Source organism: Thalia democratica, chromosome 5 (assembly GCF_965202585.1).
Source record: "Thalia democratica chromosome 5, ktThaDemo2.hap1.1, whole genome shotgun sequence".
Taxonomy (NCBI): Eukaryota; Metazoa; Chordata; class Thaliacea; order Salpida; family Salpidae; genus Thalia; species Thalia democratica.
This window is the reverse complement of record NC_139169.1, coordinates 66577680-66721858: the sequence shown is the minus strand read 5'-3', so window position 1 is coordinate 66721858 and position 144179 is coordinate 66577680.

Below are 144179 nucleotides of genomic sequence, written 5' to 3'. Positions count from 1 at the left end.
GTTTCAACTTATTTATTATAGTACTTTGTAGCCGACAATAAACTTTAATTTTTTTAAGCACAAAGTATACCTTTTATAATTTATTTTTTAAAGAATGGATTCGTGTATTTATATATTTCTTTATAATATTTGATACTCAATTACCTTCTTTATAAACAGGAAAACCAGTTTTATCTGTTTGTAAGAGCTGGTGACCAGAGTTGGTAAAATGCTAATAGTTACTATGGTAATTCAGCAATGAAGCGTATAAACTTTGGTTTGTTTTAAGTTAGTAATTTCACGCTCGAGTAAACAAAGCAAAGCGTTTTAACATGTCTGCTGGTGACTCACAACCTTTTATATTAAAAATAAAAGTTCCTGATAACAGAAATGACACTTGCTTATACAAAGGAGTTGATACATACGACTCTTCAATAACTGCTGATATACAACTTTGCTCTAATGTGGTAAGACTTTCGTTTTTATAATTTACCCCTTAATCTTTTATTTCTATTTTTTGTTTGAAGTTAAGATGTAATATAATTAAAACATTCAATTGATTAAAAAGGATTTGAATAATTTTTTTAAAGCAGTCACTCTTATGTAATTTCTGAGCAGAAAAGAAAAGCTTAAGTGTAAAGAAATTCTTGAAATATTAAAAAGGGGTAGCTTAGAGTATAATTTTTTATTAAAGTTTAATAATTATTTGTAACAATATGTTTTAACGTACAATTATAATCATCTTTCCTTAAAATCATTATTTTAAGTTAAATAAAGTGTTAAGAATAAAAGTAGACCATTTTTTAAACAACTTTAATTTATTTAAGAAAATAGAACTTAAGTGGAAAAGTTTACAAAAAGTCAACAACAAATCTTAGACGGACCAAAAGATTCACTGATTTCTTTGCAAGAACAGGTTTGTTTAGGAATTTTGATGTATTTTAATAAATAGTTTATTTATAAGTGAATTAAAGTGCTATATTTTTGGTAACTACAGTTTTATTTCTGTCAAAAAACGACTATAATAATTCAAAACAAATATATCGTAAGTTTTTTTTTAGTTTAAATCAAATGTACTACTTTTAAGAACTTTATTATAAAGCCTTAAAAATAAAAATAAAAACTAAATGTACTACTAATGAGGTAATGATTAATTGATTTTAATTAAATTAGAATAATTTCAATTTTACCACTTGTTCAGCTAATGTTGTTATTTGAAATGTTTTATATTTGTCTAAGGTGTTAGTAAACTTGTTGTTTCAGTAATTAGAATATATATTATTAATTCGTTGCTACAACGGACAAATAATTCTTAAGTAAACATACTTATAAAAAATTTTATAGCTTAATTTATAAAAAACTCACTTAACGTCAATTTTTTTAAATTTATTTACTAGAATAAAACAAACAAAGAACAAAAAATATACATCTAGAAGCTAACTATAAAAGTTTAGTAAAAACAACAAAGTAAATAAACATTTAATTTAAAGTTAACTGTTATATAGTTTTTTTATTATTAATAGTTTTTATTGAATGATAACTAGCGAAGTTTTTACTTTTAAATAAAAACTAACAGCTGAAAAGTTTGGTTTGCCTCGTTGAGCTCTCAGGGAAGCTAAAGAATTTTTTACTTAACAAGTGAGGCCACCAGTCACTTTGAGCATAAAGTATTTCGTAGATTACAAGTTTTGTAGTCATTTTAAAAACGATGAAACAGCAATTAATCATATACACGTTATACAAGACAGGTAAATTAAACTTGAATTATTTATGTGAGAATCCAGTAAAAAAAAATAATTTTTATACTCTTAGTTTACTTTAATTACTGTTCTTTTAAGTTTAGAGCATTATTAGAATTTTCAAATAGATATACTTTAAGTTTTCTTATACGACAGTCTATAAAAAATTAAGGTTTAAATTATAAGTATAACCCTAAATTTATATACATAAGTATATATTTCATTGTATAATAAATTACAGTTTTTTATTGTTTTTTTATATGTTGGGTATAAATTTCTAACATAATCCTCAGAAAATCCGCAGTTTTAGTTTTAGTAAAATATGAATAATATTTTAATTTTAGTTTTAGTCATACTAGAGAAAGTTTTACTTTTATTCACTTTATTACTTTAAACAACTTCTGGCTACACATAAAATGCCTAATTGAATTACAAAATTTTTTTGGAATAAAACTTGTAATGAATAATATAAACAAGTCTTAATAAAACATGTGCATTCTTAAAAACTTAATAAATTTTAATTGATGTTTTTATTATTTCACTTACTACCTAACTCTCTAAAGAAACCGAGCTCGGAAAACATTTATGGGTCACTTTTATACATTTTTTATATTTTGGAGCATCTATTCATATTTTTAAAATATTAATTTTTGAAAATAATTTCTACGTCTTAAATAGTTTGCACTCTTTAGAAAATTCAAAAACTACTTAACTGAACAAAATAAATTCTTTTTGTATGGTAAACAAGCTAAATCAAATTTTTGAACTTAATTAATGCTCGAATACTTTAGTAATACCTTATCACTAATTAATTAGTCTTTTACACGGCTGCCACTTTAAAAGGAAAAATATTTGAGTTATATCAAACCAGCCTATGTTTATTAAAAGTTTAAAAATCCAAAATATTTTGGTAAATAAACTTTAAATACTTAACTAAAATATCATCGTTATAAAAAAATACAATATGTAAGTAAAAAAATAATTAGTACACTAAAGTTATAAAAAATATTCTGAGTATTCGAAGATTTATTCAAAGTGTTTAAAATAAAAGTTTAAAACAAACTGAGTTTTTTTGAAATGTCTTAAACAGGTTTGACCTAGTCTGAGATTTTAAATTTTTTAAACTAGTCTGTTTGTTTGGCATCCATGTTTAAAATAAAGTTCACAAAATCAAGAAATATCACAGTTTATGAACAGTGAATTAATTATATATCTATAAAAATTATTATTCGTCAGCTTGAATGGTTAATTAACTTTTTTAGATATTTTTAAAAAATTTATTAAGCCCTTAATGAATTAGAATAGCTTCTTTTTATTGAGTATTACAGCAACTCTATATCTTCAGTAACAATTTGGCTTTTAAAAAGAGTAAATGTGAAGTATAAGACGAGCAATAAGAATTATAAAACATTAATTTGGAGTTACTGCGAGCAACGACAAAAAATCAAATCGCTTACGTCAGTTTCAACAAAGCACATGATTATTTTTAGTAACTACAGACTGATCAGAAAAAATTGTCAAGGCATGTTATGAAGTAGCAGAATTAATTACTAAAAAAGACACCGTTTAGAATTAAAAACTTGTTTAAATAATTTGTGTTTGCGGTAGTAAAATATTTTTGTTTGTTTCTTTAATGACAACAAGAAGTCGTGTTTAGGAAATGTCTGAATATTATAATGCCGCATTAATCAAATTAGGACTTTAATCATTCTGTTACAAGGTATTACGAGCTCTGATACAACAGATATTGCTAATCTGAGAATATTTTATTTGAGGTGTTTTTATTAATTTAGAAATTTAGAAGAACTTTTAGGTTTAGTTCCAATACAAAGCACAACAATAGGTAAAGATATTTCAAAACGAAAAGTGCACTGCACAAAAAAAATAACATAAAACATAATATAAAACTAAGTTTAATGTAAACAAAACTGTCTTGAAAAGTATAGCAAAATCAAAAAATACTGTTCAGCTACTTTAAATGTGTTTAATCAAAAATTATTTATATAGTAGATGTTTTGTATGAAGTCGAAATTTCAATACTTTGCATGTAAAATTTGTTTAAAATTCCAGGTTTTTTCAATAATTCTTTGATTTAATGTTTTTTTAGTTTTTAGCATAAATTGTCAAATTCTAAGTTTTTTCGGGATTAAAATTTTTTGGCAAAACTGATTGTTCACACTTATACGTAGAAAATTAATATAAATGATATTTCAAATTATATATGCTGCAAGATTTGAAATTTAAAATATAATATAATACAAACAAACACTGTAAATTGAAAAAAATATACATCATAAATTTAATTTGCTACTCTTTAAACAAAAAAGCTGGTCTGTGTCACCAAAAACTAGCTTGATATTTTAGTATACAAAAACTGAAAAACTGACTAAATTAGCCTGAGATTTAAAGTCTTCAAATAGTCATAGTCTGAGTTTGTGGCAATTTTTAATAGTTTATTTGATGGAGTTTAAATTATTTTAATTAACAATGTGCAAACTTAATAAATTTACCATCCCTCAACCTAGTTTGTATTAGATAAGTAATTCCAAAGAACAGAAATTGTGTATGTTAGCATGCAACGCATAAAAATTAACTTAATTTGCCAAAAAACATTGTTTGAAATATGAATAAGTATACCTAACAAAAACTGTTTCAATTTATGTCATATATATGTTCTTTTAAATGTGTCTGTACACACTAGATATTGTATGTAGAAACAATAATGTTTAAAACTTATGCATAAACTAATTTTACTTAAGTATTAAATAAAAGTGCTTAAAATGTGATCATTTTGTATATTGGTGTGCAAAGGAATTAATTAAAAGATCAACGAAACCTTCTTAAAATGTGTCAAAAACAAAATAAAGTAAACCTATTTCTTATTATTATTTTATTTCAAAATTGTTTGTAAACACTAAATATAACATTTAGTAACTTAATTACAAAAAAAAATTATAAAAAAATAAACTGTAAAGAAATGACATTTTAGTTAACTACAGTGCATTACTTTTGCACATAATGAAAAGCATTCGCATCTAGTTCATTTACTAAATAAGTATTATATAACTAACTTATTAAATCCAAGCATTTTCAAACTCATTTTTCAGATGATAATTTGCTGTTGTAAAAAGAAGTTTATTATAAAATTAAGAAAAAAAACCCTGGTTTAATGCTAATCTGTCTTTCAAAATTCTAAGTTAAAACAGTAAAGTATTTTAATTGTTTTAAAATTTTATTTAGGGACTTAAAATGAAATTAATCAAACTAATTTTTTATAAAGTTTAATTTTGCTCAGCGGGCCACAATTAAATACTCGCGGGCCGCAAAACTTTTTTTCGCGGGCCGCATTCCATTCAAAAAAAAAACGTGCTCGCGGGCCGCAGATTTACCTTTCGAGGGCCGCATTTGGCCCGCGGGCCGCAGTTTGCCGACCCCTGACCTATATAAAGCCTATTTTATATAGAACAAAAACGAACAACAAGCTAACTACTAATTAATTAAATTGTGAAGTAATATTTTAGCATAAACTTGTCTCATTTATTAAACAAATTTTGTTTGATTGTATTCACGTTAAAATAAATTTATGATGGCTTATTAGGCAAAGCGCTGTACGATACACTTAAGTATTCGGATTCGAAAGCCTTGTGAATAGGTTATTTTTTGTTTATTTTGTACTAGAACTGATTTTTCTGTTTATTTACAGTTTTTAAAAAAGTACTGTTTCAAAGCAGATCAAAGTTGTTATAAACGTACTATATTTACCATTTAAAGTTTTGATTAAAATTTGTTAAAAACTTATCGAAGTTAGTATTGACCAAATTAAAAGAAACATTTTCAATAGACATAAATTCCATAGACAATATTTTTGCACCAAAAATTGATAAACATTATTACAAACGTTTTAAATTAGTATGCGCAATTGAAGTACTTAAGTAATAAAGTAGGAAAAGCTGTTTCTTTTAAATTAGTTAAACATTTCTCTTATTAAGTACGAAGTTATTGCATAATTTTTAGAAATTCATGTGGAACAAGCAAACAACATAGTAAAAACAAGTATAATATATTGAAATTTCGCGATTTAATATGTTTAACAAAGTTGATAACTAACATTTTACCCCACTTTAATTTATATCAAGTTTATTCTATTAAATTACTTAAATGATTATGAAATAAAGTTTGTAAAGTAATCATAGCATATATTGAAAAATTATTCAATTTTGTTCTTAAAGTTCAAATATTAAATTTTATTTTTCTAAGCAGATTTAGAAAAAAATATTTTACGAGCTTAACAATAAAAAAACCGTCACTACTGAAGGTTCCTGGGGAGTGGGTTCGGAGTCCTGGTCAGGGACTGCGACCTCCAAACAAACCGCAGTCCGTCCGGGTCCGGTCCTTAAATATATCGTTAAGACCTTCTATTTAAACCCTACTGAGATACGTGTGTTTTAAAACACTTCGTGAGCGTTGAACCCACGACCTAGTGATTACTGGTCTATCAGCTCTAACCGTTAAGCCATGGTGATTGTTTATTTCATAGTGCTAATCAAAACTATATTACAACATTTTTGAACTCTTCCGTTCTGCTTTTGCAAAAATGATCTTGCGGTTGTAATCGAACCCACGACATCTCGTTTTCGGGTCCGACAACTTTACCAGATAAGCCACTGTTACTGTTGAAATACATAAAACCTTGCAGTACATTATCATCATTTTAATGTATAATTAAAATTCATTAATACTAGCCTCATCATTTAAAGTAAGACCACACTGGTGGTGTGCGGATAGTGTTTAAAAAGTTATTTGAATTGAATATATAATTTTAAACACTGCTTAAATTTATATTTTGAGCTTATCGATGAATAGTATGTAACTTATGTTAAATATGAAGGAAGCTTTATAACTAAATTTACACATTGAAAATTATAAAGTACTAAATTCACGAATCTGTACATTTAGAAGAAACACAACATTAAAGCTCTAATGTGGAATAAATTCAAAGGTAGAATTTTCTTAAAACTGATCAAACACTAGGTAACAATTACTGTTTAAAAAACATAAACTGTATTAAGTTTAAATAAAACTTAAACTTAAGTGTTTTAAATTAATTTAGAAATAAACATAAAGTTTAAGGTAAAAAAATGTCTTTATTTGCATAAAAAAAATTGTAAAGCTTATTTAAAAGTGTTTTGTAACAAATAGTAAATTATACTTCTAATAAGTTTTATCTATATGACAGATTTGTCTGTCTAAAATCAAAATTTAATTATTTTACATGTAAAAATTGTTTAAAACTCCTGTTTTTTGCTGTCCTTTTAGTAGTTTTTAAACAATACCTTTAGTGGTTTAGTAAAATTATATTGAAATAAAATTCTATTTTAAAACTAAAAATTAATTCGGAACAAAAAAGATAATTTCTAAAATTTGTTAACAAATTATCACAACGAAGTACTACATATATTTTCAGATTTTTAATTTTCAATTCTTTTAAAATACTCACTATAAATCGTTTTTTTATAAAGAATTGTTTATATACAGATTAAAAACTTTTTTTTAATTTCATACTGTTTTTAATATGCTAATAAAATTTGAAAATCAAACAACACAAAGCACAGTTTATATAACGTCGGTTTTACTTTATTTACTATTGCCAACATTTTGCTATTTCTCGAATTCTTTTGTTTGCTGGATATTTAAATACATAAACATTAGTTTATTAATATATCCCCCATAAAATTCAAATTCCCTATTTGTGTTTATTGCAATTATGCTAAATAGTTATTGCCTTTAATTTTTTTAAGTATATATAAAGCCCTACTGTACTTATAAAAATATGTATAATTTTTATGATATTAATTACTTTTTCATTTGACCACATATTCAACACAACTTCTATAAAATCTAGTCTGCTATTATTTAAATTAAAATGTTGTTTCTTTATAGTTGTGTGTATAAAAAAGGTAATCTCTTATTAAAAGCTTTTATTTGATAAATAATAATAATACTTTTCTATGGAAAGGTATATAAACAGAATTGTAGTAAATTTGTACCATTTAAAACTTATTTTTATAAGTATATAGAAACACTTTAAAGTCTTTATAAGCTTTTTTATTTTATTGTTTCCTTCCAGAATATGCTTATTTTTTTTAAATATTCATTAGTAACAAATAATCAAGACAAAAGAGCAAATAAATTATATTTACACTCGACGTAATTACTCTTCAAACGTATTCACAGTGCAGCTAAGCAGTAAGCAACAGCCACGTGTTTTGTAATGTTGTACGTTTGAACGACTTGATGACGTAACATTGCGAAAAACATCTAAAATTTAGAAAGTTTTTGATCAAAATGTCGTTAAGTGAAGCGAACATTGCGGTCCTTCAAATATTATCACATTAAATAAAATTTTAAGGACATTGCTTTTTCCTTAGTTTATTTATAAATCAGTTTAGGTTTCCTATTTAGTTAAAGCAAAAATAAAACATAAGAGTTAAAAAAAAACCATAGCTGTTTTGTATGAACCGTCGCGTCTATACTGAAAGTTTTTTTTTTTTCAAACTAACTCAAAATCAGTTATAGTAATTTTTTATTTTAAAAATATTACTAGTTTAACTATTATCGATGTTTATAAGTGAGTTACTTAAGTAATAAAAATATTTATCAATCAATTTAAATTTTCAAACCATTAAAGTTTAGTGAAAGCTTTTAAAAATACTAAGGCTTGTTAACAATTTAAAAAAATTATTTTCTTAAAAAAAATAGCTTTCAAGTTTTTTTTTATATATACTACTTTATTTAAAATGTATATTTTTTCTAAACGAATTGACATCTAAACTTTTTTTTGCTAAATGTGTACTCAATACAAATTAACTGATGATTTTACTAAAGCTTCTTGAGTACTTTTACAAAACTTTCGTTAATTATTTTAGAGATCAAAAAAATTAAGTACAAAAAACTTTTCAAAGTTATTGTTTTTAGTTGCTAATGTAGTGCAAAAACAGCTTTTTACTAACTTTTTAATTAATAAAACATAATCTTACTTGTTTTCAGAATTTGAATCGAAAGAACCTGATGTTTTGTTTAGATCGCATAGCTTTAAATTAGAAATACAACTACTAGTTTTAACCCATAATACCGCTTTTTTTTGATAAAGTTGTCTAGTTATAAATGTTATCATCGAATTATTTTTTATTTAAAAAAATAAATGAATCCTTAGAGAATGTATTGTTTGCTTATTCATACACAAAATTTATTAAATCAATATTACAAACTAGTAACAACATTTATATAACTATATGTAGTTTATTTGATTTAAACAGTTTGAAAATATTTTAAAGTAACTTATAAAACATCAAAATATTTTTTACAACATAGCATAGGTTAGGTTAAATTAAGTTTTCATTAAAAAGCTTTTTTTATTTTTTAAGTACTACTTAGTATAAAGAATAAAATAAATACAAAATTTAATTAAAAGGTAATGATTTTGTTCTAATTCTAGACTGTTTCTCTACTATTATATATGTATTTTTAAGTACTATTTTTTTTGTAATTGCCTCATATTACTAATTATAATGTAAATCATATACTCTTTACTATATCTAATATTGCATTAAAATCACAAACATAAAAATTGAATAAGTTTCATTTGAATAAAATTTCGAAAGTTACAATTTATAAATTACAAGTTTAGACAGTTTACAAAAGCTGTTAAGTTATATAACTTTTTACTAAAAAAAATATTACTAAAAAGTTATAACTATGTATAAATTAATGTTAAATATGTACTAAATAAATTAAAGGATTGTTACAGCTACAAAATTATTATTTCATATAAAAGGTACTATTCATCCTTTTATTAAGCTTAAAGTTTTTGACTTGGAGTATGTAGTAGGAAACAGTAAATACACTTAAAGCGTTACTATAAAATTAACATAAATTTAGATTTCGAAGCAATAGAACGAAATTTCAATGCAGAACAGAACAGGAAAAAAAAGAAGATATTTTGCAAGCTCAGCAAAAAAAAGGACCCGTCACTACTTGGGGTTTCTGGGGAGTGGGTTCAGAGTCCTGGTCAGGGGTCGCGCCCTTCGGTCGGCCCCGGACCTCGTCGTCCCGAGGGGAAATCAAGTCGCGGGGCCTCACCAAGGGGCAGCGACCTCCGAACAAACCGCAGACCGTCCGGGTCCGGTCCCCGTCCCCTAAAAATATCGTTAAGACCTTCTATTTAAACCCTACTGAGATACGTTTGTTTTAAAACACTTCGTGAGCGTTGAACCCACGACCTAGTGATTACTATTCTAACAGCTCTAACCCTTAAGCCATCGTGATTGTTGATTTCATAGTGCAAATCAGGCTTATATTACAACATATTTGAACTCTTCGATTCCGCCTTTGCAAAAATACTCCTGCGGATGTTTTCGAAACCAGGACCTTTCGTTTTCGGGTCCGACGACTTTACCAGATAAGCCACTGTTACGATTGAAATACATAAAACCTTACAGTATATTATCATTATTTAACGTATAATTAAATATCATTAAGGCTATTTTCTTTTTTGTTCACAAATTTTTTACCTGTATGTTTAAAAAGTGTCTTAAATCAATAAATTTTTATTTAATATACTACTGTTTAAAATATTGTTTAACACATTGCATATTTTTATAGTAAAGTGTTTTTTATATTAAAATGTTTTTGTATATATATATATTTTTATTTTTGTTTTACAACCATACTTTTTAATGCAATCAATGTTTTCCGATTTAGTTTGTATGATCGAAGTAAAAACAAGAACTAAAAGTTAGTGTTAAAAGAAAATTGTTTAATATTGTGCGCAATTAAATCGTTTGTGGTATGAGTGACGTTAACATCTCTAAATTTTTCAATCTCTCATATAATTGATATAAATGACTGGAGTGGGGGAAGGGGAGCGCTCGGAAATCGCGTTATTGAAATCCCTAAGCCTCCAAAGTCATTTTTCAGCCTCCACAGGCTGCACGGAGTGTAGAAGTCTAACAGACATGCTCTGTTTGAACTAAGAGAATTAGCGAAAAAGGAGTTATTAAACCACTATATATAGTACGCATGAGCGATTACGTGGCTTTTTATCGCTCAGACGATTGAGAATACGGTCGTTTTTTAGTCTTCTATTACACTTGTGTTCATTTACTTACGATTATTAAGTCTTAATTGTGTTTTATTCTTTATATCGTGAGTTCAATTAATAAATAGTTTTGTGTTTATATATTTTTGTTGTTTTAGTTTTATACTTACTTGACCATTCATTCGCGGTATATTAATAGATAAGTAGCGCGAAATGAATACGAAGAAAGTTGTAAAACAAATGGTCAAAATGACCACCCGCTCTGGGTCAGGCAACGCGCCTGACCCCGTTGTTAGCGAAGAAGATAAGTCTCGACCGCCGGCTCTGTCTAAGGATAGTACCGCAGAGCCGAGCGATCGTCACGTTAAAAAATAGGTTCTTGTCAATTTCGAAAAAACTAAACGTACTAGTGAGTATTTTAGTACCTGTAAACTCCTTTTAGTTGTTGAAGTGGTTAGAATAGCTTTTAGTCTGATCTAGAATATACATGTTAATAAAAAAGATGAAAAGAAAAACTTTGAAAAAAAAATATTTAGCTTATCATATTGATCGTATAGTCTTGTTTACAAAAACAAACTAAGCTCACTTGTTGTAGTAAACTTATAAAAGAAACAAAAAAGAAACAAGTTTTATTTTATCCACTTATATATTAAATCTATTTTAATTATATATAAAGTTAGCAAAAAGCATTCTTAAATGTTCTTTAATTAGTTTTTTGCGTATAACATATGAAATAATACTTGCATTAAGCATTTCTAAGTTGAAACTTATTTTATGTTCATTAGTTCAAAAAGTAACAAATATATATTAGAAATGTCGACAAGTTTCATAAAAACTCAAAGTAACATAGTAAAAACTTTGAATTATTTCAATTTACCTAATATTTATTAGTAAAACTAATTGATAAAAGTTACTTTAAAACTTTGACTGTACTATTGTTTAAACTTATAAAAAATAATGAAAAAGCTTTTTTAGCGATTAATAATTAAAAAAGTTTTCGAAGTTAATTATATATTTAAGTGCTAAATAACTTACATTTTTAACCATAACTAACTTATACCTAAAAAAACTATTACTAATGGTACCAAAAACTACTTTAAATGCTTCTCTATGTTAACTAGGTATGACACTTAGTTGTTACATTTTTTATCTAAGTATAAATACACAATCTAGCATTATAGAATGATTATGATACTTTAGAAATTACTTTTTCTAATCAAAACTTTTACTAATTAACTATATTTTAGAAACAAACGTTATAAAAAGAGTTTTTATCTTAAAATGAGATAAATAATAAAACTTTTAATCACATTAAACTTTTAATAAATTAGCATTGTTTAAAACAAGGACTTTTCAAAAAAAAAGAATAATAATTAAGCTTAATTCTGGAATTGCACCTGAAAAATCTTGACTTAAATCTCCAACACACTCATTGTTACTAGTTTTTATGGCTATTTTCTAAAAATGTAAACATTGCATCAAATCAACCTGCGTATTGGTTGACTTATTTTGTATTATTTGATGTTCCACATATTGGAACAGAAGTGAAACTTATATTCCAATACAACGTTAAAACTATAACAAAATAAACCTATATTTTTATAAATACTTGCAGTTATTTAGCATAGTTTGAATTTTAGCTTATATTTATTGTTTTTTTTTTTTACTTAAGCTAAATAAATTTAGCAATCGAAGTTGTACACGTATTTATGAATATTTTTATTTGTATCTTTTTATATAAAACTTATATGTTTTTATAAACTAAAAAAACAGCTATTATCAAAATATTATACTGGTTTTGAATTTAAGTATGTTTAACACTTTTTTGTTTTAACGAAACAATAAAATTACATGCCTTAAATTCTAAAAGGCAGTCATTGCTATTTATAAATATCTGTCAGGAACTTAAAATCAGTTTGAATTTATAAAATAATTTGTAAAATATGGTATAAATTTCTGTACTACAATTTAAAACTTTCTTTAAAAATAACAGTTTTTAATAGGAATTTCTCAAAAAATACAATGCTGCTGACGACTAGAACCATACATGTTTTTTTAGATAGAAGAAAGTAAAGGAACTTTAAACTAAATATATACAATACTGGATACTACTAAAATATTTGTTTTAATAGTTTTAGATGTTCTTTTTTACACATTAAATATATTTTTAAAAGTTCTAAAATAAAATATCGCAAAAAACTTATTTTTATATGTTTTACACTGCTTTTTCAAATTAAAGTTTAAAGAAAAAGTAAAACAGTCAAATTTACGTAGGTGTTTTAAATTTGTTCACTAATGTTAAGAAAAAAATTACTCATAACATCTTACTGGCTTTTTTATGTATTATTTTGTTCAAATCAAACAAAAGGGAAAAATTTCCTATATACTAAATTTAATTTAACTTAGCACAACACTTTACAATTTTGAACCATATACCGAAACAATATGCTTTTGTATTTAAAAAGATGAGCAACTCATTGTAAGTTGTGTTGAAGTTGTTAATAAAACACTTAAAAGTTATTGTTTGTAAACTAGAACTGCATTTTCTAGAATGCAATAAGGACGGTTTTTTATTATGAATTTTATTCAAGTCTTTCAAAGTATGTTTTCTTAAAATATAAACTCACAAAGATTTTAATTAATACCTTCATTAACCCTAAAAACTTACAATTATCAATAAAATCACTTTTTTTATTTTTTTATTGCTTATTGTACATCTAGTTTTATAATAATAAACACTAAATTTTGATACAAGTGTTAAACAATACTCATAATGATAGTAATAACAATTAAAACGATAGTAAAAATTATAATAATAATTACAGTAATAAAAATAACAATAACATACTTAAAAACGTTTTAAGTATCTATAGAGTTTCTAATTTATTAACGTAAAGAACTATTGAAACTTTTGTTCATAAAATACACGAAAAACTAAGAATACGCATAATTAACAACATATGTTATTTAACACAGCATAATATCATAAAGCTATTAAGCAACTAAAAATAAAAAATGTTTTGATTTAATTAAACGTTAGTATCATATCAATACACAATTTTTTTAAACCTGCGTTAAAAAATCCTAAAGCTTTGTTCTTTTTGCTTAGTAGGTAAAAAAGCATGGTTTGTTTTTTTGTTTAATAAAATGTTTAAAAAAACTAAAATGTTTTAAAATTAAAATTACTATTTTTTAGTTAGTGAAATTTAAAAAAAAAATGTTTCAAATACAAATAATAATGTAAAATTATCTATAGCAGTTGAATTATATGGTAAATCGATTAATTTTTACTATTTTTAATACAACCAAGTTTCACATATTTATCATTTCAAAACAGCAAAGATTAAAAAAAAAAAGTTAACCAAACAAGGCTAATATGTTATTGATGGATAATTATCTTTTAAATTTTCAAACATCATTTAAGTGTTTATGGTGCAAACTCTAAAGAAGAGTTTCTACGAAGACGCTTAAACAGACCCGGCGAGCGCGAAGAAAGTGTTGAAGAAGGTGCAAGCCATCAACAGCGCGAAAATCGACAAGTTTACGCGGGAACGTTCACATTTAGAGTTCGCATCCTCACAGTCCTCATCAACTTTACAAAGAGCGAATTGTTTCATATTATCGCTTAATGAAACGCTCAAAAGCATTTCATCATCATCTACAAAAGCACACTTGAAGGTATCAAAAAAGGGCTCATTACGTTTCCATTTAAACACGAATTCGGTGTCGTTGAAGCTAGTTCCGTCTGAGAAGACGTAGTTGTTGTCGAACTTGTCGGCACGTTTTTCCAAGTCCTTGACGCTGATTCCAAGCCAGATTCCATTTTCACGTGTGGTGTTGAATAAATTTTTGACCACACGCTGTGCTTTTATTGCGTTTTCACTGTGAAATAAAAAATATGTTTAGTGTTTTTTAATGTTAAAATCAAAAGCCTACTATAGTATTTTCATTGTTTTAATAACAATCCAATGTTTTTTCATAAATATTTTAGTATATTTTTACTGCAACTCTACAGAAACTTTCTGCAGAGATTTTATTTAAAATAATATTTTTTTTTACTAAAAATAAAAAACTTTAGAAAATTACTGAAGTGATTAATTGCTTAAGTGGTTGCTGTAGCTGAAGTGATTGCATTATTTTTTTCTTAACTAATGTAAATTAGTAATTAATACAAAAATTAACATTTTAATTTACAAAATAAAATAAAGTGGTTGAAACAATTAAAGACATGTTTAAGTAAGTAAAACAACCAAAAACACTTTAAATAAATAAATCTAATTGCTTCTAATCTAACCAAATCAATCGAATTTGTACAATTATAATAAACTTAAATCTCGATACATCATAGCTGTTTGCACAATCGACGTAATTAATCAGATGTTGTGCTATCGAAGATCTTTTAGTCGCATTTATAACAGTTTTCGTCTTATTATTAATCTTTTCCTTTAAAAAGTTTAATATACCTTTAGGTATATGTGCATTTGCTCTCGTTTAAAGATGCTTAGATTTTTGTCCAATATAACTTCTTTCGCAGAAAACGTTAAATTTACAAATAATACAATTTTTATTAAGGTAGGATTTTAGGTCTTTGAGTTTCAGTCTAAGAACTGGTTTTGAAACAAATACTACTCTAGGCTTTACTTGGTTATAATTCGAAGCTATTAGTTCTTGCATTTTCTTTTCGAACAAACGTGATACGTTACCCAAATATGATAGTTTAAGAACTGCAGGAAGTTTGTTCGGTCCAAACAATTTAGGCTTCCTACGGTTGTCATCGTGTGATTTTATGACTTGCTTTTATCAGCTCTAATAAATGACCATTTACCACTAAAATTTCCTTAATTTTTCTGTTTCAGAATGAAACAAATCAGGAGAACAGATTATACATACCTGGTAGTAAAAGGTTCTAATCAGTTTTTTTTTTTGGTACAAAAAGATTGAAAGTGTAAATGTTGTCCTGTAAAAGAGAGCTTTCTGTACACACTGGTAAAGAATTTAGCTTTACTTTTTGTAACTAATATATTTTAAAAATTAATTTGGTTATTGATTTCAATTTTCTTGGTGAATGAAATTTTTTCATGTAACACGTTTAGCTTAAAAAAAAGTCTCCTCAACTTTCTCTGATTGTGCAATAACTAGACAATCATCCATATACCTTATGTAAAGAGCTTGTGATAGTAATTCATCAAACAATTTAGGTTCTAAATATCCCATGAAAAAATAGCAAGAGTAGGCCCAAGAGGAGACCCCATAGCTAATCCGATTATTAGACGATAAATCTCGTTATCAAAACTGAACTGTCGTGGCTTGTAGCTATTTTTAATAATTTTATAAAACTAGTTTTTTGATACTTAGTTTTCTTAAGCTTTACAATACTACACAACAAATTTGTATAACCTCATCCAATGGGACATTTGTAAAAAAAAAATTACATCAAAGGAGGATAAGAATGTGTTTTCTGTATTAATATTCCTAATCCACTTAATCACTTTAAAAGATTCTTTAAAAACAAAACGTGAATAATGATTTAGTTCTAGCTCAAGTAATAAGTTATAAAACCTTACTAGCTTGTCTTAATTTAATGGTTACTAATATGATGAAGTTAGATAGAATTAAATTTCATTTAGTGGATTCACCTTTAACCAATACTAACGACCATTACCTTATATAATTTTGAATTAATGTTAATATGAGCATAAATTTAGCTACTGTGACACTTTACCCAGCTTTTTCCAGAGCGGATTTTAAGTGTATTAACGAATATTTGTCAAGTATAGATTGGAAATTTATATGTAATAAATCAGAAAATTTACAGGAGTTTTATGATAAATTTGTTAGCATTATTAATCTTGCACTTAAAAAATTTGTGCCTTGGATGAAGAAAAATAAAAAAAGAAAAACATATCCTTCTAATTTAAAAAATCTACTAAAAGAAAAGCAAAGGCTATACAAAAAAAAGCAAGTTAGATCAGCAGATTACTAAAAAATACAAGCTAGTTTCAAAAGCATACGAACGGCTGTAAAACAATTCGACATTCAACATGAAAAAAGCTTTTGTCAAAATACAAATTAAAAAAAAAAAATTGGTTGGAAAATCAAAGCTAAATCTATCACCTTCCTTTCCTCTTTTACTTCATGAAAATAGTTTACCATTAACTTCTAACTTTTACTTAATGAAAATAGTTTACCATTAACTTCTGACTTTAATAAAACCTCTGGTTTTAACAAATCATTCCAAAAAGTGTTTAGTAAAAATTATGAAGACGAACATTTTAAACGTATTGATAAAAGTTGTCTTGAAATGCAGGATTATTTTATTAGTAATAATGTAATAAATGAATTTGTATATCATTTCAAAGATAAAATACTCAGAACAGCAGAAAATATAACTTCATATTTTTTTAAAACGAACTATTTGCTCTCTCATTTTCCAAACTCGTGAATTTTTATTTTTACTTTAGCTATTTCTTTCATACCAAGACAATGGAAAATATCTTATATTATACCAATATACAAAAACGAAAACATAAATAATCCATTAAACTACAGACCAATTTCACTAACTAGTAGCTTTTGCAGATCTTTTGAACATATAGTTTCATTAAAAAACAATTAATCATATTTTTTAGAATAATCTTATTTCTCCGAAACAATTTGGTTTTCTTCCTAAAAAACCTTCCTGCATTCAACTATTGGATTGCTTTCGTTTATGGTTTTTATCTTTTTTTAACAATAAATCTATCAATGTAATTTATACAGACATTCAGAAAGCATTTGACTCTGTCTCTTTAAGTTAATTAAAACCTTATCTCAATAAAAAATTAATAGAAATCTAGTTGGAATGGTTTAAATAATTTCTTCAGGATAAAACACAAAGAGTAGTTATCGGTAACACGTTCTCAGAATCCTTATCAATTTTTACTGGAGTTCCTCAAGGAGGGGTTATTGGCCCACATTTATTTAAAATTTATATAAATGATATAACCTCAGAAGTTGATTCTAATAGCAACATTAAGCTTTTTGCAGACGACACAAAAGCATTTAGCTAATCTAACTTAGTTTTACAAAAAATTTTAGATAAAATCTACCATTGATTAAAAGAAAGGAAATTAAACCTAAATTCCAGCAAATGTCATGTTTTAAATACTTACATAAGTACACCTATTTCTACGTTTGACTTTAAAATAAACAATGTAATCTTACCTAAAACTGAAGTGTTTAAAGACCTTGGAATTTTTATTTCATATAATTTAAAATGTAACTATCACATTAACTATATTTACCGTACTGCATCAATTTTATCTTTTCAAATTCTAGAAAGCTTTATATCTACAGATTTGGAAATTCTTAATAAATTGTACCTAGTTTACATCACTCCTGAGATGGAATACAACACACCTTTATGGTCTCAAAGACATCAACCAACTAGAACTTATTCAAAGAAAATTTACGAGATCAATCTTTAATCGGTGCAACATTTCATATACGTCTTACATAGACATACTAACTAAGCTTAATATAAAAACTTTAGAGTACAGAAGACTTGAATTTGATCTTATTACTTTTTTTTAAACTAATTAACAATAAAACTACTATTAATTCCCAAACTTTCTTCAAACCTTATAAAAAACTTACTAACTCGGAGATAATAATAGAAAATATACATGCAAAAATAACTTCAACAATGTTAGTTGGCAAAATTCTTTTTTCTATCGTTTGGTAAAAATGTGGAACGAACTTCTAAATGAACTAGATCTTGCAAAAATCTTGAACATTTTCGATTAAAGTTAAAAAAGAATTATTAAAACAAAATATTTACCAGTAAAATTTATAAGTAATTAGTTTTATTCATTCCTTTAACCATTGATTCGGTATGTGGTATGTAGTTTATTGGTAGTTTGATTTGTAAGCAATACCTTCCCCTTATAGATTTTAATTACTTTTTAGTTTTGAATTTTTGGCCGGTCTATTGTTAATGTGTTTGGGGCTTTAGATTCTAAAAATATTGGATGCTAAGTTGATTTGTAAGCTAGATTTGTGAATTGTTGCTGCCACATGTTTGAAGTGATTTTTGACTGAATTTGCAGTGGTGAAACTTTGGAAAAATGATGAATGGCGAATAGTTGTTGAGATCAATGTTCTGCAAAATGAAAATTTCTTTCTAAAGTTGAAAATGAATGCCGTTTTGAAATTTCATGTTTGATGAAGAGTGGTCTTCAAGATAGTTCCTACAATTTCGAGCCAGGTACTGAAGAATTTTGACAAGAGATGCTTGTTTCAAAGATTTCATGTTTTAGAGTGTATAATTGAAGATTGATGTCTTTGGAAAACTGAATATTTTGGTTGTGAAAGTTTGAGTTTTTTCAGTTTATGCCTTGTATGGGTTTTATGTTTGTTTTAACACTGTAAATTAATTTTTTTTTTATGTTAGTGTCTTTCAGTTTGAGTGGCTTAGGTTTTAATGCCTAGGTCCTTCGTTTGACAATAAACTTCAATAATAGCAATATATAAAGCCAAGTTACTTTTTGTAGAAATAAATACCAGAGCTATGGAGTTACAAATATTTAATATCTTTAATATAAATTAATGACAGCATTGAAAAATATAAATTTATAAACAATATGTAAAAATTTAGTCTAAAAACAGCTTATGACTAACTACAATTCAATAAAAATCAATACATTAAGCGCAACACAGAAAAATAATCGAAAACTTAGGTACTATTCACTAACAAAGGGCGAATTTGTTACAATATTTTATATATATTTTTTACTAGTGTCTAGTTTCGATTGTTTGTTTATTTATAATTACAGAAAAAAAAAAACTTTTACGTTAAAAAACTGTATTTAAACTAAATAAATCAATGTTTATCCTAATATTATGCTAAATTATTATGCTACATATTTAAGTAGAACTCCTATTATTATGCTACATAAGATTTTATACATTTTTATACTTATACTTATAAATTGCTTTTTATTGAATAAAAAAGGGCTGAAGAACGCGTACTAAACAATTAATCAGTTATTTGAGATAAAATATTGTTTTAGTCAACTTAATTTAATTTAGGTACCTACGAAATGAAAATAGTATATTTTATTATCAAAGGACTTATCAAAGCAAGTGTCAGAAATATTTTCAAAAACAACACTCTGCTAATAATGTAATGTTCTTTAAAAACTAAAGTTAAAAACAAAATATATTTGTTACAGACTAAATAACCAAAACTGTTTTAGTACACGAGGTCTTTGGACACAGTATTTTGAGGGTTAAAAAACATTTATATTTACATGCCATAAAAGTTTAACGAATAAACTTTTTATTTAAATATTAATAATCTATTAAAAGCTACTATCAATTTTCGATAAGTGTTATCTTTTATTTTCCAAATAAACTAAACTTGTATCTTTGTACTTTATAGATTTATTTGTCAACTACAGTTGTTTTGTTTTTGAAAGCTGATTTTTAATCATAATATGTATATTATAATTTTTATTAACAATACAACGTTTCACTCGCTTAGACTAGTCAAACGAAATTATCAGGTGAATAAAATTTTATTCAAATAGAATTCAATTGTTAACAAAATTTAAAACTTATAGTTGATCACTATCCTTATATTTAAGTTGAGAACAGTAATTTTCATCATTTAAGTAGAAAATACAGAACAATATATATAGCATAGAAAATTTATTCTTTAGTTTAAAAGCTTTTAATAAATTTAAAATCAACCTTTCTTTGAGGTCTTCCGATGCTATTTCTCCTTCCAAGGCATTACATTCGTCTTTTGCTTTTAGAAACGGAATAATTTTATTGGTTACCACGTAGTTGTAGCTGCACTCTGTAGATTTTTTTAATTTTTTAAATAAAAACAACAAAAAGTACAGCGTTATGGTGAGCACAAAAATTTAAAGTTTACTAAAAAAAAGGTTATGAAAAATGTACAAATTAAAAGCAGAGGTTAATGACTTAACTGATTGAAAGTACTAATTTCACTTAAAGACATTGTATAACTGGTTTACAATTATTATTGATACAACGAAAATATGCAAAAGCACATTAATTTTGATTAAAAACCTATTTTGCGAAATTTAAACAGTTAAATAAAAACTAAGCTGTTGACCGATTTATTTCATACAATAAATACAGTTGTTTTCAATCGTTGTAGTTCTTTGAAAATGTTACTGAACACTTTAAACTGTGAAAACAAAGTAATTTTCTTAGCTGATTACAAAACTATTTATTTTCATTCACTTGTACAAGTGAGCTGATTTGTAAAAAGTTTTATAACAGTTAGTATTATCTCAACAACTATAAAACAAAAATAGTAATATAAATAATCATAGGCTATTGCTAGATAAAAGAAACTTCTAAAACATACTTCTCGTTTCTGTTGCCTGTGTGTAAAATAGCAGGGCAGTTGCTATGAAGAATATCTTCATTTTACAAGCAGGTTTTTGTTAATTTGTTTAACTAAAGAATCAACTGTTTAAAGTTTTAAAGTTAATTTTTTTTGTTAAAGTTTTTACCAATTTGTAAATTAGCGATTAGGAAATGCTTGTATTGAGAACAATAAAAAAAAGACTCAAAAAGCAGTTTAAATATACTTTTAACAATGTAACTTTAAATAACAAACACATAAATACTATAAAGAACCTCATACATAACTCATAAAGGTTCTACATTGTTTCGCCTTGACAGAACTTTAAAAATGGTAAATGCCTACAACACACCAACGTATTTATGCTGAACATAGCTAGGCGTTTTTATCAACTATGATTGGATGAAAACATTAACACGTGTAACTATATCAGCTCTATGTACGTGAGAAATTAGTAAGAAGCTTGTTATTATTACAAGTTGCTTAATAAACTGTTGAGCAGCGTGATTAATTGCTACTTCATCAAAACTTTCTGTTTATTGTTTGTTGTGTAATAAGTACGTAGGCACACACTAATTAAGCTTCTCAACAAAAAAAAGGCGGCTTGCTTACTTTTTTTGGTTTTAACTTAAGCTGTTTTGTATAATTTTTAAAGCACATATGATACACTACTAATGAAGCGGCTCGCTAAATTCACAAAAGTTTAGCATATTAGAAAACAATTTACGGTATATTAATTACGATGAACAGCTTATATACTGAAACTTTGTATTTTATTATTTTCTATCGATGTGTCTTATATGAAAATAGTATAAAGTACTTAAAACAATTTTTATTCAATTCGTAGTACTCGCTCTCTGTTTGATATAGCTATTTTTAAACGATGCTTCACATATTCAACTTGCTTAAATAAAACTAAGCCTATAAGTTTTAACTTATTGAAAATTGTATGGTCGGTTACGAGTAGTTAATTTCATTTAACTTGCAGTTTTGAAACATGTAGTTAGGTAAACATTAATTTTTTTATCATCAAAAGTTTTGGGAAGCCAGACAAATATTTTTTCGTTAACGTTTAAGACTTTTAACTAGCTTATTTTAAGTAAAAATATTTCATTTTTTAAATTTAAAAAGTAAAAAACTTTATTTAGATTAATTTACCTTCATCATACTTAAATAACAAGTATAAAGTTATTCACACTATGAATAAACTTCGGATATTTCTTCTTAATAGTTGTAGCATTGTAGAATTACTTTATAATTGTTACTTCACGTATGATACTATACCAAATTAGCGGCTCACTAAATTTTTAAATGCTACGCTCGATAGATTATTAATAGATAATATCTGTGCACACTAGATTGTTTACGATGAACAGTCTAATTATGTTTGAAATTTTTTGTGTGTAGTAAATGAAGTAGTATAAAGTACTTAAAATAATACATAAAGCTTCCGTACTTTTCACATTTTAAACAGCACTCTACTGATTAGACTTGATAAAACAAGACTAATCCAATAAGTCTTAACATATATAAAATTGTTTTTTAATTAAGAGTTTAAAAACTTGTTTGATTTTTACTTTAAAGCATGTGGCTTAGGTAAATTTTGATTTATATTTTGTTGATTGTTAATAATTTTGACCAGCTCATTTTAAAATAGCACCTTTTTGTCTTAAAAAATAAAAATTTTAGATTGTTTCAGAGTAAATTTGGTTTGTTATGCTTAAATAACAAGCATCTTGATAATTATTCTACGAGTTTAAATCGATGCAACTTATCTGACTGCTTAATAAATTATTGTTGACTTTATAAAAATTTCATGTTTTTTGCTTGTAATAAGCATGTAGGCGCAAGCTTATCAAGCTTTCTAACAATAAGCTCGTCTTTCTTACTTTGTTTATTTTTTTTAAAGCACATTTGATACTCTACAAAACAGCACCTAGCCAAATTTAAAACGTAGACTATTAATGAATAGTTTATGTGCACATTAGATTGTATACAATGAACAGTTTAATTACTGATGCATATCTTATTATGTTTAAAATTTATTATTGTGTAGCATATGATAGTAGTATTAAGTACTTAAATCAATACTTTACGATTCTGTAGTACTAAGTCTCTGCCTAAAATATGTTTGCTTTTAACAGTGTAATACTTATTTAAATTTCTAAAATAAAAGTATACTTAAAAATTCTAATTTATGGAAAAATATATGAGCAATTAAAAATTATTGAAATTGTTTAATTTTGATTTTGAAACATGTGGCTTAGTCAAATATTTTTTTTTTTAATATTTAAAACTTTCAACTAGCTCATTTTAAGTAAGAACTTTTTAATTTTAAAATTTGATAAATTTTAAAACTATTTTAGAGCGATTTAATTGTTATACCAAAAAACCAGCATATAGTAATTTACACTTTAAGTTAACTTTGCTTATTTCTACTTCAGTATTGTAGAATTGTCTAATTAATTAGTAATTGTTACTTAATCAAAGCTTACTGATTATTGTGTAATAACTACGTAGGCGGAAAGTAATAAAGCTTCTTAACAAAAAATGCGGCTTGCTACTTTGTTTGGTTTTAATTTAATTTATTTAGTTTTTTTTTAAGCACACATGAAACGCTTCTAAAGAAGCGACTCGCTAAATTTTTTAACAATACTCATAGTAGACTATTTAAATTGAATATCTGTCCATACTAGATTTACGATGAACAGCATAGGTACTGCCAACTCTTATTATGTACTTTTAATGATGTGTAATATATGAAAGTAGTATCAAGTACTTAAAATAATTCTTTATGGTTCTGTAGAACTCACTTTCTACCTAAAATATGTTTACTTTTAACAGTGCATGACTTATTTGACTTGCTTAAATAAAAATAAGTAAATAAGTTTTAAATTATTGAAAATTACACAATCGGTTATGAGTAGTTAAACTTATTTTACTTTCAGTTTTAACACACGTGACTTAAGGTAACATAGATTTAATAATTGTTATAACTTTTGGGAAGCCATTTTTATGTGGCATTTTTTTCGAAACTATCGAAAACTTGAAATTTGTTACAGATTAATTTATTTTTGTTATACTGAAATAACGATAATATAGTTAATCACTCTGTAAGTTATCATTATTGCTTGAACTGATTCAAGTGCTTAACTAACTCTTGAATTCATAAAAATTTCTTTTTTTTTTTTGGTATTAAGCATGTAGGCGCAAAGCTTATTGAGCATCTTAAAAACAAGTGCTGCATGCTTACCTATTTGTTGAATAATTTAAGTAGTTTGAGTTGATACTCAATACACAAATGTTACTCTATCAAAGCAGTGGCTCACTAAATTTTCAAATGCTACGCTCAGTAGACTAATTTAAAAATAACTTTTGTGCATACTAGGTTGTTTACATTAAACAGTTTAATAACTGGTGCATGTTTTGTTATGTTTAAAATTAATTTGCATGTAATTAAGAGTAAATATTAGTATTAAGTACTTAAAATAATACTTAATGATTCTGTAGTGCTCACATTCAGCATAATGTATACTTACTTTTAGCGTCACAGTACTTACTTTACTTCCTACAATAACACTAAGCCAATAACTTTTAATTTGATTTTGAAATAATCAATAAAAAACTGTAGAAGTTGTTTAATTTTAATTTAAAACATGTGGTTTAGACAAATGTTTTTTTCGTTAACGTTTGAGACTTTTAACTAGCTTATTTTAAGTAAAAATATTTCATTCTTAAAATTTAAAAAGTTGAAAACTTTATTTAGATTTATTTAGCTTCATCATACTTAAATAACAAGTATAAAGTTATTTACACTATAAATAAACTTCGGATATTTCTTCTTAATTGTTGTAGCATTGTAGAACTACTTTATAATTGTTACTTCACGTATGATACTATACAAAATTAACGGCTCACTAAATTATTAAATGCTACTCTCGGTAGATTATTAATAGATAATATCTGTGCACACTAGATTGTTTACGATGAACAGTTCAATTATGTTTGAAATTTTTTGTGTGTAGTAAATGAAGTAGTATAAAGTAGTTAAAATAATACACAAAGCTTCCGTACTTTTCACATTTTAAACAGCTCTCTACTGATTAGACTTAATAAAACAAGACTAACCCAATAAGTTTTAACATATATAAAATTGTTTTTTTTAATTAAGAGTTTAAAAATTGGTTTGATTTTAACTTTAAAGCATGTGGCTTAGGTAAATTTTGATTTTTATTTTGTTGATTGTTAATAATTTTGACCAGCTCGTTTTAAAATAGCACTTTTTTGTCTTAAAAAATAAAATTTTTAGATTGTTCCAGAGTAAATTTGGTTTGTTATGCTTAAATAACAAGCATCTTGTTAATTATTCTACAAGTTTAAATCGATGCAACTTATCTGACTGCTTAATAAATTGTTGACTTTATAAAAATTTCATGTTTTTTGCTTGTAATAAGCATGTAGGCGCAAGCTTTTCAAGCTTTCCAACAATAAGCTCGTCTTTCTTACTTTGTTTATTTATTTAAAGCACATTTGATACTCTACAAAACAGCACCTAGCCAAATTTAAAACGTAGACTATTAATGAATAGTTTATGTGCACATTAGATTGTTTACAATGAACAGTTTAATTACTGATGCATATCTTATTATGTTAAAAATACATTATTGTGTAGTATATGATAGTATTATTAAGTACTTAAAATAATACTCTACGATTCTGTAATACTTAGTCTCTGCCTAAAATATGTTTGCCTTTAACAGCGCAATACTTATTTAAATTTATAAAATAAGAGTATACTTAAAAATTCTAATTTATGGAAAAATATATAAGCAATTAAAAATTATTGAAATTATTTAATTTTGAATTTGAAACAAGTGGCTTAGTTTTTTTTTAATATTTAAAACTTTCAACTAGCTCATTTTAAGTAAGAACTTTTTAATTTTTAAATTTGATAAATTTTAAAACTCTTTTAGAGCGATTTAGTTGTTATATACTAAAGAACCAGCATGTAGTAATTCACAGTTTAAGTTAACTTTGCTTATTTCTACTTCACTTTTGTAGAAATGTCTAATTGGTTAGTAATTGTTACTTGATCAAAGCTTACTGATTATTGTGTAATAACTACGTAGGCGGAAAGTAATAAAGCTTCTTAACAAAAAATGCGGCTTGCTACTTTGTTTGGTTTTTATTTAATTTATTTAATTTCTTTTAAGCATACATGAAACGCTTCTAAAGAAGCGACTCGCTAAATTTTTTAACAATACCCATAGTAGACTATTTAAATTGAATATCTGTCCATACTAGATTTACGATGAACAGCATAGGTACTGCCAACTCTTATTATGTACTTTTAATGATGTGTAATAAATGAAAGTAGTATTAAATACTTAAAATAATACTTTATGGTTCTGTAGAACTCACTTTCTACCTAAATATGTTTACTTTTAACAGTGCATGACTTATTTGACTTGCTTAAATAAAAATAATTAAATAAGTTTTAAATTATTGAAAATTACACGATCGGTTATGAGTAGTTAATTTTTTTTACTTTCAGTTTTAAAGCACGTGACTTAGGTTAACATTGATTTAATAATTGTTATAATTTTTGGGAAGCCATTTTTACGTAGAAAATTTACGAAACCAATCTTAAGTGGCATTTTTTTTCGAAACTATCGAAAACTTGAAACTTGTTACAGACCAATTTAGTTTTGTTATACTGAAATAACAATAATATAGTTAATCAATCTGTAAATTATCATTATTGCTTGAACTGATTCAACTGCTTAATTAACTGTTGACTTCATGAAAATTTCTTATTTTTTCTTGGGTAATAAGCAAATCTTATTGAGCATCTTAAAAACAAGTGCTGCTCGCTCACTTATTTGTTGAACAATTTAAGTAGTTTGAGTTGATACTCAATACACAAATGTTACTCTATCACAGCAGTGGCTCACTAAATTTTCAAATGCTACGCTCAGTAGACTAATTTAAAAATAACTTTTGTGCACGCGAGATTGTTTACTATAAACAGTTTAATTACTGATGTATGTTTTATAATGTTTGAAAATTGTTGATATGTAGTTGATAAAAGTAGTGAACAAGTACTTGAAATAATACTTTATACTTCTGTTATACTCAGTCTCTGCCGAAACTATATATCGCTTTAACGCCACTATACTTGCTATAACAAGAAAAATCAAATAAGTTTTAACTTCTAAAAAATTATCTAATTTCAAAAGAATTGTAAAAATTGTTAAGTTTTGACTTAAACAAGTGGCTTAGGCAAACTTTGAGCTATGTTTTGTTGGTTGTTAATACTTTTGACCGGCTCGTTAAATTAATTAATTTTTCTTCATAAACATTCAAAAACTTAAAAGTTGTTTTAATTTAAATTAGCTTTGTTAAATTAAATAACGAGTATATAGTTGTTCACTCTATAAGTTTGTTTTGCTAAAACTTAGCTGACTGCTTAACTAATTATTGACTTTATAAAAACTTCCTGTTTATTGCTTGTGTAATAAGCATGTAGGCGCGAGCTTATCTAGATTCTTAACCATAAGCACAGCTTGCTTATTTTGTTTGTTTTAAAATTTTATAATTTGTTTGATTTTCAAAGCCCATATGATACTCTATCAAAGCAGTTGCTCACTAAATTTTTAAATGCTACGCTCAGTAGACTACTTAAAAAGAATTTCCGTGCACAGTGCACACTACATTGTTTACGATGAACAGTTTTATTATGTTTGAAATTTATTGATGTGTAGAAAACGAAGTAGTATAATTTAAATAAAAAAATACTTTATGATTCTTTACTATTCAAATTTTTATTTGCACTCTACTGATTTGACTTGCTAAAACAAGAATAACCCGATAGGTTTTAACATAATGAAAATTGTTTTTTCAATTAAGAGTTGCAACATTGTTTGATTTTTACTTTAAAGCATGTGGATTAGGCAAACTTTGATTTATATTTTGTTGATTTTAATAATTTTGACCAGCTCGTTTTAAAATAGTGATTTTTTGTCTTAAAAAATTAAAAACTTTCAAATTGTTTCAGAGTAAATCAGCTTCGTTATATTAAAATATCGAGATATAGTTAATCACTCTTTAATTTAAAGTCGATAAAAGTGATCTGACTGCTTAATTAATTGTTGACTTTATAAAAACTTCATGTTTTTCGCTTAACGTGTAATAAGCATGTAGGCGCAAACTTATCAAGCTTCTTAACAATAAACTCGTCTTGCTTACTTTGTTTATTTTTATGTTAAGTTTTATTTAGGTTCATTTTCAAAGCACATATGATGCTCTACTAAAGCAGCGGCTCGCGAAATTTTAAAAGTAGACTATTAATAAATATTTTATGTGCACGGTAGATTGTATACGATGAACTGTTTGAATACTGTTGCTTGTTTTATTATGTTTAAAATTTATTGATGGGTACTAAGTAGTACATAAAAGTGGGTAGCTGTCTAATTGCGCGAGCGTACAAAATACACGATTTCACAGAAATTCACGAAGATACTTTTGCACGAATATATTTTTGCACGAAAACACTTTTTCACGAGCAGACAACTTTGCACGGACTTTGTTTTTATGTATATTTTTTTTATTATTAGACTTTATTTGTTTTTATTAATTAAAAATAAAAAAAATATTTTTATTTTTTAGACTTATTTATCTTTTTTTTACTATCACTGTTACCCATAACTCTTAACCTTGGTTGGTAGCTTTTTTGTTGTTTTTATTTTTTTACTATCACTATTATCCCTAACCCTTACGCTCGATCAGTAACTCTTTTTTTTTGTTATTAAATGTTTATTTTATTTTTTATTTTATTTATTATTTTTTTCTTTAATTTTTTTACTCACGTGCAAAAATGTAACTCGTGCATAATTGCCCCTTGGTGTAAAATCGTCTTCGTGGAATTTTGTTCCCTCTTGCAATTTTCGCCTTGTGCAAATCTGGCTTCTTGCAATTTTGTACACTCGTGCTATTTTTTTCTCGAGCATTTTAGTGCCCTCGTGCAACTTATTAACCTCGTGCATTTTTGTCTTAGTGCAATTTAGACTCGTCCCTTATAAAAGTAGTATAAAGTACTTGAGATAATTTCTTATGATTCTGTAGTAATCACTTTCAGTCTAGAATGTATATACTATTAAGCACAATACTTATTTGACTTGCTTTAATAAAACAAAGCCAATAATTTTGTGTATAAGTTTGAAATGATCAATTAAAAACTATAGAAATTATTGGATTTTGATTTTGAAACATGTGGCTTAGGCAAACATTGTTATTTTGTAAGCATTTAAAACTTTTAACTAGCTCTTTTTAAGTAAGAAATTATTAATCTTAATAATTCAAAAATTTGAAAACCTGTTAGAGTGATTTGATTTTATCATACCCAGAAAAAGTTATGAAAATTTAAAAGAAAACGAAACCAAACATGTTATAGTTGATCAAAGTGTCAAGGAAGATAAATTTATTAACACTAATAAAGTAAACGTTTCAACACAGACCACAGCTAATAGTAATTACGAAAATAAAGTTATAAATTTAACAAAGAAAGTTGAGGAATAAGAAGAAAAAATAGAAGAGCTAAACAGAAACATTATTGCTCAAGTTAAAAATTAAATCATAATTTTTTAAAATTTTTAAAGATTTTAAGTTTTTAAAACTTATTTTTTATAAGTTACTCATTTGATAGAAATTTTTGATAAAATTTTTAGAAAAAAGCCATTTCTCTGGATAAAAGTTATTATGAATCTGAAATAAAATCTTTGAAAATCAATAAAAAAAAGCTAGAAAAGAAAATAAAAGAGTTAACAGAAACAATTGACATGCTCGTTAGTAACAGAGTACTATGTTGAAATATTTCTAATCTAATTAAAAATATAAATAATTAAATGTTAAACTTGAACACCAAGTAAATTATGTCTAACTTTAAGGAAGTCAAAGTGATTTCAGTGCCAGCTTATGACAAACTGTGTTCTAAACTTTGTAAGCCTGTGAGGCAGCCTGTAAGTAATTTGAGCCATAAGTCAATTTAGAGGCTGTTAGACCAAAATATTCAAAAAAAAATCCATTACAATGAAGTCAAAGCACCTGGATACCGATCACCAGGTAAAACAAAATAAAAGTATTTTTTACTGTAGTTTTTTTTAGGAAAAGCAATATTATATTATAAATATATTAGAAGGAGCAATTAACTAGATTAATAAGTGCGTTGCTGGAGTTCTGTGACACAATAGAAAGCGTTCTTATAATAACAAACAAAAAAAGTTATGCTTCCATTCAACTAAAAAATTCAATAAGTGGCAGTAAACGTGTATACCAAGAACAGCAAAAACGAGGTAATAATTAAAATTCATAAAACGTAATATATTAATGACAAAAATCAAACAATAGAGATTAAAATTAAACAAATTTTAGCTTTAATTTGTTACATGGACTGTTTTATTTAGTAAAGTTTTCAGATGTTATTAAAAAATGCAATGAAAATGGAGTAGAAATAAATTTTATTCAAAAAGAAGATGAAGATGTTCATGACAGATTTGTTAGGTAAAAGAAAAACAAATTTATGCGATATTTTACTTTTTTTGTTAAGGGCATAGATCAAAAAACAACGTTTATTAGGTTCGACCAGATCGACTATTATATACTTTATGGACATGGATTTGATTGTATTCATAGCTATTTTAGTACACAACGTTCTGGAAACATCATTGGACTGCCATTTCCGAAGTTCATAACAAAAAGATTTCGAAATAGTCGTCCAAGTATGGAGTAAATTTTGTAATTGAAATATTTTCCTATCTTCACTTGTTTAAATTAAATAAATTGTTTTACTTTTTAGCATTTATTCACATAGTTTTAGAAATTATATATGCTCTTAGTGTTTTTTTAAAGACTCTGTTTACAAAAAAAAATAGAAAAGAACTTAACTCAAAATAAGCAAAAAAAACCTATTTATCTTTTATAATTAAGTTAAGAATTAAACATTAAATTAATTTAAGTTTAACAGTTAAGGTAAACAAAGTATGAGTAGCAGAAAAGTTAATGTATTATATTAGTATATACAGTAGACTACCGCTTAAATACGCAAATTGAACCCGACCAAAAAGATTTAGATTTAGGGATGATAAATTTGTTGAGTCTGTGTGTTATTAATCAAAAATGTTTGAATTTAAGCGAATACACAACTTAACATTGTCACACACTCAGACTAAGTCAGGCTAGTTTTTAAACCTTTCGAATATCAGGCAAGTTTAGCCATTTTTCAGTTTTTGACTTAAACTGTTTTTTTTATTCTTAAATGTAACGATAGTTTTTTGATCAGTCAGGCAGGACTTTTTGCTTTGAAGAGTGGCAAAGTAAACTTATGATGTATGTTTCGTTCATTTCACAGCTTTGGTTTTAATTGTTATATATGTTAAGTTTAAAGTCTTGCAGCTGCTATGTTTGGAGATATAATTTTTATTGTTGTTTACATATAAATGTGAACAATCATTGTTGCCAAAATACCTTAAATTTGAAAAAAAATTTAAATTTAACAATACAGGCTAAAAAATCTGAAACTTGAGAGTTTTCGAAAAAAACTTTAAGTTTCAAACAGTTATTACATGTAAAGTAATGAAACTTCGACTTTACACAAAAGAATTATCATATAATACGTTTTTTTGTTCTCAAAAATTTTATTTAAAAAAAAATACATTCAAAATCGCCTAACATTAATTTGCTATACTATTTTAGACAGTTTTTTTTTTACTTTAAACTTAATTTTCTACTAAAAATAGACTAAAAAACTTGCACTTTTAAAAACATCGAATAAATTTAGAAAACTTGGAAAAAGTTTCTTAAAAACCTTGTCAACCCTAAAACTGTATACATTCTTTCAAAGTCTTAAAAATAGCAGAAATATTTTTTGTTTGACATAACTTTTTTATAAGTTTTCTGTGTGTTTTATATATATTTCTACGCACATCAATGTACAGAGATGCTCATTTTTAAACCACATTTTAAAATAATACTTAAGTTAGTAAAAATACCTCAAATAAATACTTTCAGATGAGCAGCATTTTTTGTTGCTTTCATCTTAATAGATAGATTAAAGTTCTAATCTGATTTATTTGACTTTGAAATAACAGAAACTAGTTAAAAGCGACTTTTTGTTGTCACTGAAGAAATTAACAGAAAACTTTTACTACCACCAACAAAAGTTCTTTAAAAACGTTTTCAAATCTAAACGGTGTCTTCTTTGAAGTAATTACTTTTGCTTTTTTATAACTAAGCTTGAAAAATTTTTCTGGTAAGTTTACAGCTACTAAATATAATAGTGTGCTTTTTAAAAAGACTTAAGCGTTTTTTTTTTCGTTTCTCGAAACAACTCCTAATTAACGTTTTGTGACTTTTATAAATCGTTTTATATTTTTAATATACTCATTTTTATAAGCAATATTTTTATTGCAGATAAAGCAATAAATAATTGCTACAATTATGTTCTATATTTCGTGAGTTTTATTTAAAACAGGGCTGCCAAAAAAACAAACTAGTTGAAAAACTCACACTTGGTTAGGCCTATTTAAGACATTTTAGAAAACTTAGGTGTACGTGTGAAATTTTTATTTCAAATACTTTGAATAAATCTTTGAATTCTAAGAATAGTTTTTATGGCTGTAGTGAAGTTTACTATTTATAATTATTACTTTTCGATTTAATTATTTTGTACTTTTATATGATGATACTTTAGTTTAGTATTAAAGCTTTTGTTTTTACAATGAAGTTTTTGGCTTTTTAAACTTTTGATAAACTCAGGCTGGTTTTATGTAATTCAGACAATTTTGCTTTAAAAGTGGGAACCATGTAAAAGACTAATTAATAAGGTATTTTATTAAAGTATTCAAGCATTAATTATCTTTAAAAATTAAATATTTTTCTACATAACATAAGGGTATCAATTTTATTTAGTTAACTAGTTACTGAACTTTTTTAAAAGTGCAAATTATTTAAAACACAAAAAATATTTTCATATTTTTATAAAGATGAAAAATATATAAAAGTGACTTATAGATGGTTTTAAAGCTTGGTTTATAAAGAGAATTAGGTTGTAAGTAAAATAAAAAATATAGTAAGTTAACCTTATTAGCTTTTAAAGATAGTACATAATTATCAAGTCTAGAGTATATTATTTTATGAAATTTTTATTCCATTAAATATGCACAATTTAAATCGGCATTCTTTATGTAGCTAAAAGTCTTAAAAAACAATAAACTTAATAAAAATATTTTTTTTTGTTAGTACCACTAAAACTAAAACTGCGGCCCGCGAAGATTTTGGAAACTTGAAATTTGGCTCGCGAGCACCAACTGCCTGCCAACCCCTGAGTTATAGGAAAAGTCAGTTTGTTTTAGCTGTTGAAAACTGTGAAAAAAACTTCAATAAATTTAAAGTAGATTTTGTGCACACCGTCGAAATTATTATTTTTGAAATACTTTTATTTAACTGTTTTAGGTATTAGTTAAAAAAATTTAATATAAATTTACTTATGTGCGATATTATATTACTTTTTTAGCGAGATAAAACCGCTAAAAAGTATAGTCAAAGGACATTGTGTACAAAATACCCTTTAGTTATCGAGTCATATTATTAACATAGTAGTAATATAATTCATCTAGAATTTTAAAAGATTTTTAAATTTTACAATAAAATTGAAAAAAAAACATAAGTTTACATTATTGCCCAAACCCTTGTTTCGTGTTTTTTTTTTTTTGTATTAACGTTTTTGAACTAAGTCAAACTCATCTTACATTTGATTTCATTAAAAAAAATCGAAAAATAAACAGGCAAATGTTTGATAAAAACATTGCAATCAAATACTTTTTATGTTTATTAAATATTTTTTTAGTTGAAATTTATTAAACTTTTAAAAACTTATTTTAAAAGGCTATTTTCATTATGGATAAAAAATTAACCAAAACGTTGTCTTCACTAGGTTTTTAGACTATTCTTTTTTTCGACCACTTTTATCGTTTAATAAAATATCATACTCTGTTAAAATGTTATTTAGACTTTCTAGTATATCTGAAACTCTTAACCATGCGTTCCAAATGTATCAAACTTTAAGTTAATAGTCCATTTAGTTAAATACTAATACCGGTTAGCTGTCAAATTTCCACGAGCATACAAAATTGCACAAGGGAGGAAAATTGCACGAAGATACTTTTGCACGAGCAATAAAATTGCGAGAAGATAAAGTTACACAAATACACTTTTGCACGGATACTTTTTGCACATGTTGAATATTTCATACTTTTATACTTTTTTGATTTTTAATAATTTTATTTTTTTTTTTTACTATCATTATTACCACTAACCTTACCCTCTTTCGGTAATTTATTTATTTATTATTATACATTTTTTCTTCTATCACTGTTACTCTTAACCCTTACCCTCGGTCGGTAGTTTTTTTCTTTTTATCTAATTATTTTTATATAACAATTTTTATTAGTTGTTTTTAAAGTTTAATTTTACTATCACTTTTTTTTTTATGTTGTTTTTACTCTTGTACAAAAATGTAACTCGTGCAAAATTTAGCCTCGGTGCAAAATTGTCTTCGTGCAATTTTGACTAGTTCCCACTAATACCAGTTAACGAAACATCTTAACTTAAAGCTAGACGTAAAACTAGTGCTTATAAAATTTCAAACATTTTATAACATGCCTTTAAAAGGTTTTAAGACTTCTCTAGACAAGTTTAATCAAAATAACAAGTTCTTTAACAAATCTGATCAGCGAGAGATTAAAAAGTATGACATTGACTTGAGGTACTTGATAAATACTATCAAATATGCTTTAATAATAAAGCAATGTACTTAGAAATTATTTTTATCTTGGCTTCCAGGCGTCTCAACGTTAAATTCTAAGATGTTTGTTTAACGCAAATATCTACTTATATTTTGACTTTATGTAATAAGCAGGAGTTACTATGAATAAAACACATTAAGTCTTAAACCAAAGATATCACTAGTTGTAAATTCCAACGCTTCTTATAAATAAATAGAAAGCGTTTTAAGTATAAATATTGTACATTTTTCAAATATGAAAATACGCATGCTTAAGATTTCATTAATGCGCGATCACTAAAGATGTTTAATAGCTGATTTTGATTTGACTGAAACCACGAGATCTTTGAAGTCTTTATATCAACATTCGACTAACTTTTGTAATTAATGGGCGATTTTTCATAAGAAAATTAGAACCGCGCTGAAAATAAAAATCTTTCATTAATCTAGGTTACTAAGAATAAATGTAGTTACAAATAAAAACAATTTCAAAATAAAATTGTAGTGAATTATGCAACTTATAAGAGCTGTAAATTACTTTTTACTAAAATAAGAGCTTTGATGAAAGTATTAACTCTCTTTTTTATAACATAAATAACTATATTTTAAGCTAATAACTACACAACAAGTCAGTTTTTTCTTTTGCTTTTAGTAACCTTAGTTTACAAATATCTGTCTTACATAGTTTTTTTTACATAGCACTAATAACATTCCAATTAGTGTTAGGTAAGTCCGGTAAACTGCTAAATACACTGTTTGTGTACCAGAAATCAGCTCAAATCTTGTTTCAATCAATCTTAACTTTTTTTGACCTCACGCCTTTGATCTAGTAAGTAGTGAAGATTGTTTGCTTTATTGCAGAATTTTTTACGGCCTCTATATCTAATTGATGTTGTTAAGCTTTTTCAAACAATCACAAGCGTAGCCATTAATTATGATTGTAGTGCTTCTTATACAATTACAAAATAAAAAATTTGCTACAACTCTTTTCGGAACTTTGTTAGCAATGCTGTTCAAACGCACTTTTGCTTCATCACCCACAAGAATTAAGAATTTTACAAGATAGTAGTAGTCTAATAACAAATAGATATTTGATTAATACCACACTGCCACTAGTGTGACACTACGTAATTTTCTCGTTGCTGATGGTGCTGCACTCGTATCTCAATTGCCAAATACCTGCAGACACTTTAGTTAGAGTTAATTTTCATCAGCATGCTCAGATAGCGGCTTTGTAACTAGTGTAAAAAAAAAGAAGAAAAAAATAGAAATATTATTCTTCCATTAACCAATATCTAAATGAATATAAGATATAACATTAGCTTATACTTTTTAAGATTTTAAATCTTTCATTTTTGCCTTTAATATAGGTATGTTGTAAAGTTTTAGTTTTCAGTTTCTTTTTATAGTACAGATTAGGTACTAGCTAAAAACTTTTAATTGGCCTGCATGCAAAAGTATTGATCCGTGCAAAAAAGTCATTGTGCCAAAATGTCGCAGTGCAAAAATTTCATCTTAAAAATGTAATGCTATGCAAAAGTATCATTTTGAAACAATGCTGCCGTAAAAAATTGTCATTGTGAAAAAATGTCGCCGTGCAAAAAGACTCCTTGTGCAAAAGTGATGCCTTGAAAAATGACACTGCGTGTATAAATGAGACTGCGTGCAAAAGTAACACGCATTATTTGTTTCACATTTGCGTTATACTCTGAAGTAATCATCTAACAAGTTTTAGTTTACAAATAAATTTCCTATAATATTTATTGGGTCTAAAATTGAATCTAAATAAATTTGATTCTTTCGAAAAAAAAAAGAAAATCAAATAATTGATTTCAATTTTAATTTTTGATCAGTTGGTTTAATTAAATAAATAGAGATTTATTTTGTTTAAGTAAAACTGTTTTAAACTGAAAAATTAAAATTTGGTTCAGCATGAAAATAAGTTCAATACGTTAACTTTCTAGACAAAAATTTAAAAGGTTAGATAATATTTTGTTGGTGTTTATTTTAATTTCATCATTTGTATAACTAACTAAATTATTTTGTTTTTAGAAATGTCTATATAATAAAACATTAAATTATTTAACATAATTTTTTGCTTTCGATTTAATATTTTAACTCTATAGTTTGTCAAAAGTTATTTGATAGTTTTTGGTTCCAAAGCTTATTTCAACTTCAATAAAATAGGTTTTACTGTTAATTGAATAAATATAATGTCAAAAACCGAAAAAAAAGTTAGCGATATAATAACACATTTCAAAACGTTACATTTAAACTTTTATAGTTTGAATCATAACTTAAAAAGTTGTACGCAATAATGATGTAAAATAAAGATCGATAAAAATAGATACAAATGGATTAAACAACCAGAAATAAATTATACATCTCTACTTTATTCTATCTCTGGCTCTAAGTAAAGCCAAAGTAGTACTTTTAATATTTTGATTTAAGTCAAAGTCGTCTCTATGAACATGCTATACAAGTTGGCTAGTCAAAAAAACTTATGCTATGTGCCAGTCAATGAAATAACATTGCTATCAGAAAATAAAAACTAAAATAATTAAAGTCATGGTTATCAAAGTAAGCATGTACACAAACAATTTGATGGGTTGTATGAATAATTCTTAGTAATTCACTTGTTGTTTTGTTATTCTTTTGTTATCTACTAACAGAAAGATAAAGTAAAATATAAATTGTTTGGTTACATGATAAATGAAATTTTGACAATTTAACTTATTTGAAAAAGTCCAAAAATAAAATGTCAAAAAAAAATTGAATTAGAAACAATAAAAGTTTTCATTAAGGTCAAACTAATTAACTATAATTTTTTTCTTATAAACTGACAAACTACATGATTATTAGATACAGTTTTATTTTAGTTAGATAAAATACATTAATTCACATTTTAAAATCTTAATAAAAAACCTTTTATTTTCAAAAAAAACTATTTATTACAAATAATAAATCTGAATAAATAAAGATTTATTAAAACTAGCATTTAAAAAAAAGTGTTCATTGTTTATTAGAACTGCAAAAAACTATGAATTCAGTATAAAGGTAAAAGTTTTTGTGATTGAGTAGAGTAAAAACATAACTTATCTAGGTGTGGTATTGGATGAAAAAAATAATGGGAAAACAGGTTTAAAGTGCCCTAAATCTAAATTTTTAAGGAGTTATTAAATGAATTTAAACAGTTTGAATAAGATTATTTTAAAAATTGTGTGTTACAGTTTGTTTTACAAGCATTTAGAATTTTGTTTGTTTACATACCTGGGATGGTGCTGCTAGTTGTCATAGGAAGCTAACTTTTGTTAAATCAGGGTTGCCATTTTACCTGGAATCCTGGAAAAACCTGGCATTTAACAATTTAGGTAAAAAAAATAACCTGGAAAAACCTGGCATTTAGGAAATTATGAAAAAAAAAACCTGGAAAAACCTGGAACTTTGAACAAAATTCATTAAAAAAACCTTGAATTTTAACAAATTCACATGTTCAGTAGTAAAATTTTGATTTGACTCAAAAAATCTATTATATAAACAAAATATTTTTGTCATCATCAAAATTTTTTTTTATTAAAAACATACTTAAAGTAGCTTTACAGTATTTTTCAATGTTTTTATACTATTTAACATAGTTTCTTACCTTAAACTTAACTTAAACTAAAAATAGACATAAAATTATGTACTTTTAAAAACCTGGAAGAAATTTGGAAAACCTCAAAAAATTTTTTAAAAACGAGTGGCAACCCTGTGTTATGCGAAAAAGAACTGTAAGATAACTTCATTGTGTGCTACTCTAGTTGTACAAATTCCTTTTTGTAAAAACTGGAATTTTGGTATTTAATAAAGTGTTTAATTTCCAAGTTTTTAAGGTGATGCTTTTAGAGGATTTGAGGTTGACCATAGTTGCTTGATTTCAGTTAGAGAAGGGTATATACCTGTTATAATTTATTAAAAATGTAACAGTTATGAAATGTTTCTAATATCTAAAACAAGAATTAAGCTAAACTCTTTCAGGTGTTGTGGTGTAAGTTATGGGCTAGTGTTCAAGCAGGGTTGCTAAAAAGTCAGGAAAATCAGAAAAAGTCAAGAAAAACAAAAAAATAAGAAATAAGTTAGAAAAAAATGGGGACTTTAAAAAAAGTATGGGGACTTGATATAAACTAAATTTAATAAGAAAGTTTATCATTACTAAAAACCATATTTGCTAAACTTATTATCAAAAAAAAATTTCCTTTTGCAATTAATCTTTTTTTAAGAGTCTATTTCTATTTTTGGAATAAATTACAATTCTTATAGTCTTTAATTATGTATAACTTAATTGGTTTACATGAAGATTTTAAGTCAAGAAAAGTAATTTTTTTTTAAGCTCGATCTGTAGCAACCTAGTTTAAGAAATTTGTAAAAAACTTATAAAGGGTTAGTATATATACAGCTACAAAATGTTCTTGTTGAACCATTGTACTAAATAAATTGAAGATTTTTTTTTGTGTTTTGTATTGCTTATGAATGTCCCTAATTTAGTCTAGTTGGTATTTGTCATGTGTTTTTTTATAGATTTATAGTTAGTTTCTTGTACATTTATACTGATATTTATTTAGCTAGTTTTGTACTTTTGATACTTTTATGGATTTATTAACATGCATAGTTGTACATTTGCTGTTTTCTAAATTGTTTATGTTTAAATTGTTTATTTTTGAAGAGTTTAATTAAACAAAATTTTCTATATATATGTAATTATTTTACTTTAATTTGACTTTAAAAAGATTCAAAAGCTTCAATTTGTGTTTTTATTCTTTATATTTTGGGTTTGTGATTGTTATTCAAGTTCTTAACACCAAGGGTATTTTTTTGAAGTTAGTTTTTGTTTTTATTTTATTTTTGAATAACCAAAAGTTTAATATTAGTCATACAGGTAAAATTATACATGATGTATACATGAATACATGATACACTTGTTTTTACACAAAAAAGGTCTATTGTTCCAAAGGGTAAAGTTTAACTGATTTTTTTACCACTAAAAAAAGTTTTTAGAATTGAATAATGGTGCATTTACAACAAATGTAAATTATTTAATATTGTTTTCTAGTAAACAATTATATTATTTATACAGTTTACTTTTCCGTAATTAATTGATCAAAGGATTTATATATGGATGGACCACTGCCTTATACATCAACAGGGTAGCTCTTTATCATATAAGAGGTTTGTTTACTTTTTTATTTATTTTTATAAAGTTTTTGTCAGTTAATTTTTATTTAAACTACATCCCTTAGAAGTTTGTACAGAACCAGTTGATATTTTAACTGATACATAAAAGTAGCAAAATATGCTTTGCTTTGGTATATTTTTGTCGGCTTTTTTAAACTTTTAAAAATACTACATAGTTTGTAATTTAAAAATAATATCTAGAGTTTAAAAAGTACAAAAATTTTATTAATAGTCAAGGTTGAATAATGAGTATATTTAGCATTTTACCACCTAATTATTTTTTATAGGTTTCGTAACCTTGAAATTACCCTATTATATAAAAGAAACTGTGTAGAAGTTTTCTAAGAAACAAGATTAAATTTATTTTGTTCAAATTGTATACTTGTTCAAAAAAAACTGTTGTAATATTTAGAACAATAATAACACTTGCTTAAATGTACAGTTTGAACCTGAAAGTATGTTATTTTATACAAAGACTTAAGACCTATCGTAGTTAAAAAGCCATTAAATTCAACTTAGTATCTTATTTTAACAAATAAATAAAGATCTATAAATATTTTATACTTAATTTATAAAATTAGTTTAAGATAACAAATGAAAAAAATCAAACAAAAGTTTTTTTTTTATCTATTTTCTATAATTAATTTTACTTCGCTCTACAGCTGGTTAATTGCAGTTTGTTATTGACAGCAGTTTGTTATTTTAACTGAACAAAAGCCATATAAATGACCTGCTGACTTTGCACCACACATCAATTCACATTTTGTCATTGTGTCTATGTACGGTTTGTTTTGTTTTATGTAACTTAGCTGGTAAATTTTATGGTAGAGTTAAATAACAAACTTATGATATTAGATAACAAAGTTTAAATGAAAACTGTTTCTAACCCTTATATTTTACAACTAAAAACATATTTTAAAGAAGTTAAAATTGTCAGCTTCTACAGTATTAAAAATAGGTTGATTATGTACACTAAAATTTTACAAAGAATTGATACTCCTTTATGTTTTACACTTGGTTTGTTTATTATATGAAAGATGATATATATTAGTCATATATTTATATTTGATTAAAGTTTATTATGGTAGACAAAGTTATGTATGATATTTTTATTTAATCTATTGTCTATTTTATTTAAAAAATAATAATGAAAAATAAATTAATGACCAAGTTCAGAAAAATTCCTTTTACTTTTATTTTTGAAGTAGCTTTTTAACTAATAAATAATATTTTGTTTTTATAAATTTTTGAAACTTCATAAAATAGACAAATTAATTTTGAAAGCATGAGCATCTGCTCATAAATTTATAAGAAGGTCCACTTTCAGTCAATAAAAGTGTTTTTGTTTAGGCCTACCACAAAACAATCTATTAAATCTAAAAATTTTTGTTGCTTTTATGTCAAAAGTGACTTTAAATTTTATAAGTTAAATAATAAAGTATGAAATTGTTAAAAGTAAATTACAGAAAGCCATAAAGGTTTGTTTATATATAATATTTTTAAATAAACAACTTAGCAACCAGTTGTTTTTTACCAAGTTGTTTATTTAAAAATACTATTTATAAACAAACCTTTATGGCTTTCTGTAATTTACATTTAGCAATATCATACTTTATTATTTAACTCAAATATATTTGTGATACATGTTTTTTTTTCAATTATTAGTTAACCTATATTTTTAAATATCTCATATGAAAGTAAGTTGCTCGTTTTTGAAAAATTCAATATAATTTATTTCAATGTCATGTTTAAAATAAACTTAATTAATTTAAACTATGTTATTGCTTTAATTTTGTTATTTAAAGTTATTTTAGTTGTTTTGTTTTGCTGTACACTTACATGATATTTCTTAGTTTTGTTATTCAAAATAAAAATTAAACTAAAACCCTTGCATTTAATTACAGTTTACTTATAAAAAATTGTGAGATTTAAGTTCATTTTATCTTGTTAAAGTTTTGTAAATGTGGTTTAAATAAAGCTGTTAAAACTTTTATTCATTAAAAATTTTTAATTGGTTTGAAAAAGAAGTTTTCAAAACTAACATACTTGGATTATTTAATTTAATCTTGTGCATAATATTTATTAAGAAACTATATTAATTAAAATAATACATGGACTGACACCTTGTAACTCATTAAAGAAATTAGTTAAATTGAAACTTCAATTCAAACAACATAACTGTTTCAAATAACACTCTTAATAAAGTTTATGATTATTCTAAAGTTAGATCGAAAAATTTATATATAATTAAAACTTTAACTTAAAATCTTATTTTTGCATAAACTTATATTTTTAAAATAATATAAAGTATTGATATGTATTTGGTGAAATAAGTTAAAAAAGTTGTTAAGTTTAAAAGCTAAAAACGAAGTCCTTTTAGTTTTATTATAAACTAAAAAATAAATTATTTGTCATTATATTGTCTTTTAATAAATTAAGTATTTTACTTTTTTTTATTTTTTTTATAAAATTCTAAATATACAAAACCTGTGTAGTAAGCAACTAAAATTTAAATAATAAGCAATAAACTGGAATTCGTTATCTAGATTGTTTGACTAACAATACTTACAGCTTAAAGTTATACCAAACATAAAATCATCATAAAAAATCTTAAAAGTGAATATATTTCAAAAGTTTTTATTTAATAGATATTAAGTTTTACTTTCATGTTTATTCTGAACCAGAATGCAAAATATTTACTTTTTTATACAACAACACTTTTGCTATTATGTTTTGTTTTGATTTCTAATATTTGAAATGTAAACATACATTGTTATTTTTCTTCAAAAACTTAAAGACTATTTTGTCTTTATAATTTCAACTATTTTTATCAGTTTTTATATGACAGACAACTAAGAAATTATAATAAAAGAAGTTTTTTTTTTATTCAAAAAACTTCCTTTTATTTATGAAAATACTATTTTTACTCAAATTGAAAGACTAAAGTAACAAAAAAAAGATTGTATTTTTAGCAGCATACAATATATTTTGTTAGTATCTTTTTTAAAACTGATCATTCTACTGCAAAATACTGTATAATTTTTAATTAATCTATAGGATTTTTCTCACAACTTTCTTAAAATTATCAAGTGAAGTTGAAGTTATAAAATAAAAAATGTTATAGTTCTTACTTATTGAAATAGTTTTTATTAATTATACTTAAGTTTTGACTTATTTAAACTAGTGTTTTAAAATTTTACTGTTGTTTTAAATTATTAGAATTATTCGAAAAAAATTTAATAAGGTCATTTTGAATTTTAAAATAATATTATTAATATTAGACAGAAAAAAATTTAAACAAGTTTTTCTAAAAATTAAATTCATATTTAAGTAATTAATTAATTAAGAAAAGCTAGTAGATAAGTAAAATCATTCCAAAAACATATTATGAAATAAATAAAAAAACATATATATTTACTACTATAGACATGCTTCATATTAAAAACTTTCATTTATTAATTCTAGAAGTAAGCACTTCAAATATTACTTAACTTCATAAATTTAGAATTCTAGCACAAAGTAACATGGAAGGTTACTGATGTAGTTATAATTTAATATTAATTTCCAATTAAAACATATATGATACCTATTATTACTGCTGGTTTCAAAAAATATATATACATATATCACTGACTATCAAAAATTTATTAAAAACAAAATTAAAAAAAGTAAACTAACTAAACTAGTTGTTGTGTAAAGGTAAGCTAAATAAAACATGTTTTAATTAAACATTATACTTTTACTGTTCTTCACTGATTCAAAATTTTTAATATGTAAAATTAGTATTTTGTTCATAAGTTACAAAGTAATTTTGGATCAAGCTTACAATTTAATGTATATAGTTTTGAGGACTATACAAGCAACATAGTATAAAAATTATTTGATTTTTAAATTGAGTAGTTTTGATTTGTAGTTTAAAAAATAAAGTAAAAATAACTAGTCGTTTATTTTTAAACATGTTGTACAAACTTCTTAAAAACCAATTGGTTTTGACAATTGAAAGTGATTTTAAACATTATAAATTTGAACAATTGATAATAGATGTTTGTATTTCCTTAAATTCTTCCAAGTTATAAGTAAGCAAAAATTTTTTATAGAGGATTTATTTTCAAATATTTTAAATGATTTTTTAACAAGAATATCTTTTGTACAACTCATTTCTGCAGTAATCAAAAACTTACTCTTGATTTTTATTAGAAAAAAAAAATGTTTTTCAGTCTTATAAATTACAACTTTTAAATGACTAAAGAGCAAGGTTGCCAAAAAACCTGGAATCCTTGAAAAAATAACAGAATTTTGACAATTTGGGCAAAAATACTCGGAAAAACTTGGATTTTCAAAAAAAATTATTTAAAAACCTGGTATTCTAAACTCTTTTTAAAATAATAATAATAATGAAACCATTATAAGTAAAATAATGAAACCATTATAAAATTTAAAAATCTATCATTTAGATATATATTTTTGTCACTTATTTTTCCTTATGTATAAGCACATTTAAAGAAGCATTACATTACTATTTTGATGTTTTTATACTTTTTATAAAAACTAATTTAAATATTTAACTTATTTTTATACTAAAAGTAAATCAAAATTTTTTTTATTTTAAATACTTGTAAGAAATTCATAAAATCTTGAATATTTTTAAAATCTATGTTAATTTGTTAAGTGTTTATTAGTACACCTATGTTTTTAAACTAGTTCGTTAATTGTAAACAAATTTTTTTGTTAAAGGTAAATGTTTTCAACAGGTGAACTACTTTTCATGATAAACAAAGCGGTGGTGCGAACCAAGAAGCATTACGACAAGATGAACTCCAAGAAACCGCTGAAGGCCGGCTGGTTCGAAATGCAAATTGCAAGGTGATGCGAAATGAGCCAATAGCAAATGGGCAGGAGCTTCATCAATCTGTTGCCCTCATATTTTGCGAGCATGTGTGGGGCAACTTGCTTGAAGAGGTTTGTTTTTTGCTTATCAGGACTAATCAGGTTTTTGCTAATTGTATACGACTTAAAAATGTTTATTAACAATCTTCTAATAATTCAATAGTATGTGTATGTACAAGTTTTTAAACATTACTGTAATAGAAATTAGTTAACTGTGTATTTTGCAGAAACACTACCAACAACTAGTTGTTTGTACTACACATTTGTTAGTTGGTTATACAGTTAAATTGATTGCATTTGTACTTGCAAACTTATTTTAAATGTTAAATAATTTATAATACTTTTTAAAATCTTAAAAATTATCAAGTAGTAAATTGATATTTTCACCTTATAGAGAAAATTTGAATTTTCCAAAATACTTGATATAGTAGAGAAGTTCTCAAAAGTTCAGCTTAAATACTAAAAAAAAATCATCTTGTTCTTTTTATGACCATACAATTTTTAATATTTCAAATAAATATTTCTTCTAATAAATAAACCTTAATAAATGGTACAACAAGGTATACAAATTGCATAACTATTAAGAATGGTGTAAAGTTTTATAAACAAATACTTTTAAATTTTACTCAAAAATATGCTTAGAAAAATATAAGCCTCGTACATTGTACTTATATAAATTTTTTTGTATAAAGTTTGTCTATACTCTGATTAGGTACATTTTCATTTTTTCTGTATAATTTATGAAACAATTTGTTAATGCTATTTGTATGTATACAGACTAGTTTTTTTTTCCTTATTATAATTTCAATATTATGTATTTATAGTTAATTAATTAACTATAGTATTTAAAAATATTTGATTGATGTTTACTCGAACTAATAAAAGTTAATTATTTTTTTTTAAATGTTGTATAATTATACTAAATTCGAGTTTTATTACAAAGTGTTTTAATTTTATTCACAATTATAGTTAATCACTATCATATATGGTTTGAGTTAACAATAGGTGTCATTAGACTACCCTAAGGCTATTAACGTTTAATGCACACACCGCATGTGATTAACTTAAATCACAAAAAAAAAGTTTACATATCAAGTATTCTACGACCTCAAATATTTTTATGCATGTTAAATATTTTGTTGTATTTTTTGTTTTTCTTAGTTTTTTAAAGTTCCAAGCAATATTAAGAATAAAAATATTATGAACCTTGCATTTTTTTTAATATCAAAAGTTCCAATTTTATAAGACGCTTTAAACCACTTTAAATTCGCTTTAGCGTAAAACTGTGTTATGCTATGTAGTGATGCGGTAAATTAGTTTTTTAATCGTTTTATTTTCTGACTGAATTTGTGAAGATGTATAAAATTTACCTATTAAAAACTAATTAGTGAAAAATAAATTTCATTGCCTCCATGTAAAATATGCTTTTTAAAGTAAGTGTTTATAATGGGTGTTAGTTTCTTTCAACAATAATCGAAAATTTTTGTACAAAAAGTAAATTTTTTTATTTAGAATTTTTCTAATTGTTATCAGCATAAATAAATAAGACAAAAAATTAAGTACAACAATAAAATAAACATAGATAAAAATTATTCTAATAATTTTTTTTTGTACATAATTTAAAACAAAAAAATAAGCTATATAGTTTATAACAAGAAAGTATTTTATTTAAGTTTAATAACTGATACAAATAATTCTATTTTGTTATATTAGTTTTATGTGTCGAGATATTAGTTTTATTATTTTAACATGAAATAACCAGTTTTATATAATGAACTAATTTTATTTTTAGATGTTATATTTTACGTCAAACTTATGGTTACCAGTCTTACAATAATGTTTATTTAGACCTTTCACAATTTTTAGCTAGCAGCGTTATTATCAATCCTATATTTTACACTTAAGGATCAACATAAAATTTAAGACTAGTTAGTGTTAAATTTTAAGAAACTTAAAAATTAAATAGAAGTTTAAAAAATTTAAAATGACAGTTGTATAAAGAAATTCACTGCATTTAAGTCTATAAAAAAATGTTGCTTGACAAAGATAATATTCAGTACCACTCTGCTGGTTTCTCACATTTTTATAGATAATTTGTTTTAAATTTTCTATAGACTTTATTTATTATTTATTATATAAAGTTTTTTATATATTTATAAACCATTTGCAAATTAAAATCACTACATTTTTATTTTTATAAACTTATTTAATACTTAAAGCTTTTTGAGGTACATTACTTCTTATCCTTAGTAAAACTGTTTTTAAAAGATTTGTTAAAATTTCAATTGATTATGATGTAGTTACACAAGGTTAATAAAATAAAGCTATTAAAACTTAAATTATCAAACAAAGTAGTTTAGTAAATTACCAATATATACAGGTCAAAATGTAAATAAATATATAGGAGATATATTTTGTCGACTGTTTCGGAGAGTTTTGAATGAATTGATTGTGCTCAAGGCAACCGTAGTTCTGATAGTCTATTACTTTCCATGGCATGATTACCATGGCAGTACTCAAACATTGAGAATAACTTCATACTTTTAGAAAAGAGGTAAGCTGTTGTGATTTTTATGAAAATTATTATAAGTTTATGGTTTTGTTTACAAAAATGTGCAATGTTTTTGTTTAGTAAGCAGCGGGAGAGTTTCATATATAATGAAGCAATTACACATAAAAATTTAAGTATTTCTTTTCACATAACAAAAAATATTTTAGTCAGTTATTTTTGTTGCATATTCCTTCATAAGCTAAACTATTGTAATAAAAACACAATAATAACTAATGGTGTAAAATTCCATTTATTTAACTTATGAAAAATATTGTTTTCAATCAAAAAGTGTTAAGTTTTCGCTGCTTTGTAATTTGACTTTATAATACTGAAATCAGTAATTTTAAACTTGTTGTTTTTCCAGCTGGCTATAATTTACTTTAAAGTTTTTGAAATTCTTTAAAATAAATTGGAAATAGAATTATAATTTTTGTTTTAAATTGTGATAGTTTTACTTTTATGGTTATTGATATACAACACTTTTGTTTTGAACACCTTCTTAAGTTAAAATATAATAATAAAACACAATAACTACTTACAGTGTAAATTTCATTTTAAGTAAATTTTAAATTAAGAAAAGCTTTATTTTAGTCATAAAACATTTAAGTATTATTCTTCTGCTTTGTAATTTGGTGTTATAATACTTAAATCGATAATTTTAATACGTTTTTATTCCAGCGAACATAAATTACTTGATTTTTTTTCTATAAGATAGTTTTGATACAATTATTTTTCTCTGATAGTTTTAACTTTTGTAGTTGTTGATGATTATCAGTAGCTATTACCACAGTATGAGTTAACAGTAAGAATAAAATTTCCCTCAGGCAATTATAATATACATGATTTCACATACCTCAGATATTTAACTCGCATCACAAGATAATTGTCTACTTTTCTGTCTTATGATTTAAAACAATTTTACGGCTTAGTTAATTCAAAAATTTATTTAGTTTATCTTTATTGAAAGTGTTATAGAATTAAAGAAGGTAGTTTTAAAACTTATTCAATTAATAAATAAATCTAAAAACCAAAAAAAAATTGAAAATAGTTTTGAAGAGTTTTCTGAACGATAATTTTACTAAACAAAAGTGAAGACAACATAAAAAATTGTTTTCATTGAACACCTTATTGTCTGTCAGAATAAAAGACAAAAGCATTCCATTGTGTGTCATATAAAATTAGTGCAAATTAGCTAGACAAAACAAAAAATTGTACGACTGAAATAAGCTTAGTTTGTATGCATACTTTACTTTGAACAAACTAATTTAACTTATCGTCGGTGTAGTTTACTGGAACGGGTCAAAATTGCACGAGGACAAAATTATACGATGACAATTTACACCAAGGGTCAATTTTGCACCAGCTACATTTTTGTACGAGAGTAAACTAAAGCAAAAAAAAAAACAAAAAAAAAATAAAGATAAATAAAAAATAAAAAAATACCGAGGGTAAGGGGTAACAGTAATAGTAAAAATAAAGATAAAAAAAAAATAATAAAATTTATTTTAAATAAAAAATCAATTAGAAGGAAAAATATAGCTACCGGCCAAGGGTAAGGGTTAGGGGTAACATTTAGAGTAAAAAAAAATTAAAAATAATAATAAATAAAACAAGTTACCGACCGAGGGTAGAGTTAGGGGTAACAATGATAGTAAAAAAAAATGAAAAAAAAATCAACCCCTGCAAAAGTGACCCTTCATGCAAAAGTATTTTTGTGCCCTCGTGCAATTTTGACAGCTACCCGTAGTTTACTGTACAGTATTTTTTATTATGATTGTATTATGTTTTATTTAAAAATTTGCTTATTAGGTACTTAGTAGCTTTTTTGTTATAAAAAAAGGTTACAATATTTTAAAAGAATGTGATACAAAATAGAACAAAACTTTTTTGTTTATTGTGTGATTTAAAGAATTATATATTAACTAGGTTAAAGTAAAAATAAAAACTACAAAAAAGTTGCACGATGAAAATTATTCTTAAACTTAACTCAAAAATTTGATACGTAATGCGAAGTTTTTTGGCTTGAATTTAAATTGAAGTAATTGTAAACTGAAACATTTTTCCTAGGTAGTGTGTAATATATACAGTAATGATTTATTTTATAAAAAGTTTATCAAATTTTATTATAAACTTTGTTTTAAATAAAATGTGAGTGTTTAAATTGTTTTAAAAATTAAAAAAGTTGAACAAACGTATCATTTAGCTTGTTGCCACAATCATTATCTATTTGAATTAGTAATAAACAATCAATCATTTATCAAAGAAATGAACAAAATGCACAAAAACAAAAAAAAAATATTACGTTTTTTTGAATATTCTCGACAGAATGATTTTCATTAAAAACTAACTTCAGCCCAAGTTAACAAATTTAAACCACAAAACCTCAATTAAGTGACTATTAAATTTTAATTTTCTGTTTATATTTAAGAGTAGTTTTTTTATGTCACTTTATTGAGGTTTTGTAGTTTTTAGTTATTAATTTGATGGATGTTAAATACTCCTTTGAAGAAAATTCAAAATTACGTCAAAATGTTTTTTTTTTGCTTTATTTGTCTATTTCTGTACTGTAGATTTCATTTTTTATTTCTAATTCAAATAGCTGCTGATTGTATAAACAGCTACATAAAACAGTTGGACTAATTTATTATTTTTTATATTGTATTGTATTTAAAAGCCTGTCCAAGCGGACTCAGTGAAGATTGAATCAGTTGAATATATCTAATTCTTTATTTTGTTGATTATGTAAATTGGTTTTGTTTTTATTTATGTATGAATATTAAATACTTACATTGACAAGTCGACGATTAAAAAAAAATTATACTTAATTTTGGCTTTACAACAACTGTGAAATTCATTTGTAGGAGAAATATAATATATTGTAATACTTAATCATTCTACAAAAAGTAATAAATGATAATATTGTGATTTAGAACAATGAGGAAATATGTTAAGGGCGTAGGGGGGTCCAACATTTTTTTTTACTAAAAATAACATTGGCTCTTTTATGAAAGCTGGAGTTACTACTAGCCAGTTTTTATAAAATTAATTTTTTTTTAATTTTTGAGATATTGTAATTTTTGTAAAAAGTTTCCAATACAAAGGTATGGAGCCCAAATTTTTTGGGGACAATTTTCTCGAAAATTTTAAAAATCAATAAAAAAATATCTTCTCCTTTCATTTTTGAGCTAGAGACCTCAAATTTTCAGAAAATGTTCCTTTGATAGTTTAAAAGAATTTACATGTTTTAATTTTAAAAGTATTAAAAATTTAAAAACAAAAAAAGAAAAAAAAAAGGTGGTATTTTTAATAAAAGTTTTATTTTTCAAAAAAAAAAAAATCTGCCTTTTTTAAAATTCCCTTAATATGAAAAGTTTAGAGAGTTTTTACAATGAACAGGATTAAAATCACAAAAAAGTAATAAGTGACAGTTAAAAAGTTATTTATTAAGCCATATTTTTGTTCTTATTTGTTGCAAAATTATTAAGGGCGTAGGGAGGTAAAACCTTTTTTTGGTTTTTGATCTTATTTTATAATGTTTTTACTAAGCTACAAAATGCTTTTTACAGATTCAAAATTCTTTTATGTTCAAAATAATTTTTGAGATATAGCCGGTCAAAGTCGGAAGCAACAATAGGTTTCTTATGGGAGGCGCAAGCTAAAACGGCAAAAATAGACTATTTCACTTAAAATATATATCCTACTACAATAACTACCTCAAATTTTCAGGAAATGTTCTTTGATATATTAAGAAAATTTTGTCGGAAAGCATTTTAAAAAAATTAAAAAATAAAAATTTTATATATAAAATAAACAAAAAAACAGTTTTTTTGTAGTTTTTTTATTATAAAATTTTATTTTTTAACTATTTTTAATTCTGTTCTAACGGATTTTTTTAAATATTGCAAGGAACATTTCCTGAATATTTGAGGTAGTTATCTCAAAAAATGTAGGAGAAGATAGATTTTTAGTGAAATAGTCTATTTTTGCCGTTTTAGTTTGTGCCTTCTATAAGGATCCTATTGTTGCTTCTGACTTAGTCCGGCTATATTTCAAAAATTGTTTTAAAATTTTTAATCTGTAAATAGCATCTTGCAGCTTAGTAAAAACTATATAAAATAAGATCAAAAACCAAAAAAGTGTGTTTACTCCCCCCCCCCTATGCCCTTAATCCTTTTTATTAAATTTTTGTTGTCAGTTATATACTGAGATAGCTGAAATGATAATCTTAAGTATTATTGCTTTTGTTAAAATTCTCGCAAGTAAACTTTTGGTCTTCCAACGGTTACTCAGTTACCAAAAAAAAATTATGAAGTTATACAAATCTAATTCAACATATTTATCTTTTTTAAGTAACAACAGCTATTTTTCAATGTTGCTGAGATTGTTTGTTGCCTTTAACAGCTTAATTAACGCGAATAAAGTTTATTAGCAGAAAAATTAGTAAAATAAACGTATTACAGCTATTGTTTATTAGAAAGAGAATTAAGCTGTCAAAATTTAAAAACTATAAATTTATAAAATAAAAAAATACTCTATGTTATGTTTTACTTATTCGTATTCTAGTTATTCATAACTTTAAAAGTATTTTGGTTCAGATAATAGAAGCGAGGTTGCTGTTGTTTTTGTTTAGTTTAATGATGTTTCTTTTTTTTTTCAAAAATTTAATCAGTCATAGGTTGTCTCGGATACCGTTGTTGTGTGGTGAAGCTCATTTAATTTATTGGTTTTTCTATTTCAACTTTTGTTCGGTTAGCATAATTTGGAAGTGTTAACACTTTTTGGTGTTGTTTTAGTGCGGCAAAGTGTTTCCACTTTTAAGAAACATTTTTATTGATATCAAATTTCATAGATAGTTTGATTATTGTTTGTTATATTAATTTTGCTGATAAACCTTGTTATTAAAAAACATAACTAGAATAATAAAAATTAAATTATTGAACATTATTTTTTTAGGTATATTTAAAACAAAATGTTTATTTAAGTATTGTTATTCATAGTTGCACATAAGTTCTAATGCTCGTTTCTTCTTTTAGTATTAGTGTTTTTAAAACAAAAACATGTTTTGTTTAAGTTAGCGTTCAACTTAAAAAAATATTTATTTTTTTGAAAAGGTTGAATTTTTACATACAGCAGTATGTACTAAATTAAAATATATTAAGCTAATTAAAAATGACACTAATTTTCTTTCCCGAAATAATTTTTGTTTTTCAATGCTCATTAATAACTTAGTTTTATATGGTAAATACTTATAATTATTTAATTATAGTCATTTGATAAAATTTATTATCTCTTACAAGCGAATGTAGTAATGATTTTTGATTTATTCTTATTTTATTATAAAACAGTTTAAATAAAATGTTAGTCATAATTAATATAAAATAAAGTACTTCTATAGTTTTATAAAAAGTTTGCTAGCTTAATTTATTTATTCAAGTTTGTTTATTATGAACCATTTTACATTGTTGTTAATTATAAGCATATTTATACACTTAGTTTACTAAAAAAACCAAAGCCTAAGTTAAAATTAAATTTAACAATTTTCTAAGCCAACATTTAAAGCTTTAGCTATTTAATTATGTAGTTTGTATTGGTTTACCTTAAATTATTTTCAAATTGAAATACTGTTGTAAATGGTTTTATTTCAACCGGCAAAGTTAAAGTTTAAGACAAAGGAGAATTGATTTATTGTTTTATGAGTTTAAATAGATTTAGTTTCAATTTTTTTTATTTATCATTTATTTAGCGTCAAAGTAATTTATATATGATATGTATGTTGATATATAAAACAACATTCTAAAACAGGGTTTCCCAAAGTGGGCGATATCGCCCCCCTGGGGGCGATTTTAGTATTTCAGGGGGCGATAATTAGTAAGGGGGCGAAAGGGTGGGCGATAACTAGTAAGGGGGCGAAAAAGGGGCAATTTTAAAATTTTGGGTTGTCATAAAATTTTTACTTTTTATTTTGCTATTTTACTAATTTTAGCTTTCTATTAAATATTTTACCCTGTGGTAAAACTTAAACAAAAAAGTTTATTGTGTTTATGTAAAATATAGAGAAAAAAATCAAGTACTTATGACTCATACTTTCAAGTTAATTACATATTTTCAATTATATATTTTCTTATTTAACACTTACATAGATCATAGACGGTCGGAATTCTTTTCGTTATTTTTTAACCTTACATATATGTTATTTAGGATCATAAATGGTTTGTAAAAATCTATGTTTTCTATATTAACTATAACCTCATGAAATTTCCAATTGTTTTGTGAAAAGTCATTAAGTTAGACTAAGAAATAAAACTATACAGGGTTGCCAATTTACCTAGAAAAACCTGGAATTTGACAATTTAGGCAAACATTTTTTTTAATCTAGACTTTTAACAATTTCACCATATTAAGTAGTAAAATTTCGGTTTGACACAAAAAAGCTATCATATAGATAAAAATATGGATCCCTTCGTGGCAGATCTTTTTGAAGTAAACGACTCACAGGAAACCTTCTCCGACTTACAAACTGACCTTGAACTTAAAGTAATTTTTTCCAAAAAACGAAATGAAAGCTTTTGAACTCAACAAAAACTAACGCAAAAGTATCCAATCATTTGAGAGGAATTTAGATTGTTGTGTGTAGTTTTTTCTTCTAGCTATGTTGTTGAGAAAGCTTTCAGTTTAGTTATCAACATCTTGAGCAAAATATCTAATCTAGATATTTGTAAAGGAGGTGACTTGAGGCTTTATTCGACTAATTTAGAATCAGATTAGAAAAACTTGCAAGAATTCATGAACCTCATCCTTCGCATTATATTTGAATTCAGTAGCAGACATTATTTTATGAAAGTTTTTTTATTTATTTGATGTTTTAAAATACTTCGTGTTTAACCTGGTTTGTATTGTATTTAAGTAGTCTTTTTATATTAAAAAATCTTTTAAGTTATTTATTCTATAGCAGGTTTGCATAATGCCTAATAAATATTAATTACGGTAGACTTCCTCTTAAGTTCGCACTTTTTACCCAAAAAAAGTGCAAACTTATACTTTCTTAAACTTAACTTAAATAAAGTCTATTACTAACTAAGTATTAATAAAGCGAAAAATACACAATATTTAATAGCTTATATAAATCTTTTTTTTATGACTGTTTGTTTTATGTTTTAGTTGATTTCATGTTTATTCATAACGTTATTGCATATTACATATTTAAATTTATCATTTTGTAAAAAAAATGGTAATAATTTTTGAGTTTAAACTTTTTTATTTTGTTCAAAGTGCGAACTGAAGAGAAAGTCTACTGTATTTATAAAATGTTTTATGTTTTAAATATGTTAATAGCTTTGTTTTGACCTGGTTAATTTTGTAGTTTATATTTGTCGATTTACATTACACTAAAAGTTTTTATAGCATAGTGGTTAAAGTATTTGTTTGAAAGAAATTTATTTGACATATTTTTGTTATTACTTGTTTAATCTGTATAAATAAAAAAGCCTTGATAACTATTAAAGTTTTTATTTTAAAAATTATTTTCGGTTTTAAAAGAGTACAGATTTGATGTCTTTATTTGAAATGCTTCAACCTTTTCATTTAAAAGATTATAAAACTCAAACTTATTTTCTAACTTGATTTATTACTGTTAGAAAATCTATATATTAAATAATTTTAAACTATTAATACAACTGTTTTTTTTGTTTTATCTTATTCTTTAATATATTAGCAATTAGAATATGTTGTTTATTTTAATAGTTGAACACTAGCTTTTAGTTTTTCACTATTTTTTTCTAGTAAATTATTATAGGCTAATAACTAGAGAAAAAAATTTAACAGTATTAAATAAGCAATAAAAAAGACTGCTACAGTTACAAAAGAAAGTTTTAACACAATTAAAAAATTTTTTTAATCGATTACTTTCTGTTCACAGAATTAACTGTAAAACATTTGATTTTTTTAAAATTTAAACGAAGAAAAAAAATGTTAAAATTAAGGTTTAGTTTCCTAAAAGGTATTTTAAGTCAAAAACTATTTAATGGTATTCTACTACAAAACATAGAGTTTAAAAAGTTTAGAATTAAATTTTTAATTTTACAACTAACTTGCTTAAAATATATCTCAGCATCGAAATTAATAATTTTACTGCATTAACAGAAAGTATTGATAAACCCACTTTTCATGTGAGATAATCAACCAGTCGGTCAAACTTCCTAAAACTGGATCAGCAATAATGTTTTAATATCTATTTCATTATGTTTAAAAAAATCTGTTCATTCTTTTATAGTTTTTTAATCTCTGGTATTTAATTTTAGAATATGCCTATTTATATAATATTTCAAGTATTTTGTGCGGCTTAAATAAGTTACTTAGTATTCACTCTAAATGTCCGAAATTCTTTAAATGAGAGATAGTTATAATGTCAGGTTTCAGTTAAGATTTCAGATTGGTAACTTACGGTCCAGATTCAATCAAATTTCGACCCGCCAAGTAACTTGAAACTACTTGTGCAAAATAAACAAAATTTAGTTTTCTGATGTTTATGATTTTGAAATACACTTTCAATTTGGTTTTTAGTTACTTTAGTATTTCCTAGATCACAATAATAGTAAATCATTTTATTACAATTATGCTCGAGTCTTTTAGTTTTCTACATGTTATTTTTGTAAATTATGCAGCCCGCAATTACATTTTTTAAACGAGTTGAAACAAGAAATGATTTTTTAGTAAATATGAATCGCTGACTACAAAAGTTGTCCACCACTACCCTAAAAGTTTCATTAGTTTCAAAACAATTCATATTTAAACAGGATTGATTACTGATTACACAAGTCTTTTTAATATTTAAGTATTTTTATACACTTCACTGGGCTTATAAGAAAACAACAGTAACTTATTTTCTCAAGCCCTGTAAACTATTTTGAACACAGCCGAAAAGTGCGTGTATAAGAAATATCAGACTAAATTACATTTTGAACACAATTTTTTGGCTCAAAAGTTTGTACTTAAGAGAAAAACTACTTTTTAAAATTGTGGGGGGCGATTATTTTTCAAATTTCTGAAAAGGGGGCGATTTAGTAAATGAGTTTGGGAAACCCTGTTCTAAAACATTGAATCTATTCAATTACGATAAAATTATGTTTTACAAGTTTGACTGTTTATCAACTAAAACTTAAGTATAAAATAATATTTTTACAGGGTTGCCAAAAAACCTTGAAAGCTGGAAAAGCCTGGAATTTGACTATTTAGGCTAAAAAACCTGGAAAATCCTTGAATTTGGGAAGTTTTGAAAAAAAACTTGAAAACCTGGAATTTTTGACAATTTTAACATGTTAAGTAGTAAAATTTCTATTTCACACAAAAAATCTATCAAACAGAAAAAAAAATTGTCATCATCAAAAAATGTTTTATTAAAAAACATATTTTAAGTAGCTTTACGGTATCTTTTCAATGCTTTTGTAATATTTAACACAGTTTCTTATCTTAAATTTAACTTTAAACTAAAAATGGACCCAAACATGTGTACTTTTTAAAAGCTGGAAAATTTTGAAAACCTGAATAAAATTTGCCGAAAACATTTGGCAATTCTGTTTTTAGAAACAAAACATTTCTGTAAACTTGTATGTTATTATAAGACTTTAAATGTAAACAAAAGTTGTATTTTATAGAATAACTTTAATACTAATAATTTGTTTTACTTATGTAGTTTTGTTATTAAAGTTAATTAGTTAAACTTTATAAATACACTTAAATTTAATCATAATAGATGTTTAATTTGGTTTAAGCAATTTCAGATATTAATAAAAAAGAGCAAAGTAAACAAATTGTGAGTATAATGTTGACTTATTACTTTTGTATTCATCTAAGAAAGCTATTAAAAATAAAAATTTAAATATTAACATTTTCTATAAATTATGACTTTTGTTATCATTTTAAGTCTTTTAATCTATAAAAGCTTACAATAAGGTACTCTTTATTAACAAAAGGTATTGTTTAGTTTTTAATTTTGGAGTAGAAAAATGCTTTAAAAAAATAGTAATAAATTAAGTATCTTATAATAAATCTTTTATATGAAACCTTATTTTTTTTTTAAACAAAATTTTTATCTAACAACTACATAATTATATTTTTAGGATGGTAAAAAAAATATATAAGTAGTTTTTGTTAATGTTTTATTAAACTTAAACATACTTTGGCATTTATAAAACATTTTGTAGAAATAAATTTAATAAAGAAAAAAAATGTTAGAATATCAAATTACATATTTTATATCTTTAATCAATTTAATACTTTACAAGATCAGTACCGCTTGAAAAAAACAGTTTACTTGCAAACATAAAAGTTTGTTTCTTGTATTGTTTGTTTTCTTTATTTTAAACAACTAAAAATAATAACTATTTGTTACTTAATATATGAGTGTTATATAATTATATTTGAAAAAAACAACTTGTTAATTAGTATTTTTAAGGCCATAGTGGGAGGGGGACAAAACACTTTTTTTATTTAACTTTGGCTTTTATATGAAAGCTTTACTACAAGCTAGTTTTTATACATTTTAAAAATATCATTTAACTTTTGATATATTTTATTTTTTGTAAAAAGTTTCCGATACAAACGTATGGACGACAAATTTTTCAGGGTATTTTTTCTTGGAAACTTTTTAAATTAATAAAAATCTATATTCTCCTTCATTTCTCAAGTAATCTTTTTCAAGTTTTCAGGAAATTTTCCTTATATTAAAAAAAAAACGTTGCTTATGAGTTTAAAAAAATTAAAAATGTAAATTTTATGAAAAAATTTTAAAAAAAAGTATTTTTATTTAAAAATAATAAATTTTTACTCGAAATTTTATAAATTCCAAAATAACGTTTTTTTTTAATTTATAACGATTAGACTGTGAAAGTTTGAAGAAGATGTATGAGGAGGTAGATTTTAAATAAAATAGTTTTTTATTCACTGTTTTAGTTTACCCTTCCCATAGGAAACCTATTATGCGGCTTGACTATACAATCAACTTGTAAAAAACATGGCTCACCTCCCTATGGCCTTAAATTACCTATTAGTTTTTAAAGTGGAATCATTTCTGCACTAGGGGTCACTTTTTCAAGAAATACCATTTTTCACGTAGGGTTAATTTTGCTCACAAGAAATAAAAGAATAACTGACTACAGGTTAAGGCAATAGCATAGCAATAACAATGGCAAAACAAATAAATAATAATGTAAAGAAAAAAAGTTACTGACCTGGGGTAAGAATTAAAGTTAACAGTGGTATTTAGAAAAATAGAAAGTAAAATAATAAATAAAATACGGAGAAAAAAAAAATTACCAAGGGTTACAGGTAACAATTATCGTAAAAATAAATAATAATAAAATAAACTATAATTATTAAACAAATAAATAAAAGTAAAAACAAATATTCAACCTGTGCAAAACTGTCTTTGTGCAAAAGTGACCCTTCGTGTAATAGTGTCCCTTTGCGCATTTTTGACCTTTACCCTTTAAAATTAGCTCAAAAGTGTTATGTTTCATATGTTAAGTTTTCTAAACAAAAGTTCAACACTTAACAACAAGTTTTAAAAAATAAATTGCCAAAAATTTTGCTATGATTTGCTGTAATTGAGATAAAGAGGTTGTAATAACATTTAAAATACAACTTTATTTATTCTATAAAGTTTAAATACTTGTGTTGAAAAATAATATATAAGAAAGTAAATGTATTTGACATAATATTTTTATTTTGTTTCTGTAATACTTTTTATTTTAATTACAGGTATAACTGTTTTTTTTACTTTGAAAATTTTAACCAATAATTAAATTATGTAAATTGAAGTAAAAAAATTATGTTATATCAGCACCACGCGGTTGGATTAAAAAAAAAATGCTTGTATTTATTGTACAAAACCGAAAGTCTTAAATAGTAATGATCTATTTTGATAAACAAATCTGTTTTTATTGAACTTGTTTTTAAGCACTTTTGTTTCCAAGCGAATACTTTTTTAATATTTGTTTTATACACCTTTAGGATTAAGTATAAGTTTATGAGAAGCTGAAGGAATTAAAGTTAAAATGACGGTTTCACCAGTTTTCTTTCACATCAACAATAAGTGTTCGCTGTTCACTTTATAATTTACAAAGCATCTTGTGGCATAAAATTTTAATCTTATATACTTTTTAACAATATAAAAGAAATTTAACTTTCATATATCAAATATAGTATAAAACTCTTTATTTTGGCAATCGAGTAATATGTTATAAAACAGCAAAAAAAGAGAACGTTGTAAAAATTGTTGCTAAAATTAAGTTATTGATTTTAAATGATATCAAAAACCATATTATGTAAAATAGTCTAAAATTTTTTATATCAGAGTTTGATATTTTCATTATCATATTTAAAAAAAGCCAAATTTTAAAATAAGTTCATGAATAGTCTTAAATGTTGTACTTCAATATTTTTAAGTTAGTTGGAGTGCATTTAATTTTTTTTTTTTTATTTATGACAGTTTGTTTTATAAAATTTAAAGAATAAATATTTTTTAAACTTTTTACTAGTTTATATCCTTGTTTTAAGACTTAGTTATAAATATTTAGAAACTATTAAATTTTTTATGCACTGTTGCAGCAAATTTTTTAACCTTTAAGAAACAATTTATAACATAAACTAATGGTATATGCAAATTACTCTTTTTTTTGATATTCAATTATTATTTTACACAAACGTTTTCCACATAAAGATTTATATGTTTTTTAGTGTGCAAAAACAAATAACTACTGAATTAAAAGTAAAAAAAAAAGTTTTATGATAGATACAACTGTAATATTATATCAAATGGTAAAGATTAATTATTAACAATTTACTAATTAGCATGTTTTTACTTATTTGTGTTTAAGTTATTAAAGTTATTTTATCTATATTTATATATTTAATACATTTAACTATATCTTATTATTTGTTTAAGCTTTATTACAGGGTTGCTAAAAACCTGTATTTTTTGAAAAACCTGAAATTTGACAATTTAAGCTGAAAACACTGGAATTTGAGAAGTTAAAAAAAAAAGAAAATGGAAAAGTATTGAATAATTGATCGAAAATCACTTAAAAACCTGGAATTTTTAACAATTTTTACATGTTAAGTAATAAAATTTCAATTTGACACAAAAATTCTGTTATATAGATAAAAAAATGTTCAAAAATCATCAAAAACTTTTTTTTATCAAAAATACATTTAAAGTAGCTTTACAGTATCTTTTCAATGTTTTTATACTAAATAATAAGTTTTTTTTTTTACCTTAAACTAACTTTAAACTAAAAACAGACCTAAAAATGTGTACTTTTAATAACCTGGAGGAAATTTTTTTAACCTGGAGAAAATGTTTGGCAACTCTGTTACTAGCATATTTTATAATACCTTATTTTTTAACTTTTAATATTAAAAAAATTAAATTTAAAGTAGTTTTCAATTTGTTTTATCACTTAATAAGGATATATATCTTGTTATGCGGAAACAATTAGGTGAAAGAAATTTCAAAAAAAAAAATCAGTAGTTACTGCATATATATTTTTAGTTGCAAATGGTATTTATTGGTGAGTGTTAAAACAATAAATTTGTATACCAATGATATGCAAATTAAGCAAATGAGGTTGTTAGCTGTAGTTTGAAAAATTATTATTATGATTATCTTTTACACTAAATAAAATTACTTATATATACTTTTATTTTATTTTCAAGGTGCATGCTATTTTAAAATAAGTAAACTTTATATGTAAAAAAATTAATACTGATATCTAATTAAAGAGAAAGTTAATTTATATACATATTATCATATTCCAGTTATTTTTTTTAGTTTGGTAACATCTTAAACAGATATATAATCATGTTTTTTTTTCTGTACATTGTTTGCATGAGATTTTTTCAATTTGAAATAATTGTAGTACTGCTGTTAAAAAAAAACTAAATTTATATATACACCTTTTGTATTATTTTATTTAGAAAACATGTATGTTGTGGGTAGGTGTCAATCAGTTGGTTTTGCACGAAGACACTCTTGCACAGGTTAAAATTTTTAATTATTTTATTTTTACTATCACTATTACCCCTAACCCTCCTTACTCTTTATCAGTAACTATCATTTTTTTATTATTAATATTATTATGATTTTATATTATTATTTTGTCTATTTGTTATTTTAACTATCATTGCTACCCCTAACTCTCACCCTTAGTCGGTTTTTTTCCTTATTAGGATTATTTTTTATTTGTTTCTTCTCATAATTTTTTTACTATTATTGTTACCCTTACCCTTGGTCGATAATTTATTTTATTTTTTCATTTGTTTTACTCTCGTGCAAAAAATTACCCTTCGTGCATATTGGTGTGTTGTATATCAGATTTTAATGTTATATGGCTCCACTGCAGTTCGATTTCGGAAAATTAAAACTCTTAAAATATTTTTTAAAGGGACACAACTCAAAATGAAGCATATATTTATAGAAAAATAAAAAAAGGGTAAGGAGGTCTAATTAATACCTAAAAAAGTTTTTTTTTTATCTTAAAATTTTTCTAAGCTGTTTTGTAGATATTGCTAAAATTAATTTTAAACAAAGTTTTTAAGTAATTTTCTTATTTTTTTAAATGATTTTTTTCCACAGAAAAAAAGTTTTTGTAGGTATTAGTTAAACCCAAATACACATTTTTGTTTTCAGAAATGACTCTCTAACATATTTAAAAGAATTTGAATTGTCATGTAATCATGCTGTACAAGTGGCGACGCGTGGTAGTTTGCTTATGCTTATTGATACCTTGATACTTTCTGTCAGTTATTCTCAAAGTTCGCATGTATTTCGTTTAAAAGTTAAAGTAAAAAACAATATTGAAAGTAATGAAAGCAACTGTTAAAAATTTTACATTAAAACAAGTATTGAAGATGTTAAATAAAACAAAATTTATTAATTAATAACAAAGTGTTGTGATATTTTTTTTTGTTCCTAACTTTAATAAAAAGTTAACATTATTAATAACTGAGATCCATAGTTTAAATAAAAAGTTAACTAATTTTGAAAAAAACTCTAAGTCTAAGTTTTTTTTAACTTTTAATACTAATTTACATATTATAACAAACTAAACTTTCAACTTAAATAATTTTAATTAATTAAAAAACTTATTTAAAGATACTATTCTTACAGCTTATAAAGTATATTTTATAACTCAAACTGAATTTCATTACTTTTAAGTTAGCTGATATGTTGTTTTTTCTAGCATAAAATCAAAGTTTTACTTAACTTTTAGGTGGATACCCTGTCGAAAAATTATTCAAAATAAACAGTTTTTAACTTAATACTTAATGTAATAAATTTCAAGTATAATATAATAGCAAGCTTATAAGTTTTTACTGCACAACAAAAAATGCTCAAAATAAAATAAAAATAAAAAACATAAACAAAAAATAGTTTAAAAGTGTTGTGTTAAATATAACAAAGTTAGTTTTGTTTGGTCTGTTTAAAAAAGTAAAATTAACTAGAGTTTTAAACGTGTTTAAAGTTTATAAGCATTTTGTGAGTAAAAATCATGTTTTTTTAAACAGAAAATTATAGTGGTTTTAAAGATTTTATGTAATAAAGAAAATTTTGTACCTTCTAAAACATAATAGGTATATGATATGTAAGTATTACACTTTCAACTTTAGTCATAACAAAATAAACAGCCGTTTTACGATTTTAAAAGTAAGTTAGTTTTTTTAAACTTAATAATTCAGTTTTACTTAAAATTTTATTAAGTTTTAATACTAAAAAGTTGAAAAATAAACTTTCGACTGCTACAAATAGTAAGAAATGAGGTTACATAATTATTAATACAAATTTACTAAGCTAAACTTTAAATTACACAAATCTTAGTTTAATTTTCTAATTATTGTTCCGCTCCTCTTAAAGGTCTTATTTATTCAATGAAGGTTCTGAAAAATTTGATATTATAGTTTAATTTATTCACAATAAACATTTAAAGAAAGTTTATTTTACTTATAGTTACTAATTTATTTTTACAGGGCTTTCATTCAACTGTTGACAAAATAACTTCAAAAAAGCAGAAAACCAAATTGTTTGGCTGAACAACAGAAATTCATCGAAAGACAACAGCTCAAAAAGTTACAGTGTTTTTGTATAAAGAAATTAACGTTTTTAGTGGGGTTCAACTTGTTTTTATAAATCGATCAAAATTTGAATAGTCTTATGGCACCTTTCAGTAACTTCGATCCCTTAAGAAATTTAAAAGTGTTCAAATAAAAACAAGGATTTAATTTATAGCTTTGGACTTATTTTTTGTTTTTAAAAGCTATAAAGGGGTAAAATAGCTTTTTAATCTTAATTTTTTCATAAATATCTACCAGAAACCTTTTACTGTTTGTTAATGTTCACAGTACTTTTGAGATATAAGCAATTAAGTATAATATAATAAGCAATTCACATTTAATTAAAAAAAAAAAAAAAAAATTATCATAATATTTCTATTTTAATTTTTTGTAATTTTGACTACAGATTTTTATAACTATTGCAAGGAAATTTCTAACCATTTGAGGTATTTATCTCAAAAAATGTTAGAGGAAATAAGTTTTTAATGACTTTACTTTTATTATCTGTTCAGTTTTCTGCTCCAAAAAGGACCCTATTGTAGTCTTTCACTTTGACCAGCTATACCTTAAAAATTAATTTAAATAACAAAAACTTGAAAAAAAAAACAAGTTGTATCCAATTTTGAACACTGCAAATTAAGACCAAGTTGTAAAAAAAGACGTTTACCTATATTTCCATATTAAGAAAATGTTTGCTTATCTTTTAAACTAGAACTTTTTAACTAGTAATATAGTAGTATAGTATATTATATACCTGAGTGACCTGTAGTCTATTTATATACCTGTAGTGTATATAGTATTTTATATACCTGTATCTTTTGGACTTGTACTTTAGAAATTATTTCTGAAAAGTTAGAGTCTCTATTTCTTAAAACAAAACAAGGTAAAATTTTAATAAGTTTTAAGATTTTATAAAATCACTATTTTTCAAATTATTTTATTTAATGAATTTATTGTTGATCTCAAAGTTTTCATATAATAGTCAATGCTACTTTTTGTAAGCAAATGCTTTGAATTGAATACGACCTTAACTAGTTATACCGATAAAATAAAAACACAATTAGTTTTAGTTAGAAACTCAGCATCCAGGTTGTAAAACATTCTATTATTTTAGTTATTAAACTTTTATTACAGCAATTTTTTTTGTAACACATTCCATTAACTTGGTTTTATAGATGTTTGTTTTATACAATTTTTTTTTTTATTCTGTAACTCACAAGTGTGTCATCTATAATCAATTTTTACACTTGTCTGTATGAGTGGTTTTAGTTATAACAGTTCTATACTTTCAAATTTTTTAATAGATTAATACAAGTTGAAACAAAGAGGTCATGTATTACAAAATGTACCTTGTTGTACAAATTATTGAATTTTGTTTACTTTTATTGATTAATCTTTACAAGTTTATTAAATGTTTTTCGAACTTACAGCACACTATCACTTTTAATTGTTATTCGTGGTCGGTATTTTTTTTTATTACTAGATTTTTATTAAGTTTTTTATTAACTTTTTTTGATTAATAATTTTTATTAGGTATTTAACAAATTAAAAATTTTTCACTATTAACCCTTACCCCCAGTCGGTAACTTTTTTTTTCTTTTTTGTTTCGTTTATTAGTTTTTTTTTTGTTTTTCTAGTTTTTTTTTATACTTTATTTTAATATTTTTTATTTTATTTATTTATTTTTTAAATCACTGTTACACCTAACCCTTACCATCGGTCTTAATTTTTTTTTTAATTAATTTGTCTTTTTACTTACTTTTATCTTTTTACTTTTTCTTAACCTCTTACTAGTTTTTTTTTTACTTTCATGCAAAACTGACCCTCCGTGCAAAAGTGACCTCTCGTGCAAAATTGTCTTCGTGTGTATTTGACCTGTTTCCGTTTTTCGGTCTGTAACACACAAAGCTGAAAATTATGTTGTTGGAAATAGTTTAGACATAAATTGAGAATATGGTAAAATGAAAAATGGAAAGTTTTACAGATCTGGAAAGAAAATATTTATATTAATTGTAGTTTTAAATAGCTGTCTCAATATCTTTAATAAATACCTATATAAAAATATCAACTAAATATTTTTTGTTTGTATATAATTTAACTACAGTTTTTCTATTTGAGTTTTAACAGATGTATCATTGTTTAAAAACTTAGTAAACAAAGTTTTATGAAAAGCTTAAATATGCAGGGTTGCCACAAGGTCAGGAAAAGTCAAGAAAAACGGCAAAAATAGACTATTTCACTAAAAATCTATCTTCTCCTGCGCATTTTGAGATAACTACCTCAAATTTTAAGGAAATGTTTCATGATATATTTAGAAAATTCTGTCGGAAAGAACCTAGTTTAATTGCCGTTTTAGTTTGCGCCTTCCATAAGGTTCCTATTGTTGCCTCTGACTTTGACCGGCTGTGTCTCAAAAATTATTTTGAATTTTTAAAATTTGTAAAAAGCATCTTGTAGCTTGGTAAAAACTATATAAAATAAAATCAAATTTCAAAAAAAAGGTGTTTACCCTCCTATGCCCTTAAGTTATTGAACAACTACCCTACTTGAACAAGCAGTTTTTTATGCTTTTTAGTATTGATGATCTGTAGTACGGACACTTCCATAGTGAAACTGTGATATATACACAAAAGTTTATCTAGCATAGTTTTAGAATCAAAGTGCTTTTTGTTTAAGTAAATAATTGAGGCATCAAAACTGGAGGTAAAAAGAAATGAAGCCCACAAATTGTGGCTAGATTTAGAGAAAAGATTCTCTTTGATAAGTGTAGGGGCAGCAGATGAGAACGATTTAAATAAAATGAGGCAAATGGTTTTAACTGCTAAGAAAATGAAGTAGGATGCAGACCAGATGAAGGAAACCATATCTTTACTAGATGAAGAGGTTGAAGTGCTACTTTAGAAACGAGAAAATAAATTTTATTAGATATATAAAAAAAAAGTATTTCATTAATCTATTCTTTTAAGGTTTTAATTGTAAAAGTTCGTTATTGTTTTAAGGTTTTAGTTGTGAAAGTTCGTTATTAATTCAAGATTTTAGTTCTAAAAGTTCCTTATATGTCGTTTCGTTTATTTAGATACATTTAAGTTAGGAAATGGTAAAAAATTATGTCTTTTTTAAACAAGCTGTGTTAATAAGGTAATAATACAATTATTTTGCTGATAGAGCTGTTTATTGCAAATACATCAATTATACACAGATGGTTTAAGTGATGTAATGAAAGTCTGATGATTAAATTCAGCAAAAAACTGTTGATTTAATCTGTATATAATTAGATTGAAATATTTATATAGTTTCAGAAGTTAGATTATGTATTTTAGAATAAATTTAAATTAAGAGTTTGATTAAAAAATCTCAGAAAAGTTTTAGTAAAAAGTCAGGAAAATTTTTGTAAAAAGTCAGGAAAAGTCAGGAAATTTTTCTCAGCTTGATCTGTGGCAACCATGAATGTGTGTATGTTGTTGTTATTCAAGAAATATCTTTAAATTTAGTTTCATTTTATCTATTTTTCTTTCAGGTTGATACCTATGAAAAAGTTATTAGTGTAAAATAATTTAAATTTTGATTCAAAATATTTAGCTAGCATCATAAATACTTAAAGTAGCCAACTTAACTACTTAGCTAGTTTAGAAGCTTGTATCACTACAAGCATCTAAATTGTAAATAAAAAGTATTAATTTGTAAGCAAAACCTTGTATTTATAAAAACTAAGTTGTACATAATAACGTTTTGCAACAATAAATAATTAACTAAATAGTGTGCTTATATTTTCTTCTAGTTTTAATAAAAAATAATTATTTAAATAGTATAAAACATGTAAAAATCACATTTTTCCCTCACCTTTTCAAAACTTCAAAAATTATAAAGTTAAAAACCTCTTACAGATTTGTAAAATATAAAATAGATAATGTACGCGCAAATAATAAAACGAAGGAGACTCGAGGAGAGAAAGAATAATGTACCTACCCTAAAAAATATATGCGTAGAAAAGATCCTCAGATCTTTCACGCTGGAGCCCACGAAGAACAAGATCGCGTTCAGAGACGAACTGAACCAACTGAGCGACAAGTTCAAGCATTTCGGACCTGAGATTTCTTCGAAGATGTTCAAGAGGATGAACTGGATCATCAGGAGAGAGGAGCTGAACTGGGTGGAGATGAGGAAGAGAGAAAAGGCGAAGAAGCCGAGACCCGCCTACTTCTGCCCTCCGAGGATGCATCAGGAAGTAAAAGAGGTGGAGGATGAAACGTGGCAGTCCAGGCTGATCCTGAAATCACTGGTGTGGAACGTGCGGACGGTTGAAACCTCCGCAATCAACCATCTCAAGTCTCCAGCGCTAACCGAGTGGCTGACTGTCAACTGCTCCAACCTCACCGACATATCCTTTGTGGACGGATATTTCTCCAAGGAGATGTTTGTGAGCGTCATGAATCAATTAGGTCGTAGTCTGAGATCTTTGGAGCTCGACTACGACCAACTGTACGGCCTGCAAGGAGATCTGAGCTCGGTCGGGAGAAACTGCGTGAACCTGCGGAAGCTGACCATCCGTAACTGCCGCATGTGGGAGCCATACGACATGCTCAGCATGGACAACTTGTTCTGCCAGAGTTTCTCTTGGGCGAAAAACTCTGGTAGAACAAGAAACGGCTACAGTTTCTCAAAAAAGTTGAAAATCTTATCATTGCCGGAATTTAAAAAGTACACAGCAAAGTTCATGAAACAATTCATTGAAAACGTCTTTTATAGTTACGCGGTGAATTTGGAATACACCGATTTCTACATCGTAAACAAAGAACATTGCCATACTCGAAGGCTAGTTGACATTCGGAAATCTGTTTACGCTCAGGAAATAATCGCCGAAAAAGGCGAGGCGCTGAAACTTAAAAACATTGGGGTGATTTACCCGAAGAACCACGTTAAGTTCAAGACGGCCAACAAGGTATTAAAGCTGCTACCTCGCCTGGAAGAGGTAGAAGTGTACTTAAATGAGATTTCGGAATATCAGCAAAAGCTGTTAATAAAAAACGTCAACGCAGCCCTTTTGAGTTTAGACATATCGACCGACAACATCGTTTTTCTTCTGCACTGCGCAAAACGATTCAAGTATTTGAATACATTAGTTGTGCATTTCCACTGGCCACAAAGCAGCAATGGATGGTACAACAAGCGCACTGGCAAGTGGCAGGTGCGAACCGAAAAGTTTAAACTTCTAAAAACTCCCTTCCTGCAGTTGTTTGGAAACCTCAGCGATTTCTCCTTCAGCTGCCACAAAAGCGAGAACCATGTGAGGGGCGCCCCCGTCATCGAGATAATTTTGCTTGTATTAGGAGGATGTGAAAAGCTGAGGAGTTTCGAGCTGATCGACTACGACCAGGTTGACGTGTGCAAGATTGTGGACGTTGTGTGTTCGAACAAGCTGCAGCACTTGGAGCGCCTCATGTTCGATCACGTTGATCACGTGACTGACGACCACGTGATGAGAATCGCAAAGATGAACAGAGATTACGATTGGAAGCTTGTAATGTTCCATTGCAAGAACTTCACCGAAGAAGGCAAGAATGCAGTGGTGGAGTATTTGAAAAACAAGCCTGTGAACAGGATGGAGTTTGAAGCACAAATGTAGATGAATGTGAGCTGCTTTCATTCCCCTTTTTATCATTAGATTTAGTACGATAATCAAGTGAGATTATATTTTAAGCTGCTTCAAGCACCACTATGTTTATATTTGGGGAATATTTATCTTCAAATTCGTACACGCTTACCTTCAAGCATAGTTTTTGTTTATTGATGAGATTATAGCCATCACCACTAGTTTATTTTTAAACCTCTTACCATCTTAAATTAAGGGGCCTATGGTTTTAAGTGTTTTATTTTGTTAGTGATATCTTCATGACAATCTGAGGTCAAAAATGCAAAGAAATCACAACCACTAGATTTGCAAAAAGTAATCATATTGTGGCACCCATTTATTGTGATTTCATGTTGTTGATTTCCAAAGCTTCTTCTTGACTTCGCAGTAATTTGTGGAGACGAGTTATTCTTCCTTGATCTGCTTCAAGACCTCCACCCTTCTTCACAGCTGCTCTTTGATTCTGGAACCACGCTGTCCTTACGCGGATCACAACTGGCAATACTCACCGCCTTGGCCGCTCCACTTCTTTCATGGTTATGTCGTACTGCTTGCCATTGTAGTGCGCCGTGATACTGTCTGTCCTGGTCAGTACGTGGAGAAATTACCGCTTTCTGGTTGCCCACTCCTTCAAAAATTCCCACAAACTTTGCGTTGATGCTGGTTTAAAGGGTGTAACTGTCGAGAAGTACTTCCTACAAACTTCATGAACTGTTTGTGAGTTTAAATTTTTATAGAAGTCAATATTTCATTAGTTTTAAAATCTAATACTCTTAAAGTTTAAAATCTGTTTAGCTATGAGAATAAATCAAAAATTTTGAGGTTTATATAAAAAATATTTTAAACATCTATATGAAAACAAAGTTTACTTTACAATTTTTTTCGGTCTTCAAGATTTTTTACTAATAAAATCCAAAATAAAAAAGTTTTTAAGCGTAAAAAATGTGTTTATTTTCAATAATTTTTTGCTTACATAAATATTATTCAAATTAATTGAAAATCAGTTTTTAAATCAAAACCAATAGTTAAAATATATTGTAAATCTTTGATATTTATTTTTAAGATAATACTTTTAGGAGATTAAATTTTATCTTTTTTTACTTGAAATTTTAGTTAGTTACCATTTGATTTATAATTATAAATAAAAAATACTTTTGTTTTTAAGTAGCAGTTTTTAAAACTTAGTTTGTGTATTTTATATTGAAATTTAAGCAAATCATGTAAACTTTTGGTTTAATTTTCAATGAGTTTTAGAATTTTATTCAATGTTTTATAAACACAACAACATTTAAATAATTTACTATTCTATAATAAAGTTATTCAATTATAATTGTTTATATAAAACCAAATAGTTTAACTTTATCAAAAATGTTATAATTTACTATTCTTGTTTTTTTATAGAAACAGAAAAGTTACAAGATTTTAAATAATAAATAATTATCCAAAAATAAATTTTTTAATGAGTTTATAGTTATATAAATATTATTGGTATATTTAAAACAAGTTCTAAAGTCAAAAATTAGTTGTATTTTGTGTTAAAATTTTTATAAAATTGTTTATATATGATTTTAGTTTTTATAACATTTTTTATATATTATATTAATATTAATAAATGAGAATTATACCAAATTTACCTTTTTTTCAGTTATAGTGTTTTTTTTTTATTTGTGTATTCTTTATTGAACTTTAAGAAAATAATTCACGTTAATTTACATTTTAAATCCTTTAAATAGCTCGTTCTTCATAGAAATATTTAAAAATTTCTTTAATAAATACACAAAAAAATTTTACCACAACTTTTTACTAATTAGAAAAGTCATAAACTTTCTAGATTTTTTACTTTTCCAACATTGTTAACAAAACTGGTAATGTGAGCTACTTATTGTTCAGTAAAAAAATCTGTAAACCCTCTAGAATTTCTTATATAAACGATTTTATGATTACTATTTTAGACTAAATAAAAACAACAATACTTTTTGTCTTATTAGGAAAGAGTAATTTTTATAGTTAGCGTGTCAACCTCTTTATTATTATTATATTGTTTATTGTGCAATGTTGGACTCAGACATCAAAACCTGAGCCACTTAAACTGGACACACAAAAAGAGAAAAAGAAAATAAACTTATATTCAACACTACAAAAACATAATTTAGATGAAAACACAAGTTTGACACAATATGATATACAAATGAACTAAATTAAAAAAATTCAATTCAAAATATTCAAACTTATATATTACTTAGTACACACAATAAAGAAATTTGTCTAAAATCATTGCTTATAAAAAAAAATTCATAATTACAAAATAAAAAAAAGTAAACTAATAATTTGTAGGGGGGAGGCGTAGGGAAAAGAATACTTTTATTCTTTTGTTTATAGTGGAAAAGTAGTGAATTTTACTGGTATTTATTGTATTTAAATCAAATATTTTTAGCTTTAAACGAAATTATTCAACTCCCTCACAAGATACTATATCCTGAGGTAGTCTGTTCCACATAGCTTTTGCTCTGTGAAAAAATGCGCCTTGCCACTGACTGTTTTGAAAATCATGTTTACATCTTATTTTCAAATTATTTCCTTTTAGTTGATACTTATTTTGGGAAAAACTAAAAAACTGATTAAAAAATTATTATATTTGCCATTGATAATTTTGTAAAGAGTTAATAGATCAAATTCCCATCTTCTATATTCCAGTGATTCCAAGCCAAATTTAATTATTCTATCATTACATGATGTGTAAGATATGTTGCAACGATTACAAATATGACGGGTAAAACACCTTTGCACAGATTCAATTTTATTAATGTCCTCTTTTAAATGGGGGGGGGGGGGCAAATTTGAGTATTAAACTCAAGTTTAGGGCGAACGTATGTTTTAAATAGTTTTGTCAGAATTGAAGCAGAATTAGTTTTTAAAATTTTTAATATTTGATAACATGAAGTTTGGGCAATCTTATATAAACAGTTGATATGTTCATTCCATTTTAAATTTTTGGAAATATAAATTCATAAATCTTTAAAAACTTTAACTTCTGGTAACTTGGTGTTATTGATTAAGAGGTCAGTTGAAGAAGATTTTTTTTAATAGTTAGAATTTTACATTTGCTAGGATTTAAGTTTAGCTTTCTTGTTTTTAATCATATGTAAATATTATCTAAAGATAGTTGTAATGAAGTATTTGACTGACTAAAGATTTTGGCATCATCTGCAAATAAGCTTAACTCATTTTTAATATCAATGTTTGAACAAATATTATTAATATAAATTAAAAAAAGAAGGGGACCAACTGCACCACCTTGTGGTACTCCACTGTAGATTGTTAAAAAGTCAGAAAGCGTATTATTGATGAGTACTCTTTGTGATCTATTGTTTAAAATGTTATCAAACCAATCAATTAAGTTTTCATGTAGCCCATACTGTTTTAAAATTTTTAATAATCTTTTGTGTGATACTGATTCAAAGGCTTTTTGAATATCCGTATAAATTACTTTAGTAAATTCATTTTTGAGATAAGGAACTAACCAAGAATGTAAGCTTGTTAATAGTTGAATGGTTGATGAGCGATTTGGGACAAAACCAAACTGTTTGTTAGTTAATAATTTGTTATCAAAGAGGTAATTGAGAATTTTTACAGATATAATATGTTCATAAGTTCTTGAATAGCCACTTGTTAGAGATATTGGTCTGTAATTTAACGCATCGTGTATACCTTTCTTGTGCACTGGAATAATAAAAGATGTTTTCCATTGTTTTGGAACATCAGATTATTCTAGAGGGCAAATAAATATTAATGATAGTGGAAAAATTATTAATTAGATAACATGCTTGATATAATAGGGTGGAATGTTTTCTGGCGTTCTAATGATTTCATTTTTTAGGTGGTTAATTGAACTTTTAATGTCTTCATAGGTTATGAAAAATTTTGAATTTTACTACAATTTTTCTGGGGTAGCTTAAAAAACTAATAACTCTCATCTTTTTTAAAAACTTTTTGAAAATTTATGTTAAAAAGTGTGGCTTTTTCAAAATCTGAGGTTACTGTTTTGTTTTTATCATTATCATATAAGAGAAGTATGGAATTATTTAACTTAAGTTTATATTTCACGTAGCTATAAAACTTTTTTTAATTTGGGTTTTTGCAAAATTTGTTTTCATATTCAAAGTTGTAATTTTTTAAACTGATGATATTCTTTAGACTTGTTTTTGTATTTTATCAAAAGTGATTTATTTGTCTTACTTTTTTTGTATAGATTCGCTTTTTCTTTTAATAACTTTTTAATATGAGATGGATATTTTTTACTTTTGTTATTTTTAGAATAAATTGGAACAAAACGTTTAATTGAGATTTGGATTAAGCTAATGAATTGATCATAGAAATGCTGGAGATTTTCTGAATTTTTAAACAAAGAGGTCCAATTACTTTTTGACAGGAAATCTCTGCTCTTTTATAGTCATATGAGACTTTTTAGCAATAGGTACTATTTTATTTTCAATTTCAATTTTTAGTGAAAGCAAGTTATGGTCACAAGTGTTTTTTAATAGAAAGTTAGTTGAGTATGATATGATTCTATCTAGACCAAAATGATAGCAAATTATGAGATCGAAAATGTTACCATTCTTATGGGTTAAAAAATTATCTGTACAAAAATTAAGTAAACACTCATGGGGTTTATTGAAATATGTGCTAAAAATTCTCCAATCTATGTTTGGCATACAAAAATCACCAAAAATATAAAAATAACACTCTTTTGGAAAAACCATTTTAATCATTTTACAGTAACCTCTCGCATCTTTACGCACTCGTGACGTTACGCACTCTCGTTTAGTTACGCATTTTAGAATTCCAAAAAACTCAAACAATGAAAATTTTAGTTTTCTTTTATATTGCACAAATTAAGTTTATTGTATATTTTTAATGTAAAATATGTTTTTAAATATTAACTCACCTCTCTATATCTCTATACTTTGTAAACTTATGTTCCTTGACTAATTGTTGAAAAATTAAGTATACTTCAGTATATCAGAAATTTTGTTAGCAATAAGAGATTAAATTAAAATACTGTAAGAAATATGAATGTGTTAATAATGAAAATATAATGAAATAATAAGAGTTTGAAACACAAACAAATATCACAGTACTCTTGCCCTATACATGAATAAACATCTAAAAAAGAAATTTAGTGAAACTTCCTAGCAAAAAGTAGCAGTGATACTTAATAAATTTAGAGCTCACATTTAAAACAAATCTCAATTGTTTTTTTAGTAAACATATCACCAATTTTCATTTGACGTATTTTTTTAGTTTAAGTTCTTCTTCTGTTACGCTTGCTTTACACAGCAATTTGCTAAGTAGAATAGAATATAAATGTTAAGTATCAAATATGAGTAAAGATAAAATCTAGTTACTATCAAAATTTTTTTACAAACATTATTTTTTTATATAAAATTAAATACCTTTTTTTATATGTATAGTTTTATTTTTTGTTTTCATATTTATAATTTAAGTAAACAAATTTTTAAAAGTGGTATATTTCTTAGTTTGCTTTTAACTAGAAACAATATAAAAAACAGCCATTATAGTAAGTATATTTAGTACCTCTCGTATCTTTACGATCTCTCGTATCTTTACGCTCTTTTTCTGTGGACACAATGTGCGTAAATAAGCGAGAGGTTACTGTAATTACATTTTGAACAGTCAGTGCGTATCTCGCAGACAGTGAAGGAATATGACGCAACAAAATCTTAGTTTTATCTTTTTTTTAATTACATCTACACATAGGTATTCAAAATTGATGTTGCTAGTAGAGATAGAATCGTTTTTAACTTTAATAACTTTAAGCGAATTTATGAAAAGGATAGCAACACCTCCACCCCTACTAGACCTATCATTTCGGTAAATGTTATAGTTAGAAGAACTCACTGTGGCATCGTTGACCTTATTAGTCAACCATGTTTCAGTCAGAAAAAATAAATCAATGTTTTTCAGATTTATATAGTTCTCTAAAATATAAAATTTATTTAAAACAGATCTTATATTAGTGTAACCATCTTTTAAATAGTTGTTGTTACAATTTAAATAGGAAAACTTGTTAGCGTTAAAATTAATCCTATTAGTTAACAAATTTATATCTGTTGACTCACGATTTCCTCCATTATTCCCAGATATCCTGGGATCGGTAACGAAAGGGCTGTCTTGTTAATTCAACTATCTTGTTGTTCCTTATAACATATTTTATGTTTAACTTTTTCTCATCAGCGATGGCTTTCTTTATTTTAACTTCTTTTCTCAATGCTCTGAATGCTTCAATTTCCAAGAAAGTTCTGTCAGGGTTGATGTACACTTTTAATTCAATTTCACCATTAAACATTTTCAAATCTCTCAGACTTAACAGTCTGTCTTTTGATGCTAAATTGTTCAATTTGATAATAATGAACAAAATCTGCAGAACAAGGACGAAACCGGTCTCAGTCTACCGAAACTTGTGGTCTGATGATCGAATTGGCATGATCAACCCCTTTGATTATAATGGGTCTGATTTTGTTATCTGCAATTTTACCAACTCGATAAAGTGATTTAAACTTGTCTTTTTTCATTTTATTTTCTCCTAATACTTGTTGAATAATTTTTAGATCATTTTTGCAATTTTCTAGTGCACTACTCGTTGGATTTTTACTTTCTGGAATGTTAAATATTATGACATTTAAAGCCTTTTTTTAATTCAGTTTTTGTTCATTTTCAGTCTCTATTTTTTCTGCTACTAAATTTAATTTGGTACTAATGTTTGTGATAATTTCTGTTAGTTCACTTTTCTGCATAGCATCAGCATATTTTGAGAATTTAGTATCAAACTTGTCAAATTTAGAAGAAAATTCAGACTTAAATTCTGAAAAACTTTTTTGTAATTCTGTAATTCTATTTTCTACACTGTCTATTCTCTTACTATTCATCAAATTTTTGTTACAGCTGAATTCATCTTTTTGTATCTGATCAATGTTATTTTCAATGATCTTACTTTTTTCATTTTAATCTTCCTTCAACTTAAGCATCTCAGCTTAAAAACGACTAAATTCATTGTCCTTCTTACTTCCAATTGCAATCAGTTTTTCTTTCAGCTGTTTTCCAACTTTAGAGGTTTGAACCAATGCTTTAATTTCAGCTTCAACAGACATTTACTTTTTTTAAAACACAAAACCTTTCTTATTCAATATATGTAAAGTTTATCTGCCTATTTTTTTAAATGTTGTTTGGCCACGTAATTTTGTAAAATATCTGCCAAAAAATAAAACTATACGCTTTAGAAAAAATTTTCTTTTAAGCTTTTATAAGTACTAAATTAAAATAAGTTGACATTTCAAAAGCTTCTTATAAAATGCTTTTATTTTATTTGCACAAGATGTTTTCAAGTTGAATTTACTCATCACAAAGGTACGTTGCCCTTTATTTTTTGTAAAACATATTTTTGACTATAGGAAGGGTTTTTGATATCTGATCTACTTTTATTTAAAAAAGAGTAATAAACAGTAAATTTTGACTGTAAAGCTGTTGATTGCCTCAACACAGTTACTTCTGTAAAAATAACTTGATGATTTTAATTAACAAAGGAAGCACTATTTAGAATGTTAATTGTACATGAATATTGTCATAAAGAAGTTTATTTTAGAAACAGCTGTTACTATTTTTATTGACCTTGTTACGAAAAAATGTATTATACTACGTTAATATAACTATTTATATAACAACTATGTATATAATACTTAATTGTTATATAAATGAATTTTTTACTAAGTCAAATTTGTTGAAAACTATTTAAACTACTTTTTGCGAAAACTTTTTTAAGATAACCAAAAATTGTTCATGCTTGCTTATACGAATGTTATTTTAAATGGTACTTAAAATATCAACTAATTTCTTAAACAATCTGGCGTTCAGCTTTTCAACTAATATACATTTCTGTTTTTTTCTTTTTGGTTGAGCAGTGGTCTTCATAGTGTGCACAAAATTAATTTTGGGGTTTAAGAAACTTATTTTTGGGTACACGTAATAAAAATAAAAAAACCTTTCACGAATCTACGCACATTGTGTCCACAGCAAAAGTGCATATTCAACCGAGAGCTAGCAAGTATATACCTACTATAGTGGTTGTTTTATTAAATGCATTTGATAAAATACTACTTTGGAAATTTCCCACTTTTTTCGTTTACAAAATTATTTTAAATTATACATATATATAAAAAGTTTTTTAATAAAAATTGTTTATAGGTATACAAGTATTTTTTACTTTTATTAAGGTATAAAAAGGGGCTCAGGACACCAAAAATAAAAAGCAAAATGATAGAGTACATTATAGGTCCTTTATGGGAGGCACAAACTAAAATAACAAAAACCTAAGTTTCATAAAAAACCTATCTCCTCCCTTATTTTTCAGATGTTTACACAAAAGTTTTTGAAATACTCCTTTCATTATGGTCGCAAAAATCCTGTAAAAATCTGGAAATACCTAAAACTTGTCAATTTAGGTGAAAAACTGGTAAAACCTGGAATTTTAACAATTTTAGTATACATTTTGTATAGAGAAAATTAAAAATATTGCTAATTCAAAAACACAGTAAGTCAACAAATTGGAATTTTCTTAAAAATGTTTTGAACCTTTTGAAAATTCAATTGTGCGTAACTATACGAGAGTGTGTAGCCAAACGAGTGCGTAGATGCGCGAGAGGTGACTGTTCGTGTATTTACTATTAGACTTATAACTTATTATCGATTAGATAAATTCAAAAAAAAAAAAAACAACTCTACCAATACAGATAATCTCAAGGTTTGACTTTTTAAACAGTTTGTAGTAGGAGGGTCGCGTTGAATGGATCATCACAGCAGATGCACCACCTAAAAATATAAAAAACTTATAATATATCTGCTAATATAAAACTGCTAAAACTACTGTTTTTGAACTAAACTTTTGTTTAAAAACAGTTTTTTGTAATTGTATTTTTTTGTCTTACTCGCTAGTTTTAATAAGTTTCATGTTCAGGATTTTTAAATAATTTAAAAATAACAGCACCCCTTAATAAAATACCATGTGCCGCCACTGCATAGTAACGTCTATACAAACAAAATTAAAATAAAAAATATTTTTTTGTTATTATTAGCAAGTTTGCTAATGGGACACCCGTGAATGGTAGGTGTTATGATTAACAGTACCCCTTATTACATACCATTATTTTATAAATTAATGTACTATTAGAAACAACTCGATATCATATAAATACAAAATTCCTAAAACTTTTGTCTGAAAATAATTGAGACTTAAAAAATTTGAATCGGGTTTAAAATTAGCAGAAATTGAACTAAAGAAGGTCAAAATTTTAACATTAATAAGCTTTAAGATCGAAAATTCTTATAGCTTTAATTGCAACCTATGATGCATAAAATCTACAGTAAGATTTAGTCTGAAAGAAAGGTTTAAAGACTGCAGACACAAAGCGTTCAAAAATAAACTTTTAGCAAATTCGAGACGTAACCATCAAAAAGTCTCTTATTTATTACTATTATTTTTATTGGAGTTTATTTATTGTGCGAAGATTGACTCAGGCATTAAAACCTGAGCCGCTTAAACAATACACACGGAAAAAAAATACATAAATTATATTCTATGAAAATTGAAAAACTAAACATAACATAGTAAAAACTTACAAACAAATAGTCCTGTATGATCAATTATAACTTAATATGCACAAAATACAAAACGAAATAAATTCTCATATAGAAACTTATGCATTGACTATAAAAAATTACACATTTACAAAAACTATATACAACAACTTATAATCTGTAATCTGTATGGGGAAGGCGTAGGAAAGAAAAATTATTCTTAGTGATACTAATACATTAAAATGATTTATTTATCGATAAAAACAGTATTATACTTTTGTTTATATTATTTAAATCTTTTTTTTTAGTTTTAATCGAAAATATTCCACCCTCCCACACGAAACCACATCCTGCGGTAACCTATTCCACATACTTATTGTTCTGCAGAAAAAAGAATTTTGCCACTGACTGTTACTAAAATTATATTTACTTTTTTTTTATCATTTCCTCGCAAATTGTAATTGGTCTGAAAAAAAAACTGATAAATTTCTTTTACATTTATCATTAACAATTTTAAAAAGTGTTATCAAGTCAAACTGCCATCTTCTATACTCTAGAGACTCCAACCTGAGTTTTACCAATCTATCTTTGTATGAGGTATTTAAAATGTTGCATCTATTATAAACAAAACGCGTAAAATTTCTCTGCACAGACTAAATCCTAATAATGCCTTTTTTAAATAGGGGGAACATATTGGGGTATTGTTTTTGAGTTTAGGGCGAACGTAAGTTTCAATTAATTTAGTAAGAATGACTAGTAAAACTGTTCTTTAAATTTTTAAGTATATGATAAGATAAATTTTGAGCAAATTTATATAAATATTTTACATGTTCGTTCCATTTTAGATTTTCAGATACATGTATTCCTAAGTCTTTAAAAAATTTCACTGCTGGTATATTAGTTTTATTTATTAAAAGATTAATAGGGTTTACTTTTATTGATGGTTAGAACCTAGCATTTTCTGGATTTAAATCAAGTTTTCTTGTTTTTAGCCATTCGTGAATATTATCTTATTTTTTTGTAAAGAAGTTTCTGAATAGCTAAATCCTTTTGTGTCATCTGCAAATAGACTTATTTCGCTTTGAATGTTAGTATTAAAAGTGATATCGTTGATGTAAATTAAAAAGAGAAGAGGACCTATGACTCCACCTTGTGGTACTCCACTGTGATTTTTCAGAGGATCTGATAATGTGTTGTTAATGAGTACACTTTGTGTCCTAATATTTAAAAAATCGCTCAACCAATTCACTAAGTTATTATCAAAACCATATTGAGTCACAACTTTTAATAATCTAATGCGTGACACAGAGTCAAAAGCTTTTTTGATGTCAGTATAGACCACTGTGACTGATTCATTGTTCAAGTAAGTTATTAACCAATATGTAAACATTACAATAGTTGAATTCCTGATGATCGATGGGGAACAATGCCAAACTGTTTTGGTGTTAATAAATTAAACTCGAAGAGGTGGTTAAATATTTTTTGAAAAACAATGTGTTCAAAAATTCGGGAAAACGTACTGGTCAAGGATATTAGCCTATAATTTAATGGGTCGTGTTTGATACCTTTTTGTATACTGGAATTACATAAGTTGTTTTCAATTGTTTAGGTTTTTCTGACAATGCTAGGGAACAATTAAAATTTAATAATAAAGGAAAAACTAATAATGGAATAGCATGCTTAATAAAATAAGTAAAGTTTTCTCAGGCGTTCTGATGATTTTATCTTTAAGGTACTTAGTCTGTAGAACAATTAGACTATAGCTCATTTTAGTGTTTATATTTATACTTGTTTTCGTTTCAGATTTTACATTGTTAATAAGTTAACAAACTAAATTGACAAGGAGTTATTCTTCATGTAAAATCTTATCAACAATTTGAGAAAAGTAAAATGGTTGTAGTAAAGTGCCCAATCCGTGGATGCGAGTTACAGACGCCAGATCTATCCGGCCAGATCTATCTCAACCTCCACAAAGTGGAGCATTAGCAAGATTCTGGGTTATCTAATAATGGAGCAATGCCAAATGCACCTCAATTGATTCGACCAAGGGTTGACCGGAGGATTAGCCAAGAGATATGGTTTGCTTTCATTTGGAAGTGTGAAGCATTCAAGATTGGTTCTAATATAAGCAACCAAAATGCAAGCATACAGCTTTTTCAGTGTGCGCAGGACAAGCTTGGCGATCTTATGTTAGCAAGTGATCCTCGACTGATAGCCAGATCAGAAAGTTACGTTGCTAAATTGATGGAGTCGATTGCAGTCATAAAAGTTGCTCTTGGTGTAAAGAGAGCAGAATTTATGAACCTACATCAGGACCATGATGAACCGATTAGAACGTTTGCCACACGTGTACAAAGCAAAGCAGAATCATGCAATTTCACTACAGTCAGTGAGTGTGACTGTGAGAAAAGCAATGTGACGAGCTACACAAAAGAATCAATAAAAGACGTGATGCTTGCTGGCATTGGGACGATGACACAAGAAGAGAAGTTCTCAGTACTGAAGATATCTTATCCAGGTCATCATTTGATATAATTTCCTTTATTGAAAGTAACGAAATGGGACGCAATGCAACTGAGAATTCGAGTACTATATCTGCAGTCTCTTCCTTTCAACGTCAGAAGAAGGGACGTGTCAACATAGGAGATAAGTCCCAACATGTTCCTTGTCAGAACTGTAAAAAGCTTTCTATCCTTTCAACAAAAAAGGTAACCGAAATAAAAAGCCTTTCAGATATTGTCTATCTTGTAAGCGTAGTCAATCAAACAAGGTTAATGCTGTTCAAATCTAAGCTGATCATTCTGATTTTATGCAACAAGATACCCAAATAACGTCACTATATGCAAGTAAAAGATTCATGTTGAATAACACCATATTCAGCAAGAACTCCTTGCGTAAAGCCAAGGTAACGACTGATCATCCTCGGGCATCAGTAAAGATCGCTAGACATGGCACAAACAAGTTTGCATGGGTGGTGCTTTAGCTGTTGAAATTGGTAAGAATTGTTTATGTAAGCGATTCAGTGACTGGATTATTTCTCTCGTATGAAACCATGGTTCACCTCCTGATTATTAATAAGGATTTTTCCACCATTTAATCTCAACTGCCTCATCAGCATTTTGAAGTTGCTGTAAGTTCAAATGAAAATTATCCGTATAGACTGGACTCGCATAAAGATGTTACCTGTGATTGCCCGCCAAGGAGTAAAGTACCAGACCGACCAAAGGATCTTCCGTTTGAGGCAACAAATACAAACATGAGCAAAATTCGTGATTGGCTCTTACAAAGGTACGCAGTTTCAATGTTTAATGTATGTCTAAATAAATTACTCCAGCAAATGAGCGGGCCTCCACTTGAGATACATTTGGAAAATGATGCTAAATCACGTGCTTGTCATACATCAGCTCACGTGCAAATTCATTGTTGGTAGAAGCAGATCTCATTCGAGATGTGAAGTTTGGTGTCTTGGAACGTGTCCCATTTGGTGAACCTGTAAGCTGTTGTCACCGCATGGTAGTCAACAGGAAACAGGATGGGTCACCTAGGAGGACAGTAGATCTCTCACCACTTAACAAGTATTGCAAGAGGGAGACATGCGCTACAGATACTCCGTTTAAACTAGCGCGCAGAATTCTAAAGGGAACGTTGAAGACTGTAACAGACGCATGGAACGGGTATCATGGAGTTCCACTGAGAGAAAGTTATAAACACCTCACTACATTTATCACTCCGTTTGGCAGGTTCCGATATACTAGAGCACCTCAAGGCTTTGTGTCATCTGGTGATGGCAATCAATGATTTGCATCTATTTTATCTGATTTTTTAAGAAAGGAGAGATGTGCTGATGACACCATGTATTTTAATTCAGAATTAGAGTGTCACTAGTAGCGAACAATAGATTTTCTGTCAAAAGTTGGCAATGCAGGCATCATTCTAAATCCCAACAAGTTCCAGTTTTGTCAAAAGTTCGTTGACTTTGCTGGATTTAGAATTTCTGATGAACGAATAGAACCTTTGAAATAATAGCTGGATTCCATTTGCAATTTCCCAACCCCAAAGTCTGCCACAGATATATGTAGCTGGTTTGTTCTGATAAATCAAGTCGCAAATTATGCAAAACTTCTTAAAGTGGGTAGGTGTCAGAAAAGCACAGCGTCACTTTAGCACGGGGTGACACTTTAGCACGGTGTGACACTTTAGCACGGGGTGACACTTTAGCACGGTGTGACACTTTAGCACGGAGTGTCACTTTAGCACGGGATGACACTTTAGCACGGTGTGACACTTTAGCACGGGGTGACACTTTAGCACGGCGTCACTTTAGCACGGAGTGGCACTTTAGCACGGGATGACACTTTAGCACGGCGTCTCTTTAGCACGGGGTGACACTTTAGCACGGAGTGTCACTTTAGCACGGTGTGACACTTTAGCACGGAGTGTCACTTTAGCACGGCTTCACTTTAGCACGGGGTGATACTTTAACACGGAGTGTAACTTTATCACTGATTGATTCTTTTGCACAAAATGATTCTTAAGCACGGAGTGACACTTAAGCGCCATCGATAGTTTTAAGTAACTTAATCAAATACGTGTAAAGTTTGTATTTAATAAAACGTTTAAAAATTAATTTATATAACCAGCATGCTGTTAATTATGCAATTTAGGCACTTCAAAGTGTGATTTCAAGAAGAGTGTGTCTTCCTGTTTTTTAAATCCTTTTTAATAAACAATAGTTCGTTTAGCACCTATAAAATATTAAGTTAATAGTAAAAGTTTAATTCGGATTTAATACATCGACTTTATTATCATGTCAACTTAATTTAAAAGTAACTTAAGAAACTATCTACGACCTATCTTATAATAACGTGTTAAGTCAGTTAAACGCTAAACCTAAACTACTTTATTTTTATATTTTCAACATAACATATAAGCATAAACAAATGTGTCATTCCATGCTAAAATAACGCCGTGCAAAAGTGTTACTCCGTGCTAAAGTGACGCCGTGCTAAAGTGTCATCCCGTGCTAAAGTGTCACCCCGTGCTAAAGTTTCACACCGTGCTAAAGTGTCACACCGTGCTAAAGTGTCACACCGTGCTAAAGTGTCACCCCGTGCTAAAGTGTCACACCGTGCTAAAGTATCATCCCGTGCTAAAGTGTCACACCGTGCTAAAGTGTCACCCGTGCTTTTCTGACCCGTTCCCTCTTAAAGTAATGGTATCGTTTTGAGATTTTCTCAGTCCAAAATGTAAGTTTATGTGGGCAGAAAAATTAAACAAATAGTTTAATAAATCAAAAGAGACAATCATTGACGCAATAAAGAGCGGTGTTCAAATTTTTGATCTTGGGAAACTAACTTGTCTTAGACCAGACTGGTCAAAGCAAGGATTGGGCTACTTCCTTATGCAGAAACACTACAAATGCAAAAACCGGTTACCAGATTGCTGCACCACCGTCTGGAAAGTGACGCTTGCAGGTTCAAGGTTTCTGAATGGGCAGATTAGAATTATGCTGCCATAGAAGGGGAGTCGCTTGCTATTGCTTGGTCATTAGAACAGACAAAGTATTTCACTAAGGGCTGCAAAGGTCTTGTGGTTGTCACGGATCATAAACCACAGGTAAAGATTTTTGGTGATCGCACCTTAAACGAAATTTCACAACACGCGCATTTTTAGGCTCAAACAACGTACTTTGCCATGGCTTTTTCAAGTGCATTACATGCCAGGTAAAACTAATCTAGCGGCAGATCTGCATCGCGTTATCCAAGCTCGATTAATGAATTTAATTCACATGATAATGATTTGATTGACGAGTCACTTCTAATTGCTTTATTGAGTAATGAAGTATGCCATTCAATGGCAATCACTTGGGAGGAAATTGTAGAAGAGACACTAAATGACAAAGTTCTTTCAAGAGTATCCAGGTGTATTGAAGAAAGTCGAAGCTTGAAACATGATGAATATTTGTCAGCGTATTTTAGATACGATGATGCATTGTACTTAAGTGATGGAGTTATACTTTACAAGGACAGAGTAGTAATCCCCGTCAGTTTACGATATCGGGTCCTCAACAAGTTACATTCAGCGCACCAAGGAGTCATATCAATGCATAATCGTGCCCAAAAGATTGTCTACTGGACTGGTATTACACAAGACAATGAATTAATTCGGGCCAATTGTCAAAGCTGCAACAGCAATTCACCTTCTCAACCATCATTGCCGCAAGAAGCATCTGATCCTCCTACAAACCCTTTTGAAAAAAATATTCGCGGATTTCTTCCAGTTTGCTGAAACAATTTTTTGGTAGTTGGTGACAAGTTGTCAGGTTGGTCAGAAATATTTTTTACACTTAGTGAAACCTCTCAGGCAGGTTCACGTGGGTTGATTAAGTGCCTCCGAGATTTGTTTTCCAGGTTTGGAGTACACGAAGAAATATCAAGTAATGGTGGACCGAAATTTACGTCCAGTGCAACAAATGAATTCTTTAAAACCTCGGATGTTACGCATCAAATATCTTCAGCTTACTACCCAAGATCAAACGGTAAAAAAGCCGTCAAACAGGCAAAAAGGTTGCTAAGATCAAATGTTGACGCTTCAGGAAGTCTAAATAAACTAATTCGTTTTATGAAAGTAAAAAATACTTAAGTTCTTTTATATAAAAAAATGAAGCTATCTAGACCTAGGTTTAGTTAATGATTGTTTTATGTTTTAGATAAAACTAATTTTATATTGTTTTCAAAAATATAATTTAATTGAATTTCACATAAAGTTCTAAAAATTTTCTATTTCTTATTAATTCAAATACGTACAGAAGAAAACTTTGACATTGAAGTTATCTTACTATTTCTCATGTTGATTTTAAATACCTACGATCCATAAAGTCTGTTCAGGTATTATGTAAATAAATAGTATACTAAAAATAACACAAGACTTACAAAAAGTATAATAAAAACAGTCAAAAAGTTAAAATAATTGTTTATTATTATTTACTTCAAAATCAATTATTTTGCAAAAAAAACTTATCAGTCAACCAACAAAGTAAACTTTTAAAATACAACACAAACCTTTATTAATTTAAGGTCGATAAGTATCTTCACAATATTTACTTTATTTTTACGCACATAAATGCTTATTGGCCAACGTTTTTGAAAAAATGTAAAATTGTTTTCAAAGCAGAACTGCTTACTTAAGAACTGTGATCAAATAAAGTACCTTATACTTCTTTAAATATATTAAATAATAAGATCTAATATATTTTGTAAACACATATAGAGTATGAATAACGACTTGAATAACCGAAAGTTTCTTCGTGCGCTGGGTCCTAGGACCAAATACTTTAAGATTTTTTTTTTATCGATCAATAAACGATAATATCAATAAAAAATGCATGATAGTTTAAAAATTTATTTTTACACTTTTAGAATACTTTAAAACCTTGTCTCAATTTTAGCTAACTTAAGACTTTTAAAAGCTATAAGTTATACAACTTCAATGTCTGTTGTCAAAGTCAAAAGTAAATAGTTAACAACTATGTGAGCAACCAAGTACTTATTTTATTTTTGTGTTAATTTTAAGTTAGTTTATGCTGTTTATTTAAAAATTATTTGGTACTAGTGCTTCATAACGTTTTTTATATATAATGTTTATATAAGTTTTTTGATTTGACCTTTTTTTTTAATTTAGTACTTTTAAACAACTGCTGCCTGCGTAAAAAATGTTTCTATACTACTGCTATAGATTAACTTTTTTTTATGAAAACTATCGTTTTATTTGTCAAAAGTTACCGACCAATGTTCAGAACTAACAAAAAATATAATCTCTCAGGTTATGTATTTCTTTTCATATTTGCAAAATTTTAAATGAAAATTGCCTCAAAGTTATTCAATCATAAGGTTTTAATTTAAAATATATTATCACTTTAGATTTTTACTGAATATTAATACTAATAACCTTAAGGTGGACTTTTTGCGCAGATAACAGTTTTTATTAACACACCTTGTTATGCTAAAAGCTTAGTTTAGGTCTAACTTATTAAAAATTTCATAAACTTTCCGAAAACTTAAAGGTGTTTTACTTAAGCTTCTATATGTTATTATTTAGATAAACTGTTTTATCACTACAATACTACAGATAAAATAATATATAGGATTAAACTTAAGAGATTTGAAAAACATTAAACAAATAAAACAAACATTTTAGTAAGAAAAACTTTTTAGGACCGATGACTTTGTTGTAACTAATAACTTGAAAGAGCTGTTCATATTTTGTGGGGACTCATTAAAGATTATACAGAATTTGTATTACTGCTTCATATATATGCAGTTTCGATACACTTGATGGGAACCGATAAGAAAAGTACGGTTTCAGTTTAGCACAAAGTGACAAATAGGCACGGAGTAACACTTTAGTACGGCGTCACTTTAGCATGAAGTAAAGCTTTTGCACGGAGTGTAACTTTAGCACGGATTTTTTTTTTTGCATTTCTTTTTTGTGCTTAAACAAAGTTTGTACTACTATGTTTAAAAATTTAAAACTACGCAAACTATATATACCCTTTCTAAAACAAACTATGCAACATGTAAACTAAAAGTTAAAACGCAAAAAGTAGGTTATAAGTTTAAGCTTTTATCAATACTAAATTTAATATAAACTTAAAAACTTTATTTTTTTTTTTTATCTACATCATTTTAATAAAAATATTTCAGTATGTTTAGTTTGATATTCTCGACATAAAACTATCTTTATAAACTTCACAATATATGCAAGCTCTGAGATTCTTAAAACTTTTTTTAAATCATTTCTAATATATTTAAACTCTAAGCGTAATTTTAAATAAAAGGTGAGATATATAACGAATAATGAATTTTGATAAACAATCTACCTTTGTTGTTTACAAAGTTGTCCTGGACAAGATATTAAAAAGTATTTGTGGTGTACGACTTGATAACCGAAAGGTTCTTCGTGCACCAAGTCCTGAAAATAAGTATTATGAGGGTTTTTTTATCGTTCAATAAACTATATTGAAGTTTGTAATTTTGTAGACTAATAAAAATTGACTTTTTGCATTTTATAGTACACATAGCTTTAAATACTATATAATATAAAGATGTAAACTTTTTTTATTTCTACAGGCACGCATCTTCCACCTTTTTTTATACTTATCTATGTGTTATGAAAGTTATTTAAAAACTACTACTACTAAATAAACTTTACTCAACAATTTTTCTACATGTTAAGCTTTTTATTGTTTTTGTCTTTTGAAACGTTAAAAACAGCCTAGTTTAAAGTGCTACCGGTATAAACTTTTTTTAAGACTATGCACTTAAAAGTGTTAGAACTGGTTTTTGCATTTATTTGTTTGATTACTTGATAAGTAAATAAACATCAATTAAACGAATATTTAAATTTGTTCTGTGCTAAAATATCAATCCGCGCTAAAATACAACCCGTGCTAAAGTGATGCCCTGCATTTCTGACCCTTACCCACGCTTGATAGAAATGGTTTGTTATCATTTATACTAATAATAGTTTGTTTATTGTACCTATTTTTTAAAATTTACATACACACGAACTTTAAACCTTATCCTTAGAATCAACAGTTTTAACTTCAGCGATTGGTATGTAACTGCACGTATATAAAGCAGTTCTCTAAATTCAGCCTATACTAGAAGTAGTCCTACAAACTTGGACACCACTTTAAAGTCTTTTAATACATAGTCTTCAAATACCGAGACTTTAGCTAAAGTATTTTTTAATTATACTTTAAACAAACTAAGTTAATTATACTTAATTTGCTTTAGATATTCAACCAAAGAAAATTTTAACTAATTAAGAAAAAAAAAAGAATCATTTACAAACTTAGTAGGAAACTGTTTAAAAGTTAAATTACTATTATTTGTTACTTAAGTTTATTTATTGTAAAGTTTTCTCCAAAGTCTTCAATTTTAGCTTCTTGACAGCATGACAAAATTGGTCTAGTTGAACAAGATTACAAGTTTATGTACCAAGTAATGTTTATTCATAAACTGGTTTTGTGTTTATTTTATAGTGTCAAACTTGAAACTATTTCTCTTGAAAACTAATTAAATATTTATTTAAACTTTTATAATTTAACTTCCAGTTTGATCATGTTATTAAAAATTAAATAAATTCTATGACGGAATTTTTAGATTATACTTAAACTATTACCAATTTAGAGCTTTTATCAACTAAAACGATTGCAAAGTAAAGTACTATGTTTTAAAGTAAAAATATCTTAACGGTAGAGTCCTTCTACTTTTATTTTTATTTGTAATGTAATTGGATATTTAAACTACCTCACCAGTATTTCAACAAGACTGATGAGCATCAATAATGCATTAGAAAGAGAAATTTAAAGAAAAATGTTTTACCCTTGGTTATATAAAAGAGCGTAATAAAATTTATGACACATTGTTTGCTTTTATTTTTAAAGAAAGTTACTTAAGTAAATAAACTATTAAAATTACCTAAATAGAAAAATCTACTTTTAAATGTGTTTGCCATAAACAAAAAGACTCGGAGCTTTTTCGATAATATATTGACAAACATTTTATTCTTAGAGGTTAAATCGTAACGTTAACAAAAAAAATATTGCTTTTGTCAGGAACATTGCTTTAACCCTTTTACTTTTACCAACATTTTATACTCCTGAAACGTAGATATAAATTTATATTAAAGTCGATTTATTATCACATAAAAAAACGGTTTGCGAAAGTTTTTAGTATAAATTTTATTAAGTTATAATAAAAACACCTTAGAAAAATAAAATAAAAGAAATAGATCGAGTTGCTTATCACTTACAGAAAAACCAGAAGTTATCTGAAATATTGTTTACGCTTTATAAAGCAATTTCTAACTTTGTTGACTTTAAATGATTTTATCGCAATTGTTTTTTATAGATAAATTTCGCAATTTTCTCATTTTTTAATAACCTGTATTCTTTTGTAACTAACTAGAAATTGAGTACTAAATATTTACAGTTATATATTCAACGAATGAATAACTTATTTTGCTTGTAACTAAACATATGAAAAAAAAAATCCTTCTACAACTGAAGTTGTTTCAAAAGGTAACTCGTCGTCTAACTATTGTTAACAAGTAAAATTTTAATATGTTAAATACGTTACCCTGTAATTAAACTAAACTTGTAAAAATTAATTTTATTTATATTTTTTTCATCATAATAAATAAACTTTTTTCTAGATTTATATTATTTTCAAACTTAGACACATTTACGTTCATCTAATTGTCTTAGTTGAACCAATGAGAACTTACAGCTTTTGTAAATATTTGAATGTAATTTAAACATAATTCTTTTTAATAATAACATTATCTTAATCTTACAAAAATAAAACAAATTAAGCGTGAAATAAGACTTTTTCGATTTACGAAAAGGCTATATTTTTACATTGGAAAAGTTTTAACTAATCTAAATAAAGATATGTAAACTATAAGGTGTATTATGCTTTCATGATTGAATTTTTATTGCTATATTTGCTTAAAATAGATAGATTTAGAATAATCACTTTTTTTTTTTCATCTTGTCATTGACATAAATGTATACTTAACTTATTTTTACTTCTAAATTAATATTGTTTTCTTTTTGTTGGTTTTAGAATAGTGAAAACACTAAGATTTAGAAAAAAGTTAAACTTCAAAAACTGTTTTTTAAATTCTTAGCTGTATCGTGTATTATAGTCGTTTTTTCGCTGTACAAAATCTGAATGTACAAAATTTTCAGTTTGATATTCGGCTAAAAACACAGTGAGCTTAAACAATCTAAACTAAACAACCTTGAAAAGGACAAAAATCTCACTGGACAAGTTTGGAATAATAAAGAAAAATAAAGAAATAATAAAAAAAATTAAAAATGTTAAAAAATTTTATAACATATTAAAGCTTAAGTAATGTAAAAAGAAAATGTAGTTAACATATTAAAGCTTAAATAATGTAAAAAGAAAATGTGGTTATCATATTAAAGCTCAAAAAACGTAAGCAATAGTGCAAAAACATTTAAAAAAAAAAAAACTATTTAATATATAAACTACAAACTTAAAAGAATTAAGTTTGTAATTCGGTAAACAAAAAACTTAAAACATATTAAAGTTTAAAAACACGTAAGCAATAATGCAAAAATTTTAGGAGAATAAAATGTCTAAATTAAAAAAAAAACGTTTTAAGTTTATAATTCTATAATTAATAAATACAAATAAATTAGAATAGTAAAAACTGATTTTAACATTTGTAAACATTTGTACAATTACGCAATATTATAATAACATAAAAGCGTTCTAAAATAAATAAAAAAAATTTCAAGTTTACAAAAGTGTAAGAAATAATTATAAAAAAAACAATAATACCTCTTTAAAAAGTTTTATGACATTTTTAAAATATAGAACATAAAAGAGGGTAAGCAATATTGTTTGAATATAAATTAACATTAAAGTTTATCTTAAATTAAAAACAAATTTAATAAACCGTTTCATACTTTGTATTTGTACTAAAACTTATAAATACTTAGAATACTACACAATAACACTAACATAGTCTTCTATTAGTACAAAAGTATATCTTGTAACACTTTTTAAATGACAAACACTCAACTATAGATTTTCAAATTTTTTATTTATTTTGCGTAGTGTTTGTCTATGCGCGGTTGCACTAAAATTAACTTCATCTTTTTGTCTGAATTACAAACACTAATAATATTACACAATAACACTAGCATAGTTTTTTTTTGTATAAAAGCATATTTTAAAACACTTTCTAAGTAAAAATTACTCAACTAGACGTTTTCAAGTTTAGTATTTGTGTTTACAAGTGTTTGTCTATGCGCGATCGCAGTTAAATCAACTTCAACTTATTAAATTTTTTCTACAAACACTTAGAATATTACACAATACCACTGGCAAAGTCGTTTTTTGGTATAAAAGCATACCTTAAAACACTTCTTAAATAAAAAATACTCAACTAAACGTTTCCGAAATTTGTATTTGTGTTTTTCAAATGTTTGTCTATGTATGATCGCAGTTAAATTAACTTTAACTTATTTATTTTCATAATTAAAAACACTTAGAATATTACACAATAACACTAGCATAGTCGTTTTATGGTATAGTAGCTTATCTTAAGTCACTTTTTAAATAAAAAATACTTGACTAAACATTTTCAACTTTTTCAACTTTCAACAAGTTAATTTGTTCAACTTTGAATATTTGTGAATTTGATTTGTCATGTATCTAGTAAAAGTTGCACTAAGTTTTAGAAATGTAACTTTGTATAATTTTTTGAAAATAATAAATTTCCAGTTTGGCACGGCATATTGGGATAAATTTGTTTTATTAGGTAGTAGTAGGCGATACAAGCAGGATTGATTTGCTTACTATGGATGTCATCATCACCCTTCTGAAAAAGTAGTAGTATAAGTAGTTTAAAAGTATTTGTTTTATTAAAAATTAACAGTCAAATAAAAAAATCCTTAAAAGTACTTTTCATTAACACTGTTTAAATTCCTTTTAAGAACTTAGATAAAATACTTTAAAGTTTGTTTTGTTTAAAAGGTTTAATTAGAAGTTTCATTAGATGTTGTTAAAATATTTTTATACTTATGTTTGAAACAAAATATTAAAAGTTACTTTTATTTTTAAGATTTTAGACTGTAGTTAGGTTTTATAAATAATTCAGTTTCAAACAACAGAAAAAGAAAGGAATTTTGAAAAAGTGTTGTAAAAAAATCTAAAAAAAGCTTAAGAAACTATATGTAGATATTTTTTATTTTTTTATAAGGTTTTGTTAACATTTCTCCTTGGTATTTAACCTGTTTTTTTTGCACGGTCGTTACTTTTGCACGCAGGGTCATTTTTGCACGGCGTCACTTTTGCACTGCAACAATTTTACACGTCAATACTTTTGTACGATGTTACATTTGCATATCGACATTTTTGCAAAGCGTCACTTTCGCACGGCGTTACAATTTCACGGATATACTTATAAACTGCGAAAATTTTAAAGCAAACAGTCAATTTTATACGGAGCTTCACTTTTACACGCTTCTAATTATTATTTACTCAAATAAAAGTTTAAATAAATTAAATATTTTCTTTTGTCAACTTAAATAATACGCAAGTTGTTTTAAATAAATAAAATGTGGTATTTTTAATAAAATTTTAATGTATAGTTTTTAAATATTTGATGTTGATCGTTCTATATCAAAGCGTAAATAAGTATAAGTTTGTAATCAAAATTTTGCTTTTTATAATAAATTATAAAATTTATATCAAACTATGTTATTATCTTTGTTTTAATAAACAAACTTTTTGTATTGAATTTGTTTGTTCTTTATGTATTAGTATTTCAGTTTAAGTGGTTTAGGCTTTGATACCTAGGCCCATCATATGGACTATAAATTTGTAATCGTATAATGAAATATATAAAAACACATAAATATTAAATTAAAATCTAAAATAAACTACAATAATTTACTTACGCTTAAAGGATTTTTTTATCATAGATTCTAAAAATTATTATTTTTGTCCCTTCTATGAATCTTTTATAAGTAAGTTTAATTTTTTGTTTCGTTTGTTTGTTTTTCTAACATTAACTTTTACTGTTTAAGATTTGAAACTTTTCATATTTTGCTTCTAATATAAGTATATTATAAAATTTTAGTTTTCAGTTAAATTATATGTTACAGATTTGGTACTAGCTAAAAAGCTTTTAAATGGCCTGCATGCAAAAGTCATCGTGCCAAAATGTCGCTGTGCATAAATGTCACCGTAAAAATGTGTCTCTTGCAAAAGTGTCGTTGTGCAACAACTGTGCTGTAAAAAATTTTCATCGTGAAAAAATGTCGTCGTGCAAAGATGACGTCGGTCAAAAATGACCCTACGTATAAATGTGACCCTCAGGGCAAAAGAGTCGCCGTGCAAAAGTGTTACATCGTGCAAAAGAGTCGCCGTGCAAAAATGTCCCTTCGTGCTAAAGTAGAGACCGTGCAAAAGTAACGTGGTGCAATAGTGTCCCCTTGTGCAAAAGTGACCCTACGTTTCAAAGTTACGCTGTGCACAAGTGTCCTCTCGTCAGAAGAGTCGTCGTGTAAAAATTTCCCTTGTGCAAAAGTGACGCTGTGCAAAAGTGACCCGTTCCCTGTAATCCGATTCTGACCCGTTCCCTAAATATAAAGAGAAATATATTCATTATTATTTATTTCTCTTTAGTTATCAATTTTTAGGTAACTTATTTTTCTGTTTCAAGTTTTATTTTTAATAGTAGTTGTTAGTTAAATATTATTTAAATAGAAATTTCAAGTAAAAAAATCAAGTTTATTTGAATAATTTTTAAAAAATTTTAAATTTTAAGTTGAAAAATTTATTTTGAAATTCGAGTTGTTAAGCCTAATAAAGATAATGAATTATACAGCTAATTTCAAAGTTTTTTTTTTTGTAAACTATTTTTTAAAAGCCTTTATTAATAGTCAACACTAGAAAAATTAAATAAAATTTTATTAGTTCGAGGATTTTATATTTAGCAAAGCAATAATTTATTACAACTGTAAAAATAGAAACTAAGTTAAATTTTACAAAGTGAGAGAGTTTTGTTGAAAGAAAAAAAGTTTTTAAATAAATGGCGTTTTGATATAGTTTTACTCTCTCTTTCTCTTGCATCAACATTTTTACACAGTTTTTTGTTACATTTAAGCCTTTCTAGATTCATCTTTTTTAACTTAAAAAAGAGAAAAAAAGCCTATATACATTTTAAAAACCACATATGCTAACGATAAACTTTAATTCTTGTAAGCTGGTGAGTTAAACTAACCTAAGAAGTGAGCTCAAATAAGCTAAGAACTCTGTATTTTACTTAAGAGATTTTATTGTTTATTTATTTCAAAAATGATACTAACTATCATTTATATTATGCAAAGTATTTAGTACTTTTTTTTTTCTATAGAAAACTGTTATAAAGCTAGGTGCTTTGTATTTTATCAGGTGTTAGTGGCTTATTCATTCAAGCGCGAAGTTTTCTTGTTTATATCAATTCAGCCGCCTTTAAATTTCTAGCACATTCTAGTGTGTTGCTTTATGCATTTATTATTAAGTTTATTGATGGCTTTTCATGTTTCTATGCTCTTTAAATGTTTTTTTCTATATAGTGTTAGGTTGTATAACTATAAGTTATATTATGATCTTGTTCTTTGTGTTATTTTTTTTAAAGTAAATTTGTATTAAATTGTTTAAAATAATTCTAAAATCTTTATAGTTTGTTAATTAGGAACCACTTAGTTAAAAAATAATAAATAAATAAATCTCTACTAGATTTAGTTCGGACTTAGTCAGTAACAAATCTAGTACCAAATTATTGACTTGGTATTGGCAAACATTTAAGATGTTAGGTCAATCATTTTGTTTCTTTAAAGTTATTTCTCCTAAAAACTGGACCTTCTTGATCAACCTTTCACGGTTATAATCTAAGAAATTGTCAGGCAATTTCAATGTTATCTTACTTCTCAATAAAAACTTTTGTTTATTATGTAAAGTATACATAGAAATCAGTCTGAGCTGTGAAAAATTTGAGTCAGTAAATTTTTAAAAGCTTTTGTCAAAATTTATACCTTTGTTAAAAACTTTTCTTACCTAAACATATTTAAAATTAGCTGATGAACAAAGTTATAACAAAAATAAATAAGATAAAAAAATACTGACATAGTTTTTTTTCTCTTATTTCAGATTAGACTGACATTAAAGTATACTAACTGCATTATTATGATTTTTAATATACTTTTTTGTTTTAGTATTGTGTGCAGCTCATAAAAAAAATTGTAAAAAATTACTACTAAATGATTAATTTTGTGTTGCTGAAATTTGTAACAAAATATATAAAATGTTTTATTTAAAAAAATCAAATTTTATATACTGACTGTTTTATAATCATTATCAATCGGTGCTTTGTATACTTAATTATTGATATTATATGTAATTTTATTTAAGTGAGAAAAATAAATATTTCTCTTTTATGAAAACATTAGTTACAAAAAGTCTGAATATGTAAATTTAGTTTATAACATAAAACACTTTAAGGACTTTAATTGCAGGGTTTTTTTGATGTATGATAAAGTTAATATTTTAAATATTAATATAAAGCAAATTATTTTTTAGGTGCTTTTAGCAATAATAAAAGAGGAATAAATGTGGTAAGTTTATGTGAAAAATTATATCAACCACATAGCTTTTTTGTAGCAAACGTTTCAAAAAAAAATTCTTTTATAATTTTTAAACATTTTGTATTAATATAAGAGCTAGTATAATTTGATGTTATAGAGATAAAACGATTTTAACTTTCACTTCATTTTTATTTTTTAAAGATTCAAACTATTTTGTTTGCACTTTAATTATACACAACAAAATTTTTACTTAGCACAATTTCATCAACTTTTCAGCCTAGATAATCAGTGGATTCGTGCTTGTATGACAAAGTGTTACACCTTGGTAGTCACTAACTTTGTATAGATAAATAAAAAGATGTTAGTTAATCAAAAAAAGTTGTTGCTAAGTATGCTCTTTTTATGTTTGTGTGTATTCTGGCTGTTTTATGATTACTTTAATACACATTTGCTTACGTGTTTAAGTTTGTTTTTAGTAGAAGTTTCCATAAGTACTATTATTAGTAAAAAAAAATTAAAATATATTTCGAAGTTGTGTTTAAAAATTTGATTAGCAAAAATAAACATACTACGACTTAAATTATTTTTTAACTTAATAGCAGTAATCAATATCATTGTAAATATATGCAGCATCAATCAAAAGTATTTTCAACTGTAGACATAATAAAATATATGACTGATTTAAAAGTAATTAAGTTATTTGACAAGGTAAGTGTTAAAAAAAAATAGTATAAAAAATTTAGATTCTTTAAATTCAGTAGAAATTGTTTGCAGAAGTGGATAAAAAATTGTTATGCTTTTTATTTTATAACTAATTTGATTTTTTTTAATTAAATTAGTTTATATCAACTTCGATCATCTAATACCAAAAAAATTATATCAAAACAATGTTAATAAAGTAAACAGCATTTAATTTAAACTGTATTAATTTTTTCAGGATGGTTTTGAATTTATTACTGACTGGAAAATGGGAGGGATCTTAACATTGAGTGGATAATTATAAAGTTTGTTGAATTTTAATTGTTAACATAGTTTTTTTAATCTGATTGATTTTTAGTTTTATTTTTTCTTCATTGCAAAAAATACTTAATAACATTAAAATTATTGTAATATTTTGATGACATTTACTTAGTATTTAAAAAATGTAGATAAATACAGCTAAAGGAGTTTAAGATATTTTTTTAATAAAAATCAGAGTACCTAGAATACCAGCAAAAATAGTTCTAAATACTTATTTAATCTTGAAATTTTAATTTATTTTATATTTAATATAATAAATAATCGTTTTATATCTTAAGTTTCTTTATATCTATTGGTTGTTATTGCTTTGTTTGGTAAAGCTTAAATTTTTAAGTGTCTAAATAAATTAAGAAATGTATGAGACTAAAAAAATTATACTTGAGGAAGCTTCATTTTTACAGGCCTACTTTAGAAAAAAAAATTAAAAATTGCTATAAAACTTTACATAAAGTTATTTAGTAGACCTTTAGAAATGTAAGGATTGCCAAAACCATGGAAATCTTTTAAACCCTAGAATTTTAAAATTAAACATAATAGCCTATGAAGACCTGTCATTTTAAACAAAATAATTAAAAACCTGAAATCTTAAAGAAGTTTTACATGTTAAGTTTCATAATCAAGCCAGATATGAAAAACTTATTAAATGATAAAGATAATTTTTGTACTTGAGAACCATTTATTACAAGACTAATTCAAAGTAATCATATAGCAGCTTTTAAATATTTTTAAATATTTTAAAACCCTTAGACAAATTTTAACTAAAACCAGACAAAAACTTTTAACTTTGAAAAAAATTATTAATAGAAACAACTTTTTAAAATCAGGTAAAATTTTTTTAAACTGAAAATTATTCAAAATCCTGGAATTTTTTTTAAAAAGCTCTTGGTAATACTTAAATATATTTATGTGTTATATCACTTATCATACTATTAGAACTAAAGTTTTCAGAATTTATCTTAACTTGAAAAACTGTTTTTTTTTTTAAGTTGTTTGTTGTTAAAATTTTCCTACGTTCTTTAGTTTTATATTGCTTTTAAATTCTTTTAACTTCTAGTTAGTAAAAACTTTGAAGAATAAAGACATTTTTCTTAAATTTGTTTACAAATACGGTTTTTATCATTTTAAATGGATACATTAATTATCTAGCTTATTTTTACTATTGTCTTCAATTTAAAACTACGGTTTAATAAACTTTTTTCAGAAGGCCCATTTTAAGTAAATTAAAAAAATGAATTCTCCATGATTTTTTAAAAACTACACTGGTTTTATTTTTGCTCTTTGTAAGATAATTCAGAATATCTAGTGTGAGTTTTATATGATGATCTTATGCCATGGCACCTTAACTTTATAAGTATGGCCAACTTTAGGAAGCCCTGGTAAAGTGTAAGCTTTAAAACTAACCTTTTATACACATATGGGTTTTTTGCTTTTTATAGAGAGCTTAAACTTTATATAAGGTGAGTTTCAAATATTTCCCTTAAAATCTAATAAAAAAATTAAAAAGTTTCAAAACTATCCTAACTACCTAGAGAAAGCTTCAAAACTACCCTAAAATACTTTTAAGACATGATTGTCTTTATTTTCAAATTTACTCAAGAATATCTGGTGTTTTTTTTTTTAATTTATGGTATAATGGCCTAATGGCCCCCAAGAAAGCTATATGTTCCACTATATGAAACATTGCTCTAAAGAATATGTTAGATTAATCTACTGTCCTTGTAACAAAAATTTACCTGATTTAAAGAAAAGTTCTAATCTATAGATGGAAGTACTTTACGCCTAAAAAATCTATAATTTCCTTTTTAAAAATTATATATGTAAAAAAAAGTTATAGCTTTAATAACCTTTAGTTTTAAATCATCATAATTTATAATAACATTTGTTGATCCAAAAGTATACTCTAATGTTATTTATCATAATGAGCAAAAATTGATCACTTTAAATAAGTTATAGTGTGCCTAAAGTGCTGAAGATACATTTTTCGGCCTTTAAAATAGGGTTAGGTAGCGTATTAAGTCGAACCAGATAGTGAAAAAATCTAGTCCTTGACGTGTTGTACCACTTTAATTTCATTTTAAACAATTAAAAATACTCAACTTTCCAATGTAATTTGACAAAATAATAATTATATAAAGACTTTTGTTCTACCTACTGTATTTTTTTCCCATATGTTGTTCTTAAGACCATTTTTTGCTTTTGTTTAGTTAGCCAAACTTACATGCTTACAGACCACAGTTTATTCTCTCGCAGGACAGATTTCACTCGATTTTAAAAATATTTGCTTGCTGGTTGTTTGCACTTTGCTGGCCAGTTTAAGTTAAATTTATAACAAAAGATTTTTTACATCAAAAATTTTTTTAATTTACTTCTCTTCCATAATTTGAGAAGCATTGTTCTTAATTTTAGTAAATTAAACATTTTACAAGATTGAGAAAACTATACAGCTAGATGCTAAGTCAAAAAAATTCAACAAAATTATAATTAAAAAAAAATTGAATTCATTAATACTTATGAAGTCTTTATAAATAATTATAAATTACTTATGCATTCTTACTACAATAGGTACCTAACATAAGAAATTCATTATTATAAATACTATAAAGGTATTATCAAGCATAAAACTTACTTATGTCATAAAAAAATAAATTTCTAACAAAAATAGTTAAGCAGTGCATTATAGAATACTTTATCAGAACTAGGTATGACATTTTTCCAGCTCAAGTAAAAATATATTTAAAGTGAAGTTAAAGTATTGTTTAACTATTTAAATTTAATTAAAAAATTAGTAACATATACTATTGCAACTAGCATTTTATAATAAAATAGTTACTAATAAATAGACAACTGACTAAAAACTTAAATCTAATTTTTTTTAACTATTAGTCTGTAACTGAGTATTTACTTTATAAAAGTACTTACTTCTTTATTAAGCAATCACATTATTAAAATTGTTTAAACAAAATTTCAAAGCTACTACTACACTTGTGTTAAGTATTCATTGGCATTAGTAAGCAGTTTCTGTTTGCTAAACCGTGACGGTTAGACTTTTTTACCTTTTCATTCTCTCAATTCTTTTTTATCATAAATTATAATATACATAAAAAATTAATTTTTATTAATTAAGTTAGTACTTTTAAGAATATATCTATAGCAGTTATCAAATTAAAAAGTTAAAAATTTTCTAATCATCACTTTTTAATATACTTAAGGTATCTTAAAGTTTAAGACCGAAAAATTAGTTAAATATTTTATATTTTTTTAGATATCAAATTCTTACCTTCTACAATAACCTATTGTTTTTGATTTACTAAAAATGTCAGTGATAATTCTAAACTTTTTCTTTTAAACTTAATCAAGCTTTTTTAATGAAATGTTTTAAAGATTTTTATAAACATAGGAATTTCAAGTTCTTAATAAAACTTTTATTTAAGACAAGTCAATCATTCCTAACTGTTTACAAGTGAAATTAAAAATTAATTTATGTAATTTAAAGGCTAAATTTTATTGATAATGTGATTAGTTTTAGGCTGTTTTACAACAAAGTTTTTATCTAACTGTTTTTAACAACTATTGTTGGATTTGAGACCAAAGTTGTATATTGACGATAAGATTATTACTCGAAGCTAATCTAGGTTAGATTAAGTGTTGCTGTAATTAGCTGTAAATTTAGGTTTCTGTGGATGTAGGCATGATAAATAGTATCATTTTTTACACTGTTGACATGTGCCTAGTTTGGAAAAGTTAATTTTGAGAAATTAGTTAGTTTAAAACCGCTAGTTTTAAAGGAGTTTTACTTATACCGACTCTGCACTAAAAAACCTTAAATCAAATCGATTAAGCAACTGAGTTTGATACATCTTTTAATAACTATTTTTTATCTTACTCTGTGTTTGTAGTTATCATTCGTTTTTATCAAAAATATGCCAATTTAAAAAATACATAAAAAACAAACTAAACCTTCTTGAAACTAGAAGTAACACTTAAATTAAATACTATTAGCTTTTTTTTTTGCATGGCAATACAGTTTTATTTATTTTTTATATACCCTTGAATTTAAACAATTTTCTAGTGACTTACTCGGAACAACTTAGCTTCTATCAAATTAATTTGTTCAAGCTTTTAAACGTGATTATAAAAATAACTCCAATTTTCTTCTTTAGTTTTCTTAATAAGTGAAAACATGGTAAAAGAACTAATATAGTTGCAGGTTCAAGCCTTTTAGGAAATATATATGTTCAATATTTTTTTATCAATTATTGTGAAAATGTATTTAATGCAACTTTACAAACAAGGAAAGCAGTATTGACATATTTAAAGAAAAAAGAATCATTTTTACTACTTTAATTAAAAACATATAAAGATTGTGCTATGTGTTAGTTCAGTATTTAGAGAAATAATCACAACTAAAATATGCAAGACATTAAAATGTTATGCTTAGTTTTAATCAGTCTGTTTATATTAACTTTTGTTAATATATAAAATACCAGATATATATATTTTTAAAATTTATGTTAGTTGAATTAAACTTCAATATAATTTTACAGGTCGTGAATGAGTAGGTTTTTACAGGTCGTGAATTACTTCTCCAAATGTCTTCCTTTCCACTCTTAATTACTTCGACTGGTTATATATTCTGCCTGACAAAATGTTAGTTCATTTAGTTATTGTATTTAACATAGTAGAACTACAAACATTATCTTGCAATTTTGTACGTTTATTTAGTTTATTTAACTGAATAATATGAGTTAACTCTGTAATACTAAAATTTAATATTTTAATATTTATTTCTACATTTTCAAATACAGTAAGGTGTGTTTGGTGCCCTAAAAAATTAAAATTTTTTAGTAGAAGTTTTCTAATGACAAATAGCGTAGTAAGTCATATATAACACAGCTCTAAAAAGTTAACAAAATTGAGCTAATTTATTTGAAAATTTCTTTTATCGTAACTCAAAAAAGTTAACCAGAGAGATTAAGGTTTCTTTCTATCTTTAACTTATTTCCAACCTTTTTTTAAATTTATTACTTATAAAAAATTTTACAATTAAATAGTACTTTTAACATATTTGAGTTATGTCTCTTAAAAATATGTGAGCGAAAAATATTCGTTGGGAGTTAGTATTTTTATTATTAACGATAGTAAAACAAATTAATGAAATTATTTTTACGTTTAACTTGTTCTTATATTTTGTATGGTCTGAGGTTCGGCATTTCCTTTATAATCTTCTTATTAAATTTATTCAAGTTTTAAAGCATTCATTTTGTTCTTTAAAAAGTTAAATTATGGTTGCAACATCGTTAACTCATGTAGTTTTTTATTGCTTTTGTCTTGTAGTATTATTTACATCAGTCCATTGTTCGAAAAGTTTTTGTTTTCAAAGAAGCACAAATAGTTAGTTTAGATAACCATTTCTTCTTTATAATGAATTTTGACTGAGCCGGTTTTGTTGGATGACTTCAAAGAAACCATAGCTTTGACTGATTGAGTGGTAATATTGTCAAACCGACTCAGAGTAAGTAACTGTTCAATAAGATATCTTATTTGACGATTCAGGGTATTTTTAGCACACTACTCATAAGTACTTTTGTGTATTTATGCTGTGTTTTTTAGTTTTAAGTCTTTGCTAAAAACTTCTTGTGCAAACGTTCTTAAGAATAATCGGTTAACGATGGTACAGATCCTAACTTAAATTTCAATCACAAACAGAAGAGTCATAAATTTAAAAAATTGTCATAACTGATGATCAAATTGGTTTTTAGATTTTCTTTCTTGTTTTATACTTACCTTTCTTAATTCCATTGATGTTTGCTTAATTTTAGAGCTTTGACTGGCTACACTGTCATTTTTAATGCCTTCAAAATATTCCAAGTCAGTTTTAAGAAGGTCTTTTCTTTTTGTGACATAAAGGATTATTAAAGACTTTTTTTAGTATTTTTGAGCCATAACCACGGTTTCTTTTAAGTGTATTAGTTTGCCTTTATGAGCTTCTACTTGACTAGAAACTTCTAGAAGCATTTCTAAGTTTTATTTAAAATCATTTAACATATTAAAATTAGTAATTTAACTTTTATAATGAACTACGCAACTATTTTATAAGCAATTACAGATGCTTCAAAATTATAAAACAATCCACTTTTGTTTTTTTATTTCAGTTACTAAACTTTTTTCTATTTAACTAAAAACGAAGCAATACTTGCAAGCAAGTTGACAATACTAATTATACTAAGTAAGTGCAGCTGGTTTCATACCATTCAAACGTAGATATGTATGCTGTGTAAAGCTTAAATTTATCAAAAACAATAAGTTTAAACTATCCTAATTACTTTTTATTACAAAATCTAATTTATACTTCAAGGAAAACTTATTAGTTGACTCTGATTAAAACCAACAATTAAAATTATACTTTAGTAAAAAAAAGTTCTTGTTAAACAAAGAAAAAGACGACTATATAAAATATAAACACTCTAAGTTTAATAGTTTTAAATTTGTAAATTAAAACAAGGTGTGTTATTGCTTATTTGACTTAGATTGTCTAGTTGAGTGTTATAACAATTAACATTTGATAAGATCATTTTCTTAGGTCCATAAATTAATCCTTTTAAGCCATTTTGTACAAGTTGACATTAAACCAAATGAAATTTATTTGTACACAAGGAAGTTTCAGATCATTAACGAACAAACTATATATTTCCTATGTCATCCTAGGAGAAAATTTTCGAGAAAATTATATATTTTATGCGCTTTTATTTTACTGTTTTAATTTCTAAGAAAACAAACTAACTTTATAGTTAAAAAAAAACAATGAAAACGAAATCTTTAAAATTTTATTAGCTCAAATTTTCTTAAAGCTAGGACACTCCTTTTTTAAGCTGCTTCTATATATGATTTGCCACGTTGATTTTTTACAGAGTTATACTATTATGTCGGGATACATCAACGTTAAGTTTAATTTTTTGTCTTATTAAATTTTATGAATAGTTAATAAAGATCTTCAAAAAATTTATATTTAGTCTTATCTTATCGTGGCTCATTTTGTTAATACGATTAGAAAAAAAAGATCAAGTTTTTTAATAGCAATTTAAAAATATCAAATAATTTTATATATTTGTAGACAATATATTGTTTACTTAAGAAAATAAGACTATACTTTATTTAAAAATAAAACGGTAGAATTTTTTTTTTCTTCGATTGTTTTCAATTAAAATTGTTAATAACAAAACAATTTATAGTTTATAGTTAAATAGATTCTATAAATAATTATACTGATGACCTAGGTCAAATAGTATTTAATATTCTAAATAAGCTACAAAGAAACTATCTAAATTTTATAAAATAAAAGTATTCTTAAAAGTGTTTTATTTTCTATAACAATTTTTGAAATATACAAAACAGTAAAACATGTTTCTACCGACTTAATAACTCAGTATATAAGTTATTATTGGAAAAAAAAACTCTAAAGTCAAAATCTAAGTTAATAATATTATTGAAAATATAAATTGAGTGGCAATATTATGGTTTAATTAATATAACTTATATAAAGTAATAAAACTAAGTTAAAATAAGTAACTATACATATAAAGTAATACATTACTTACTCATTGATTAATTTAATTCATATAAAAAAAGACATTATGTTAACAGTAGAATTACTTAAATGTGGAACTAAAAAAAGGATTTAGTCAACATAACGATTATAAATCTAGAAATAGTATTTTTTTTTCTTTTAATGCTTTTAAGTAAACAAAATATTTTATAATAATCTTGTTTATTCAGAAAACATAAAAAAATCGATATTAATTTACACTACAGGTTACATGTTAGATTTACTTAATTAAAACTGAATATGAAAGAAAGTTCAAATACAATAGTTAAATCTATATTTGTCAATACTGTTTAAAAATACACTAAGCATGTACTTGTAGTACTTTCTTTAAATAATTGGTCAAAAAGGTAATCTGAAAAAAATTTAATTAGAAATATAAAAAATACTTATTCGACTTAACTAGAACTTAAAATATTAAAAATTGATATGGAATAAATTAGTGAGTTAGATTAACCACAACCAGAAAAAAAACAGGAAAACGTAAAAGAACATTTTCGTAATCAAGAAATTTTTATAGTGTTTTTAGTTGTGAAGTATGTAAAATATAAGCTTAAGTATATAAGTTTAGTTTTGTAATACTTAATAATGTATGTTTTATAAATATAAGTGATTATAGTAAAGTAGGTGTAAGTTTACATTGATGTTAAGTTCAATTACTTTTAATTATTCAAAAGAAAGTTATATTTCTAATTTTACAACATATTTAAAACAATTGTTAATTTGCTTATTTTAATTGTATCTCTTATTACTTCACTGAGATTGTTTTAACTTTCTAACTTTTATAAGGTGAGCATAATTTATTGAAAATTTTGAAAACTGTTTTTGTAGAATAGTTTTCATTTTTAAATTCTGTTATATAAAAAAAAAAAGGTTTTATAAAGTTTATGTTTCCTGGTTTGAGTTCAAAACTGAATAAAAAAATCTATTATGAAAAATCTTTTGTTTTACAAAATCAAAAACCAAAATCTATGACAATTTAGTAAAACATAGGTAGTAAAATTTATGCTGCATTTAAAAATTTATAACTTCGTAATTAAATAAGACAATAGGAATTTTATTAACATTATTTTTATTAAACACTATTATTTTCGTATTAAAATGATTCCTTATAGGTTAAATTGGTTTTAATTGGATATATACTGTGGTGTGAAAAAGTATAACCTTTGAATAATATAAGTAAGACAAAACAAATTAGCATATGTTTAAACTTCTTTTTTGAGTTATGACATTTTTTAATTTAATTTACCCAAATAAAAAAGTATATATATATATATATATATATTTAGCACTCTTATTGGTAAAATTAACGTTTATCAACTTCTAACTTTTCTAGATTTTAAATAAAAACTAGTGTATTAAATTGTTAGGCATATGTCTGTTGATTTTTATTTAATTTGTAAGTAGTTTGTTAGATATCTAAATTTACTTCAGTGTCCACAAAAGTTATTTTTCTATCAACTGACCTTTTTAGAGTAAATTTTAAGTTATTGTAGAGTATTGTTTGCAATAATTTTTCTTAAAATTTCTTAAAATTTAATACTCTGTGACAGGCAGAAAGTCTTGGTTGATTGTTTTTCCGGAAAGTTTTAAACCAGATTCGAGTTCTTCAGGAATCTTTCTTTACATTCAAACTTCTTAGACTGATACATGTACCACCTAACATTGTGTTAGTTCAACTAATTGTTGTAATAAATTTAGTCTAAACCATAAAATTTAGCTTCTTTCTTTGTAAATTCACTTTGGCCATGTAAGCATTTAATAAAAGTTATTTAAGAAAGATTAAAAAAAAATAGTATTTATTTGTTGTTTTCTACGTACACTAAGTTACTTCTAATGCCCCTCATGAATAAATAAAAAGTACTAAATTGCTAATTTTATATAGAATTGCAAATCATATAAAACTACAGCACAAGAAATTTAGCATCTTAACTGTTATGAGCTGATGGCATTTAAAATTTTCTTTTATCTGTATAAATAAATATTAAAATTTTTTTTTTAATTTTGTTTTTTTCGAAAAAATTTGTTTAATTTTTTCAAAATTTAAGCATTCATTAAGATTTATATGTCTAAAAAATACTTAATTCAAAAAGTTCTTAGAAAGTTCATATTTTTTAAACATAATTAATTAAAACATAAATAATGGCTTTCTAAACTATTTTTGAATACCTATATTCCTTGATTATCTTTAGACTTTCTTAAAACATGTCTCATATTATTCAAAAATATGTAAAAATATCTACCCAAATTTAAACATCTCGATCAACAACGTTGTTTTAATTACTTAAGTGTCATATATTATATTTCTTTTGCCTCTAAGTAATCTTAGTCGTTTTTTTATTGTTCTAAAGATTTATAAAAGTACAAAAGAAAGACTTAATTAATTTTAAAAGAGTTTGCTAGATTTGTCTTTTCATTGGCAGAAAAAGGAATTTTAAGTAAGTTATTTTTAATTTTTGAATTTGTAGTTTGAACCTACTTTGTTTTACAATTCTTAGCATTAGAAACTTAAGAATTGACTATTAGGTTAGTTTAATTATAATAAAGAGTCACACTTTACTTTTACTTCTAACTTAGTATTAGATATGTCAATTTATAAACACTTAAATCATAGAAATATATTTTTAAAAAGAATGACAAACGCAATGCTACCATTTTTTGGGTCATATATTTTTATCAAATCACAAATAATAAAAAAGGCAAATAGTAATTTTTAATTTAAAGAATGTTATCAATTTAAGTTATGTTTTAAGTTAACATTTGAAATATTTTTTTTGCGAGTGAGCATAAGCACAAATACTAAAGAGAATAGTTTAACATGTATGCTATATACTTGCGAAAAGTTCAAGGATGTGAAGCATTTTAAAGTCAATTATATTTCGCAGTACATTTTGAAATAAGTAATATTATTTAAGCTTATAGATTAAAAACTTAATATAAATTTTTATTTTTATGTTTTTAAAAAAGGTACAACTTGTAGATGTTTTAATTATTAATCAGTTTTTAGGGTGATCATTATTTAGACTTTTTTTAATTTTCAACCTTTTAATTGTGTGACTTCAAGTGTAACATTGAATAGACGACCTTCTGTAGATAATTTAGTTTGATCTTTCAAAACTTTAATCAGTAAACTATGTTTCGATCAAAGACCTCGTCAGAACTTACATTAAAATCTAATTAAAATATATAATATAGTTCTTTTTTAATTAGATCGAAATGTAAGTATTGATGAGGTTTTTGACCGAAACATAGTTTACTGATTAAAGTTTTGAAAGATTAAACTATATTAATTCTCATCTTGAAGTACAAATCTCTGTATATTGATTCTCAAAATAAAAATATACGATATCTGTTAGATTATTCTTAATTTTACTTATAACTAAACATACATAGGTGTTTACGAAGTTAAGATTCTTCATAGTATAATTGTCTAATGTATAACAAAAAAACGTCAGAAAATTAGAAAAACCAATACATTTTTTTTTCATTTACCGCGATTAAACGGTACATAAGTTTTCATTCTGAAGTCTATAACGTTTTAGTGTTACCTCTTTTAAAGCAAACGTTTAATGTTGTTTTGAACAAAACAACATTATTATTTTAAAAGTTCTCGATCTTATAAGAAGCTATTAACTTTTTTTTTTCGTTTCTAAAATTATTCGACTCTAAAAATTCATACTTTAACATTTTAAACAACTTGATTTGTTTAACTTTTTTCAGACACTCTTCACGCTTGAGATCAAAAGAAGTGACACTATTCAAATGAAAAATTTTCAGGTTGTTCCCTTTTTAAGTTCGTTGTATGCTTATCATTACTGTGTTAGTGGCTAGCTGTCATGAAGGTTATCAGGTTGTCAGAAATTTCTAAAACTTATAGACATCATTGTTAAAAATATTTTTATATTTATAAACTGTTTTTTTTTTGTAAATACTAGACATTTTAAAACAGTTCTATAGAAAATATATGAGAAAAATTTAAAAATTTTATGGTTTGAAAATTAAACAAGTATCTTAATTGTGTGGGAAGTTTTATTAACAAAAAATACAGAAATGACGAATTTGGAAGAAAGTATAAATAATTTAACAAATAACAAAAGTCAACAAGCATATCTTGGTAAAACTTGGTAATACAATTATCCTTAAATTCCATCTTAAAGGAAAATAAATACTAACCTAGCAAAATTTATAAGATGAACTAGAATTTTTAGATACAATAGTCAAATAAACTAAATTCAAAAAGCACTAAATCACTGAAATCTTACAACCTACTTAGATTACAAATTGCTTTGTACGGCTTTTTTTTAAAACAATGTTTAACTTCTAAGAAAAAGCACATTTAAACTGCGACAAAAATTATATAGTTTTTAGTCACATTGACAAAATTTTAAATACACTACTCTTTTAGCTTGGCGATTTAATTAACTAAACAACCCAGTTAAATAAATAGAATAATAAAAGTTTTATCATGTTTATAGGTACCACTTGTGGCATCATAAATATTTCTCAAGGTTCTTATAAAATAAATTAAAAGTTTAAACAGATGTAGTTAAAGTCGTCTGCTCTTAAAGAGTTGAGGACATTTGCTCATAACAAAGAAGGCCTGTTCTACAAATAAACCTCATAAAACAAAACATTCGCAAACATTAAAAAAAGCCTCTGTCTCAGTTTGGGATTTTTCAACATCGGTTTGCTCCCATCCTCATCCTAATCAGCTCCTGTTTGAATTGTTCTTCGAACCTTGTATCAGAAAAAAATTCTCTGCAGAAGTTCAGATTGCTGCTTGTATCAAAACTAAAAACACTGCTGGCTACACTTGATTACTACGGTTTATTAAACGAATCAACTTCGTTTATGCTCTCAGAACATTGTTGGTAACTTTACCTTGCTTCATGGCCGACATTGAAACTTTGTTATATCTCAGAAAAGGTCAAAGTAATGTCAAGGTCACTTAAATCGTTTGTTTGGTAATTTCAATTATTTTTTTTTTCTTTTTTAAAAAGTTAAAATCCAAACTATCGTTGCCACTTTTCAGTCTTCATTTGTGATTATGATTTTTATTTGTACTAAAACTTCGACTTGAGTTATTATTCAGATAGCCTTAGCTTTGTTTAGCTAAAACACTAGTAAAATGTTTAATGAAAATAATCAACCAAAGTTTAATGAATTGAAAAAACGTTTTCATCATCGATTTTTATGGTGAAAATTTTATTCTTTTTCAAGAAACTACTGATCTAGGATTACTTTTATGTTTATCCAGATTGTGTATATTATCTACAATCTAGAAGTTCATTTATCTTACAAATTAACTCTGTTGTGGTACTTTGTCTAGTTTTTTTTCAGGCAGAGGAAGACGTATGTTTCTTATTTTATGATCTATTACATTTATTACAAGCTCTCTTACCTTTTGATTTTCTATTGGTTTTCACTTAGAAACTTTAATAAGCTAACTGAGGCCGTAACAGTAAGTTGTTTTATCAAACCAAGGGCTATTTTTTTTTGCTTGGTGAAACCACTTGTCTCATTGACACTTCTTACATCTAGACCAGGGGCGTGTCTAGACATTTTTCAAATGGGGTTCACAATTTATTTTTCTTTATTTGCTGCTTTAATACGCCTTTCTTAGGTATGCACTGCCAGTTAAGTACGCATTGTGCGTATACCCAAAAAAACTCTGTGTTTAAAATTCTTTTTCTGCTTAGAAAAAATACGTATAAGTAGTGATAAAAAGTATTATTTTTTTGTTTGTTATACGGTATTAAAAATAGATAAATAAAAACTAAAAGAACCAGAAAAAAGTTATGAACTTACAAAATGTATATCAAAATTCAATCCTTTATTTAGAACAACATTTATTTTGATAAAAACCGCAATTATAGAGAAGTATAGTCGGTGATGCGAAGCATTTTTTTTAATTTTTGAATAAAAATACAGAAAGTTTTTGCTGTTATTTATGCCGGTTCGTAAGTTGCGGTAAAAAAAAGTTTTTTTAATACAAATCAAATTCTAGTATATTATAATTTTTAAAGTTAACCTTGAAATTATCTTAAACCATTTTTTGTTAGATGTTTTCAATAATTTATTCTAGTTTTGTCAGTTTTTTGTTTTATTTGGTTGTAAAAATGTAATTTTTTTTATAACTCTTGGCTAAATCATTTACATAACTTTTTGTTTTTTTTATATCTTTAAACGATGGATGTTGTTTTAACTATTACTTAGCTTTTACCACATTTTATTAATATACTTTATAACACTGTTTTTCTAAAGCATTAATCGTACTAATTTATTTTCTTTAGTATAATAATATTTTAATTTTTTGACAAAATGACGAAAAAATATAAAAGTTAGTAAAAAGTACACACTTACAATATTTTATAATAGTTCATTTTAACAAAATAAGCAAAAGGTATATAAAATATAAAACATTTTTTAATTTTTATCTTTTAGTTCAAAGTTGATAGTACCTTACAGGTACGTAGCTTGGTACGTCGCAAATCTACAGCATACACTTATGTTCGAAAAAACTTGCTTTTATCTGAAAAGACATATATGTACTTTTTAGCATTTTTAGTGTCGTAAAAATTAAACGAACTAAATACATCCAAATTGTAACATTTAGCGCGTTAAAGCTTTAATTTGTCAAAAAGCTACAATGCAAAATTAAACCTATTGGAAGCTGTAGCTTCAAAAATCAAAATCATACAATTTAATGTTACAGAAATTTGCTATGTTGTGTTACTATTGACTACGTTTAATTTTTAATTTTGAAAACGATATGAATGATTTTGAGTTGAATTGTGATTTTTTTATACTTATATTTAATGAATGTTTTGAATGTTTTCTGGGTTTACACAAGTTACATGACATAAAGAGTCATAGGGGTGTGAAGCAAAACTAAAAAAAGTTTCAACACATATCCTACTTCTTAAAAAACAGTTTTTTTTGAAACATAATCCTTTTATTTAATTAGATTTTTTTTTACCTAAACAGGCCAAACAAGCGTGAAATAAGATCGTATCGGGTTACTAAAAAGCTAGGTCTTTATACTAAAAAGAATCATGTTAATTTGAATGAGGATATGTTAATAAAAAGACACATTATTTTTTCAAGAAAAACCTTTTATTGTTATCTTTTCCTAGTATAGATAGTTTTAAAATAGTTATTTATATTTTATCAGTTACACAGATAAAGATTTAACTAACTTTTTACTTTAAAATATTAAATGTTGTTTTTTTATTGTTTTCAGTATAGGGTACATAACTTTTTAAAAATATATCTAAACTTTAGTAAAAAACTGTTGAATATTTAGTTGTGTAGTGTTTTTTATTTGTTCATTAAAGATTTAGTTAGAAATGGTATTGTTTAATAATATCTAAAAACGTGCCTATTAAAACTACATAAATTTAGCTCCAAGCAATTATAAGTCTTTTGAAAATAGTTTAACCTTATGTCTTGGATATATTTTTTTATATAGAATAAAAAGCATTTGAAAACAGTGTTATTTTACTTTTAAGCCAACTTATAATAGTTAGACTTCTAATTTTCTAGTATTCAAAGTACATGTCAATGTGTTATTTATTAATTGTATTCAGTGTATTTATCCTACTTTCTAGTTTTACTTATGAAAATTTTTTAAAGTAAAGCAAATCATCCAAAGGTTTTTAGCTGCATTTTTCTATTTTGTGAAACATTTTAAAAATTTAAAGTCTTAAGATGTTTTTGAACTATCAGCAAAACAGTTGTAGAAAATTTTTATTTTGTTTATAAACTTTTAATTTGGTGACAACTTATGTTATCAATTTATATTTTATAAATCTGAAGAAATAAAGTTACAACAAAAATGAATAACAGATCATTTAGTCATAGTTAAAAATAGTTAAAATTTTAAAAGTTTTTGTTTCTAAAAACAAACTTCTAGTTTATAAAAACATGAAAATATCAAAAACTTAACATTTTTTGTAATTTGATTATTTTATTGATATCTAAAAAAAACTATAAGCGTGAAACAAGACCGTTTTAATTTACAAATAGGCTTTTTCTTTAGTTTCAAATTAATTAAATAGATAAATAAACTGTTTTATTTTAAAAGGTTTGTTTTTCATTGCTAGACTTAACATGAAAACTGCTAGTTAAACATTGCTTATTTATTAGCTTTTGAAATTAAAGAAAAAATAATATACTTTAAGTTCATTAAATTTTTCAAGTTTTATTTTTAACTTTTAAATATAACTACGTTGTTTTAATTTTCTTGAATATTTCATATAGCAACTTTTGAAAAATGACTTAAATTGTGTCTAAAAATATCTGAATACTTCATTGACAGTGTGATTACTTTAAAAACTTTACATAAAAGTATTTGCTGGTGTTATTTTAGTTTTTTGACAACTTGATGTGGAAAATAAATAAATTAGCAACAAATAATTTTCTTATACTAGACGAAATATTTTATTACAGTTGATTGTAACAAAAAAATTGTTCAACAAGTATAACATATATAGAATAATGTATTTATTTTATAAATTTTAGTTTAAAGTTGATAATATTGGATATTTGGCAGTTGAACGTTATTTGCAGTTGGTTCTGGTAGTTTTCATAAGTCAACTAAATTGTTTAAACAAATTATTTGCAATAGTTAAATTGATTAAATACACGAAGAACTCTTGAAAATTTTTAGTTTTAAAACATATCATACGTCTCAATAAAACGGTTTATTTGAAAAATAATTCTTTTATTTAATTGGATTGTTTTTTATCTTACTTAAACAAACCAAACAAGCGTGAAATATTATCGTATCAGGTTACTAAAAAGATATGTCTTTATACTAAAAAGAATCATGTTAATTTGAATGAGGATATGTTAATAAAAAGACACATTATGTTTTCAAGAAAGACTTGTTATTGTTATCTTTTCCTAAGGTAGATAGTTTAAAAACATTTATTTTACAATTGATCAGTTACACAGATGTAGATTTCACTAAAGTTTTACTTGAAGCTATTTAATGTTGTTATTCATATGTTTTCAAAATAGGGTACATTACTTTGAAAAAGTTGTTTAAACCTTAAAAATAAGTTAAGTAATACTTAGTGATATTTGTAATTATTTTTTATTTGTTTTTAAAAGATTTATTTAGAAATGGCAATGTTTAATAGTAACAAACAACATGCCGATTAAAACTACATAAATTTAGTTCTAAGCATTTATAAGTCTTTCAAATGTAGTTTATTAAAATAGTTTAACCTTATTTCTTGGAGATATTGTTTAATTTAGGAAAAGAAAGCATTTAACAACATTCATCAATTTACCAACTATCTAACTTATAAATACTTTACTTCTAGTTTCATCAAATTAAAAGTATATGTCAATGTGTTATTTATTTGTTGTCTTATGTGTTTTAATTCAATTTTTCAGTTTTGTTTTTAAAAAACAATTTTTGATTTAAGTAAATCAAACCAACGAGAATTCTTTAGCTACATTTTTTATTTTGTTGACACTTTAAAAATAGCAAAATTCTGAAGATGCTTTTTTTAATTATCACCAAAACAGGTGTATAAATTTTCAAACCTCTTTTTAACCTTTTTTATTGATGATAGTTTATGTTATAAATTTATATTATTTAAATTAAAAATTGAAAAAAGTTACAACAAAAATGAATAAGCATATCATTTTTTTACAGATTAATTGAAATTGTAGAAATTCTTGTTTCTAAAATAAACTTCTAACTTTTTAGAACTTAACAATGTATTAAAAATTTATTTTGTTTTCGAAAACTAATAAGTGTGAAATAAGACTGTTTTAATTTAAAAATAAGCCTTGTCTTTAATTTCATTTTAACAAAAAGTGGTAAATACATAAACTTTATTATTTTTAAAGATTGTTTTTCATTGCTAGACTTAACATGAAAACTGCTACTTAGAGCATACTTATTTTTTGATTTAAGAACAATTTTTATAAGGTTCTATAAATTCATTTAATTGTCCAAGTCTTATTTTATAAATTTATTATTAATTATGTTGTGTTTATTTTTTTAAATATTTCATACAAAAAGGTTTAAAGTAGCCTCAAAAAATTTTCTTTAGTTCGTAAATAATCATACTGACATATTATATATGGGTAATTATTATGAAATAGTCTCCATATACAGTAACCTCTCGCATCTTTACGCACTCATGACGTTACGCACTCTCGTTTAGTTACGCATTTTAGAATTCTAAAAGCTTTAAAAAATTTTTTTTATAATATTGCAGAAATTAGGTTTATTGTATATTTTTAATTAAAAGTATGTTTTCAAATGCTAGCTAAGCTCTCTATATATTTAATCTATGTAAACATATGTTTCTTGACTAATTGAAAAACATATAGTTATTAGTATATCATATATGTCATATATATCATATTAGTATATATGCATGTTTTTGTAAAAGACTATAGAAACAAATATTAATATAGACACCTCACCATTTCTTAATTGTAAAAAAATACTTAATCGTAAATATTTGCTAACTAGAATACAATGTAAATGTTAAGTATCAAATAATTCACATATAAATAAAGAAAAAGATAAAATCTACTTATTATTAAAGTTAGTAAAATTTTTCAACAAGTATTATTATTTTATATAAACTTAAATTCGTTTTTTTAATATATGTATTGTTTTATCTTTTGTTTTTATATATATAAACAAAAAAAACAAATTTTTATAAGTGGAAAAAACCCCAGTATGCTTTTAATTAGAAGAATTATCAAAAAATAGCCATTATAGTAAGTATATTTGGTACCTCTTTTATCATTACGATAATCTTATATCTTTACGTACTTTTTCTGTAGACACAATGTGCGTAAATAAGCGAGAGGTTACTGTAAACATAAATTTTAAATTTTAAATGGTTTTGTAAAAAAATTGAACCTATCATAGTTGTAATTGAAAATGCCAAATTACAATAGTTATAGATGTTATTTTTAATTGTCTAAATCATTATAAAGTATTATAATGTTTTATAGTGAATTTGTAAAAAGTGTTGTATATAAAAGTAAAAAATAAATAAAATGTAAATTCATCTAAATAAGTTGAGAGAAAAAGATTATATATTACACAAAAACGTACAAAAAGGTATACTTATTTTGATTATTCTTTTTATTTTCTTTAATTATTCGTTATGGTTAGAGCCTTATAAATTGCGTAAGTAAATTTAACCTATTACTATATTGTATCATAAATGTACAGTACATTGTTTATACTTGTTCCATATTTTCTTTGTCTCTATTTAAACATTATATGTCAAAGCCTAATTGTTGAATTATTTTTCTATTGTTTAGTTTGTAGTGTCTTTAAATTGCATGAGTTTAGTACATTTTAAACACCTGTTAAAGTTTCATCATGAACCTGGCTTTGCATGATTTCATAAAATATATTTAAAAACAGTATTATTAGTACTACATTGAGTATTACATTTGTTTGCAAAGTTGTGACTTTTTAAGCAGATGTAAAATCCTTTATAGAATTGCATTTGTAGTACAGGTTTGAATTACATCATACTACAAATTTGATCAGGTTTGATATCATACTTTCAACTAAAGCTTGCTTAAACATCTTGTTTTAAGTATTTTACATAATGCTTCATTTATTTGAAAAACTTAATTTAACATAAAAACTGCTACTTAAAGATAATTTATTTTTAGTTAAAAAAAAATGTATATATAATGTACTGTAAATTCATTGAATTGTCTAAGTCTTATTTTATAGTTATATATCTAATTATATTTTGTTTATTTTCTTAAATATTTCATATAGAAAAGTTCTTAATAGTCATTTATACAATAAATCAATAATTTTCAAATAATAAACTGTCTAAAAAATTCAACTTTATAATTGTTTTGTTTAATTTATAATAGCTATTTGTATTTTTATTGTTAAGTTTTGTCTTGTTTTTACTTTTTGTTAAATTTTTTGGTGTTATTTAATGTGATGTGTTATCTTTTAATGTTATTTAGGTATGTATGATGACATTTACATAAGCAATATTTTAAGTTTTTTATATACCAAATTTAGTATAAGATTCATTTGACGAGAACTACCAATTATTGATACATTTTTGTAATTTTCCGCATTTGTAGTCATGTATTTTATTTTACAAATTAATGAATTTTTAATTTTGCAGATAACTTAAACTATAGTATTAGCAATTTAGAAAAATGAAAAGAAAGACAAATGACCTATTGAAGCAACACCGCAGAAACAATAAACTTTTCGTTTATATTTAATTTCTAGATAAAGGAGTTTTTTTTTTAAAAACACATAGGACTTTTTTTTTGTATAGATACAAACACAAATTATTTTTAACAATTTAAACTAAATTTAGTCATAACGTTCATCAGTTCAAGTAGTAATTAAATTTAGAATCTACAGTTAAAATTTACTGAAAATTAAAAAGTCAGTTTAACAACTAGTATTTTTAAAAACACAATCAAATCTAATTTTTTTATAATTAAATTCTACAGTTAATTAAAAAAATGTTGTTTCAGTGTTAAAACTATTTAAAAAGAATTAATAAAATGGATGTTCCAATATATTCTATAGTCAACGTTGTCAATCCAAAAGATGAAGAAATGGATTTTGTTCAAATAACTAATAAAGAGATGGCTAAAGTTGAAAATATAAATGTAAGTTACAACAATTGTTTGAGTTACTACATAACTTAATTGATGCCTAACATTTTTTTTTACTCAAAGAACAACTTGCATGTTTAGTTTTACGTACTTCATATGCAAATTTTTAACTGTCTTTTAAAGACTCTGTGGATTTCTTAAACTTAAAATTGAATATTTTCGAATATTATAATTAAAATTGAACAATTTTAAAATTATAGTCTATACTAGACACGTATATATACGTTTAAACCTAATTTAAAATAAAAAACATTTATTTTCGTATTAAATAAAAATTTCAACTTTAAATTTTAAGCTTTATTAACAATACAATGTTTCACTCGCTTGAAACTAGTCAAGCTAGATCTTAAGTTGAATAAAATCTCTAAAAATTTATATATAAACATGGAGGAAGACAAGGCTCAACTTGAAAAAAAAGAAATTTAAAAAAATCAAAATCAAAAATTAAATAAAATTCTAGCAAAACTTATAGCTTAAAGCTACTAATATATGAAAATCATAATGTTATGAGGTACGATTAAGAAAAATTAGTTAATAACTTTTTGATCTTGAAACTCAAACAAATAAATAAAAATAATTATATTAACATTTAGCAGCCTTGCGAAATTTGTAAAAAACTAACAAAGAAAACAGTTTTTCAACTAAAGCACTAAGTTAAATTTACTCGTTTAAAAAAGTTTGACTATCGTATTGTGACGTAATTATATATTTGTTTAGATATTTGCTTGTACAAGTTAAAATAGTGATTTACTTGTCAAAATGCTCTTAAGTTTTAAAATAACGCTTTTTAAAATGTACACATGAACATATCAAATCGTTCCTTTTGTTTTACGAAGTTCCTCCGTCAGCGTTCGCTATTTCCATCTTTTCATAGGTGCAGGTCCTGTGGTGTATATGCCCGATGTGGTGTAAAATTTCCCATTTAATGATGTAGTTAGTATTGTTGCGTTTTAACTTCCAAATATATTTGGACAGTTCGGTTTCGTTCTTCTTGTAAACTTTCATATCTCTAATATGGCTATACCACCTGGTTTTGAAAGATCCTCCCGTGCTTCCTACATATTGCTTTATTTCTTTTTTTTCATAACCTTAGCTTTATAGATAACATTTTTTTAGCGTGCAAAAGTTCTTGTTTCTGCTATTACATAGTGGCTCTTCTGTGTTAGTATTTTCAGTTTTTTCTACATTATTTAATATTTTTTTGTTGTGTACTTGTATTAACATTTTTATGTTGCTCATACAACTGCACGCTAACTTACAGTTGTTTTTATTCATTAACTTGTTTAGACTGTTGTTTTGATTAAAATGCTTGTTGAATAATTCAAAAAACATTTTACATATATTTTTTTTACTGATTCGCAAAATGGTGGGATGAAATAAATTATTTTTCTTGTTCTGTTTCTTTTCTTTTTCTGTTTGTTAAAATCTTCCTTGTAAGTCAGTTTATGTTTAAAATTTGATTTGTCTAAAGCGTTTTGGTATGTGCATATATTTTTGTCAAAAATATTTCTGTTTTTAGATAATTTAATCAGTCTATTTTCTATCATTGCAGGTAAGTTCTATTTAATTTGTTTAGGATGATTTGAGTTTCTATTGATGTGTCTAATTTCTGTGTTTTGTTGTAAGGTCTAAATAAATTATTTGAAACATCTAATGTTACGTCTAAAAAATTTGATATATTTGCACCGTAATCTATCGTTATTTTAAAACGATTGTCTCTGATTTTTTTTTTGTTTTCTATAACTTGGTTGTTTTTTGGTTGGATAATTGCAAGGTCGTCGTCTCTACACAAGCCGATCTCTTTTATATCATAAAGAGGTTCAAGCTTGCTCAATGCATATAGTCCGATTAAATCGGATAACTCGGCACGGAAGAAGGAGCCCATGGAAACATCGAATAGGTTGTCGCTATCTTTTTTTGTCCAGATTTTTTGTTAAAAGTCAAAATTGTTTTGAATGTGTGCTTTATTAATTCAATGTCCCTCTTTTCTATTGCAGTGTATTTTTTTGCAAAGTTTATAGCGTTAATCAAACTATTTTCAGTGATGCTGGGGTAGTGATTCACAAATTCGAAATCTATAAAATATATTTTTGATTTATTTTTGATATTATTGAACTATTTGATTACTTCGAATGAGTTTTTCCACTAACCCAATCTTGACGCGTATCTTATTTTTGTCACAGCTGTTTCTAAGATGTTTTTGCTTATCCTCCAGAGTTCTTTTTTCTCTGGGTTAAATAGTCTGTACTCAACAATCAGTGCGTATTGTTTCTTGTGATTCTTTACTGCTATAAAGGCGTCCGAGGTTGAGAAATTAGGTATTTTATGTATTTGTATTTTCTGTCGGTAATTGTTTCTTGGGACTCGGCATTTATTTGTTCGAATAGGTTTTTGTTTAAAGTTTTATAAGTTTTAGTTATGTTGTTAGTTTAGAGTTCTTGTAGTTGTTGGGCTGGTTTGGTATAGATTTCTTGTTTTATCTGCAGAAAAGATTTTTTTTGTTTGTATCTGTTTTAAATCTTTTGCAGAGCTTCTTGAAATTTAGACTTATTGGTGGTAAACTTGATTTTTCTTCTTACATTAAAAAGATTCTTTTCGAACGCTTCTTCACACGCTGGTGCTGATCTGGAACTTTTGTAAATTTCCTCTTTTTTGTGTTCATATTGGTCGTTGACCGTTGTTATCGCTGTTGTGGAAGAAAACCTTCCATCAGAGCCTGTTTATAAATTTTGTAGTTGCGTCGTTATTTGCGCAATTAAAAATATAAGTGCTTAATCATGTTTTTCTAATTTAGTTGTTCTAGCTAATTTAAAGGTAAGTTTTGAGTTTAGAAATTAAAGATTAATAGTGCAATAAATAAAATGGTATCATTAAATTGTTAAGCATCTAACTGGTAACGGGTATTATATAATATGAGGAGTAGGAGTAAGAAAAAGGCAATAAGAAAAATGTTTCCAGAAAACTTAAGTTCTACGCAACAACGCACACTTTTTTTACCCTGTTTTCACGTGTAAAGATACTCTATATTATTAAAAATCAATTTTTTTTAAAAATAAATAGACTTCATAATCTTAAAAGTTTTTAGAATTGGAGTTGCCAACTTTTTAATTCTACGGTTATGTTACTAAAAAAATATTCCTTAAAGAACTTTAGAATTTCAATCAATTTAATTAATTCACGAAAATTATATAATTATTCAAGAAATTATAATTCTCTGTGACCTTTTTTTTACTATACCTTATGTAAATTTCAAAGCTTCCTTAAATTGTCCCATGTTCTTTTTTTATTCTTCATTTAAAAACAAATTATCCAGTGTAAGTATCAAAATCTGGTTCAGTGGGATAGAATTACATGCTTACGGGCCGGATAGATCTTAAGGTTGGATACATTGGCGGACTCATCATTTTCATTCCTAAGACTATATATAGACCGTGAACCGTACGTCACCCACCCCTTATTCAGAACAAGCAATTTAAACAAGATTTCAAATAATCCATCCTAATTGTCAGATCTAGAGCTGTGATATATTTTGATGAACGAATATATGTTTAGTAATCTCCTGAATCTGGTCTAAACAGAAATTGAGTCAGTAATGAATAGTTATGATTGAAGCTCGCACTACCTATAAATATTGATCACGAGGTAATATATTAACACAAGTCTTAAAGAATTAAAAAGTTAGAAAAACTCAATCTGATTTTAGAAAAATATTTCGTTATTATCATTTTGTATATAATGATAAGGTTAGTTCCCCAAACCTCTTCGGTCACTTTCGTATAAATTATCTATAAAATAATGTGAAATTAATTAATAAGAAAAGCAATAAACCGATATGTTTAATATAAACAATAAAAGTTATATAAAAAGCATTTGGTACAAATTTATCAATAGATGTTACTAATTTTAATACAAAACAACTTTTTAGAAAGGAGTAGTTGTAATAAGAGCTCCAAAGAAGTGGAGAGATGGTGTGGAAAAATTTGCACGGAAACAGGTCAAGAAGAAAAAGCTAGAGCCAAGAGTGGAAAAGCTTGTTAAAGTATCTGATGGCTGCTTTACTAGAAATTATGCACCAAAAGAAGCAAATAAGAAACCTAAGCAGGATTTGCAACAATATACAACATACAAAACAAAGGCCAAGAAGCGAGACAATGACATGAGTCCCGACGAACGAATGGATAGAATGTTTTACGAGCATGATTGCGAGGAAAGTGTACCTTACGCATATAATATTGAGGGCACATTGTTCAAATACAATTTCAAGAAGTGCAACGTCAACAGACTGGGTACTTTTCTTGATGTATTGTCGTACGTCAGGGGAAATGAAAAGGATTCCGGGTTTTGGACCAAACCAATAATCGGAATTACGACCAGCATGCTATATTTTGGAGTATACGGGTCGAGTTTTCCTTGGCATACAGAAGACGGAGACCTGCCTTCAGTCAACTACCTTCACGAGGGTAAGCCTAAGATATGGTTCTGCGTACCTGAAAGTAAGTTGTTTGATTTTTAGTTATTAGTTATTGTTATGTTATGTACTAACTCACAAAAAAAATTCATCTCTAAAAATAGAAAATTCATTCATTATTAACATTAAGCTTTATAGCAACTCTAATTTGTTTGAATAAAATATAATAAAAGAATAGAATCTTAGTTATTGTAAAGTAACAAACATAGATAAGATAAAATGTATTTAATTTTAAAAAAGCACAAAGGTCTCTTTATTAAGGTTCAATTTCAGCAACCTTACTTTCTTTCAGCTGATTTTGACAACATGAACAAGTTGTTTGAGACTAAATTTCCTGAAGAGTACAAAAAATGCCCGATGGCCGTCCGTCACAAGAACTATCATATAGACCCGAAATTGCTGCTTGAAGCCGGAATCAAAGTGACAAGGGTGGTGCAGCAACCGGGTGATTTCGTCATCACTTTTCCGAGATCCTACCACACCGGCTACAATTCCGGTGCGAACGTTGCTGAAGCTGCCAACTTCGCTTGTCCGCTGTGGATGGATTATGCTGGTAGTTTAAAAAAGTGCGAGTGCGAAGTCAGATGCGATTTCAACGTGGTTGATGTGGATCCATTTCTGACGTTTGTTTACTTCGTTTACTTTGAAAAAGCGTCTATCACATAATGGTTTCAGTATTTTATTTAAGCTATGTTTACATCTAAACAATGTTTCCTTACTTTTTGTAAAAGGAAATTCTACAAGTTTTGTGTTTTATAAAATTTTATTAACGAAGCTAATTACCAAGATACAGTTTATTAAATAGATTTTAAACATACTTCCGCACCAAAATAAAGTTTTATTAGCAACACTATAGTAAAATCTATTCTAGTCAAGCCTAATTTTTAAAGTTGTTATTATAAGATATAACTTCTAAGTTAAGAAGCTAAGCTTTTAAAAGAATACACACAAAAAATTTATTCTCTTTGTTTCAGGTTGTTTCCTAAATCAAACAATCATGATGACTCCCAATTTGAAAATTGGAAACAAACAATAAAAAACTTTCTAATAAAAAAAGGATTTAAAGGAAATCTTGAGGACATTCGAAAATATTATAACATGTATCCTACGTTATACACAAAACAAGAATGGACAACTGAAAGTAATCACTTGCTTAAAACATTAAGTGAAGCAAAGTTAAATGCTGCTAACAAAACTAGTTTAGCTGTTGGAAAATACGCAAATACTTTGAAGCAAGCGCTTAAAAATGAAGAAGTTTTAGATAACTCCGATAAGCTACTGGATCACTACAATGAAAAGCTGATGGAAGAACTTAAATCTAACCAGTATTCCTGGCCATTTGAAGCACCTGTTGCTGAAATGTTGACTGTATTTGATGCTGCTGTTAGTATTGTTTATTTTAACAATTAGCTTACCTAAATTTTCAATAAAACTAAAAGAAAACTAAAAATAAGAATAAAAGTTCAAAAAAAAAGTAAGTTTTTGTCTTACAATAATTTAGTCAATTAAAATAGAACAAAATTGAAACTAACTATACAATTTAATTTTAAGTAATATTTGCGTATAATTCGTAATCCGATGTGTTTGAAAACAATAAAAGACAAAATGGACAAAGAAAGCTACAGAAGCCACCTTCAAATCATGGATGACTTTTCATTGATGATTTCGAACTGTCTTTTATATAATAAAGTTAGTTTGTTATAGATATAGACTTTAAAACCAAACTACAAATAAATTTAGTTTTTAGTTTTAATAAATAATTTATTTTATTTTTTAATACATGTAAACCTCTTATTTTTTGCACATAGTATTCCACATAGTTGTAAAAGTATATTTTAAATTGATTAGAAGTTTAACAACTAACTTTTTTTCGATTGATATAGTTTAGTTATGTTTGGCCGAATTTTGCTAATTAGAACTTTTTCAGAAATTTTTTTTGAATAGTATAAATTATGTAAAACCGACAAAATTTTGTATAATAATGATTTAAGTAAAATCCATTGAAAAATAGTTAACAACTTTTTAGTTTTACCAATATAATATTTGGATTACTTTATATGTTACGAAAAATATATTTTTTATTTTAGACTTTAACTTTATATTAATTTACCTATTGTTTATTTTTCATTAGAACCTGATTTATAAATAATTCCAACATAATTAAAAATAATTTTAGGTAGATGGTTCGAGGTACTTCGAAACAGCCGCAAACTTGTTGAAGGTTTTTACATTTTTAAACCTAAAAATGGCGGCTGAACTGAACGAAGAAATAATCCCTAGAATTCCAAATGACGAATTCGAAAATGCTTACTTTGAATATGTAGTTGAACGGCTAAAGAACCAAATAGTTGGTTATGTAGAAGTTAAAAAAAACAGAGTGATTTTAAAACATCAGTTATTCGTTCAAATAAAGCATATGTTATATTAAAATAATTTTCATACTTTTGGTGTATTACTTAAATAAAATTAAGTATTTTGTAATTTTTTATTGTTATAGTTCTAAACGACTTACTTTTTTCTTAAAGTTACCTAACTATGATAATAGTTCTGATACTTTACTGTAAGTTAACTTGATAATGAAACTTTCAACTGATGATTTAAAAGTATTTATTTTGTTCAGCTACTAGAAATTTTTAAGTTTTAAAACATTACTTCTAGTTAGTTTTTTTAATAAGACAGACCTTTTTTTTGGACAGATTTGTTAAAACAAAATTAAGTAAACAAACTTCTAAAAATCAAATAGTATTCACAATAAACTACAAATGTAAAACAGTTTATTTAAAACATCTATATTTAGATTTTTATAAAAATAAACCTTATGCACAAACTCAAATAATTTTTTAGCTCAATCTTAACAAAGAAGTTAAAACAACTAGCGATAAGAAAGACTCTGCCTTAAAACCTGAAGAATCTACTTCAACTAACTCAAAATCTACCAGAGTTAGAAGGTCAAAGAGAGGAATCATAAGTGATATTAATAACAAGGTTTACAGTTTTCTAAAAAAAGCTTGTTGTTAACTAAATCCGAGAAGTAAAATATATCGAACGACTTATTCTTCAACAAAGTTTCTCGTAACATTATTTCTCATTTAGGACACATCAGTCACTTTAAACCGCTGTTTCAACCAAACCAAACGTGCATAAGCACATTAATTTTAAAACATTTGTTATAGAGTACATTCAATAAAGTTAACGTAGCTAAATCCTTTCATTAAAACTAAGATTCAGAGTGTTTAATTGACTCTATTAGAACTTTTCTAATTTTAAAAATGCCAGAGACTTCTTCTAGGGTGGCAGTACATTTTCCTACCCTAATTTAGGCTTAAGTACAAATAATGTATGATTTTACAAATAACTTTAATCCAAACTTTGACTTTCAGAACTATTTGGACAGTGGTGTCAAAAAACTAAAGAAGGATAATACTAAAACTTCTGCAAACGATGTTGTCAGTACCTATAAAGATGTTATAACTAGTCTTACAGATCATAATAGTATATCTAGTTTGAATACGTTAGAAAGACAGACAGAAAGTCAACCTGAGTCGAAGGTTAGCCGATTTATAAAATTGTAAAAATTATATTCTGTTACAATAGGAACATCGATAAGGGACTTTGTTTGAACCTACACGAAAAAGCTCACTTTCTTTAATGAGAAGTTTTGTTTAATTTCTCATTAAATGATCGCTAATGCTTACTTTATTTATAAAAAAGCTGCCTATACTAGTATATATTTATGTTACTTGACTTTATCATAGACAACTTATGACTCAAAAAATCATAATTAGATTACGCATTTATTTATTTTCGTTCGATAAAATAATGTTCTGATAAGTTTTAGTTTGAAATATTTTTATTTTTCTCATAATAAAAATTTAGTATGTGTTATACCTAAAAAGATGGACTCTGTTGTTTGCAAATTAATTCTACTATCAACATCAGTAGATCTATTTTGTTCAAGGTATAAACTTTTTCAAGATGTAAAAGCTTATGTTGACTGCAGTTTCAAAATGCCACTGATTTTTATAATATTAATGATTTGAGTAGTTTAAAAAGACAAGAGAATAAGCGTAAACTTTAACGAATTGTGTGTAATCGTTTAAATACTAATTTATTGAATTAATTATTTTAAAATATTAATTTTGAATTTTGAAATACTTATTTACTTTGCTTCTTAAGTTAATAAATTTTAAAATTGACAAATAGCTATATATATGTAGATCATAACAGTATAGAGTAATATATTTATTTTGAACAATTTTTTTATAATTTTAAGCACTTAAGGTATTGTTTTAAAACTATAAATGTTTTAGTTTTTTAGTTTAAGAAAAATTTATAAGTACTAGTTTAAAATAAGTACTAGTTACTTTTCTAGTGATGAGCCTGCTTGGTACTGGTTTTTTCTACAAAAGTAAGTAAAAAAAGTATCATTTATTTATATATTTTTAAAACTACAAAACGTTTACAGAAATCCAAGTCAAATAGTGAACAACTGCAAGAAAAAATGAATAAACAAAATGGTAAATTTAAATCTTCACCGTTTTTTTTTGTTTGTTATAAAAAAAACTTTATTTCAAAAAAAAATCTGATCTACCTCAAACCAAACTCATAACACTTAACTACTTTATAACACTATTTATAAATTAATCTATATAAATTAATACGAAGGTAATGTATATCATTTTAGTTTTTATATAGTTAAACTGTAATATTTTTAATTTGATATTTTGTAGTGCTTATTATTAAGTTTAAGCGTAGCTTTCTTTAGAAACGTGTGAGTAAAGTTTTTTTTATGATAATTTAAGATAGCCCCTACAATAAAACAAAAAAATACTTATACTTTATAAAATACAATGAACAAACACACGAAATATTTACAAATACACGAAAGTCTAAACTATTGCATAACCTAAGTAACATTAAATTTAAAAAATTATGCTATTTTAAGAATTAGTTTAATTTTCTTTTTATTCATTAATTGTTATAAGAATCAAAAAAGATAAAAATTTTTGTCTTACGAAACGGATAGTTGTCACTTAATTTAAAAAAGTTATACGCAATTTTTTATTTTACACCTTTTACACAATAATTTTATGTTTTTCAGAACAAATGAATGGTTTGTATGATGTTGAGGAAATTGTTGAGAAAAAAATACAGGATGGAAAAGTCTTGTACTTTATTAAATGGGAAGGATACGATTCGTGAGTTAATTTACTAATTTAAAAAGTTTTATTTTTACCTCAAAAATATCTGAAAGTTTAGCTATAAAACGAGTTTTAATGTTACAAGCAGTTCTTAAAATTTACATTTAAGTCCTTTAGTTATTTGAGATATCTCTATGCTTATATCTCTAAACTTTAATTGTCATTTACTTTAGTGGTCAAAACTCCTGGGAGCCAGAAGAGAATTTGGTAAATTGCCCAAAAAAACTCGAGGAGTTTCTGAGTAGACAAAGCGATGAAGATGCACGAAATGCATCAAAGGGTGCAGAAATTTGACTAGTAAGAAATATCTACATTTATTAAATAAGTTCCATTTAGTTTTTAAGATATAATGTTGTTGTGAAGTTTTGGTATTAAAGTGGAAATTTTAGTTTCAAAATCAAACGATTGTTATGATAAGGATAAAATTTAATTTCAAATATTTTTTAGTATTAACAAATATTGCTTTTACAGCAAAGATTTAAAATATTAATTAAAACTTCACAAATTTCCCGCTTGTTCCAACAAAAAAAGTTAAGTATAAGTAGCAAGTCATACTGATAACGAGATATATTTTATTTTTGAACTTTATTTAAAAGCTTAAAAGCAAAGTTATTGTAAACTATTGTGATTGATAAAATTTTGTCAAAAAACTTTAATGGAGTTAAGTTATTTATTACTATTTATCTCTAAGTTTAAAAAACAATAGATAAAAAAATGTTTCCTTTAGCTTAAGATTTAGTTTTTTTTTTCAAATAAAACTTTAGTTTTTTAAGCAATTTAGAAAATATAGTAAATATGATTTAAGTGTACTCTAGATATATAAATTAGTAAAAACTTTTTTCTAACTATTTAAGTAGTTAATATTTTTTTGTAGTTAAACAAGCTTATAATTATAACAAACTAATAAAAGTGTAAAAACATTAGACTATTTTTTGAAGTTAAAAAAAAATCAAAACTTTAAATTCTCTTTTAAATACTTTTTACATTAAATGTTTCTAAATTGTAAAAGTAAATAGTTTTTAATTGGAATATTATTTACGTCCTAAAATAAAGAGTTTTTTGGTCTTAGGATTGTTGTACCGTTATATTTCAAAACTTATTTTAATTATTAACAAAAGTAAATAAATTTTAAATGAAAAGTTTAAATAAAATGAAGCTTAACAAATATTTGTTAAGCCCTCTATGACATCAAAAAATTAAATACTTTATTTTTACTATAAGTTTAAATCTCAAAACGCTTTAGAATTGACCAAAGATCTTGTTAATTTTATTAATTAATATTAATCGACTAACTTAAAACTGATGACATTTATCTTAATATGAAACAAGTTAGTACTAAAGTTCTATAACGTTTTATTATATATATGTTTATATTATCACATGTTGTAAACTCTATTTTGTATAAAACCTACCTTGGTTTCTTTTATTAAGATTTTGGTATTCAAAAACATTGTTTTATGCTGTACTGTTCACTTGTAAACATATAGTTTTAACAATAAAAATCTTTACAGGTCAGATAGAAACAAAAAGCACTATTGGAACTGTTTATATTTTCCTCATACCTTTTATAAATGTGTTTTTTCGTTTGATAGTTGTATAGACTTGTTCTTTAGTGTTCGATTACACAATGCGTCATTTTTATCTACAATCGTTTCATTTTTAAAAGTTAAAAGTTCTTTAAAGTTGTTTTCGTAAAACTTAAATTTAAATTAGTGTTTTATTTATTTCGAGAAAAATTAATGCTTGCCTTTTAATTAGTTTTTATTAAACTTTTGACTAAATGTAAAATTTTGTGTAATTATTTTTTTTGTATACCAAAAACACAATAACAAAAGTTCTAAGAAAAAATTAAACTTTTTGGAGTGCTTGTAAAGTTTAACCTTATAACATAAAGTACATTCTTATGTTAAACACTAAACCACTCCATAGTTAATAATACTCCTTTATTGAAAATTTTGTTTTTTAGTAATATTATTAGATATTTGTTATAGAGTGTGCAAGTTATGAACTGGTTAGTGTATTGGTAAATTAAATAATTTATTGCTATGTTTTATTTTTAATGATCGGTTTTTGTTTTTAAAGGTATTTAATAAACGTATGAAACATTTTTTAATAGGCTAAGTTTTTGAGTTATTTTCATAAGAAGTTAAAGCTTTAGGTTGTACTTCGCTAAAATTTTAACTGTATATTTACAAGTAAACAATGTTGCTTTCAAATGTGCGTTGTTTTTTAAATCTTTTTAAATTATTCTATAAAAAACTATATAATGAAGTGCGGAGTGTCTTTAAACTTTTAAACGATTTTAACTGAGATTTATTAAAACAATTGTTCTGAAGTTTAAGTGTTTTTTTGTGAATCCACAAATAGTTTTTGACTTATGCTAATTGGTGATAATTTTTTGTATTAGTTAAAATTTGAGAATTTATATTATAGTTTTTTTCAACTATTCCGTTATTAATTTTAAACATAGTTCTTGCCAAAATAAAATGTTTTTAAAATTTATTAAAAAGTTTTTTTAAATTTAGTTGTAAAAATATTAAACAGTTAAAAAAAGAGTACTTATAACACTTCTAATTTATTTTATTTTTAACTAGAACTGAATGTAATTATTTGTCGTCTTAGCATTGATTAAATTTTAAGATTTAGAGTACCGTCAACAAAAAAACGTTGTTACTTTTTTTATCATAATTTAATTAATATTAGCAAATTATAGTAGTATTGTATAGAAAAAAAAGCTGTTGAATTACTAGTAAATAAGGTAAAGTTTATCATTTATCATTGATAGCGTGAAATATCTTAACTTTGTTGATGAGGGCTAAAACCAATACTGATTAAAACTAATCAAAATAGTAAATACTACAATCGGACAACAATAAGTTAATGTTTAGAAGTTAAGCTTTGAATGATTAGATTATTCAATTATACTAACTTTCCCCACAAACCGAAGCTTCAGTAGTTTTTACTCCAGTATGCCTGCCTGAAGAATCCTTATAAGGACAAAACCGGTCGTAGGTTGGCTTGAATACTTTTTGTAGGTTTTGTTTTGTTTGTCTAGGATGCTTGGTATATATTTTAAATTTGTTATTAAACATTTAAGCTTACTATTGTCGTTTAAAAATCAACTGTTTAATTTAATTTGAATGATGTACAGAAAAACATTAGGTTGTTATTTTTTTATTATTACAACGCCTATCAAGTTTAATAACAATTTGTTTGAATTTAAACTGTTACGTTAAAATTAAACCAAAATTTATTAAAACTGTTTGGTATATTTATTCTTTCAAGAATATTATATACATACTAATTTTCGGTCAAAGACCTCGTCAGTGCGTAAAACAAAAAATCTAACAAGATGTGTAAGAGAAATGAAAAATAGTAAATAAAAATTTAACTAGGTACATTTAATAACCTATCAAATTATCGGAGCTTTAAAAAGCAATTTATTCATTCGTATTTATTAATATTTATACTTTACTAATTAAAAGTAATTTTAGCTTATTGAAAATATTTAAAAAACCTTGAATTCGTTTATGTTGCTAGATTTAGACAAATAGTTTTATGTTGAAAACATAAAAAAAAAAGTTTAAATACCTTTGTTAAAATTTTTGGTTTCATATTATGATTGAAAAGTTTAGGTTTGCTTTAAAATAACTAGTACATAGTATTTTGCACGGAGTTTTAGTTAAAGCTTTAACTTGTAACATACTTAAACTTGTTAACGTTTAGTCTACATCAGGGTTTCCCAAACTCATTTACTAAATCGCCCCTTTTTCAGTAATTTGAAAAAAAATCGCCCCCCCCCCCTGATTTCACAAAGTAATTTTTACTTTTAAGTACAAACTTTTGAGCTAAAAAAAGTTGTGATCGAAATGTAATTTAGTCTGGTACTTCTTATGCACGCACTTTTGTTTTCAAAGTAGTTTACAGGGCTTGAGAAAATTATTTACAGTTTTTTTCTTAGAAGCTCAGTAAAGTGTACTAAAATACTTAATTATTAAAAAGCCTTGGGTTTTCTGTAATCAATCCTGTTTAAATATGAACTGTTTTGAAACTAATGAAACTTTTAGGTCAGTGGTGGACAATTTTTGTAGTCAGCAATTCATATTTACTAAAAAATCTTTTCTAGTTTCAACTCGTTAAAAAAATGTAATTGCGGGCTGCATGATTTTAAAAAAATAACAAATAAGAAGATTAAAAAACTCGACCAAAATTTTAATAAACTCATGTACTACTATTGTGATCTAGGAAATAATATTGTGAACTGAAAACAAAATGAAAGCGTATTTCAAAATATTAAATATCAAAAAACTAAATTTTATTTATTATGCACAAGTAGTTTTCAATTTACTTAGCGGGTCGAAACTCGACTGGGTCTGCGACTAGATCTTAGCCTTACGTTACCCATCTGAAATCTTAACTGAAATCTGACATTATATTGATATGTCATATAACAAATTTCAAACATTTAGAAGTTAATACTAAGTAATTTATTTTAGCCACACAAAATACTTAAATTATTTTATAAATAGGCATATTCTAAAATAACTATATTAGAGATTAAAAAAACTAAAAAAATGAACAGTTTATTATAGACATAATAAAATAAAAATTAAAAATTAAATTCTGATCTAATTTGAGGAAGTTTGACCGACTGGTTGATTTTCTCATATAAAAAGTGGTTTCATCAACAGCTTGAGTTAATGCAGTAAATTTATTAATTTCAATACTAAGATATATTGTAAGCAAGTTAGTTGTAAAATTAAAAAAATAATTTTAAACTATTTGTTTCATAGTAGAATATAATGAAATAGTACTTGACTTTAAATAATCTTTAGGGAACTAAACCTTAATTCTAACAATTTTTTTTCTTTATTTAAATTAAAAAAAAATCCAATGTTTTACACTTAATTCTGTGAACAGAAAGTAATCAATTAAAAAAAACTTTTAACTAGGTTAACTTTCTTTTTGTAACTGTAGCAGTCTTTTTGATGGCTTATTTAATTCTGTTTAAAAAGTTTTTTTTTAGCTATTAGCCCATAATAATTTAACAGAGGAAAAAAGTGAAAAACTAAAAGCTAGTGTTGATGTATTAAAATAAACTAGTATAATCTAATTGCTAATATAATTGAATTAAGAAAAAACAAAAAACAGTTGTATTAAGGCCATAGGGGAGGTCCGACATTTTTTTTTACAAAAATTAACTTTAGCTTTTATATGAAAGCTTTAAATACAAACTACAAGCCTGTTTTTACAGAATTTAAAAATATCATTTAACTTTTGAGATATTTTGTTTTTTGTAAAAAGTTTCCAATACAAACGTATGGACTGCAAATTTTTTTGGGGTCAATTTTCTTTGAAATTAAAAAATTACTATAAATCTATATCCTCCTTCATTTTTCAAGCAATCTTCTTCAAATTTTTAGGAAATGTTCCTTATATTAAAAGGAAAAAAACATTACTTTAGAATTTTAATATGTTAAAAAATAAAAAATTTAATAACAAAAATTAAAAAAAAAAGTGTTTTTTTTTCAAAAAAATAATATATTCACAAACTTTTTTTTAAATTCCAAAGTAACGTTTTTTGTTATTGTATAAAGATTAGACTGTGAAAGTTTGAAGAAGATTAATTAAAAAATGTAGGAGAAGATAGATTTTAAATAAAGTAGTCTTTTTTCGCTGTTTTAGTTTTCCCTTTCCATAGGTAACCTATTATGCGGCCCGACTTTGACTAGTCATATCTCAAAAAATAATTTGAACTTTTAAAACGATAAAAAACATCTTTAAGCTTAAAAAAACTCTTTAAAATAAGATCAACTTGTAAAAAACATGTTTTACCCCCCCCCCCCCCCCCCCCCTATGGCCTTAATAGTATAAAACTCCTTATATAATAATAATTTTTTTAACAATAATAAATCAAGTTAGAAAATAAAGTTGAGTTTAAGAAACTTTTAAATGAAAGAGTAGAAGTCATTTGAAATAGAGACCTCAAATTTATACTCTTTTAAAACCAAAAAATTCATTTCAGAATTTAAAATTTTAATGGTTATCAAAATTTTACAATCAGATAATAGTTATATAGTTATATAAGTTATATACAGATTTAAAAAGTAATAACAAAAACTTGTCAAATAAAGGTCTTTTAAACAAATATTTTAATTTTATCACTGTGCTATAAAAACTTTTAGTGTAATGTAAAACGACGAATATGACCTACAAAATTAACCAGGTCAAAATAAAACTATTAACAACTTTAAAACATAAACCATTTAATGAACATAGTAGACTTCCGCTTAAGTTCGCACTTTAAAAAAAATTGAAAAGTGCAAACTAAAAATATAATTAACATATTTTTTTTTTTTACAAAATGACAAATTTCAATATGTTATATGCAATAATGTTATGAATAAACATGAAATCCACTAAAACATAAAACAAACTTTCATTAAATAAAACAGATCTATATAAGCTAACAAATACTATATATATTTTGTTTTATTAATATTTGGTTAGTAACAGACTTTACTTTAGTTATATATAAGAAAATATAAATTTGCTCTTTTTATTTGGGTAAAAAGTGCGAACTCAAGAGGAAGTCCACCGTAATTAATATTTATTAGCCATTATGCAAAACTGTTGTAGAATAAATAGCTTAATAAAGTTGTTATTATAAAAAGACTACTTAAATAAAATACAAACCAGGTTAAATAAGAAGTTTTCAAAAGATCAAATCAAATCAAAAAACTTTCATAAAATAATGTCTGCTACTGAAGTCTAATATAATGTGAAGGATGAGGTTCATGAATGCTTTCAAGTTTTTTTTATCTGATTTTTAATCAGTAAAATAGAGCCTTAAGTCATCTCCTTTATAAATATATCTAGTTTAGATCTTTTGCTCAAGATGTTGATAACTGAACTGAAAGCTTTCTCAACAACATAGCTAGAAGGAAAAGCTGTAAACAACAATCTAAATTCCCCTTAGATGATTGGATACTTTTGCCTTAGTTTTTGTTGAGTCCAAAAGCTTTCATATCGTTCTTTGGAAGAATTTACTTTAAGTTTAAGGTCAGTTTGTAAGTCTGAGAAGGTTTTCTGTATGTCGTTTATTTCAAAAGTATCTGCCTCGAAGGGATCCATATTTTTATCTATATGATAGCTTTTTTGTGTCAAACCTAAATTTTACTACTTAATATGTTAAAATCGTTAAAAATTCCAGATTTTTTCCAGGTTTTTTTTTTGCCGCTTGTCAAGTTCCAGGTTTTTCCAGGTTTTTAGGTAAATTGGCAACCCTGTATAGTTCTACTTCTTAGTCTAACTTAGTGACTTTTCAAAAAACAACTGGAAATATCATGAGGTGATAGTTAATAAAATATAACATAGATTTTTACAAACCATTTATGATCCCAAATAACATATATTTCAGGTTATAAAATAGTTAGAGGGATTTCAATCATCTATAATATATGTAATTGTTAAACAAAGAAATAAATGAATGAAAATATAGTATTTACTTGAAAGTAGGAGTCATAAGCACTTGATATTTTTCTATTTTTTACATTAATAAAGTAAACTTTTTTGTCTAAGTTTTACCTCAGGGTCAAATAATTAATAGCAAGCTAAAATTAGTAAAATAGCAAGAAAAAAAGTAAAAATTTCATGACAATCAAAAATTTTTAAATCGCCCCCTTTTCGCCCCCTTACTAATTATCGCCCCCCAAATTACTAAAATCGCCCCCAGGGGGGCGATATCGCCCACTTTGGGAAACCTTGGTCTACATGTTGCATAATTCGTTTTAATATTTTAAAAATAACGCTTAAATTGTTATGTAAGCATAAAAAAAAAGTTCAGTCCATGCTAAAGTGACGCCGTGCTAAAGTATCACTCTTTGCTAAAGTGTCACTCTTTGCTGAAGTGTCATTATGTGTAGTGTCACTCTGTGCTAAAGTGAAGCCCGTGCTTTTATGACCCGTTCTAAAAATGGATATATCTTAAAGATCACAACTGTTCTACACATCTTTAATTTGTTATTTTAAAAACTATATATACAAACTAAATGAGAAGTAGCATTAAGTTGTAAAAGTAAAACGTGAATACTTTTTCCTTTCATTCAGTGTTCATTTGTAATAGTACTCTACGTTTGTGGGTAATTATACGAAATGGATTAAATACAAAAAAAAATCAAATTTTTAATACATAACTTTATTCAAATGCTATTATTACAATCATGCTAAGGCCATGAAATTTAGAATTCTAACTGCAAAAAAAATTAAAAAAACTCTACATTTATACAAATGAAGTCATCCTAATAGCATAAGTCTAACTCTATGTTTCAACTCTTCGTAAGAACTCCGTAAGAACAATTGATTCTGAGGATTCTGTTTCTCACACCCCATCTCCGATCCTTGATATTTTTCCTCTCTTGCAAACAACCTGCCTGATATGGCGGGAAAAGTTAGATAAATACCTGAAATAAGTAATAAATAAATAATAATGATAATAAATACAGTTTACTGTTAGCTTAAGTTAATTTTAGTTACAACCTTTTTTCAAATTACGTTGCTTGCATTAAATAAACAACAAACTAATAAACATCAGAAAACAGAAAAAAAACATATATAATATATTAAAAAATAAAAACTAATTAAAAACTTAACAAAAGTATTGAACCTAAAACTTTAATAAGGACATCTATAAGAAAACTCATCTCACAACCGAACACTTTTCTTTACCTTAGGCTAAAATAAACTAAGGGTCAATGGGAAATTTATCATACCTTACAGTAGTTTGGTGTTGCGAATCAATATAAATTTGAAGTCCGCAGAACTTTTTATTGTAGTAGAGACCGTTCAAATCGCCCATCTTGGCTCAGCGGTGTCTCTTGCAACTTGATACTTGATAATTATACTTGTTCTATTGTTCCGGGGATTAATGTGCACGATGCGTCTGTTTAGGACTTGAATGAAAAATTCATTGGGAGCTGTTTCGTCTGTATAAAAAACAAGTAGACATAATTGAAGCTGAAAGATGCAAAATTGTTTTAATCAAAAGTTTTACTTTTCTATGTATTAGCTCTTTTCTTTTAAAATCATTTTCTAGTTCTACTTTACATTTTTAAATAAATCTTTATAACATATAAACAAAAAAATATAACCCTTATAAAGTAAATAGAACATTAGATTTTCAGTACAAAAAAACTTGAGTTTTGAACTGTGTTCTTAATTGTAAGTAATTAATTGTAGTTTTCTAAATTTCTATGTCTTAAACCTTACTTTCTTAGTTAAAATAATTATTGTGCACTTAAAACTGAATTAAATTTAAAATCGCTTCTTTACTTAGTTGTACTTGAATGGATAGCATTTACTTATTTTAATAAATATCGCTGGTATTTAAAGTCATAAACTTGCATGCAGTTAAGTACTAAATACATCTAAACTGTTTAATACTTAACTTTTTTGGTTTTTTATCAAACAAACTAAAAAATAAAGACAACTTTTTCCTACTTTATGTAGGAAAAATAGTTAGTTTTTTTAAATTTTATAAAAATAGTTAATTAAAAGTAATAGATGAACTACTACATAAAATGGTCTGAGTAGAAACTGAAGGTTAGATGATCTAAAACCGTAAGTTTAAAGTGTTTCACAATAAGTATAAAAGTTTTCGCAATTAATTTTGGTGAAATAAATAATTTGGTTGTATTAAAAGTATTTGTTACATTATGTTATTCCAAAATAAAATTTAGGTTTTTTCAAACATAAACCTAAATGACGTATTAAATTATCTAAAATGTATGCTTTATTATGCTAAAACTTTATACTGATTTCTTTTTCCTAATAGTCAAGACAAAAGCTATTCATCAAACGACAATTTAATTTATTTAGTTACAAAAACTGTACTATTTCGTTCAATTAAAAGATTAAGCAAACTATTTAAAGACAAAAGTTTAAACTAATAAATTTCTGTTTAAATAAATCAATATTTTTTAAAATCATGTAACATTTTTAAGTAAAATTAACTATATGTATATCGATTAAAACGTTAAATAAATTGCTCGTAAAGGAAAAAAGCAAAGTTTTAGCTTCTAATGTAGCGTTGTTAATATTAATACGGACTTCAATAAAGAAATAAATTAAGAAAAGGACAAAACTAACTTAAATTTAAATAGTCTTTTAGTGATTTTATTGTAAGGAATTTTTATGGAAAACATATTTAACCCAGACAAATTTCTAACAAAACGTAATACCTGTTTTTTCAAACCAAATAAAGCAATATGTTATAATTTTTTAATTGTTTTTTCAACTATTTATTTCTTTATTTTATGTTACGTTTTTTTTATATGCTTTCTAAACAAGCAAATATATAAATACATATAAGAGAATGAATTTTAAGACGAAAAATCTAATTTTATCCCGTTGTGCAAAAGTGTCTTTGTGCAATTTTGTCCCCTCGTGCAATTTTGTTCCCTCGTGCAAATTTGATACCTACCCTGTTTCGTAGACTTAGTCTTAGATTAAACTTTTTAAGCGTTTTTTGTCGTTCAATACACGAAACAATGTTTTATAATGCTTTATTTTTCTGCTAGCCGAGTGTTTTAAATTATGTTTTCCTTATCTGATAATTTTAAAACTAAAATATATTATTTATGCATAGTAGATGTATACTTTTTTTTTAACAAATAGAGAAGTACTAACGCTCTTAAGACATTGTTTTATTATACTTTGTCAAACATTTAAGTACTTGTTTGAAATCTATTGTGATAAAATTACATTAGAGTTTAAGTTTTAGTTTTACTTTGGAATGTGAAACATTTTTATTTATTTGATTGAAACAAAACTAAATAAAAAATTGTCGGTGTTAATGTAAGTAAACAATGTATTTTCATGTTACTTGTAAGCAAAAAACTACTGTAGAAGAAATTCTTTGAAGATATATTGTCTCAGTATAGAATTTGTTGAGTTTAAAGACACAATATTTACAGATATTGTTTAACAATATTAACATAATAGATGACCATATTATCTCCCATTAAATTACCTCTATCAAATTTTATATATAGTCTATGTCAGTATACATTGTTACAATTAAAAGAAGGTAATTAAAAATGTTTTATAAAAAAGTTATAGTTTGATTTAACTTTAAATTATTCAAAACATGTGTCAAATTTTCAAACTTGGCTGGCAACAAAATTAAGATAAAACTTTAACAATTAAATTCTGTTGTTTTCATAGGTCACTGTTTTATTGTTATAAGTGATTAGTAAGATTATTTTTTGCTTATTATTAAAAATACTTTACCAAGTAAATCACTAAGAATAATTATGGAAAGTAAAGTTAATTAGTTAAGTTAAGTTGAACAACACTGTTAATTAATGTTAATTATATAAACTAAGAGTAATATATTAGTATTAAAATTATATCTAATCTTTGTTGTGTTATTTTATTATTTATAGTAAAATTAATAATAAAAAATGTTTAAAATAAATCTTTAATTATTAAAATTTAAATTATATATATTTAATGTTTATCAATTAATTTAGATATATAAAGTCAAATTGCTTGCTAAGATAACAAGAAAATTTGTAGAAAGTTTAATTGAATATGTTTTATATAAAAGTTATTTTGTTATTTTTAATAAAAAAAGAAAGCATTTAATCTAATATGAAAAACTTATGTTCAGCGTTATAACTTATTTATAAATTTATTTTGTTAATATTAAAAACATTAAAAGAATGTATTTGTTTTTTAAAAGTCACACTATTGCGATGTGTTAAGTTTTGAGTATTGAATAAAAGTTGAGCTTCCATAAAAAGTTTTGTAAACTTTGTATTAATTTAGACAGTTATGTTTAAAAGTCCTAGAAAGAGCATATTGGTGCTATATCGGTAATTTATCTGTGTCAATCTTTATCAATTCTCTGACATAGTTGTACACTACAATTAACTGTCTAGCAAGATGATACTAGTTACAATTTCATCATCTAGCACAAGTTTCTACCATGTGTGAGAAACCGATAAACAGTATTCTGCGTTGTCCACATATCTGGTAAAATAAATTACACTCAATTATTTAGACCAGTGGTGATTTTTGTTTTGTTTCATTGTAAATATTTTGTAGGTATTTTTTTGCTTAGTATACATTTTTGTTCTATTAATATGCATATATATTTTTTACTACATTTTTGCTAAGTAAATATGAGCTTTTTACTTAAGATTAATTAGTTATTTAAATTTTAGTTCTTTTAAAAGTAAGTTCAAATAATTTTGTGTTTCTAGTATTTCAAAAAAAAAATTTTAATCAGTTTTTAACTGTGAATATTAGTATTAATCACTTAAGTGATCTAAATCCTAAAAGTGATTAATTATACTTTATTTTTAATTTATAAATGTAGTAATTATTTAAAAAAAACAAAAACAAAGTATTGAAAACGTTTAAAAATCAAAAAAAAAAATTATGTAGAAAATCTAATATGTATATAAAACTTAGAAAAACAACTAACTTATTTATATTACACAATTTGTGTTATTACGATAATGATTTTCCTTTTGTATTAACAGTTGATACGTAGGTAATCAATATCATTTTATTACTTATAATTAAAGTATTACTTAAATAAATGTTTTATTATTTTGATGTTTATTAGTGCTTTGTTTTTCGATAAGTAAAATAAAAATGAAAACAGAAGGAATTACTTTTGCTGCCTCACTTTTATATGTAAGTTTGAGTTTTATTCATTTTCAAATAGTTTTAACTTAAGAAAATAAAAGTATTTTTTGCTTCATTTCTGATTTGTTGAAAACTCTACTGATAAGTATTTTCATTCTAACTTAACTGTTGTTTAATGGCTAATTAACATTTATTTTACTTAATTAAAGTATAAATAAGTTGTTGCGGTTTAAAAGATTGTAGTTTGACAAAGGGACGGCGAAGTTGGTCAGTCGAAAAGGGTTCGTTGTTTTTGTGGGTAGGTTCCTTTGCGGTTTTCTTAACTGGGTGTTGCGGCGGTCCTGCAATTTTATCTTGAAAAAGTTAAAAAGTTGGTGTGTAGCAAGATGAACGAAAGATCTTTCTATACACCAGCTTCTTTGACGAATACAATTTAGCGTTATTTTTTATAGCGTATATTAAACTAATTTTATTAAGTTTGTTTATTAAACAAACTTTTATTCATTTTTAAACTTAATATTTTATTTGTTTTAAGTTTTAAATAAATACGATAATAAGATTTGCAACTCTCATAATTATAACAAATAATATATTACAGCTGCTAACGCTTGGTTTTTCAAAAAATATTGAAAAAGTATCAGAAATTTACGTATCTGACTTTAATGGTTATTTCATTGGAGATGATGTAAAAAATGCTTTAGAAGTAACAAACAACTTTATTGCAAAGGAATTTAATACGACACAAATAGTTAGTTTGTATTTATAACAGTTTTTGTTTGACCAAAATAATGATGTTAGTTACTTTTTGACATTAAAGAAAATAATTTCTAAAATACTCAGTATAATTTTAAGCCTTTTCTGGATTACATTACTTTATAAATTTCAAAGTTTGTATAATTTTCTACTTACAAAAATATCAGACAAAGATTTTTTATACATTAAGACATAGCTAAAAATTTTCAATATAGTTTTATAAGGACAAAATTTCGTTACAAATTTACATAAATTTCAAAATTTATTTGAAGTACTATATGTACTATTATAAAATTAAACTAAATTAAAATAAATATAATTTACTTAAGCATATATCTTATTTGTTTAATTACTAAGTTTAAGTAATTTATTAAATTTATTTAATAATTGATAAACAATCGTTTTATTTTTATTCAGGAAAATCAATTTTATCTGTTTGTAAGAGCTGGTGACTCACAACCTTTTATACTAAAAGTAAAAGTTCCTGTTAACAGAAATGACACTTGCTTATACAAAGGAGTTGATACATACGACTCTTCAATAACTGCTGTTGTACAACTTTGTCCTAAAGTGGTAAGAATTTTTGAATTATTTTAAGAATTTTGAACTTAAAGTTCAAATGGCTCGAATAGGTTCTAGATAGAAATTGAAGTTCAATAACTTCTAGGCATTAACAAATATTCTAGTGTTTAATATTATTGGTTTTGTACAATATAAGCATTTTTGAAAAGTATTATTTCTAAAATAGTCCAAACAATATGTTGTTATGGTGAATTATATATCATAATATGTGTATATTAGTGGACAATACGAATACATTTTACTCATTTTAGTAAATAATTTACAAAAAGCTAAATTGATATATTTTATTTTTTCTAAGAAAATTAAATTCAATACTGGGAAAATTTACATAAAACCTGATGAATATTTAAAAAGGTCAAAAAGAACAACACTTGATTTCTATACAACTACAGGTTTATAATTTCATTTATTATTTATCTATACTTTGATAACGTAGCTTAAGTATAAATGCTTTTGTGTTCTGTATTATCGGTTATATTGGTTTATAATAAATAGTTTTGGATACTTTCTAAGTTGTATTTATTGTATATAGTTAAATTATTTATTTACTTTAAGATTATTTCTGAGCCATAATTTAATTAAAAAGTATTAAAACTTTTACTAACATGCTACAGTACTATTTTAATAATAAAAATTACAAAATAAAGGCAAACTTAATGACGTGTTAAGCTTTTAAGAAAACTGATACTGATTCGAAAATAAATATATGTAAATTGATGTAAAACCAAAGTTTATAGTAGCTAATAAGTTTTTAAAATAATTAAACTTCTGTTACCTAATTAAAAATTTATTCTATTAAAATTTATTTTCAGCAATATCAAGTTAATCAATTGTAAATATATTAAAAGCTGGTACAAAAGTAGCATTAAAGCATTTAAGGGAATTAACATCTTATTAAAAACTTCAGTGTAAAAGCTTAGTCTAATCTATATTTTTCAATTCTTACTAGAGAGTAAATTATAAAACACAAATAAGCTTTAATTATCAAAAAAAAACAAAAATCAAAACAGCTAAAAAGTTTGGTTTGACTGGTAAAACACTCAAAGAAGCACATAAATTTTTCACTTCACAAGATAGATTACCGATTACTTTAAGCATCAAGTATTTGATAGACCACAATTTCTGTAGTCAGTTTGAAAATAATGAAACAGCAAAAAATCTTATACACACAGTGCACGAACAAGTATGTTTATTGCGCAATGCATTTTTAAATAATATAGTAGTATATTTTTTGTTTGATTTTTGAATTGGATACTTTAAGTGTCAACAGAGTATAGCGAAAGGTGTCAAATACATGTATTAGTTTAAGTTAGTTACAAAATAATTGAATGTTAATCGAATGTTAAATTAGATTTAAATTATCGTTTTTAAGTAACTTTTATTTAAGTAAACTTTTATAAAAACAGTTTTAATAGTATTTTAACTTTCTCCAGTTGAACTAAAAAAAATTTAAATTTTCATGTTATAAAATGCTTATTTTTCAGAAATGTGAAATATCAAAAAAAAAATTTTAACGGAATTAATAAAAATTGTAATTACTAGTTTTATACGTTTATCTTTTTAATAATAGTTTTCTAACACTTCAACAATAAAATTTTGAGTAAAATAAATCTAATTTTTTGTTAGTTAAAATATCAGATTTTTGAAAAAAGTTAACCTTTAATAAAAATACATTTTAGAGCGCTCATTTTTTTTAATCAGTTTTAATATAACTTTAAAACATAATAGTTTTTATGGTTATCATTCTTTTTGAATAGATAAAAAAATTTAATTAACTAATGTACTATAGAAGTTTAAATAAAACAGGTTTATATATTATTTTAGGCTCGTCACTATTACGATATATTGGAGCGACCAATAAACATTGAAATCAAAAACATTCACTGTTTGTCAGAATTAGAGGTTAATTTTATAATAAAACTTATTTTAACTTTAAACACATTTTTAATAATTTTTACAATAATAAAATTTAGCTAGTTTTAAGTCTATACCTTCACAAAAATTTCAAAAAAGTAAAGTATAATCACTAGTTGTAATTACTTTATGTTTTATTTATATAGAATAAAAAAAAAAAAGTTTTTGTCTAAAATTTACCTGGTTTTATTAAAAAAAACTTACAAGTACCTAGATTTATAGCATATTTTTATAACATCGTTTAAGAAAAATTTATAAAACGCTAAATGAAATATATAACTTAAAAATATTTACTACAGTCTAATGAATTCTTTGCAACTGATGAAGAAATGTTGAAAGCTTTAAACTTAGGTAACTCAACGAATTTATCAAATGCTAGAACAAGGGATAAGATCACTATTAGATACCAAGCAAAACATGGTTTTAAAAATCTCCTGAAAAACTATCCTGATCGGACTTACAGGTACAGAAATGCAGATGCAACAATTTTTGTTACACAATTTTCTGGTGGATTTACAAAAGGTAATGCAATAGTTAAGAACTAAGCTTTATTTTTCAAAATGACCGAAAATGTTTAAAATTAACGATTACTGTAAAATTATTTAAAACCTTATTATAGTTTTATTGTAAAACTAAATAACTTGTATCAACTAAATTATTAAAGTTTGTATTTATATACCATTTGCAACTTAATATCAATAGATTATTCATTTTGTGTTTTATACTTTATTACACAAAGGTTCTTAAAACCATACGAGTTTCATTCTCAAGTGATGAATTTTAAATGAAATTTGAAAATTTTTTTTGTTAAGTGAACAACTCAAAAAATAGCTTTAAAATATGACGTTGAATAAATTCAATAATATAAAAATTACAAAAACTAGAGATGTAGCAATTAAAAAATACAGGTATGTTTAATAATAGGTTGTTAATAATTTTGTTTTTCCATTTAATGCTACTTGCGTACTTAAATTAGGTCGCTCTTTCTCAATCAATATTGATTCCAGGCTGTAGAGTTAGCTTTGCTTACATCGTTTTAAAACTTTAAAGTTTAGAACTATGTCAGAGTTTTGACAGGGTGTGCAATT